At 46.1% G+C, this 107333-nt stretch overlaps 36 protein-coding genes and 1 non-coding gene across 37 annotated transcripts; 13 read left to right on the forward strand and 24 right to left on the reverse strand.

Moving 5' to 3' along the window:
• Positions 1-3942: 3942 nt before the first annotated feature.
• Positions 3943-5996, forward strand: GGS22DRAFT_191264 (uncharacterized protein; the record flags this gene model as incomplete). Its single annotated transcript, XM_047965092.1, has 2 exons — positions 3943-4347; positions 5406-5996. The coding sequence occupies 2 exons, from the start codon at positions 3943-3945 to the stop codon at positions 5994-5996; spliced, it is 996 nt and encodes a 331-aa protein (XP_047815929.1).
• Positions 5997-6372: 376 nt separating this feature from the next.
• On the forward strand, positions 6373-7046 carry GGS22DRAFT_47745 (uncharacterized protein). The gene is made up of 2 exons (XM_047967185.1): positions 6373-6501; positions 6557-7046. Exons 1-2 carry the CDS (start codon positions 6496-6498, stop codon positions 6950-6952), a joined length of 402 nt encoding a protein of 133 aa, XP_047815930.1. The 5' UTR covers positions 6373-6495; the 3' UTR covers positions 6953-7046.
• Positions 7047-7360: 314 nt separating this feature from the next.
• GGS22DRAFT_170050 (APG6-domain-containing protein) lies at positions 7361-9298 on the reverse strand. The gene is made up of 2 exons (XM_047962408.1): positions 9146-9298; positions 7361-9093 (listed from the first exon to the last, which is right to left on the reverse strand). The coding sequence occupies exons 1-2, from the start codon at positions 9228-9230 to the stop codon at positions 7673-7675; spliced, it is 1506 nt and encodes a 501-aa protein (XP_047815931.1). The 5' UTR covers positions 9231-9298; the 3' UTR covers positions 7361-7672.
• A 401-nt stretch (positions 9299-9699) lies between these two features.
• Positions 9700-13064, forward strand: GGS22DRAFT_47752 (uncharacterized protein). Its single transcript, XM_047967186.1, has one exon. The coding sequence runs from the start codon at positions 9721-9723 to the stop codon at positions 12772-12774; it is 3054 nt and encodes a 1017-aa protein (XP_047815932.1). The 5' UTR covers positions 9700-9720; the 3' UTR covers positions 12775-13064.
• Positions 13065-14112: 1048 nt separating this feature from the next.
• GGS22DRAFT_170066 (Pkinase-domain-containing protein) lies at positions 14113-16098 on the reverse strand. The gene is made up of 7 exons (XM_047962409.1): positions 15724-16098; positions 15522-15563; positions 15279-15457; positions 14970-15164; positions 14856-14918; positions 14364-14720; positions 14113-14313 (listed from the first exon to the last, which is right to left on the reverse strand). Exons 1-7 carry the CDS (start codon positions 15794-15796, stop codon positions 14203-14205), a joined length of 1020 nt encoding a protein of 339 aa, XP_047815933.1. The 5' UTR covers positions 15797-16098; the 3' UTR covers positions 14113-14202.
• A 231-nt stretch (positions 16099-16329) lies between these two features.
• Positions 16330-17889, reverse strand: GGS22DRAFT_47775 (uncharacterized protein). Its single transcript, XM_047967187.1, has 3 exons — positions 17775-17889; positions 16939-17712; positions 16330-16695 (listed from the first exon to the last, which is right to left on the reverse strand). The coding sequence occupies exons 1-2, from the start codon at positions 17835-17837 to the stop codon at positions 17041-17043; spliced, it is 735 nt and encodes a 244-aa protein (XP_047815934.1). The 5' UTR covers positions 17838-17889; the 3' UTR covers positions 16330-16695; positions 16939-17040.
• Positions 17890-18287: 398 nt separating this feature from the next.
• On the reverse strand, positions 18288-19381 carry GGS22DRAFT_47783 (uncharacterized protein). Its single transcript, XM_047967188.1, has 4 exons — positions 18756-19381; positions 18635-18693; positions 18513-18577; positions 18288-18456 (listed from the first exon to the last, which is right to left on the reverse strand). The coding sequence occupies exons 1-4, from the start codon at positions 19191-19193 to the stop codon at positions 18401-18403; spliced, it is 618 nt and encodes a 205-aa protein (XP_047815935.1). The 5' UTR covers positions 19194-19381; the 3' UTR covers positions 18288-18400.
• Positions 19382-19459: 78 nt separating this feature from the next.
• On the forward strand, positions 19460-21999 carry GGS22DRAFT_170071 (UV radiation resistance protein and autophagy-related subunit 14-domain-containing protein). The gene is made up of 2 exons (XM_047962410.1): positions 19460-20502; positions 20568-21999. Exons 1-2 carry the CDS (start codon positions 19905-19907, stop codon positions 21596-21598), a joined length of 1629 nt encoding a protein of 542 aa, XP_047815936.1. The 5' UTR covers positions 19460-19904; the 3' UTR covers positions 21599-21999.
• A 1453-nt stretch (positions 22000-23452) lies between these two features.
• Positions 23453-25193, reverse strand: GGS22DRAFT_195884 (uncharacterized protein; the record flags this gene model as incomplete). Its single annotated transcript, XM_047965737.1, has 3 exons — positions 24364-25193; positions 23716-24287; positions 23453-23614 (listed from the first exon to the last, which is right to left on the reverse strand). Exons 1-3 carry the CDS (start codon positions 24635-24637, stop codon positions 23453-23455), a joined length of 1008 nt encoding a protein of 335 aa, XP_047815937.1. The 5' UTR covers positions 24638-25193.
• Positions 25194-31551: 6358 nt separating this feature from the next.
• Positions 31552-32137, reverse strand: GGS22DRAFT_191273 (uncharacterized protein; the record flags this gene model as incomplete). Its single annotated transcript, XM_047965093.1, has 2 exons — positions 31552-31829; positions 31924-32137. 2 exons carry the CDS (start codon positions 32135-32137, stop codon positions 31552-31554), a joined length of 492 nt encoding a protein of 163 aa, XP_047815938.1.
• A 1327-nt stretch (positions 32138-33464) lies between these two features.
• On the reverse strand, positions 33465-36627 carry GGS22DRAFT_191275 (uncharacterized protein; the record flags this gene model as incomplete). Its single annotated transcript, XM_047965094.1, has 2 exons — positions 33465-35661; positions 36209-36627. The coding sequence occupies 2 exons, from the start codon at positions 36625-36627 to the stop codon at positions 33465-33467; spliced, it is 2616 nt and encodes an 871-aa protein (XP_047815939.1).
• A 1603-nt stretch (positions 36628-38230) lies between these two features.
• On the reverse strand, positions 38231-43168 carry GGS22DRAFT_195888 (Spc7-domain-containing protein). The gene is made up of 4 exons (XM_047965738.1): positions 42940-43168; positions 39921-42848; positions 39247-39868; positions 38231-39188 (listed from the first exon to the last, which is right to left on the reverse strand). Exons 1-4 carry the CDS (start codon positions 43153-43155, stop codon positions 38512-38514), a joined length of 4443 nt encoding a protein of 1480 aa, XP_047815940.1. The 5' UTR covers positions 43156-43168; the 3' UTR covers positions 38231-38511.
• Positions 43169-43694: 526 nt separating this feature from the next.
• GGS22DRAFT_47852 (ribosomal protein S17-domain-containing protein) lies at positions 43695-45255 on the forward strand. Its single transcript, XM_047967189.1, has 4 exons — positions 43695-43924; positions 43999-44074; positions 44259-44497; positions 44586-45255. The coding sequence occupies exons 1-4, from the start codon at positions 43823-43825 to the stop codon at positions 44652-44654; spliced, it is 486 nt and encodes a 161-aa protein (XP_047815941.1). The 5' UTR covers positions 43695-43822; the 3' UTR covers positions 44655-45255.
• Positions 45256-45738: 483 nt separating this feature from the next.
• Positions 45739-47599, reverse strand: GGS22DRAFT_47860 (FAD-binding domain-containing protein). The gene is made up of 5 exons (XM_047967190.1): positions 47299-47599; positions 47027-47243; positions 46558-46946; positions 46136-46503; positions 45739-46083 (listed from the first exon to the last, which is right to left on the reverse strand). Exons 1-5 carry the CDS (start codon positions 47470-47472, stop codon positions 45822-45824), a joined length of 1410 nt encoding a protein of 469 aa, XP_047815942.1. The 5' UTR covers positions 47473-47599; the 3' UTR covers positions 45739-45821.
• A 463-nt stretch (positions 47600-48062) lies between these two features.
• On the forward strand, positions 48063-49517 carry GGS22DRAFT_170091 (uncharacterized protein). The gene is made up of 2 exons (XM_047962411.1): positions 48063-48697; positions 48792-49517. The coding sequence occupies exons 1-2, from the start codon at positions 48197-48199 to the stop codon at positions 49269-49271; spliced, it is 981 nt and encodes a 326-aa protein (XP_047815943.1). The 5' UTR covers positions 48063-48196; the 3' UTR covers positions 49272-49517.
• A 327-nt stretch (positions 49518-49844) lies between these two features.
• GGS22DRAFT_t115 lies at positions 49845-49964 on the reverse strand. The gene has a single exon. It is a non-coding gene; the product is annotated as a tRNA-Gln (tRNA).
• A 1026-nt stretch (positions 49965-50990) lies between these two features.
• GGS22DRAFT_170244 (uncharacterized protein) lies at positions 50991-51928 on the reverse strand. Its single transcript, XM_047962413.1, has 2 exons — positions 51229-51928; positions 50991-51146 (listed from the first exon to the last, which is right to left on the reverse strand). The coding sequence occupies exons 1-2, from the start codon at positions 51304-51306 to the stop codon at positions 51045-51047; spliced, it is 180 nt and encodes a 59-aa protein (XP_047815944.1). The 5' UTR covers positions 51307-51928; the 3' UTR covers positions 50991-51044.
• A 1040-nt stretch (positions 51929-52968) lies between these two features.
• On the reverse strand, positions 52969-54884 carry GGS22DRAFT_170247 (uncharacterized protein). Its single transcript, XM_047962414.1, has 3 exons — positions 54249-54884; positions 53957-54160; positions 52969-53877 (listed from the first exon to the last, which is right to left on the reverse strand). The coding sequence occupies exons 1-3, from the start codon at positions 54410-54412 to the stop codon at positions 53595-53597; spliced, it is 651 nt and encodes a 216-aa protein (XP_047815945.1). The 5' UTR covers positions 54413-54884; the 3' UTR covers positions 52969-53594.
• A 551-nt stretch (positions 54885-55435) lies between these two features.
• Positions 55436-57780, reverse strand: GGS22DRAFT_195892 (uncharacterized protein). Its single transcript, XM_047965739.1, has 5 exons — positions 57677-57780; positions 57579-57618; positions 56041-57514; positions 55816-55986; positions 55436-55765 (listed from the first exon to the last, which is right to left on the reverse strand). The coding sequence occupies exons 1-5, from the start codon at positions 57684-57686 to the stop codon at positions 55526-55528; spliced, it is 1935 nt and encodes a 644-aa protein (XP_047815946.1). The 5' UTR covers positions 57687-57780; the 3' UTR covers positions 55436-55525.
• A 394-nt stretch (positions 57781-58174) lies between these two features.
• On the reverse strand, positions 58175-59525 carry GGS22DRAFT_191283 (uncharacterized protein; the record flags this gene model as incomplete). Its single annotated transcript, XM_047965095.1, has 5 exons — positions 58175-58581; positions 58637-58701; positions 58754-58830; positions 58894-59310; positions 59364-59525. The coding sequence occupies 5 exons, from the start codon at positions 59523-59525 to the stop codon at positions 58175-58177; spliced, it is 1128 nt and encodes a 375-aa protein (XP_047815947.1).
• Positions 59526-61814: 2289 nt separating this feature from the next.
• Positions 61815-63015, forward strand: GGS22DRAFT_170252 (uncharacterized protein). Its single transcript, XM_047962415.1, has one exon. The coding sequence runs from the start codon at positions 62050-62052 to the stop codon at positions 62440-62442; it is 393 nt and encodes a 130-aa protein (XP_047815948.1). The 5' UTR covers positions 61815-62049; the 3' UTR covers positions 62443-63015.
• A 639-nt stretch (positions 63016-63654) lies between these two features.
• GGS22DRAFT_170254 (ER lumen protein retaining receptor-domain-containing protein) lies at positions 63655-65799 on the forward strand. Its single transcript, XM_047962416.1, has 4 exons — positions 63655-64012; positions 64078-64162; positions 64223-64497; positions 64585-65799. Exons 1-4 carry the CDS (start codon positions 63998-64000, stop codon positions 65317-65319), a joined length of 1110 nt encoding a protein of 369 aa, XP_047815949.1. The 5' UTR covers positions 63655-63997; the 3' UTR covers positions 65320-65799.
• Positions 65800-65868: 69 nt separating this feature from the next.
• On the reverse strand, positions 65869-68532 carry GGS22DRAFT_170255 (glycoside hydrolase family 76 protein). Its single transcript, XM_047962417.1, has one exon. It carries the CDS (start codon positions 68165-68167, stop codon positions 66215-66217), a length of 1953 nt encoding a protein of 650 aa, XP_047815950.1. The 5' UTR covers positions 68168-68532; the 3' UTR covers positions 65869-66214.
• Positions 68533-68758: 226 nt separating this feature from the next.
• On the forward strand, positions 68759-70550 carry GGS22DRAFT_47941 (NAD(P)-binding protein). The gene is made up of 3 exons (XM_047967193.1): positions 68759-69145; positions 69245-69661; positions 69719-70550. The coding sequence occupies exons 1-3, from the start codon at positions 69113-69115 to the stop codon at positions 70175-70177; spliced, it is 909 nt and encodes a 302-aa protein (XP_047815951.1). The 5' UTR covers positions 68759-69112; the 3' UTR covers positions 70178-70550.
• Positions 70550-72742, forward strand: GGS22DRAFT_47928 (thiamine diphosphate-binding protein). The gene has a single exon (XM_047967191.1). The coding sequence runs from the start codon at positions 70923-70925 to the stop codon at positions 72639-72641; it is 1719 nt and encodes a 572-aa protein (XP_047815952.1). The 5' UTR covers positions 70550-70922; the 3' UTR covers positions 72642-72742.
• Position 72743: 1 nt separating this feature from the next.
• Positions 72744-74528, reverse strand: GGS22DRAFT_195894 (Na/H antiporter; the record flags this gene model as incomplete). Its single annotated transcript, XM_047965740.1, has 4 exons — positions 72744-72965; positions 73019-73403; positions 73546-74305; positions 74411-74528. The coding sequence occupies 4 exons, from the start codon at positions 74526-74528 to the stop codon at positions 72807-72809; spliced, it is 1422 nt and encodes a 473-aa protein (XP_047815953.1). The 3' UTR covers positions 72744-72806.
• Positions 74529-74646: 118 nt separating this feature from the next.
• GGS22DRAFT_47934 (proline-specific peptidase) lies at positions 74647-76190 on the reverse strand. Its single transcript, XM_047967192.1, has 2 exons — positions 75089-76190; positions 74647-75026 (listed from the first exon to the last, which is right to left on the reverse strand). The coding sequence occupies exons 1-2, from the start codon at positions 75757-75759 to the stop codon at positions 74765-74767; spliced, it is 933 nt and encodes a 310-aa protein (XP_047815954.1). The 5' UTR covers positions 75760-76190; the 3' UTR covers positions 74647-74764.
• Positions 76191-77938, reverse strand: GGS22DRAFT_47992 (uncharacterized protein). Its single transcript, XM_047967194.1, has 4 exons — positions 77392-77938; positions 77209-77325; positions 76938-77153; positions 76191-76876 (listed from the first exon to the last, which is right to left on the reverse strand). The coding sequence occupies exons 1-4, from the start codon at positions 77639-77641 to the stop codon at positions 76623-76625; spliced, it is 837 nt and encodes a 278-aa protein (XP_047815955.1). The 5' UTR covers positions 77642-77938; the 3' UTR covers positions 76191-76622.
• Positions 77939-79624: 1686 nt separating this feature from the next.
• On the forward strand, positions 79625-81976 carry GGS22DRAFT_48010 (putative GABA transporter). Its single transcript, XM_047967195.1, has 5 exons — positions 79625-79671; positions 79755-80376; positions 80439-80927; positions 81082-81386; positions 81441-81976. Exons 2-5 carry the CDS (start codon positions 80022-80024, stop codon positions 81903-81905), a joined length of 1614 nt encoding a protein of 537 aa, XP_047815956.1. The 5' UTR covers positions 79625-79671; positions 79755-80021; the 3' UTR covers positions 81906-81976.
• Positions 81976-83378, reverse strand: GGS22DRAFT_48014 (nucleoside hydrolase). The gene is made up of 2 exons (XM_047967196.1): positions 82840-83378; positions 81976-82785 (listed from the first exon to the last, which is right to left on the reverse strand). The coding sequence occupies exons 1-2, from the start codon at positions 83163-83165 to the stop codon at positions 82047-82049; spliced, it is 1065 nt and encodes a 354-aa protein (XP_047815957.1). The 5' UTR covers positions 83166-83378; the 3' UTR covers positions 81976-82046.
• Positions 83379-85680: 2302 nt separating this feature from the next.
• On the forward strand, positions 85681-86148 carry GGS22DRAFT_191294 (uncharacterized protein; the record flags this gene model as incomplete). Its single annotated transcript, XM_047965096.1, has 1 exon — positions 85681-86148. One exon carries the CDS (start codon positions 85681-85683, stop codon positions 86146-86148), a length of 468 nt encoding a protein of 155 aa, XP_047815958.1.
• Positions 86149-86244: 96 nt separating this feature from the next.
• On the reverse strand, positions 86245-87905 carry GGS22DRAFT_170272 (adenylate kinase). The gene has a single exon (XM_047962418.1). It carries the CDS (start codon positions 87390-87392, stop codon positions 86583-86585), a length of 810 nt encoding a protein of 269 aa, XP_047815959.1. The 5' UTR covers positions 87393-87905; the 3' UTR covers positions 86245-86582.
• A 676-nt stretch (positions 87906-88581) lies between these two features.
• Positions 88582-89696, reverse strand: GGS22DRAFT_170273 (mitochondrial import inner membrane translocase subunit TIM10). Its single transcript, XM_047962419.1, has 2 exons — positions 89470-89696; positions 88582-89408 (listed from the first exon to the last, which is right to left on the reverse strand). The coding sequence occupies exons 1-2, from the start codon at positions 89565-89567 to the stop codon at positions 89201-89203; spliced, it is 306 nt and encodes a 101-aa protein (XP_047815960.1). The 5' UTR covers positions 89568-89696; the 3' UTR covers positions 88582-89200.
• A 125-nt stretch (positions 89697-89821) lies between these two features.
• On the forward strand, positions 89822-91994 carry GGS22DRAFT_170274 (lysyl-tRNA synthetase). Its single transcript, XM_047962420.1, has 2 exons — positions 89822-89898; positions 90093-91994. Exon 2 carries the CDS (start codon positions 90108-90110, stop codon positions 91887-91889), a length of 1782 nt encoding a protein of 593 aa, XP_047815961.1. The 5' UTR covers positions 89822-89898; positions 90093-90107; the 3' UTR covers positions 91890-91994.
• An 88-nt stretch (positions 91995-92082) lies between these two features.
• GGS22DRAFT_170276 (uncharacterized protein) lies at positions 92083-93162 on the reverse strand. Its single transcript, XM_047962421.1, has 2 exons — positions 92783-93162; positions 92083-92647 (listed from the first exon to the last, which is right to left on the reverse strand). The coding sequence occupies exons 1-2, from the start codon at positions 93132-93134 to the stop codon at positions 92601-92603; spliced, it is 399 nt and encodes a 132-aa protein (XP_047815962.1). The 5' UTR covers positions 93135-93162; the 3' UTR covers positions 92083-92600.
• Positions 93163-94154: 992 nt separating this feature from the next.
• Positions 94155-96979, reverse strand: GGS22DRAFT_195900 (uncharacterized protein; the record flags this gene model as incomplete). The annotated part of the gene is made up of 4 exons (XM_047965741.1): positions 94155-95840; positions 95892-96174; positions 96228-96449; positions 96506-96979. The coding sequence occupies 4 exons, from the start codon at positions 96977-96979 to the stop codon at positions 94411-94413; spliced, it is 2409 nt and encodes an 802-aa protein (XP_047815963.1). The 3' UTR covers positions 94155-94410.
• Positions 96980-99375: 2396 nt separating this feature from the next.
• Positions 99376-100374, reverse strand: GGS22DRAFT_191299 (kinase-like domain-containing protein; the record flags this gene model as incomplete). Its single annotated transcript, XM_047965097.1, has 1 exon — positions 99376-100374. The coding sequence occupies one exon, from the start codon at positions 100372-100374 to the stop codon at positions 99376-99378; it is 999 nt and encodes a 332-aa protein (XP_047815964.1).
• Between the last annotated feature and the right edge of the window lie 6959 nt (positions 100375-107333).

The raw sequence follows: 107333 nt of genomic DNA on the forward strand, positions 1-107333 counted from the left end.
AAAAACTTAAAATACGTAATTTATTTTATAATTAACGAACGAAAAAAATACTTTTTATAATTTATAAATGTTTTATTTACGTTATCGTTAATTTTAATATTAAATAAATAAAAATACGCGTTAAAAAAGTAATAATTTATAAATCGTATAACGTAATTATTTTTTTATAAAAAAAAACTTAATAATAAATAACATATTTTTTAAACGAAATAATCCCGTTTTTTAATAAGTTTATTTATAAGTTTAAAAACGAATAAAAATATTAAATTTTTATTTAAAATAAATAAAAAAAGTGTTTTTATAAATTCGATTAATATAATCGATAAAATTTCGGTTTTATTATAATATTTTACCGTATAATTAATAATAATTTATACGCACGTATAAAACGAAATATTTATATTATTAAATTAATAAAATAATATTAACTTATAAAATTAATTTAAATAATAATTATTACGTTTAATTTAAAAAATTTATTAAGTTTTATTTTATTATTTAATTATATTAACGATTTTTTAAAAATTATATAAAAAAAAAAATCGGCATTTTAAAATAAAATTAAACTCTTTTTTTTCTTTAATTTTATCGAGTTTTTTTTTATTAATTTTTAAATAATATTTAAAAAAATAATAATACCGTTAATATTAATTAACGATATTATTTAATTATTTTTAAGTAACTTTAATATTTAAAAAATTAACGTTTAAAAAATTTCTTTTATTACTTTATTTAATTAAATTTAAATTTAAATTAATAACATTAATATAATAATTTTATAATTTTATAAATAACGTTTTTAATTTTTCGATTTTTATATTAAATTTAAAATTATTAATAAATTAATAAAAATTATAATTATAAAAATTACCGTAATTTTATTATTTATATCGATTTTAATAATTTTTTACGCCGTATTTTTCTTTTAAAACGATATTTTTAAATAATAAAAATTTTAAATAAAAATATTATATTATTATATATAAATTTTTTCTTAAAAATTTACGAAATAAAACTATTCGCGTTAATTTATTTAAAATTTTCCACCGTTTAAATTTTAATATATATTAATAAAAACTCCGTTAATATAAATTAATAAAATTAAATATAATAAACGTTAATAACGCGTCGAAATAATACGTAAAAGTTTTTAACTTTTTTTAACGTTAATATTAAAAAAAACGCGTACTTTTTAAAACGTTCGCGTATTTAAAAATATAATTAAATATTATTTATACTTTAAAAACTTCCAGGTTTTTTAAAGCCGTTTTTAAATTATTTTTAATAAAAAAAACATCTCGTTTTTTATAAATTATATATTTATTATTAAACTTAATTTATTATTTTATTAAAATATTTAAAATAATATATTTAAAATTATAATAATAAATAAAACGTTTATTATTTTATTTTATAATATATTAAATATAATTTTAATAAAAAATTTTACGTTAACGTAATTTTATAAAATTAATAACATTATAAAAAAAAAATATTAAATATAAAAAAAATAATAAAATATAATTTTAATTAAATTCGTTTAAAAATATATACTTTATAAACGGCATTAATAATTAATAAATATTTCGAAAATTATAATAACGTAAAAGAATTTTTTCATTTTATAACGTAATTATAAAATTAATATAATTCCGAAATTAATTAAATTCGAAATTATTTATTAAAATATTAAAAATTACCGTTTTATTAATAATTTTTATATTTTCTTTTAATTTTTTTTAAACGGGGCCGACATTCGTAAAAATATCGTTAATATTTTTAAATTTATAAATTATTAAAAAATTAAAAACGTAATTATTTTTAAAAAATTAAAAAAAGTTATTTTCGTTTAAATAAAATTCGTAATAATTTAAATAATTCGCCGTTAAAAATCGTAATTATATTATAACGAGTTTTTTTTAAATATAAAAATAATAACGAAATTATCGCTTTATTTTTTTTATTCGTTATTTTCTTAATAAACGAAAAATTATAATATTTAAATTTTTTAATAATAAAAATAATTTAATATAAACTTTATTTATATTACGTAAAAAATATATAATATAATCGTAATATTTATATTATTAACCGCGTATAATATAAACGTTTATATTAATATAAACTTTTATAATTAAAAACTTTTTAAATATTTTTAATTTAAAAAAAAATTCGAAAATATCGTTAAAATTAAAATTATTACTCGTAAAATAATAAAAAAGTTTATTTTCGTTTTTTTAATTATTTTTATTATAATATTTAATATAAATATTATTTAGTTTTAATTTAACGTTAAATTACCGTTTTTTATACCGCGGATATAATATTATTATATTTACGGTTAATACGGCGTCGAATTTTTTTTTTATAATAAAATTTTTCTCTTTAAATAAAAACTTTTATTAATTATTATTAAATATTATTAAAAATATATTAAAATTAATCATTTTTTTTCGTAATTAATCGTTATTTATATAAAAACCACGTTAAAAATAAAATAAAATAAAATTTAATAAATATAAACGAAAATAATTACGAAAATAAATAAAATTATAAAAATAATTATAACCACGATAAAAATAATTAAAACCACGGGAATAATTAAAACTTTTTTTTATTATAAATTAATTTAAATTATTTTTAAGTTTATTTAATTTTATATATAATTAATTTAAACGTTAATTCGATTTACGAAATAAATAACTTAAAAATATATATATTCGAAATTTATTTTAATAATAACCATTACGATTTTATAATAAAATAACGAAAAAAATAACCGGTATTATTTTAATATTATTTTATTTTTTTAAATTATTTTTTTAAAAATATTTATCGTATATATCGTTATTTTTACATTAAATTAATTTTTTTATATTCGGGGTTTAAAACGGTTTTTCGTCGTATCGTCGTTTAAATCGATATTTACGTTAAATAATTATTTATTTTTATTAAATATTAATTATTTCGAATACGTTAATAAAAAAAAAAAACATATTAAATAATAATTTTAATAATAATATTTTATAAAAATTTAAGTTATAACGTTAATTATATATTAAATAATATAACGCCGAATAAATATAAAATTATATAACGCCGAATAAATATAAAATAATATTACATAATATAAAAAAAGTAAATATAAAAAAAATACATTTAATAAAATACGCGAATAAATTTAAAGTTTTATTAAAATTTAATAACGCGTTAAAAAAAAATTAAACTAATTAATACGTATAAAATTTTTTATTAATTATTTATTAATTACTTACGTAATATTAATTTATTTTTTAATGTAATTTTATAAATAATAAATAAAATTTAAACGTAATAATATTTTTTAAACGAATTAATTAAATTTTAAAACTTATTAACGTTTTAATATATTATATTATAATAAAATTATCGTAAATTTCCTTTAAATATTATATAAATATTTAATAAATATAATAATAATTTATATTTTTTCGAATTTTTTACGTAATAAAAATTATAATAATTATTTTTTAATATTTTATATTTATATTTTTTTATTAATTCGAAAATTTTATTATAATAATAAAAATTTTTAATTAATAATTAAAAACTTTTAAACTTATAACTTATTAAAATAAATACAAGTTATAAATATTATATATATTAATTAATTAATTAAGTTATTAATTCTAAATAATAATTCGTAAATAATACATATATACCCTTTAAGTACAAGGCATAAACTTCCAGCCACCTAATATTCCAGCATTTACCCCTTTTCCCGCCAATATTTCGCCGGAATTCCACTCCAATATCGAAAAATGGATTTTGTCTGGCAAATCTCACTTCATGTGGGCTAAAGACAAGAGCATTTATGACGCTCAACACATGGCACTCCCAAGAGTAGGTATCCAAATCTGTGGCATTGCTTATGAAGTGGGAATTCCGGTGGCTATTTTCTCTATGAATGATGGTCCTGACATGGATCCCGAACCTTCTACACGTCGACCTACACCTCCTATCGTGAATCTTGTCAACTCTTTGATCTTACAGCTCATCACACAAATCCCCACAAAATTCGAACGCCCGGGAACTTTGAGTTCGTGGCACTTTCAAAGACTCAATGGGACCATCGCGAGCGTCGATCCGGCGCTGGATATGATCGCTAGCCTGCTAACATACATTCCACCGTTCCTTGTCTGCGTCATCGATGGCCTAGATAAGATAGAGAACGACGACACCATCCCATACCTTGAGTCGCTGTTGGAAACATTGCGTGCCCAGAGCGTGGGGCGGAAGTTTAAGGTTTTATTCACTACCCGCGGTTCAAGCCAAGTCCTCTCTGATAATTTAGGACCCCGAGAGCGTGTACACAATATATTATCACGCGACATCTAGCCGGATGTAGGTGATTCAACTAAGAAATAAAGCTATTTGAGGTTGAGATAGGTAGACACATAGCAGATATGGTATTAGAATAGTAATCGAGTCATCCGAAAGTTTTCTATTCCCTAGGATTTTGGTGTTGTGCCTAAGGGAACCAGAATGTGTGAATAGGAGTAAAAATCGGGGGAAGGAATATTTGTTCCCGTTGACACATGGAAACTTGAGGAATAAATGTAAATTGCCAATAAGATGATATAGTAATATGAATGACTCAAGAGGTCGGAAAATGGGCTGATTGTGTATGTAGATATCTTCGTACCTAGTGATTAAGATGGAAATCGCATGGCTATTTTAACTAGGTACCTACTAGATATCTAAATTATTATTACCTAGTAAAAGACTTGAACAGTACAAGACACGAAGCTTTGATATGTCCACCTACCTAGCAGCAAAGTCCTGGAGTGTAGGACCTGACACTACAGGCCAAGGCTAGAAGACTTTCGAAATTGCGATTGGTAAATTTGTTAACTGTAATTTGAGCCGATTCGGTTTCCATAAGTACCTATTTGGTACCCCTACATGATACATATGCAGTCGATGTTTGCAGCGTCGGATGTGCACATTTCAACCCTGCCAGTCATATCATGGGGTTTTAGTGAAAGAAAGTTGAGGCGTCTACATACCAGGCTAGTAGTAGATAAAGAGCAGCCACTGTAGTCACCAAGTGTAGGTAGCTGATGATACACACTGTGGTCCAGCCATAGCAAGTCAGGACAGAAATCCGTTCATACTCGTCCTAGACAGCGACCCCTCGTACTTACCCAGGTACCAAGTTATTTTCTACCGCGCTAACCCGACAAGAAATATTAATCTTCAAAATAAGATCACTCTGCCTCTTTATTATCGATCATGGCTATCTGACAAAAGTCACAAGAGTCGCCAAGAGCTTGAATATCGCCCTCTTGCGTACCGAAATCATGTCGGCAAGTAATTCGTAATCGGATCGCTTTCTAGATTCTTCTAACGTGATATATTTATAGAACTCTCTTGAAGACCTTGCCGCGCTCGCTCCGAAATGCCGTTCCTGTCGTACAACCAGCATTATCAAGATAACCAGCTGGTCAAACCCCAATGGAAACGCAGGACGGCCCTATTTCTATTGTCCAACTTGCCCCAAGTTTATTTCATTCGCTGATGAAGATGGCTACGACGATTCGAATCGCAATTGCCATTGTGGATTTCCCAGCAGAAGAAGTGTGGCCGGATCGGGTTCAAGACAGTCTGGAAGAGCATTTTTCATTTGCCTGACTGGAGAGTGCGATTACTTTAATTGGGAGGAAATCGAGGATCTACGGGACTACGTAGATATGTACGATGGTTGGGATGGAGAAGAGGATCCGGAAGATTACGACCATCCGAAAGACTACGACCATCCGGAAGACTACGAGGATCCAGAAGACTACGAGGATCCGGAAGACTATGAGGACCCGGAAGACTACACATCAACCGATGAATCGGATGATGACGATGAGGGGCTGGAGGAGCAAATGTCAACGGATGATTGGGATGAAGAAGAGAAACCGGAGCAAGCGCCGATCGATCATACAGAACCTGACGAGCAAAAAGCATGATATCTCAATGGTGAGACATGTTTGGGTACTGAATAAAGAAACGAGGCCTGGGAATCATTAAGACCAGTCAAAATGGGGTAGTGAGAATCATGAGATCTGACCGTTCCTGTACTTCCCTGTTTTTAATTCAGCCACCTGGAATTTATGATAGATCTTTAACATCCTCTCTCATTGATTGGCTCTCTCCGTGGAGTACTTAATATGCACATCTCCGAAATATGATCCATAATAACGACTGCAGCCGGTATTAGCTGGCGTCGGGTCCGTTCGTGCTCACCGGTCAGTCAAGATGGAGTGTTTCACGACATAAAGAACCGGGAAAGCCTCTACGGGAACACACCCCCTGTTACCTCCCCCACCCATTTGGTCAGTCAAAGTTTAGAGTATCCGTGTATAAATGCAGGACTACGCCCTGCTCCCGATGTTGATGTTCGATTCCTCTCCAGACAACTCAATTTCCAGCTCAGCATTCCCACGCACTTGTAACCATTGAATCACCATGGCAGTAAGTTATCATGAACTTGTATTATTTTCCATTTTACGTTTACTGATATACGAAGGGCACTACCGTTTCTTCATTATTTTCACAGTTCGAAGAGTCGAATGGAGACTACTTAATGCGTTGCCCTAAATGCGAACACAAACAAGTCTGTTCAGTATTGAGATGCGCACCAGACAACCCCAACGAAAATGAGGATAGGCCGTATTTCAAATGCCGCTTTTGCCCGGACTTCCTGACGTTTGCTGATGATCGTGGGATCAATGAGGACAATCCACCCTGTGACTGTGGAAACCCATGCAGACTGCAGATATCAACCGGGGGGGATGGCAAGCCCTGGGGGCAATTACACCTCGTTTGTAGGGTTGGGGCATGCGGCTTTTACGACTTGTATGAGGATGGTAGGATGCTCACTCAGAAGGAAGTAAAGAAGTGGATCAAGGATGGCCGGTTATAAAATGTCACGCGGGAACTGGTTTTAAGTCTATATTGGCATCAACTAGAAATTTTTGGTCAAAAGCATTTGATCTTACTGGAAGCTATTTGATCAGAAGGACATGTCAATGTATACCAGAGAAACCGATATAAGATTGTCTAGTGCTTAGGACCTAATGTAGCCCTAACGCCTATCGGATAGACTGTTGCTAGTCAACTCTAACAAGTTTAGACAGATGGAATACATTCTTAATATCTCGAAGTGCAAATGCAGCATTAGCTGTCTTGTTAGTCATTCGATAACTCCCGGGTGCTTCGTGATGAATGGCAGAGGTGCCCTCTTCGGAAGGGGGAGCCGCTAGCCGATAATAGGACCAGACAAAGTTCACCTCATATTATTATGTATTTGACCCATAGTTCAGGCTCTGTAGGGGGAGCAGGATTGATTCCGTGTCGATGAATAAGCTTACTTATTCTTTATGAAGAGTCTGGGACGTCGCGATAATCTATCACGTCTCGTGTATAAAACTAACAGATAATACATTGGTCCCTATACACCTCAAGGGCGCAAGAAAGTCAAGGGTCCCTAACCTCACCCAAGTAGGTGCACTACTCCTGATAGCTAATAATCTCACACTTTGAAGGCTGTATAACAAACTAGCCAGTGGTATAATACGTCCTGCCGACCTCGAGAAACGCCTGACACCATGCTGATGACCTAATACCTAAATGCCGATAGGGCTCAACGACCATTAGTGACATGGCTAACGTTACTTGCGTGCGCGATCAGAAACTTGCAGCACGTGAGCGCAAACTTGCACGCTTTGGTCCAACTTTCGTCCGTGTTCATCCCTAATTTGATGCTGAAATGACCTATCCTATCATCCCCGATCTTGTCTCCTTCGATCTTATAGGGGAGCGCTAGCGGGGTCGTTGCGTAGCCGCCCTGCTCGCTATTTTTCGTCTGTTGGTGGACGAAGGCTCCCAGTTGTCTCACTAACTCTAAGAAGGCAACCATCCCTTGGTCAAACTTCCTATTAAATAACATTTGCAGTGGAAGGTCGCCGGAGCAAAAGAGCTCCAGAACAGTCTTCTTAGGTGCTGGCGGGGGACCGCTTCGATGGCCGCCTAACCGACTAGATGACGGAGATTGATAATCATATCGAATGATCTTCGATGTCGAGCCCATAGGGAGTGGCTCGTAGCTATCAAATTTATATCCCAGCTTATCAGCAACAGTGACGACTAATAATAATGCCTGTCCCCAGGCAGCATTTATTTCCGGCCAGTCCACGGGTTTCGACGATAATCTACCTAGCCTGAGACCGTTGATTGTCGCGAAGTGACCGTCGTGATGTATCGAGAATGTATCGTTATAAACATTCGCTCGCTGAAGCTTAGTTAGGAGTTGAGAGTCGTGGTCGAATTTGGAGTTTATGCTATCTCTTTCGTTCTGGAACTCTGTAAGTTTCGTCGTAAATGCGTTGCGTTCTCTCCAGAACTGTTCTTCTTCAGTATCTAGTGCCGCCGATTCCTCTTCCAGAGCTGCGATTTCTAAATCAAGAGCCGCCTTTTCTTTCTCTAGGGCCTCGAGTTGTTTCATTGATTCTTCTTCTTCATTCCGTGCCTTTTCTAAAGCCTGTTCGGATTCGGCAATATCCTCTTCGCTCGGCACATCGGCCTGGACTTGCTTTAAGAATGCCGCATATGCATCTCGTTCCCGTGCCGTAGATTCTAATTTCTTTTGAAGTCCATCCACCAGCATTTCCGTACATTCAACACAAATGGGATGATCGATATCGGATCGCGCAGATAATATTTCGAAGAGCTTATTGATACGTTCGGCTTCGTGGGGTTGCGCCGGTTTCCCATCATTACGTTGCCCATTAGACATGGATATTCGACGTTGTTGTTTCTGATTTGGTTGTTCTATTGGAGGTGTAAGTCTCGGTGGAGCTACTTGAGACTCGGTTAGGAGGACGAAAGACATGGCCGAGCTATCGCGAGGTTGGCCATCGTTACGCAAGGCGCTACCATTTCTCTTAAAAGTAGCAGGGCCTGTATCTTTAGATACCCTATCATATAGGGCTCTTCGCTCGGAATCATTTGGGTAGGTTAGACGGGATGACAGCTGTCTCTTAGGTTGCTTTTGAGAAGACGAAGCTATGAATAATTAGCTAAATGCGACGATTTGATATTCACAGAAGATACCAACCAGCAAGCAGTTCGAATGCAGCTGGATTTAGATCTGCTAATGAGCTGTCTAGCTTAAGTGGTGCACGACACTTTTGGCAATACATCGTGGCTTTGGTAATAGTATTATTGTGGTCAGTTCCATACTGATGTTGTTATTGTTGAGTTGTTGAAGTGAAGTAAAAGTAGAAGTTAGCGAAAGTTCCGACGTCGAATTATGCGTGTGTTCAGTACGTCATCAGCTGATCCTAGACTGCTTAGTGGGGCAAGGATCTAGCGGGTAATTTCTAGGTACTCCCCTTCCATCTACAATGCTGTACCTTTTAGGCTAAAATGGCAGGAAGAATACTTTATGCGGAGTCTCTTCCACGTATCGAAAATGCTAAAGGTTAATTGCTTTGATAAGATAAGGTCGCGTTTATTGACGCGTTCACAATATCAAAGCAATTGACATTCAATGACAACAAGGTCTTTTTCATATTTGTCTCATTCATTTCCAGTCAAAAATTCATTGAACTGCTTCATTCTGAGCAACTGAAAACTTTTCATCTATTTTCGAGCAGATTCGATTGTAATGATGGAAAGACGACCGAAACCATGGAACCCCCTGCAAAGAGAATGAGACTCGGGCAATCCCCTTACGACGATAATGATGACGATGAGGCAAATCTCGATGAATTATCCATGGATCCAACCCAATTTGATGCTAGACAGGATCCTCTTTACGAACTTGATAAGGGTAGGGCTAAGGCTGCTTCGAGACTCAAATCAGCCTTTGAACGTATTTTCGAAAAGTATGAGAGGGATTTTACCGACGTTGGCGACGAGATTGATCTCGAGACCGGTGAAGTGATTGTCAACAATGGGCATCTTCTATCTCTAGAGGATGAAAAGGATCGTAATCGGGAGGGTTCCATCTCAAGTAACGAAGAGGAAAGGATCATGAGAGGGAAGGAGACCAAATCAGTTGAAGCATCGCATACCAAGTCTTCCGTACAGAGTACTTCATCCACGCACCCGCATCCCCCTTTAGGATTTCCTGCCGGACCAAGTCAACAAGTAATGGCATACCAGTATTCATCACCTGCGATACCTCCAAACCCGTACGGGTTCATGGACCCATTCATGGGACACGGACCGGCTGACCCACTCTGGCAAACTCCGGATTTACCTATCCCCCTTTATCAGGATAGGTTCGGCTTCATAGGTCAATCCATGGGTTACCCGCCTTCCTTTGGCTACGGTTATGGCCCGATGTTGGCTCCAGGAGGCTTTGGCCATGGAACCTTCGGTGATGTTTTTAGCCCACAGGTGCCGAAGAAACTTCCTCCCACGAAGGCTCCAGCCCGGCAGCTTTTACCTCGTGTGCCATCAGACGCGGATGACTCTGGAGAGGATGATGTTCTACTGGGTAGCAACACGGAAGAGGTTGTTAAGAGTGTGTCTATAAAAAGCATCAAGGCTTTGCCATCAATTGCGGCGGCTGAGAAAACGAAACAAATGACTCAGAAGGATGCCAAACCCACCTCTACTGCTAAAAAAGAGAAAGATACTCCAAAGTCACGTCGGGGCCGGCCGAAGAAAGTAGCCGTGCCTGCAAAACCACCAGACTCCAATAATGAGGCAAATGAGAAACATGGGGAAAATATCGAAGCTAATATCAGAACTGGGATATCGAATTCAACAGAGCCTACAAATAACTCAATAGTTACACCAACACTACCGTCTCCACCATCTGAAGAGCATATTCTCAAGAGAAAAATTGGCACCGAGCTGACGGAGGCAGAGTTAGTAACTGAGGTATTGACTGAAGTAGCAACCGAAGGAGACACACAACCTGTCGATTCCCAGCGACGGAGGTCTTCACGTGGTCGTAAAAAGACAGAATTCTACGGCCAAATCACATGGACGAAATCACCGAAATCAAATGCAAGCGGGGCTGATGCACAATATGTTAAGGAAGATTTGGTTGATGAACCTCCTAATTCACCACCCATAGAAACAAATCGATCTCCTGACCATGTGAGACCCGAGCAATTTCCCCAGCAAGAAATCATGGAGTTTGACTCAGATGCCCGGCCTGAAGAGGTCGGGAAAAAAGAGTTTTCTGATAAGACCCACGTTGCCATCCCAAATCAAGAATACCACGAAGAGTCACCAGTGAATACTGGTGATTTAGGTGAAGGTGAAATACCACAAAGCACTCTACTTAGTCCTCCAAAAATAATTGAGAGCTTAGAGCAATCAGATTCTTTGTTCTCAATAGGTGGTCCTCGTATCGATGAAGTGTTAACTTCTTCACAAGACAAAGAGGTGTCTCCCGATGAGACTGAACAGCCTATAGACCCCACAAATGAAGAACCCTTGGTCTATCCATTGGAGGACACAGTCCAGGATACAGATTCTATTCAGCCAAACGTCCATGAAGGCGATTTGGAAGGTCTTACCATAGAGGGTGCCGCTATCGAGGCCAACATAGAAACCACGCCCTCCTGTCCTACAGACAAAGAGATACCAGCCGTTATAGAAGAAGCACCCGAAGCCAGTATTATATTGAATGATCATCAAGAAACACCCCAGAGTCCAACTACCCAAATCCAATTAGAAGAAGCCACTGCTCATCTACCCGACCCCGTCCCGGAAGAAAATCTGTTTCCCGAGCCAGAGATCGCAGAGTCTGAAATTGCCGAGACAGAATCGACAGAGGAAGAGATGCCTCTTAAGAGTACACCAAGCCGGCCGAGTCTCACAGAAGACTCGGATCCACTGAGCTTGCCGGAAGAGGACGAGCCTACACTTCCGCCAGCTCGACTCCCAATTATATCCCACCAATCCAAGGTCCCTGGACTATTCGAGAAAGCCGAGCTAGCCCTGAGACCACAAGTAAGCCGAAGAGAACCTCGCACAAAGATCATCCAAGGCAGGAGTAGCGCCAGCCCATCGAAATCCCCAAGCCCCTCAAAACACCGGCTCTCCCAATCCGCAAAGCCCGGCACTACCACCCCAATCCCCAGCACACCAAAGAAGCGAAAGGACCCACAACCCGAAACAAGCCACGGAACCGCGTCCGCCAGGAAGAAATACGCCCTAACATCCCTCATCCCCGACGACCCGGACGAAGACGACGACGAGCTAAGCGTCCTCGCATCAAGCGTCGCGCCCAGCCCCTTCCTCTCCTCATACACCACAACCAAACCGCACTCCCGATTCGACGCCCACACCTTCCTAACCTCCACACCCCGCAAACCCAACCGTCACCACGGGTTCCTCACGGGATCCACATCAACATCTAGATCCGCGCTCCGCACCCCCCACCGCATCAGCAAGCGCGGCGTCCCCCCCGCCACCGACTCCCGCGCCTCGAAGCGGCGATTCGCCGGCGGTTCGGGCGGGTCCGGCGTGCAGAGCTCGCCGCTAGCGCGCACGGTGCTGAATCTGAATCATCGGGAGGCTCTTACGGCTACGCCGTCCAAGAGAGGCAGGAATGGCGGAGATGGGAACGGAAATAGGGGTAGGACTAGGGACAGGGACGAAGCAGGGAGCGTGGAACTAGGGAGTAGTCCCGTGCGTACGCCTGGTGGAACGGCGCGGAGGTGCGGCGAGGGTGGGTTTACGTGTGATCGGGATTTCTGCTTTACTTGTTGTAAGTGAGGTGGTGGCTAGGCTTAGCTGCGTACCGCGTATCTTGCTGGGTAGATGGTTATTGCGGGAGGGAGTTAGTGATTAGTAAGCAGGCGGAGGAGCGGAGGGTACTGTGGAAACAGGAGCATCGTATAGCATAGCATAGCATGGGGAGAAAAGTGAAGATTATAAAAGAGAAGAGAAGGAAAGGAAATAGAAGAGAAGCAGAGGAAGTCAAATCAGAGCTAGGAGCTGTATATATGTTAGAGCTAAGCAGTAGGAAACGCCTACGATTCAAAGCTCTGAAGGCGTATTGCAAGAATTCTAGAGTTAATATCTTAATATACTACTGTATATATATCCACAACATAGGTAACATTGCGCCCCTAGGTAGATAGTAAGCTGCCCCTGAATGCCGACTCTGCGTTGCACAAGATGTTTATGTCATCGATCGAGGGCTGTTAGGTAAGCTCTGATTATGTCAGGTCTCTTACCTCAGCTTTTTGATTAGCTAAGCCCAGCGCGAACTCATTACGTAAGCTTCTCTCCCCCGGGAAACAACCCACCTATCGTTTTAATAGATCATGAGTTTGGATAGTAATATTGGGCATATAATAGCTACATGACAACATATCTATGAGTTACAATACTTGGTTACTACTTAGAAGCCATGCTACTCCCTCCATACATACCTAGAAACAGAAGCACCACCACCCCAGACTCGACCATAAAACACAACCACAACAATCAAGTCTCAGCCGAAGAACACACAACGCAAGAACATAAAGCCAATCATTAGCTCATCTGCCATGCCACTACCTAGACCAGCTCGATACCTAATCTCCCCGGCAGTCTAGCGCCGCATCAAAGGCAACCCGAATACCTCCCTCCGTACCTAGCAGTACCGAATCCACCACCACACCAACACTAGAAAAAGGAGACGAAGAAGAAACCAGGAGACAACAAATCATGACTTAAAAACATGATAAAAAAATCAAGATCCCGTATGCAATGCCCCGTAGAAGCCTATTCCACCACACGCCCCCTTAATAATTCGGTAAGTAAAGCCCGGGAACGCCAGTCTCAGCCCAGCCAAGTCACCTCGAAAATTCACGCTGTTCCGTCGATCCTGGACCCTGGCCGTTGCACCGTAGACCTCTGGATGCGATCGCGACACGCTAGACTGGGGACAAGTTTTCACGGAGTCGTAGTTTATTACAATTTTTTGCATTCATCCTGCTTCCGTCAACACAATGCACGGACTTGAGGTCTATCTAAGATACTACGACGAACTTGCGGCGATGCTGCGAAGAACGTATCACTTTAGTAGCCCCGCAAGAATGTGGGAATGGTGAGAGGAAATAGTTAAGCTGTCGCCAAAGAGAACTGAAAACGACCAGTGACGAGCAGTTTGTTATCGGGTATCTTAGATAATTCGTGTGGGTAATGGCTTGAGAATTAAGACTCGGAGCTCACGGTTGCACCGTTAAGGTATTCCGTAAGAGTAGCTTCGTCCCGGATAGGGGCGAAGTACGGGTGAGCCATCGCTTCCTTGGCCGTAAGTCGTTCCTAGTTTTCCATTAGCAAACCTCGATAATATGTTGGTTAATATCACTAACCTGGTGGTCGTAGCGAAGAAGCTTGTCAAGGAAGTCAATAGCTTCATTGCTCACGAATCGCTGATTCTCGCTGTTTACGAAGCTGTGCCAAGGCTTCTTGGCGAACCGGCCAAGAATGTCGTCGTACTGAGGGTCAAGCTCTATTTCGTACTTATCCAAGTAATCGAAAAGGTCATCGGTGCCGAGGACCTTAGCAATCTTCACCAGTTGGTCTGAATTGCTATTCCCGTGGAAGAAAGGCTCTTTGCGGAAGATCATAGATGCGAACATGGCACCAAGGGACCACATGTCTAAACTGTAGTCGTACTCCTGGAAATCGACTAGTAACTCGGGCCCCTTGAAATAGCGAGAGGCAACCTAAGAATCTCATCAGTGTTTTGGTCTTCATACATATTACGCTGATTTGGCTTCACAAGCTCATATTTATAAAGAAATGTCCGGCATTTCGATAATGAGAAAGAAATCAGTGCCATGGATTCATGGAACACTTACGCGCACATTATACTCGGTTCCAGGGTGGTAGAATTCGGCCAAACCCCAATCGATGAGACGCAACTAATGAGCACGTGAGCAACAATTTCTTTGCCTAGGACCCGGAACAAATACCTTTCTGTTCTCATGATCGATCATAACGTTATGAGGTTTTACGTCTCGGTGCATAATTCCCTTGCTGTGACAGTAATCGAGGGCCTTCAAAAGTTCGTAGATGTAGTATCGTACATCAATGTCGTTGAACTTAGGGTAAAGGCTTCGGAAGTCGGTATTGTTGACATACTCGAAGATCAACGAAGGCGTCTTGCTCTATGTGATGGTCAGTATTAGGTCCGACCTCTCGCAATAAGAAGAGGAGAATATAAAGCAATGTTATTGCAAGGTTTAGGCGCGCATATTGGTTGTAAATGAGCGGTCGCTTACCTGATTGTCTCGGACGACATCGAGGAGCGCGACGATGTTGGGACCGCCGGAAAGGTTCTGAAGGATCTTGATTTCACGCTTAATCTTCTTCTTCTTGACCGGTTTCAGAACCTTAATGACGCATTTCTGATAGTTAATCACGTTGATACCCTCGAATACCTCCGAATATTTTCCACGGCCTAATCGGGACGATACAAGATCAGTTATTTGATTTCGGGGGGTCTAGAGCGCGTCGCAACGTACCGATCTTACGAACAACCTCGTAGTTTTCGAGGATGCCCCAGCCTAGGTAACACACGGTTGTCAGCGTTTAATGTTTGCTAAAAGACGATTGCTAGACATGTCTGCAAGATGGAACATTTTGGAATAGGAACGATAAGGGTATGTGTAAAACAACGACAATAAGGTGCGACATCGTTTGGGTTATCTAAAAATAGCGACTCACTGATATTAACACTATCATAATCCCAATAACTTCTGGGCATGTTCTGGTTGACATCCGCATAGACCCGCGCCATGATGGGCAGCCTACTTCCGCGTCCTAACCCGGACACAGGGAGGTAAATAGGCTGGAATTATGTTGATAGATACTCGGCGAGAGTCAAAGAAAAATTTGACTCGGGAGGGAGGAAGGGGACGCGGCACGCAATGCGCGTGTAGTGACGATATTCCCAAATCCGTCGGCGGTAGTTGTAGTGGGACGGGATTTATATTTGAAAGTGGGATGTCGACAGAACCCGGTCTAGAATGGCTAGAATGGCTGGCGCACGGGTCTCACCTGAGAGCTTTTGAAGTGGGGATTTTACCCCGGTCCAACTACGGCAACCGATTACGACAGTACAAACTTACGATATCGGAACTGTGCACAAGGTTATTCGTTGCAAAGTTAACATTAGAAATACTTTATGAATGTACCTAGATACCTAGAGCATATAGAAGGTGCATCACGAAATATGAAATACAATGTCTACCTGACAGACGGAAGGAGCCTTTGTATTCATTTGACAAGTAGAAAGAACAGTCTCCATTCATGTAACAGTTGGCAAATTCTATTATCTATTGTTCTTTGTCACCTGAGTCTGCATGAATCTTTGAGACATCGGCAGTAGGAACCTTATCAAACAAGGCCTCGGAGCTTCAATGTTTGCCTGGAAAAGTCGCAACTCGATATCCCAGGTTCCAGAATATGTACAGTATCTGATTTAGATGTTGACTGTACGCTATGACTAGATGATTACTACCCCCTATAGCTCCATCTTGCAAATAGGAGGCTGATGTAGTAATGTATTAGGTAAGCAGTAGTTCAACACCCTCCTTATTACCAATACCTCCGAAAGGCATGGACCCTATTGTTAATTTGTCGAGACCGAGCACACCCTTGACAAAGATCCAACTGGCTGGGAATTGTCGCACATCGCTAAATATTGTAAGACCAGTAATTAGCAAGGATCTCCCCACTGAAACTCCTACATTAAAAAAACAGATACGATGCTTTCAGAGAGAAGATTAAGGGTTCAACATGCATCCGTTCAGAGACCAACTATCCGCCAGCTATACGCCGGCATCAAATGGTCTCCACAGACTTTAGACTAAGGATGACGATACAAAGGTTCTCATCACGGAAACGAAAGACAAAGGAGGTAAAGAATGAGACACTAACCTGTATAAGCACAGTACAACCGCGTGTATCTGAGACTTATATCCACGAGCATATTATCTGACCATGGAATACACCACCTTCGTGCCTAGGCAAGGAACAACCTCAATCATCGTACGAAATCCGACGCCTCTGTGCCGCGGGAGTAGAAGAAGCATTCCGACCTGTATCGAGTTCATCGTAGTCTAAACTATCCATGCCAGCCTCGACTACATCCCACGTTCTCTTGCGTAGATCAGGTTTCTTCTCGGGATTGAATTTTCGCTCCTGGTTTTTCTTACGCTTTGAACGTTGTTTCTTTAGACGCCTAGCTTCGGCCTTCGTAAGCTGGGGTGGCTCAGCTTCGATTTCCCCATCCTCACTGCCGTCTTGGGCGTCATCTCCCTTCTTAACCTCTGTGTCCTCGGGATTTTCGCCTTGTGTCACAGGCTGCGAAGTTGCCATGGACTCGTCGTGCAATTCGGACGCGTCTTCATCCTTCGCTGCCTGTAATAGGGCTGCAGACTGTTGTTTAAGCTTCGCGGCTGTAGCTTCAACGCGGTTCAGCGACTCAAGTTCGGAATGTCTGAAGATGGCGATTTGCTCGTCGGTTAGGGTACGTTTGACACCATCTGGATAGTAACCTAAGCCATCATCCTCTTCCTCTTCGTAGTATTCTTCGTACTCTTCATAATATTGATCTTCATTCTGTGCGTTATCTGGTCGAAGAAATTGGATATCGAATAGTTCAATTGCTGAGTTAGAGAAGTGCGCGTCGTGGAATGATCTGATTTCTGCCTATCTAGACAGTCAGCATTAGCCAAGGAAGGTATACATGCTAAGACAACAAATCAACACACCTGTGACACTTCTGGGACTTGGAAAAAACCACCCGGAATTTTCATAGCAGTGGACATGGTCATATAGACCAGCCGTTGCTTACGGCTGAGATAATAAGTTTGGGAAAGATGAGAGATGAAGGTGAAAGATGACAATTTAGATGTTGAATGTTTAATTGTCAAGCTTTAGCTGGGCGCTAGGTACTTATCGATAACTAGCTACCGCGCTCTGATCTTGGCGCACTGTGCACCTGAAAGTCCCTGGGCAGCTGGGTTAGGTGTCTACTAAGTACCCACAATATTTAGTAGTATTCAATGTTGAAGAGGAACATTTTATGGAATTATTAAACCAAGACGAGTCCGGTATAATATAACTAACTAGATAAATACTACGTACAATATCATGATATAAATAATTCATAAAAGTCGTCAAAATCGTTATGTCGTAATCATCGTGAGAAATAAATACATCAACGCCCTTGCCATGCTTGCTAAAACCGACCCCTGATTGACTTATAAACTAGTAGCCACCTACCATATCCCTCATAGGTCTTTTTTAAGAGGAAGATATGAATTTTAGTGTCTCCTCATTGACCTAAGACCTGACGAAGAGAAGTGTTAGAAGGGTACCGAATGTGATGTGTCGATTAAGTGGTGCTCAAAAGTGCCAGAGCACTCTGGAAGGCTTTCACAACCTCGGAAACTAAACAAATCAGTTCATCATTCCACTTCAAATGATGAAATGGTACGGGAACTCACGATGCTGCTTCTTTTGCAAGAGTGTCTGCTCGGAAAGGCGTACGTGTCTCTCACGAGTTTGTAATCTACTACCTTTTAGCTTTACGCTTAGACAAATATCGATGAAAAGGGGCAAGGCAAACCTCTTAACAGCTCTCTCGTTATCATGCGTAGATGAAGCCGACGCCCACACATTGAAGTACTGGTTGTGAAGTCAGCGATGATTTGAAGTTCGCCAACATGCTCTAGTGTGGCCTCGCATACCTTGACTAAGTTGTCAAATTCCTCTAACAGCTGTTTCTCTTGCTCGTCCGCCTCTTGTAAAGCTTTCTCATAGCGGTCTTCAAAGTCCTCCCAATCAAACGCGGCAAGGTGGCCCGGACTCTGCATCTCAGACCTATTGCTACGTCGATTTTGCGGATCGGGAGTCTGTGTCCGTCGCTGACGTTGCATCGCTAGGTTCCTGAGCAAAGAGATTTCCTGGCTCTGCTCAATTTTTAGACCTTGAGCCAGTGGGGGTGACTGTGGCTGTGATTGTGTTTGTGAATGCAGTCTCACTGTAACATCCTCTTCATGCGGCTCAATAATCTCAGTTTCGTCACCCAAATGAGTCGGCAACTCTACCATCATGGATTGATCCGGTGCTATCCCATTTTGCGAAGGCGCCTTCACCGGCGATAATGATCTAGGTGTGGTAGACATTGTCCTTATTTAATCTCACGTGTACGTTTCGGTTCGGGAAACCTCTGCAAACAAATAGCAGAGCAATAAATTAGCGCCTAGAATAGTCTGACCCCTTTAGAGAGTATGCGACGCGTGACGCGACGGATTTAGAAATGAAGAGAATGACGCAGTCAGTATAGGATGATTGATCACCTGATGACTCTCAACTGCAACGTTCCTTGGATTTATATAAATCAAGATAGAGAAGGAATGTCTTTTTTGTTAATGATAAGAATAGTCGATATCCCCAAATGCTACGTACCTAAAATGCCATTTAAGAGACGCGTCGCTGCCCAAGAACCATTAAGTTAAGGATTAAGTAATTTGACCCGGACTCGGATTTAAGTGGAGTCGCATGATAAAGCCGATAAGGCTGATAAGGTTTGATAAGGGGACTCCCTGTAAGGTCCTAACGTCACAAGGACCTCTTCGTCTTATTCGTCCCATCTTCTTCTTCTTCACATTCACCGATCACCTTGTCACCTTGCTTTTCGCACATTTCGCCTCCCTACTACTACCAATTATATAACCTTCGTTTAAGAACAACATGCACTTTGCTTACCGTACCAATGTAACAGGAATCCCTCGAGTGCCCAGTTTCTATCCGTAGGAACGCGGCCTTTTGTTGCATTACTAGGCACCCAGCCTTGTCAAATTCACACCAATTCCATCACGAGTCTACCGCCCACAATGAATTGCGACATTTGCCAAAGGGCGCATCACCCTCACAGGCTTCCCTTCTTCTGTGTGGTGGATGCGAGAAACAAGCTATACGATGGACGACTAGCGAATGCCGAGATCCTTATGAAGACCGAGGAGCTCGAGTCTCGAGTGACTAAGCTATTGTCTGACGCCGATGTAAGCTCAGACGCCCCAACCCGTTATTCTCGGACGTACATCGAGAGCTGCGCTACGGAGGAATACAAAGCAAAAGAAAGGACCGAGAGGATAATAGCAGCAGCAGACAAGCTTCGCGACGATGTTGCTGCGGCGAAGAAGGAGATTGAAGAGCGTAAAGCCAGTATTGCGCGCAAGAAGTCCGACCTTGCCACCACTTCGCAGGGTATTACCGCAAGACGAACTAGACTATTAGAGGAGCCTAACAAGGCTTCTAAAATGATTAGATATACTTGGGATCGAGAATACGGGGCTATGACGCAGTACAGGAGTGCGTTGTGTATGGAAGTAGCCAAGCTATACAGGCTACAGCGTATCAAGCGTGGGAATCCCGTCCGATTCGAATACAAAATCGGCGGCATTGATATTATCGATTTGTGTAACATGAATAGTGAGTGCATTTTCTTTAAATACTGTTTATAATTATTATTCAATCTGATCTAATAACCCACTTAGGTGCGCAACCCGAACTCATATCCGCGTCTCTCGCACATATCACACATCTGCTCTGGCTTACCTCTCATTACCTATCCATCCGTCTCCCGGCAGAAATCACTCTCCCACATAACGACTACCCGCGCCCAACCATCTTCTCACTCACATCATCCTACCATCATGGCGACGTCGCCTTCCCGGGAACTTCCCTTCTCCCCCCTGACCCACGTGATCGGCAATTCGCCCACGTGCCCCACCCACGCCCCCTATTCCTCGACAAACCGTTATCTACCCTCGCGAAAGAGGACCCCGCCGCTTATAACGCATTCCTCGAAGCCGTTATCCTACTAGCCTACGACATCGTCTGGCTCTGCCGAACGCAAGGCGTCCCTGTCGGCGACAACAGCAACCAATTAGAAGACTTCTCCCAACTGGGTCGGAACCTATATAACCTCCTCATCAACTCCTCCCTCCAGCGCAGCCCACAGCAAATCGCCGACGCCCCGCCATCTCAGACCACCAGCCACATCAACAGCAACAGTCACAGCGGCAGCGGCGTTAACGGCAGTAGCAGCCATGGCGATAGCAACAGTAGCACGGCGGCGGAACTCGGCAAAGCGGGGCCGAGAATGGGCTTGTATTCCCACGGCACCGCGCACACGTACCTCGGCAGCGCAGCGGGTAACGAGCTCACGCGCAGCTTCAAAATGCCCAACGTCATGAAAATGGCGGACCGTCTGCGCGCGCGTCTACTCCGCGAGACTCCTGCGCCCGAGTGGGAGCTCCTCGAAGACGACGCGTGGACCCCCGACGACGCGCTCGACGACGGCGTGCTTGTCGGCGGAACGCCTGTCGGTAGGGGACAGTTGGGCGTCCCGGGCCATAGATTCGGCATCGAGAGTTATATGAGCGTGAACACAGTTAAGAGCGGGAGTAGTGGCGATCATAATCCGAACCCGAGAGTGCCGCATGGCAGCGCGGTTCCGGGCAGGGATCGCGAGAAGGGGGATGTGAGGGGGACTAGTGGGTGGACGAAGGTGAAGTATAGGTAATTAGATAGGTTTGTCTTCGGGTTGGCTGGATTTGGGAAGGGGATAGGTTGGTAGGGAGGGTGGAATGGGATAGATACCTAGATTAGACAGGTCGGGATGGTGTGTTGAATAGAATATACCCGTTGTCTATTCATGTCGGCTTCTTTGTTTGTTTGGATGCAGTAGACAAGTGGTTTTAGTAGGGGAATAGGGGAAGGCAGCAGAGAACGGTCCTTGGTTCGTGCTAGAAGCTCCTGTCTCGTATCTTCCGGAGAAGTTGAGGTCTTACAGCGCTACTTGCTTACATTCGAGGAAGTTGAACCAACATCACTATCTGGTCGTTCAGAGTAACAAATCATGAGTTTCGATCATGGTTTTACATCTAGCACAAGCATGCAGCTACCGGACGTGTTAGTAACAGCATATTTCTTATCTCTGAGATGTCTCCACTTCCCGAATCTCAAATTGCTGTTGGAACTAGGGCTGACATTAATTCTTATGGTCGTGAAGGTCAGACAGACACTGCTGCATAGGGCGACGCCCCGAAACAGTTCGGAATTATTGATCAAGTCAATATCACCTATCTACCTGTGAGCTTCTGGCCAACGTCTTTTTGCTCTGTGACACGGCTGACATTTATGGAATTAACCCTTGACAAGCTTCTACCAGTATTCCCGTGGGCATGGCTGGCCATGTGCTCGAACCCGTAAAAACGGCCAATTGACAATCATTTCCAAAGAGGACGAAAAGGTGCATGAGAACGGAAACGCAGCCCTAGAACACGGATGCATGATAGGCGGCTGTCGGTCGAGATAGGGTTCAACTGGCTTATCTTACTCCGTCTCTTAAGCCGTGATGTTGGTTCAGCTGCTGCGCCGTAGATGCGTCCGTCGTTTATAGAACCAATAATTTCCTTGGCGTTCTTTCTTCACGTATCCATAAGACCCCGGGGAATAAGAAGGATTTCCTATGTTTGTAACTTGTAAGCAGTCGATCCGGTAGAATCAATACATCCATACGTATCCTGCATCCACCTATGCACCTACCTAGTCCCGGATCATACGGATCGACCGCGTCGGCTTACCTAAGCAGACACGAGATACCTAGTAATTGGAGCTATCCCCTGATTATATAATCACATGCAACATGACGCGTAGATTTAACCCAAATGCGAGGAAAGGGGATAGATTCCTTCACAACGCCAAGAATTTGATAATCCACGGCAACATAATCCCCCGCGTTTTTTCCAGTTAGTGACCAATCTTTTACCTTACAACAACTCCATCTTATGTTCCCGAGTGTGAATCATCCTTCTAGAGCGGCAAACTTCTTCCCCTCGGAAGATCTAGATAGGAGCACATTTGCCAAGATCGAATTATCGGCCAGGTTGGGTTGCTTTCTTGGTGGGTGTTAAATCAAGCTTCATCTTACCCCGAGCTGCCCGCTTTTACTGCAGGCTGGCCTGTCTTGGCTATGCCAACCACATAAGATGGAGTCAGAAAAAGGTCCCATGTGCTAACTATTGGTTTTCAGGATCGATATCCCCTGCTGCTCTTATATGGGTAACTTATCCATATGATGATAGGTACTGGGTGGATATTACGTAACATTGGGATATCTTGATTACCTAAACTACAGTGTAATACAGTGATATTAGCACATGCACAACCTTTTCTGACTCCATTCTACCACAGCTCCCCCTTGCCTCGGGTTGCCTTCCGGCATGTCACTCTTGCTGTCGTCCACGTACCAGGTCCTCGCTTAGGATCGACGCACGCGTACGCTGTCTTGAACAACATACTATTATTTTTTTCCATTTCTGCGACTACCTAAGTACACCATCGGCTCTATCATCCGATGCATTTGACGTCGAGATTATGACTTGGTACCGAGACAGTACTCTTTACCCTCCAAGCCAGTCAGATTAGCTAGTGGAATCCTCCCGCTCTTGCTCCATACCGTGTTTTCGGTGATTTGTGGCAAATCGGCAGGGGCTTCTTTCTGCAACGCGTCGGCTGGCTTTTCTAATTCTCCCCACTACAACAAGAGTTAGCGATAATCCTTGTCAACAGTTGTAAGAGGGGTACCGAATCCCGGTAAGGAAGAAAGGAAAAACGAAGAATATGGAATCAACTCACCAACTGCTCATGCCGGGGGTCCTTGTGTTTCTCGGACCACTCGAGCAAGTAGTCGAAGTCTACACAAGTCTTCCGAATGTTGAAATCGGCGTACGGCTTAGCCTGACCAACGCGCCAGTTGAAGGTAAAAGGCTCCAGATCAGCATGACACATCAAGTGCTGCCGCAGCATATCAACGCAGTGGTTAAGGTGGCGCTCGAAGATAGCAGGAGGCTCGAATCCGTACTTCGCTCCCCAGTAGTAGTCATAAGTGGTAACGAGGCTCTTGCGCAACGCATTCAGGCAGTGAAGTAGATGGAAAGCCTCGATACCCATCATCTTGCTCTTACCCTCTGGAAAACTCCACGATTCTGGTGCGTCGACGGCTAGCTTGGGGTCCTTGCCTGCGCGCACTACGTCCGACGCCGACATAGGATATACTCCATCTGCTGTAGCGATACGGCTCCAGGCTGCGTCCACTTCGGGGCTAGGGTCTAGCCGGTAGATTTGCTTTGGATCCGAGGCATTTGGAGCTGGAGAATGGTCGCTATATGCTGTCACGAATGGAATTTTCACCATGTCGTACAACGGTGCTGTATACGTCAGCGCCGATTAGTATCGATTGCCTCCAAATATTAGGGTTTGGGAAGGGGAAGTAGAGTAACCTACAGAATGCCGGGCGGAATCTTGGAGCATTGCTGCCTCTCCGTTCGTACCAAATGGTACATTGAATAGTGACCAGAATCGTCACAATTAGACACGCAGCTCCCAATATGGAGCCCGCAGCATTCAAGCGTACTTGGGGAATCCAAGTTGATGGACGTTTGATACGTCTCTGATTGTTACCGAGGAGATTCTCGGCGCTTTCTGACTCGGATAGACATGCTGTCTCCTCATCATCGACGGCAGCATACTCTTTGGATTTCGGACGACTAGCCATCATGAACTGGCCAATGTATAATGTGGGTATGGGATTTCTTCGTCCGCCTTTGACATGAAACTTCTGACTGTAATAGTCTGGGAATTTTTCCCTAATGTTTGGGAGAATCTGGAGAAGGATTGAAAATCTTAGAAGGCATGACTTTGTCCTTGTGACGGGGCAAGAGAATGCAGAGGCGAATAGAATTCCAAAACGATATCTGAATGCTTGCTCTCTTGGTGTTGGTACCTAGCCGATAAAGCCTGTGCCATATCATTGCAGAATTCCCTCCCTGCGTCAGCACTAATGAGCAGGGAGGCAAAGAAGCAGGCAACACCCCATAGTCAGGATCAAGAAGCCGCGAGTATCACACACCACACGATTTATATGCATACTAGCTCGAAAAAGCCTCAAGCATTGTGATACAGACGAGGTCCAAGCGGATACATACATCGGACTATCCAGTCTAGCTACTCCGGCTACGGCTACAAATCACAATCAGATCAGGTTAGGATGTATATTGTTTCTATAGTTAATATATTAAAGAGACTATGTGGACGAGGTGATATAGTATAGACAGATGAAGTCCTCAAATTGTATTTACACCAACTAATTGAAGCGGTTTGGCTGTGTAACTCAGTTTTCTATTTTCTTAGACTCAGTTAGGTTGAATTAAGACTTTCGGGTATGTTGTCATTCATTTCTGCGGTCACGTACAGCCTGCAGCCAACATTAGAAACTGTAATTTCTTCAACGATAAGAGCTATGTTGGTTTTCTTCCGCTTACGGTGAGTTTAGCTATCACTATATGCGTGATGACTTAAGTCCATCCTTACCCTCCGATTGGTCCAAAAGTATAAGTCCTAGATCCTATGTTGCCATTTCCAGAACTTCCCCGCGGTCAGCACTAGGTAACCAACAATTCTGCCCATAACTATATCGAAAAGGGTGTTGGCTTTCTATTGCCGGCCGCGGGGACGCACGACTAGGTATGTACCGGAGGAATCTCTTAAATGCGGAACAGCAATGTGATGGTGCATGGTCTATAGGGTCAACGACAGCCTTGATGCTAGACCCGCGGCATTCAGATTAGTATAAGAACCAAGACTTTTCCCCTTCCTCGTTGATCAATTCTATCCGCATCAACCTCCATCAATCATCTAAACCCAAGTCTCAAGTCAACTACAAAACAACACAACTTCTCAAATCCCTCTTTTGAGTCCAAACAAACGCCAAAATGAACTTCAAGTCCACCCTCCTTCTCTTGGCTGTCTCCTTCACAGCAGTCTTTGCTGCCCCAGGTAAGACATCCGTCCCCAATTCCATTCCAATGTCAATATCTTGCTAATACATATCGCGTCTAGCTGCTCTTAAGGAACGCGAGGACGCCCAGGAATGGTCTGTGGAATGCTGCGATGTCGGAGAGGAGCACTAGGTCTTATAAAACAATTTTATAAAGAACTTGGAGGTTGATGTGATATGGAGGACTACTAGTTCCTTAGAGGACTCAATGTTGAGAGCATTCACTCATTCAGATAGCAACCGCTCCTTTTAAATATAACGATCTGAAGGAAGTTATAATGAGCGCCCCATGTGCTATTTATGCTGTGCTGTGTCGTGTTTTACTCGATCATCTTCTCCAGATGGTAAACGCTGGTTGTACAACGCGGGTGATAAATTAGGAGATAGGAAACTCTTCCTAACTTAATTCGAATCGAAGAACTTATGGGATTCCAGTTTCCTGACGTGTAACTAGTTTAATGATGTTTAGAATCAATCGCGCTGGGAATACCAGCAAAACTTGGACTAAGCCAAGTCTGGTGGAAATTGAGGTTAAAGGGGTGAAAAGGGGGTTCTGCTTATATAATCAGCGCCACCCGATTATGTCACCAAATTGCGGATGAATCAGCTGAGTCAGCCTCAGGGGCTCATTATGTAATTTCTTATGTCAGCCGCTATGTAAGCAATTATGTAAGTCATTATGTAAGTTTCTAGTTGACCTAGTATGAGGTGCACAAGCTCTAGAAATAAGGAATTCAACCTTGAGGTTCTCGGAAATGGGAAATTTGAAGCCTAAGTGGTCTTTGGAAGCGTGAATATCATCTCGTGATGCCTAACCACAAAATGGATCATGATGAACTTTGATAGGCGTACAGTCACGTTAAGACTTGGGAAATTTTGGTGATGAATCCCTTATTCGTAGAATATTGCCCCCTTAAAACTCCCAAGTATCCCCTCTTCCCAAGATATAGATCCGTCCATCTCTCCATCCCCGGAACCCCGAATCATTCAAAGCCAACCCGTATCCCTTAGGGACCCCTATGGCATTCCTCGTCTTGTGACCTCGACTGGAATTCTCGTCTTATGTTCTTGCATAAAAAAACTGTGTCTATATCAGCACTTGAAGTCGATATAAATCTATGTATAGTACTATGACATACGATTTATAGGGGGTAACCCCGGCCTCAACTCTATCCGAGAGTCCCTTTGTGACTCGGTGTCCTCGGTTCGGCGTATACGGTTTGGCTCTAAAGAAAATCGGTTAGTCTAGGATAAAAGAAGATCAAGAACCGAGTGGATTTCTCACCGAAATAATTCCTTCTTCCGGCAGCCCGACGGCTTCTCGTATCTCGGAACGTTGTTTTGAGGGGGACGATCGCACATATATAGTAGTTAGTAAGGGAACGTATCTCTTACATAGGGAGGGGGACTTATCTTTTTTGTGCAAAGGCTCTTGTGCAAGAGAACCTATGAAGGAATTAGTATTTGATCAGTAAGCGGGAAGGGGCTTACCTGGAGGGTAGTCATGATTGACGAGAGAGGTGTTATTCAGGGGTAAGCTCCAATTCCCTGAATAGCCCCTCCTGACGATCAAGACTACCCCCACGAGCCCCCAGTTCCCCACGAGCCCCCAGAACCCCCCCCCCTCCCCCCACCCCGTTTTCCCGCTATTCATCCCCCGCGCACATACGCGCTTTTTTTTTTTTTTTTTTTTTTAAATGTCAGAGCAATTTATGCTCTTATGTTTTTTTGTTTTGTTTTTGTTTTTGATTGTTTTTTTCTTCTTTTATTGATTTTGTTTTTTCTTTTCACTTACGGCCCCACCAAAGGCCCTGTTGTAGTTTCTGGGCAGGCTCTTGTTGTTGCCCAAGGAAAGGGATGTTTTCCTTGTGGGGTGCCTGCGGCACCCTACTCAGGCAGTATTCGTCGATGGGCCACATGAATATGGCCCAATGCTAATCCATGACAGGCGCCTATATATCGAACCGCGCTCTTGTGGCCAATCCAGCATGTTGAGTGCTGCTAGAGGCTTGTTGGTGTTTTTGGTAGTTGAACCTCGTAAAGTGGATGACGAGGTTCGTCGAGTTTTGGTGGGGCCACCCGGCTAGGGACTGTCGGCTTTTGCTCGATCTGTTCCATGATTCAGTATTCAATTCTCATATTAGATTTCCTATAGTGAGGTCTGTGACATACCAGTTCCCCCCAGCATGGGTGGCAAGGATCAAATACTGGAAGCTGGCGATAGATGATCGCCACAGCCAGAGCATCGCACATGTTCTAGAAGTTGTTAGTTTCTGTGGGGATATAAGAGCAATTGGGAAGATAGATATGTACCTTATTGTGCCGATGCCACTTTCTTAATCCTATGATGTTTGGTGAATACCTAGGTCTCCACAGAGGAGAGAATGCTGAATATGAGCCGGTTTCTATTTCTGACCGGTGGGCTTAGTGAGATGAGCCCATTATTTTAGCTCTAATATTGGCATATAGACAACTGTGTCGGCCAGAGGTGCTGAACTCAATTTCATCCCGGAATATTTTTCCGGGGTTTCGTATTTTTGGATTCGAGCCCCCTTGTAGTTGTTATCGAACAGCAATGTTTCTTTGCTTGGAGACCTAGGTATGGGTCTTTTTATAGGTACTGAGCCCCCTTCTGCCTTGATAATGGAGGATAACGGTTCCTCTTGTGCGTTGGTCGTGAAAAGGGGGCCAGCAGTGAGGCCGATTTAGTTGTGGCCTAATATATATGGTTGTTTGGAGAGGGATCCTTTTTTTTGGTTGAGGACCTTGCCAACTCCTTCGTACCCCTTAGGGTTTTAACGGAGACTTCTCTGCTATCGATTTGATGCTTAATTTTTCCTCTTCGTGGATTTGAGGATGGTAGTAGCTTTTTAGTTAGTTCTTTAGATTGAAGAACTATAATTATTAGCCATCTGGCGTCATATTCAGACTTATGTGATGCTGAAATGGCCAGATGTAGTGGCTTGATTATCGAATCTTGATAATTGTTAGTATATCGCCATAGTAGAAAATAAAGGGGCTTGCTTACTAAGCACAGAGAAGTCTCCGGCTTCCCGAGGAGTCACTCGCAGACTAGGCGATATGCCTTCACGACAGAGACTAGAGGTACTTGGGGATTTTTGTTTGCCCCACCTCGAGTAACGGCATGATTCTCTTGAGATGTGTCCATCAGTGGATGCGAGGGTGTAGTTAGTCCTCACGATGGTTTTACCGCGGACACACGCCGTCGTTCGCTTTTTCCAGGTTTTGGATCGTTGTCGTTGGCATGATTTGGCCTGTCTGCGAGTCGCAACACCTAAGGCCTAGGGTATCAATTTGTTGAAGGATACTCTGTTGTTTTTAGGCCGATATATTGCTTATTTTCGATGTCCGGTGGTTCCGTCTTGCGATATCTTCTTTGGGCAAGGACATTGTGGTTTAGCGAACGCCGAATTAAGGGGTATTTTCGTCCCTTTTAGATTTCTTTTGAAAGTGCGTGGCGTCTAAACTTATTTCCAAGTTTGTTTCATTTTACACAGAAGCGGTATTGAAAAAGGTGCTGAGATGTGTCCTTGCCTTGCATGGCTAAGATGGAACTCGTCGACTTGGTGTTGCGACCACCACAGGGATTCAAGATTGTGGCCCTTGTGGTGGTGACTCCTCGGGCGAATGGGATCAGATAGATAATCCCACCCGACTCTTCTTTCTTTCTCGTCTATTTTTTGTTTTTTCGTCCCCTTATACTTGGTTGTCGTTTTGGTTGGTAAAGTTTGAAGTCGGCAACGACAAGCTACCAGCACTTAAGTTGTCTTTCTTGGTGATTGGTTGTCAAGATTTCCATATAACCCAGTGACATTGAGAATTGATGTCGTTATAGTAGGTAAAATGGAACTATGCTCCCCGTAAGCATAATATGTGCTGATAATCGTTCAGCACGCCGTCCCGAATTTTTTTAGGTAGAAAGTTGGTGTTAGTGGCCGGCATGCTGATGTGCTGGTTGACTTGTCGAACCCTGCCTAGGGGTTGCCTTAAGTCTTCCGCGGCATCGGAATATGGTTCTTGGTTAATTCTGATTTAAGATTGTCGAGTTGATAGCAGATTAGAACCACGTTTAGCTTCCAATGCCGCGGAAGATAGCAAGATGCTGCTCCATTCCCCAGGTCCTCGTCGTCGCAATGCGTAGCCCCAATATGATGATGATTGTAGTTGTCATGTAAATAGTTGCAAAGCGACTCATCGAGGACCTAAGGGGTGGCACACCAAAATCTGGTCGTCCTGGCATGGCTAAATTTTGAATATAGTTGAATGCCTTGATTGTGCCATGACGATCCCGCCCAGGATATGTTTATGGTGTGCCGAAAATGTGAAGCAGGCTCTCGCTAATGCCGTTGGATCCGTCCATCCTCTGGCATGAATTTGATGCCTCCTAATTTACAGAGCCCCCTCAGACTCTAGCAAGCATGAACTGTTGTAGCTTGCAATGTTGGCGTGTAATTATCTTTAGCCATAAGCTATTGGATGTCCTCTCCATCCTTAAGCTCGGCTTGGTGTTTGAGGTGCCCTTAATTGATAGCGGGCACATAATAGATTTCGGTCAACGCTTCATATTGCTCTTCCAGCCAGTACGTTGTCATCGGGCGCCTCTCTCGCCCTCTGACCCCGTATCTAGCAAAAGCATCTGATGGATATCAGGTATCGAAAGCGCTGGTGAAATCGAAAAGGACATGGGGCTGTGAAGTCTTTTTCACACAGCCCCTGGTCCGTCGTCAGGTATCCAAATGTCCTCCCACATTTGATGCCGTCGGAATGGCCCTTTCGAGATCACCGCATTTTATGCGGATCTTGTTATTTAGAAAGGGCCAAAGCCTTTTTTGGCCTCGATTATTTTAAAAACTAGAATCAATGTTAGTTTCAGTACCAGACAAGAGAAATGTAGAATGATGAGACTTACAAGGAACAATTAAGTTCACTAGCCACCATAGTGGAAAAGCGGGGGAATATTGTTTAGGTTGATAGCTGAATGGGCGGACGGGACCCCCTCAAGTATATTGCTCTTGAGGTATGTTGTTTTAGAGTATCAGGTCCCCGTCCGCAGGTGTTGAACAATATCCCCCGCAAATTCCCGTCGACACTAACACTGCTTCGATGCACCCTTGAGTCAAAGCCACGCGGAAATCCTAGGGGCTCTCTACCAAGATTTGGGAGAGCCCCTTTGGAGTTTTTGGGGGTTCTCAACTTAGTGATAAGGAGAACCCCAAGTTGAAATCTTGTTATTTCGGCCTGGTGTACCCCCTTTTCGATTAGGGGGTTAAGGGGGGCTCCCCGTTGAAAGCTCGGGTTGTTCAGGGGCCCCCCTATCTGATTTCCGCGTGGGTGACTCGAAGGGTTAGTTGTTTTTATTTTCGTTTATTTTGTTGTTATTAACAACACATCGAAGCAGTTGTTATTATAGCCCATCCGAGGAAGTGATAATCGTTAGGATTATCTGTTATAGTATTTAATTTAATTTCCTCGGATGGGCCGTCGACAAATCCATTTTCATGGATCAACACCCCCAGGTACTCCCTAATACCTGGGGGTGCGTGATTGCTCATGCCAGCCTTTATGGTGGCTGGCGACCACCCGTCTTGGATTTCTTGTGAATCCACGGTGCGACATCACGACGAGCGTACTTCGAATCCCACAGTGACACCATCATGAGATTCCTGTGAATCTCTGGTGTCGTTGTCGGTGGGCGTACTGTGAATCTCGTGGCCGGAAATCGATATCATAGTGGTCGCAATGTGAATCTCATGGTGACGTTTCACGGTGAGCATAGTGTGAATCATCGGTGATTCCCACCACGCGAGCTCCCTCAAGCTACGCGGGTGGAACTTAACTCCAAACAAGAAGATCATGATGTGAATCATTCTTGTGACATATCTCAACAGGCAATCTGAAACAAAGTTTCAGAAACTCGAAGGCCGGCAACGAACAAGACCGGACGAGTGTAGCCAATCCTCTCAGGCGTCGGCAAGAACAAGGCCAACAGGAGGAGTTGTCGAGAAGCTCGAATGATGGCGAGAAACAGACCATACGAGCGGAGTCGAAAAGATATACTTGATGGTGCAGGCGTGGAAACTGACCTACAGTCAAGTATATTGTCCTGGTGCTCGAGTGCGTGGCATGAACAAAGCCACCACGAGCGTTGTCGGAAAGAATGCTCGAAAGGGCAAGCGCAGAACCGGCTTGCGATCGAGACATTGTCCGGGGTGATTCGAAGGGCAGGCGGCGAAAACGGGCCCGCAAACGAATCGTTGTCCAAGGTGCTCGGGTTGCGGTGGCGACAATCAAGACCGCAACGAGCGTTTTTCTAGATGAGGCAGCGAACCTCACCCTCCCGGGAAACCGGCCCAGAAACGAAACATCTAGGCCGAAAACGAGGATTGCCGATAGCTAATATGCCTGCAGGCTGGCGCGAAAAACGAGACCAGCGCGGGCATTGTCGAAATCAAATGCTCGAAGGACAACCTCCCGTGCGAGGTTGTGTCGAGACATTGTCGGATTAGCTATCTGCTCGTAAGGCAGCCTCAGACGAGGCTGTTACGAGGAATTATCGACTACTCACTGGCCGACGTGACCAAAGTCGGGTGAGCCTTTATCTTCTTCGGGGGGGCAGCGAGAAAAACAAGACTGCCGCGAAGAAAATTGTCGATTCGGTGAGTGCTTTCATGCCGGCGAGGACGAGGCCGGGAAAGCGTTCTCGGGGTGCGCTCGAAGGACAGCCGGGACCAGGCTGTGTCGAGGCCTTATCTGTCTATGTAATGCTTGACGGACGGCGCGGACAAGACCGTGTCAAGACATTGTCGCTACATAAATAGGGGCGGGGACGTACCACTCACGCCCGTTCCAGATAATATAAAGGTAACAATCAAGGCACTGTGGCAATGTCCTCGCAACCGCCTGGTCTAGGACCACTTGGAAATCTCAGAACATACCATTCGCCAAACAGGATAATTGCGTTCCCTCAGGATGAGAGATCGCAACCCGATACCGTCGCCCTAGCCCTTCACCCCATACGGGATTCCTCGGGATCTTCAGGCAGGTTCTACTCCTTCACCTCAGGGATGAGGTTCCTCGGGATCTTGGAACCAAATACTCTCCCCCTTCACCCAGAATGGGTTCATCAGGATCTTGGAGTCAAACTCTCGCCCTTCACCCCTCGCGGGATTCCTCGGGGTCTTGGAGTTTAAAACGGTAGGCGGCCAAGACATGCTTCGGAGCAGTCAAGGCGACCGATCGACCTCATCCGTAACTCCCGAAGGAGATACAGAGTGAGAACGCCGCGAGGCATCGACCGGCCCAGTGCCCTATGGATTGTTACCTAGAAGTTAATGAGGGAGAGAGGGAGAGAGGGAGAGAAAGGATTGGGATATTATGGGTCCCACGTAAGTAGTTTCGTGTAGGCTAAGACCCGATTGCACGGATGCCTAATACCAGAAGTACCGAGGGATGATATGAAGCATGATGAGATGCTACGACGGTACCAGAGCAAGATGGGATCCACGGTGGTGACCGAGCGATAGCCCGATCAACCAGGCGGGGGTCCCATTTCTCTGGCGATGGCCGCCCTAGCAGTCTCATCATCGGCGCCATGGGCGTTCATATAATCCTCCAACTTGATGGAGAATATATCTTCATATCTATCCAGCTCCGGGTTTGCAGAGGGTGTGTAATTGGCGAACATGGGCAGCTGCACATTTCCCGCACCCTGGGGTGTGGTAGATGCCGCCGCTGTTGCCTTACCCTTGCCCTTTGCACCCACAGGCTCCAACCTTCCACCACTGGATGGCCAAGCACCCTGACTAGGGAGCGGTGCTTTGGGAGTGGCCGGCGCCGGCCAAGCACCCTGACTGGGCAGCGGTGCTTTGGTAGGGGTCGGCCAAGCGCCCTGGCTAGGCAGTTGTGCTTGGGGAGACTTCGAGCTCTCCGCCGAGCTCTCCGCATACCAGGGCACAGTGGTTTTAGGTGGAGCTTGTTTGGAGACAAGCCCGGTAAGTTTCCCGCCGGGCGCGTACGTGCTGGTAGGTCCTTGCCCCCAGACCGATGTGGGACTCGAAAAGGATTTCGGGTCGGTAGCAGACAGCGTCACAACAGACTTTGGGGGATACGAATCCCTCAGCATCTGTTGCGCGAAGCTACCCTTGATCACGATCTTGGGGGGAGGCGAGGACTCAGCAAGCGCCATCGGCTTGGGCTTCTGGATTAGGGTCTGGGACTTAGCCTTCTGGGTAGTCCCCCCGATGAAAACAGCCGATTGGAAGGGATGAGGAGGCTGCTTCTCTGCAGGTGCTGGCGCGAGGGCTGGCGCGGGCACCGGTGTGTACACTGAAGTGTACCCCTGCGCGTACGCTGGGCTGTACACTGGTGTGGACACCGGTGCGAGCGGTGATGACCTGTTCTCCATTGAAGACTTCAATGAAGATTGGGCAGCCGCTGCAGCTGCCTGCAAAGAAGGCAACGCCTTGTTGCCCGCAGAGGCCGATGGGGGCTCAGCAACAACGTCGTCGATTTCCATGGCTGTAACATCGACGAATTGCATTTCTGCGTCATCGTCGATGGCCATGGCTGTAACATCGTCGATGACCATGGCGGTAACATCGACGAATTGCATTTCTGCGTCATCGTCGATGACCATGTCTGAACCATAGCCGTCGTGTTGCATTAGCTCCCAGCCACCGGCTTGCGACATCTCATCCACTACCATGAGCTCCTCGCAGGGTTCATCTATGCCCATGTCTATATCTGTGCTGAGGTAGTCTCCATTGCACTTGACCTCCTCAGTCGGTTGACTGAAGGGTGGGAGGACAACTGCATGGACCTCCGATGGATCATCGATGTCCATCGGAACAACTACCCCAGGGAACGGCGAAAGGTTCATCGGCAGATTATAGGCAAAGATGGACGGATCACACGCGTACTGCTGAGGCACAGGTTGGGGGATAGCCACCTGTTGCATGGCAACAGGCTCATATCCCGGGACCAACGGGACCTCGGATTCCGGAACATACTGGGGACCTGCCACCGGCTCGTAAGTCGGTACCGGCTCGTAAGTCGGCACCGGTTCGTAAGTCGGCGCAGGTTGGGGACCCAGTAAGACTTCTGCACAAGCCGTGGTGGGAATCACCATCTCAGTCAGAGACTTGCGAGGTGACTGAGGCTTTATCTCCCACCGCCTATGAAGAGTCATACGATGTTCCTTCCTCACATTACGCGTGGGGGCGAGGCGCGGAAAGTTTTCAAGGTTGAGGTACCTGGGGACGTAGGGAGTGACCGGCCTAGGCATAGGCTTGAAAGGTCGGAGGGGCGTGAACGCTCGCTCAGGCGGGGGCCTGGCCTGGGGCGTGACGACCTGCCGGCGCTCCCTCCCCAGCTGGTGTACCCGAGAGATGTTTCTCGCTTGCAATTCCTTCTCTTTGGCCTCCTCCTCTTGCTTGACGGGGTCCTCAGCGGGAGCAACCACCGTGGGTTCTTTGGGAAGAACCGGAGCAGGAGGAGGGGGAGGGGGAGAGAGAGAGGAATAGAGCTTGCCTGTCAGGTATTGGGCTACCGTGACAGCGGAGCGAGCACATCTCATCGATAGGGGGACTATCTCTCTATGGATGCCGCCGTGGACAGTGACCTTCCACTCAAGCATTCGGGCTTGCTCAAGCATGTAGAACCAAATCTCTAAGAGATGGCGAAAGCCGCTCGAAGAAGAAGTGGTGTACATGACATGGTTCACCGTCCTATTTATCGAAAGTTAGAAATATTTCACATATATTTTCCAAACATGAATCACAGTGATGATGTATGAGTTTGACATGATTGCATTGTGAATGGGGAGGTAAAATATGACTATTTCTGAGAATGGAGAAAGTTTGATAGTTGAAAAGGGGTAAAGGGGGTAAAGGGGGTAAAGGGGTAAAGAGGCAAAGGATACATTTATTATCAGAGTGGGAATAAGAATTTAGGGAAGGTACATTGTATATAATGTATGTTATAGTGTATGTATAGGATATTATAGAGGGCAATAGGGGTTGATATGTTTTTGTGTTGATGTGTTAATGTGTTAATGGTTATAGGTAGTGGATAGGTAATGTGGTATGATAGTAGTGGTATAGTGGGTACAGTGGGTGAGGGTAGTTTTTGTTAGGTGAGGTTGTGATGTTCAGTTCATGTGATGATGGAGGGGTAGATGAAGATAGAATGGTAGGTTACGATGGTCAGTGACGAGCGCGGGGCAGGCCACAAGAAAGAAAATTGAAAAATAAATAAGAAATGAAAAATACTTACAGCATGGTGAGGTATGTCCATGTTAGATCCCCAACTGCCCATAGAAGAATCCACGGACCATGAAGATGCCATCGGGTCAGGAAGACAGCCGCCCCAAACACGCACCAACCGAGAGGAGTATAACTCGACGCGGCGGCTTGTGCCGTGAGGTAAATTATGGCACTCATGATCGGGACGCGGAACTCACGGGACAGGTGGAGGAAGGTAGCGGCGGTGATGGACACGAAGCTTAGGATACCGTACCCCAAGACTGGGCTTGCCACGAAAAGGCAAGCGAGACCAGCCATTAGCAGGGGGGCAGCCTCATACGCGAGACCCAACCCAAGGTAATCCTTGAGGTCGAGGTAGGCGGAGTAGAGGAGGAGGAAGGGAATGACGAGGAGAGGGGAGAGGATCGTCATCTTGCCTTGGTAATCCATGGTATCGGTCGGAAGAGCACAACAAGTATGACGGGCTTGTGTGGTCTATTAAAAAAAGAGAGAGAACGAAAAAGGTTTAGAGCAGGAAATTCTGGCAGAGGGCGTTGGCTTGTAGCTGAATGCTTGAAAGCGTTGCTTGATATCTGCTGTTGGTCGGACGCGAAAATCTGTGTAAACCTGAAGAAAAAAAAAAGAAGAAGAAAGGAAGAAGTTCCATTAACGGGAGCCGCGGTTTTATGAACTGGGGTCTGGGGTAGGAGGGGCACTAATCAGCCGCATCCCCAGGGTTACCGTCGATAGGGTGGTCACTTCCGAATTTTGTATAATTGTATTTTTTAAAAGGTACCTGCCAAAGTATCTACCAAGGTACCTACCAGAATGTACTGTTGTTCTTGGAGAAATTGATCCACAACTACAGAGGAAAATCAAAAATTAGAAAAGATACAACTGATTTTCCGTACCTTGTAATTCTCCTCGATGTTCTATGCTTTTCAAGAGAAACTCATGATAGTAGTAATTCAGTATATATAAGACATGCGCTATCATATCAGTGTATCTAGATATATAAGTAAGCACGAATAGAAACGCTACATAGGATATGTATATTCAAATCTATGTACTTGCTGTACATATGGTATGGTAGTTCAACTGACTTATAAATCGATACTTACCGGGTATTTATACAAGAATACCTATGGTCCAATACAAATACCTCCACCACAAATTATCTAGGTACCTAAGTATACGATAGCCCTTAAAATTGACCTCCCAGTACTTATGTATGTTATATACCTAATTATATTGTAGTACATATTCCCGTGCAAGTAGAAGTTATCCATATGTATATTTTACTTACCAACCCCTATACGTAGCTAGGCCCTATGTGGATATTTAATTGTTTAATCCATTAGATATCTGTAATTAGTTCCTATTAGTACGCGGTCAAATTATACAAATATTTATTTAGGTAGGTACATATGTATTTTTCTTGACTCTGAATACCTACGGTACTTGAGTGTTGCGTTGTCGTCCGTAAGGCTGAGGAGCCACTAAAAATGTCACCTAACCCATGCCCCAGTTTTATTATTATCAGATCTTAGTACGTACCTATCGGATATTTTTAATCTCGATTGACAGGGTTATTTTTCAACCAATGATAAATCCGGAAATCAATCCTATTAGTATGTACCAAGGTACATAAACGGTCTGGTCTTTGGGGTACGTACCTCGCATGGCCGCCCTTCGATTTTTTCCATCGGTCCAACAAATCCGAATATTCGTTCTATCTCCTGGTAGTAGTTTTATTTTCCCGAAGATGCTAATTATTACTAGTAGTTTAACTTGACCTAGGTAGATTATTCCAATTATGCAAATGTATATGCCTTTGCACATAATATATAAAAGTAGGTAGCAAATAATATTCAAACATTAATCGATTCTACAGGTATGCTCAGTGGATAGATCTTGACCAAATTATTCCCAGCTTAATTGATTATGAATGTGGCGCGGGAAACGCGTAAAGGTGGAAAATAAATATTATTGAGTCGTATTATTATCCTCAAGGCATTAATTAGAAATACTCATACTCGTATGTGAATTGAAGGAGTAACATTAAACTAGAAGACCCATTGAGTGAGGTTTATTTCATATATTAAACGTGATAGACATTTCCTTTTCCCGTCGTTGGTTGAGGGCAAGTCCCCCAATATCAGAAGCGATCCTTACAAGACGAATCCATATGCATCCGTCAATAATCTAACAATACACCAACAAACGCCATCTTCTCATCAGGGATATCTTCCATGTCCGCGAATAACAATCATCAGTCATTATAGTGAGGTAGTGCAGAGGCCTGAAGGCCGATAAACCCATTCCCCATACCACTTATTTCTGCTGGGCTTTTGCTTTGGCAACAAGTCTTTCTTGGAGTTCGACGATGATATCGCTCCAAGACTCGATATTGCTCTGCTCCTCCTTTGTGATAACGCGCGCACCGATTCTAGTCTTGAGGAACTCGACGACGTTATCTATTTTGAACTGCTCTCCATAGACAACTCGTGCCTCGGGCTCGATAGTGACATCAATACCGCTAGGTGTGTTCCGACCGTGGAAATTGAGTGTAACATCTACCCTCGTCTTGACTGGGCGTACCAGTAACATTGCGTTGAATGCAATCGACGAATCCGACGTTTTGGTGACTTTGGTCTTGAATGTGCAATCGACAAGACGCATACTGTCTGACACGTGCTTGGCTTTCTTCCATCCAGCACTGACCATGTCTAGAAGTTCCTTGATTCTGGTTTGTGATTGGTCCAATTCACGAATTCGATCTCGGATGCATTGAATGAAAAATTCTTTTTCCGGTGTAGATGGCTTAGGATCTCGTTCTCGATTGGCTGCAATGTACCACAAATCAATTGTCGAATTTGTCGGTTTTACGCCTTTGAATACAGCGACGTCAAAGACGAGTTCGATCTCCTTTCGATATGTCATCGACATCATGGTTCCATTTGTGCCCGTAATCATCCATCCATGCTGCTTCTCGATATTTTCCACTCTCGCTATTTCATCATGTTAGTTTTATAGTACGATAAGATTAAGATGACAAGAGATACTGACCTTTCAAAGAGCTGACTTCATTAGATGTCCAACCCCTGCATTCTTCGCGAACCTTCTCAGCTTCCTTGATATCAGAGAGGCACTCCTCTTTTCTCTCTGATAATTCGCTGATACCTGATTCGGTCTCCCCAAGTTGTTGACGCAATTGTTCAATCTGCTTCATTTTGGCTTCGATATTTGCATCAACTTCAGTAAGTTCGGATCGGGCAGCCTGCAGGTCTTCGGGGTCGCAGTCCGCTATCTCTTGGACGGCAGACTCCAGGTTGTTGTGCTCTACATCCAAGGATTCGAATCTTTCAATAAGCTTAGGCAATACAGAATCGAGCAATTTCTGTTCCTTCTGCAACAGCTGTTCATCAGCTTTCATGCCCTCGGCAATCGTGACCAAGCCTTCCTTGAGACCATCCTGAAGCTTCATGCGCCATTCGTACCACATAGCCTTGCTCAGGAGCCGTGCGTGCGTTTTGACATTCTTGAACTGGTTGTCTAGGAAGAGCTTGTATTCGGGCGTTGCAGACATGTATTCCTTGAAAAGCGGAGGGTTCTCTTCCAAAGTTTCTGTCTCAATCTCTCGAACAATTCTTCTACCCTCTGAAATGTATTTCTTCAGTTCTCGGCAAGACTAAAATTCATTAGCATTCGTCGTGATCATAGTTTTTTGTGTGGACACTTACATGTTGGTACAATTCCAGCATTGGGACTGTACAGGCACCCGCCACGACACATCGTTGGAGGGAGAGATCTTCCTGTCCTACTGCAGCATCATCTTTGACGCTTGTAGGGGCTTGCGTGCGTCGTCTCTTGGTTGTGGTTAATTCCATGAAACGAATATTCGTCATGTTCAAGAAGTCTTGAAGATGCATCCGCTCTCCATCATCGTCCATTTGAACCTCAGAATCCGCGACAACATGTGATGCGTCGAAGTTCAGTGTGTCGGTAGGATAATTAGAGTCGACATCTTTGAAGCGACCTCTTACCTGTGGAGATGGCATTGTCATGTGCGCCTTCTTGGGCGAGAGTACCGGTGTCGAAGCCGTCATGATGTTACCTCCATCCTCCAAAGTTCTACCAGCAGAGCGAGTTACTCGTCCAGTCGTTTCTGCTTTCGAAGGAGGGGCATGCAATCGCACGTTTTTGACAGGACTGCTTTGGTGATTCTTAAGTCGCTTAATGCCATCCCTCTCTTCCTCTTCCTCTTCGTTATCGAGCTCAGCAGGACGTTTACCGAGGAGACCCTTGGCACTACCCACGTGAAGGCTCTTTCGTCCTTTGAGATGGTTTTTCTTGGGTGTCATACTGGAAATCATATCCTTCAGAGTGGCTGTGGTATTCTCTTCGTCTTCACCATCGGCTTCTCTCTCAAGTCTGTAGCGGCCATTCTCCTTATCCACTTCATGTCGGCGTTCCAGGTCTACTTCATACTCCATGATTCGAGGATCAGCGAAAGTAACACCTCGGGAACCTTCACGTGGAACGAAGTTGTCCGCTGTATCTCCAATGGATTCACGCCTGTCAAATATAGCAGCGACTTTGGGGGATCCAAGACCAGGCCTATCAGCACCCAAGCCCGAGAGTCGCCTCGATTGTGGAGTTAAAATAACTCGTGGTGTGGATAAGCCGGTTGAGGGGTCTTTCTGGAAAATCGACATTGACTGTGCATTCTTGGAAGCGGATCTGGGCGTAGAGGTCGAACGATCTGGGTTCCGTCGAGTCGTCGAAGCAGGAGACTTTGGGTTCCTTGAAGGAGGTTCCTTCAACGGGGTTCGGGGTCCTTGCTTATTCGGAGTACTTTGCTTAGCAGGATTCGCAAACTTGGGCGTTGAAAGATCACGAACAGGCGAGCTGCTCTTAGGACTAGCAGATCCTCGCCAGTTAATACTGCGACGGAGTCCCTTGCCCCGAAACGCAGATAAACTAGGGCTTCCTGTTTCTGAGACATTTTTGCCAGAAATAGCTTCCGACAGGCGTTGTTTTGCAGACGAGTGGAGTGCAGGCACATTATCGTCTTCATCAACCTCTTTCTCCATGATATGCCTTGCCTCAGTTCGGTCCTTGGCGAGAGGCGGGCCTTTAATGATTCCACCCACGGCCATAGTCATATCCATTCCCATTGTAGCATCCTCCTCGTCTTCAACTTCATTAGTCGGAAGAATACGACCCAACCCAACTGTCATGTCCATGGTTGCTTCGTCATTAGCAGCCGTCATAGTACGGCGCCGACCTAAAGGAGCCTTTCTTGTTGAGGCATTAGATTTATACCCAGATAGGACTCCGCCCACTGCAGTGGTAAATTCCATTGACATATCCTCGTTCTCCTCACTGTCGTCGAGATCAAGTAGGTTGTTCGCTGATTGCGGGCCCTTTCGAATACCACCAACTGCCATAGTAAATTCCATAGAAGCATCCTCAACAATCGAATCATCTCCGGCTTTATCTGGGCTTCCTGGTTGGATGTTCTGTGTCTTGCTGCGCTGAGGAAGAATGCCGCCCAATGCTCGAGTAACATCCATTGACATTTCATCATCTTGGGCATCATCCTCGTCATCCAGGGAACCGCCATTGGATTTGATGATGCCGCCAACAGCATTTGTCATATCCATGTCCATATCCATGTCCATACCACCAGTTTCTTCTTGATCATCGTCGTCCTGGATAGGACTGATCCTGGATGACGTTTGGATATTTTCCTGATCATGGGTAGGACTAGCTTGTCTAGGGGCAGGCTTTTTAGCCCATCCAAAAGAGGGGATGATTTCCTCCTCTTCATCTAGCTGCTGGGTTTCGGCGCGTCTGGAAGCAAGTCGAAGAGCAGTTTCTAGGGTATCAGTCGAATCTGTGGTGAATGCTGAACGGGCAGAGATAGCAGAAGCGACTGAGGTGCCGGTGACCTCATCAACATCCAAGTCCATCGATACACCGTCAGCATCATCTGAGTCGCTACCAGAGTCCGAGCCCATATCTTCCTGTGCTTCCATCACACCATCTGTCGCATCGGAATCTGAGCTATAGACACTCGAAGCTAAGGTGTCGTCCATCTGGTTGTTGAAGTTGAGCTGGGGAGCGCCTGAGCTTCTACGTCTCTTCTTTTGGTGGGGATCTTGCTGATGATCTGGTGAATTTGGAACGATATCATCCTCCTGCTCTGCCGGGGCAGGAGCTGGATCGGGGGGTTGTGCGGGTGTAGCAAGTGATGATGCACGTCTTGTAGAATCGGTAGAGGTGGTAGAGTCCTGATTGTACTCAACCTCATGGAATGTGTGTAGGGTGGCTTCAGCGGCAAACGACACCCGTCGATTAGCAAGAGACTTGCGTCGAGCCTCCCTTCGATCATTAATCTCCTTCTCTAGTTTAGCTCGTTCTCGTTCCTCTCTTTCACGCGCAGCAGCTTGTTGTTCCTCTTCGGTGCGCACAGCGATCTTTGTGCCTGATGAATTGGTATCATCATTCTGGAAGGGGTTCATTAACTTGTCGGCTCCCTGAATATTCAGAGAGGGTGGTGAATTGCGGGCAGGCTGCTTGGACTTGAACGAGGGAATCTCAGGTAGTGGCATGGTTGGTTTGAGGATTGATTTTGGCGGAGGTTTGGCATTTGCTGCTAGGGACTAGATGGTTGGAAGTTAGTAACGCGTTTTGAACAAGTTGGGTTGAACAAGGTGGATTAATCAAGGTGGGTGATGGAATTGCATCACGTACAACACGTCGATTTCCGGTTCCTGGCTTCAATCCGTCTAGTCCTCCAGGTCCAATACTTTTACTACGTAACTTCTTTTTGCCTCCATTACCGGCCAAAGAACTAGCAACGTCGACGGTGATGTTTTCTTTCTCCATCCTCTTCCGCACAGGCGAATGTCCGGTCGACTTCCTAGGCCGACGCGTGGACGGGAGAGTCGCATCGTTGCGACTCGACATGCTGGCGACAAAGATGAAGGTGAACTGTTAGTAAGTATCGTAGAAGCAATTAGGTTCTCATCATCTAAGACGCAACTTCTAAGTTGGAATGCGACGCAGGTAAATAGAGTTGTCGCATAGGAATTTGGTTAATAATCCAAGTAGAATAATCACAAAGTCTGAATGTAAGGTGCTTTTGTCGAAGCAATCATAAACAACACCTGCTTCAGAATTGGTGAAAAGGGTGGAAGTGGCGGGTGACGTCGAACTGGAAATCGAATTCCATACGTTAAAAGTCGGGTCGATTAACGATCGCGTCAATTGACTGGATAAGAGACCCATGTTTGTAAACAATTGAAGGTGGGGCATTATGCCATGACAGTTGTATGTACATAGGTACCTTTCGAAATGGTCCAAGCTTCAAGGTTCTGGTGCCTTTTTCATTAGCCACAGATAATTCATTAATCCCTCCGCCTTCGCCTATAAGCCACAGTGGATAGCCACAACCAAGCTAATTTTCAAGGTTTGGAGTGGAACCTGTGCCTTCCCACAAGCGAGCCCACACAACTAAACATTTGAGATTTTTCTATTTTCAATTTTCGGCAACTTTTCGCATTATCGCAACTACAACACCACCCACGATTTCCGACATCAACCACATTTGCGACTTCGACAAAACATCGCAAACATGGCCACGGAATTAACTGTTCAGTCGGAGCGTGCTTTCCAGAAGCAGCCCCATATCTTCCAGAACTCAAAGGTCAAGGCCAAGTCCACGAGACCTGGCAAGGTAAGGCGACGCCGTCATTATCCTAACATCTCGTCAGCTAGGCCGAATCCCTTTCTAACCACTTTATTCTGTAGGGTGGCCGCCGATGGTTCAAGGATGTTGGTCTGGGTTTCCGAACCCCCAAGACCGCGATTGAGGGAAGCTACATCGGTACGTGAATACGCGAAATATGTGCGAAAAGGGTTGAAAATGTTCTATGTCTTGTTGGTTGGATTATCAAGCGGCCTTAAGGGTCTTGGGGTTTTTTTTAAAAATCGCGCGACGCTCGCGATCTAAGACGATGATTTCTTCTTCAACGCGATGCGAAGCATGATGCTAATTCTGATAATAACAGACAAGAAGTGCCCTTTCACCGGTCTCGTCTCTATCCGTGGCCGTATCTTGACCGGCACCGTTGTCTCTACCAAGATGCACCGAACCATCATTATCCGACGCGAGTACCTGAAGTTCGTCCCCAAGTACGCCCGATACGAGAAGCGACACAAGAACTTGGCTGCACACGTCTCTCCGGCTTTCCGTGTTGAGGAGGGTGACCAGGTTACGGTTGGCCAGTGCCGACCTCTTAGCAAGACTGTACGTTCTTCCTTTCTACGGATTATGCCGCGGAAAAAACGGCACAACCATTTTCTTGAATGGATGACTAACGTGGTTGGTATGATAGGTCCGATTCAACGTTCTTCGTGTGCTTCCCCGAACCGGCAAGGCGGTGAAGAAGTTCAGCAAGTTCTAAGTTGGGGATCTTTCCTGGGCATCGATGGCGTTGTTACTTCATGGTTCTTCATGATCTCAGATTCGGAACGGGCGATTCATAGGCATTCTGCTGGGGCACAAAGATGCACCATCAGCAGTTCTGAGAAATAAAAACGGATATACCACAAATTATATTATCTCCCAGAGTTGTGAGCATGACGTGGAAAGGCTTATTTGTGGCGTGCAACTATTTGGCTTGATGAAAAAACAGGTGTAAGGCCTCTACTAATGACATGTTACGCTTCCAGGCTGTTTGACCACACATACAAGTAGTCAATCCGCTCTTAACCTGCTTGATGCTCAGGCATCTCATACAATTTTACATCCGCCTACCTCCTTCTGGTCGACCGGGATCTTTGGTCAAGCAACTTTTCATGATCGGATAAGGGATCTGACAGGCTATGATGCTTCCATTAAAGATTGTTTAATATGCCAAATTCCTACGTCCAAGTCTGTTCCAATGCACATAGTCTACGCAGTGTCTCCTTTGCTCGCCTTTTGCGACTACTAACCAAGCAGCAGTAGCATCATTACAAATAGTATTTCTCACGTCTTGGCCTCGACGTGAAAGCTACTCTCATGTCTGAAGTTATCGATATCGTCCTCAACCTCCGTCTAAATTTGGATGCTATGATCGGCCTTGAGATACAGTATATGAGCTATACCAAGAGGTGATTCAGGACAGCAAGATCACCAAGCAGAGAGAACCGTATAGGGAATTTGAAAAGAACAGTCAGGTAATTGTAGCGACATATCTGGACGAGAAATCGTATTTTCATATATATTATAGGTGGAGAGAGCTACAGTGCCAGGCGACGAGGGAAAGTTACCCATGCTAAAGGGATTTCTGGTCGTTGGACCTACAAAAAACAGTTGGAGAAGATAGACATGATTCTTCGGACTATGGTTGGAGGTGTACTGGCTGAATCTCAGTTGAGCCAGTCTGAGTAAACGAAAAAGCAGTCCCTATCTGCTTGACGTTGACATGCGGTGCTATGAAAGAAAGCTCACAAGTTGCAATGTTATTAGTTTCTAGTTTGTATGTCAAGTATTTGGTTTCATAAGTGGAAGCTAAGTACCTACTAAGCACTAGGTAAGTAGCTATTGAATGCCTGACCTCTATTTGGTCCGCACCGTGACACTTGATTCATGGATATTCTGTTGGCAAGACATGGTGGTACTTGAATACACTGTCTGGGTCCCATTCCTTCTTCAACTTCGCGAGCCTAGGAAGCTTGTCTTTCCCATATATCTGCTCAAGTGTCTCATCGCCATAGGCATAGTTTACGTATACTGATAGATCAGGATATCCCGACGTAGCAACAATGTCCAGACGTAGCTCACGAGCCAAAGCATTCGCTGACTCCTCTACCGGATTTCCTGGCTCAGTCCAGGCCATAAAGAAAATGCTATGAATTGAATTAGCAAATGAGGAAAATCAAAAGGTCTGTTTTAACGCACAAGTCGCCTTTGGCGTCCCGCCATGGATAGGCCGTATCGTCGTTAGGCACGGCAACCACAGCTTCATTAGAGTAAGTTTGGAGTGTAATACTACTAGCCCGAGCATCAGGATTTGCCTTACAAAAGGCATCGAATTTATTGAAAGTTGACTTCCACGTGTCAACCGCAAACCTACGAATGTTGGCCGATGACAGATCGTAAATACGTCCGGGAGGAGTTTCGGCCCCAATCGGTATCGTGTGTTGCACCTGGCTATAAAGGACACTACTCATACGTAGATTCGGTGGTTTAAGATCTAAAAAGGGTGCGATAATCTGGAAAGCTTCTGATCCAGGGCCACAATAGATGAATGTAGCTAGGATCTGTGTCTACATAGGCCGTAAGTTTTGAAGTTGATCAATATGATTAGAGGTAGAACTTACAGCATCCGAATCCACATCCCAATTATAGAGAGTAATTATTGCTAATTTAGGAGGTATTCTGTCTTCAAGTGTTTGAAGAACATCAAGATATGCATCCTTTAGGTCTGCTGGGTATGTAGCGTTGATAGTAAAACACTGCGCGTTGTTAACAGCCTTATGGAGTTGATAGGTAGCTGATGTAATAATGCCAAAATTCGCTCCAGCGCCGCGGATACCCCAAAACAAATCCGAATTAACATGATCGGATGCTTCTACGAGATCCCCATTTGCGGTAATGAGGCGCACGGATCGGAGACAATCGATCATCAAACCGAAAAGCCCTTGGAATGGTGAGAGACCAGCCCCTATGGTCACGCCAATAACACCAACAGTGAGACAACTACCAACAGCTTTGAATGGTCAGCACAAGAGAATTTCGAAACATGGCACATAGGATAGGAACAATTAGAAAAAGGCTTCTAGAACTTACGAAGTGCATACCCAGCCTTCTCTATCGGACCGGTAATGTCTCTAAGCTTGACTCCTGGTCCAATGGTTAGAGTACCGTTGGCCTTGTCAACGCTGAATGTGTTCATCTGACTAAGGTCAATAGCCAAGCCACCATCAAATTCTCCTAGCGTTATACCGTAGCCATGACGGCCTCCCATAGCTAGGAATGGAATATCGGCGGCTCGTGCGGCTTTGACCTAATCAACTCGTTAACAAGGTGTTCGCAAACTCGACATGTCAACATCTTCGTACGATTTTCGCTACATCCTCTTCACTCTCTGGGATGACTGCTGCGTTAAACCTTGGAGGCTTATAAATAGACCATCGCCATGTCGCATCGGTGAACTCGTCCGAACCCGGATGGAGGATTTGCGTACCGGCGGGCCACGAAACATCTATTCCGGGGAAAGGAGAGGTTTCCTCCATGATCAAACGGGCAATCAAACGTGTATAGTAGGAAGGAATTCCAGAGCCATGGGACTGGAAATACCGCCAAATTTATGCAATTGAGAAAACGGTGAATTATACACGGACACGCATTCTCTGCACTTGTAGCATCGAAAGTAGGTATATACACTACTTAGGTACCTACCTGTAAGGAAATCCATCTTGAATTATCATTCAGCGCTAGTTAGGTATTAGAATGAAGCTTTTGCATATAACCGCAAGACATGGCGCATATTCTTCGAATCATTCGTGATTCCTCCCGTCCTCGCCCGTGGAAGGCGTCGACTACACATTATCTATCGGCGCCACAGGTTTTAAAAAGGAATAGAGAAACTGTTTTCAGTTCAGAGTGGAATTCTACGCGAGAACTAGAGTGAAAAGAAGCTCCGAGAATGTTCAAAAAATGCAAATTTATAAGTAGAAACATCTTATGCTGGCGGTGACGTTGGAGTTGATGATTAAGGGGCCGGCGTAATTATGTAATAGTGGGTCTTTTGCATAAGTGTATATATTTGCATAAATGGGAATTATTCTTGTTCTCCGATAAGGATAGAGATAACGATCTTTTTGACATGACGAAATATGTACATCCATACCTAATACTGTAATACACACAATTGGATGCTCTCAAGAACCCCTCGAATAAACCCCACGAAGCCAACAGACGCCCGTACCTGGACACTCCGCAATCTTTTGATCCGCCATGGGCTGGTTGGACAGCCTCTGGTCGTCGAACACGACCGACGATCCCCTCCGCTCACTCGACCCCAAGCTCCGAGAATTCCTCGAGAAGGAATCGCCTGTGAAATACAGCTCCGCGCAGCAGAAACAAGAAGCTGCGGCTGCGGCCGAAGCCAGACAAAAGCAAAGTGACAAGCAAAAAGAAGACGAGAATGCAAAGAGCGAGGCCCCGACAGTCCCGCCGCAGAGCCAATTCCAAGATGGCCGGTATGCGCACATCTGGAAGACATACCGGCCGCTCGCCGAGATCGAGGCCGAGACCAAGAGCGACCATGAGAAGCTGATGGATGTGCTAGAGGGGTACAAGGAGCGCAAGGGGCAGATCGGGAAGGCGGCCCTAGAGAACTGCGCCATAGAGCAGGGCGACTGGCGGAAGTGTATGACCGACCCGAGCATCTCGGAGCGCTTGACCATGTGTCGCGACCAGGTCAGGAAGTTTGAGAAATGCTACATGATGCAGACTGTGGGTGTTTTTAATTCACTTCCTCATTGCCTTATTCTTTACGTGCTATCACTTGGTAGTGTAGGGCTATGCTAACTCTCTATGTCTACCACAGCGACTTTTAAAAGCCCTCGGCTACCTATCAACCTACAACCGCTCCCCCGAAATCGAAGAAGACATCCAACTCCACGCCGACGCGCTATACCAACGCTTCCTTGCGCAAGAAGCCGAGATCGCAGCCGCGAAGGCGGAAGGGCGCCCAATACCGAAGTTCACACCGTTGATACCGCGCCTAAACCAACCACAGCAAAAACAACAGCAAGAAGAGCTGTCGACGGAACAGCAGGAGATGCTAATGGAGCGGCTGAAAAAGGTACCCGAACAGGACCGCGTTACAGAGGAAGAGGCTATTCGTGCCGAATGGCGCGCGAAGGCTGAGGTCGCGTCGCAGGTCGAAGGGTTGTGGAGGAAACAGGCGATGGATAGACAGCAACGCAAAGAGAGGGGCGAGGAGACGATGTGGGATAAACTGAGTGGACCTTTTCGTGGAACTGGTGCTGTTGAAGGCGAGGGCGAAGGCCAAAATAAAACCTGACCTACGCGTCTTCATTCTGCTATATAAAGTATACTCCTCTATGCTATACCTGGGTGCCTACCCAGATATATATATGAAGTTCATGATGGATGATATGGGAGGGAATGATACATGGTGGGATCTGACGCCTACATCCAGTTACCGATTTACTGGATGCGATTGTATCATAGTTATTGCTGTTGAACACTTATGTGTGTATACTACATACGTTTTGATGAGAAGAAACTCTAATTGAATGAAATAAGCTAAATCGTTGGAATAGGGTATGTTAACCCGCAGACCTCCCCCCTCCCGCCTTCCCCCTACAACGGCCTATTAGGTGCGCCGGGCACCACCTAAACTTTTTGCTTAGGGGGGTTTGCGTAGGATATAGCGCACTTGGCGCTCTGTAATGTCCCTCTAGGCGTTGCGGGGCATGTCGTTAAATTGTCGGAACGAAAACTCAGCCAAAGTTGTGATTTTTAACGTTACAAAATACAGCCCGAGTCCAAAAAAAATTAACAACCGACCAATACAGGGAAAACCGAAAAATCAAAATAACTTAACATATCAGAGTAAAAGGTAAAATACTATAGGTCTCCCTGGGAATCGAACCCAGATTGGCGGAAGTCACCTCCTAACCCGTGCGTTAAGTTAACGAGCGCGACAGGAAGGAATCAGAATCCGCAGTGCTAGCCATTACACCAGGAAACCGTTGATTGGATGCTGCGAATGTTTATATTAGTTGCCTATATCTCAAGTACTACCGCTCGATGGATCTTATTGGCTCGGTTCATTTAGTTCACACCGCCAGCGTTCCATCGCATCCTTGTGTTATGGTCGCTGTAGATATGTTCATTTGTTTACGAGATGTTTGATGCGATATACTAGGTAGGTTGGTAGAAACGAATTCTTCTATGAAGGTGCAAGGGATTAGAACAAGTCCAATGAACACGTATTTTCCCTATCAAAGTTGAGAGAACCAGGTGTAGAAAGTGAAAAGAAAAAGGAACGTGGTATTCTCGTGGCAATTGTTTCAAATGAGAAGGAAATGGTGCAACATTGGACGAATGAATCGTGTCAATTGCCCCCCCAAAATCCCAATCCCATCCTCCCGAGAAGGATCAGCGATAATATAGCCTGCCTATCTATGGACGATTACTTCATACTTGTACCTGAAAGGATGATGGCGAAATCAGGGTCCCGTTTGACAGCACTTGGGATGCGCCGCCAAGAGATCGCCAAGTCTTGGACAAATGCTTATTTCGACAAGTTGGACCCGAAATAGAATTCATCTTGACTTCATCTCACTTTCTTCGATGTGATTGTTACCTGTAGACGCTGGTAGCATCTCCCATATCCAAGCGAGATGTCTTGTAAGACGTCCTGGCGACTGGTGATAACGAACACAGAGCAACTTGGTTTCGACATGATCGCTCAACGCCTTCTTGGCACACGCAATATCGAAAACAGCTAAGAACTGGTGGTAACCATTGGCTGAAAAATCATTTGGTATTGTTCATTGAAGGATTTCTATCGAGCGAAAGCAAATCTCACTACTTAAGACATAAACTCATTTCGTCCACCGAACCGTTCACTCATAATCGACCCCGAATGCCGTGTTATCGCCAAATGTCTCCGTGCAACGACTGTGTGGTAATTGGATGCGGGGTATGAGTCGTTTGTGCGATGAGTTGGTAACGAGCCAGGTATGATGATGTGATGCTCGTTCCACCACATTGCGGACAATTTCAAAGCGATAGCAATGGGGATGTCGTCAATGGTCGACTGCATTTAGCAGCAGCCCTCGTCGCAGGCGCAGAGACCACAGCAGATCTCACAGCCGGCCTCCTCACCACCACGGAGGTTGCCCATATCCGGTTGGGGTTCAGCGGACTGTGTAACGACAGTGTCAATTGGGCTGCTTATGTTTGATTTGCTACTCACGCAGAGCAAACAAGGACGAAAAAGAACTTACAGGCTGCTGAGTAACGATGCCGGTGTTGGAGGTCATCTCCATGGGAGCTTGCTGCTGGGGCTCTTGGGGGGCAGGCATTTTGATGAGTTTGAGAGATTGTTTTCGTTTGGGTTACGAAGAGAATGACTTTGACAAGAGTCTGAAATGGGCGACTATGGCGAGAGAGAAATACGAGTAGAAGACAAGAGCGGTGAGGACTTCTTCTATTTCATCGAAGTTGGGGAGGGGGGAGTGATCTCTTTATCTATTCGGCGGATATAACGGCAGGATCACTATGGGAGGCAGCCCAATGCATATCCCATCCTACCTTCCATCCAATCGTCTAATGTCTATCGTGATTGCCGATTGCCCTTGTGTTCCTGGGGCTTGGGGGTACGAGCAACGTACCTGCCTCCTACGTGCCTAGGTAACTGTAAACAGGGGCATACCTGACCCCAGAACCTTAACAGGCAGACAAGTTTTGGTAGGGACTAGGAGACTTCCTGGAAGAAAAGTTGTAAGGGCTTGTATGGAACCCCGGTCCTCAGTTTGATTGGAAACAACACGGGACCCAGCCTACTGCAAGCCACAAAAGCTTGTAAAAGGCTTGTTATCGAAGTTGTTTGGAAGGACCCATTGGGATTGAAGATCCCCCGTGAATGTTGTCAATTCGTACTACCTGACTCACTTCCTACCTGGCAACTACGTAGTATGTGATTGCCGTACGTGGTGCAAGTCCACATCAACATTGATCCAGAACTTATGATCACGAAGACTTTAAACATACAACGTCAAATTTTTCAATGTACCTAGGTAAAGACAAGCTCTCGGTTGGCGGTCATCATTTCAAGTCGTAAGCTGCTTGCGACGTAAATTGTGGCGCTCTGTATTTGATACTGCTCATATTTTGCTAATGCATGATACCTTAGAGATACCTAGGTACACAGTACCTACATGAAGTGGATGGTTCAGATGGGGTTACAGCTTGCAGGTAGCCAATCATTTCCCCACGACGACGATCTAGGTACTTCGATACGGGAAATAGTTGTTCTGCTGCGCTCTAGAGGCCGGCGGTTTTCAATCCCAATGAAGCTAAGCTTTCATGATCTATCTGTCGGCCAGTCCGCTTATATCCAAGCGCCCATATATTGTATATACGGCGTATACGAACAAGCTATCTTAAAGCGGTACGCGGCATATGTAGGTACATAGCATAGCCCTACGGACGTACAAGCATTCAATTGATATCTAGAACTCTTACCGCGGATGTAACTATGATAATTGACGATAATCTCTGTGATAAATAACTCAATTGGAAGAACATATAATATCAAGGACAGTGACAGTGGCTATGCCCTCCTTGATCGTATTTGAACTTGGAAATCTTGTTGTTCGTCCGTATGAAACATACTAACTATCCCATGTGTCATTCCCACCACTCCATAATGCAAGCGTCCTAACCAACAAAAGACAAGCCCGACGTCGTACGTTAATATCTGGATGTTTATGCACTATTTTCGATAGCTTAGGTAAGTTCCGGCAATTCTAACTGCCTAGGTGCTTCCGTATGTCGATCTATATCAACGACGTAAGTAAACAGAACTGACAGATGTTGGAGAAGGGCTAGATTCTAGTAAAAAGAGGCTGGGAGGGGCGGAGTGGATGGGTTAGCTATGTAGGGCTAGATTTCGCTGCTAGAGGTCCTTCTAATATAAAAATGCAATTCCCTTCCCAAAAAAGGAAGGGTTCGGTAGCTTCCCAGAGACAAGCTTTGGCCGAACCTTGGGAAGCTTTGATGGCTTAGATGCCCCAGATATTTGGACCGCTTGGACCACGCGGAGTTCTTCCTTCTTGCCGAGTTCCGTGTCGGCTAAACTCGGGCTAACTAATTTCTTGAGGGTACTTGAGTACAAGCACGATACCGCGCCTCAGTTTCAAAAAGAGAACCGGACGAGATGGGGTTCTTTTGAGACCTACACATTCCACTGGAAACATAAATCACACTGCTCCCATAAGCGATGATCTTACCAACCTGGCAACATTCAGCATGGTTAAGTGACTATCATTGACGTATGAAACAGTCCAGCTCGTACTCGGATGACATGAAGAGCTGCAGTCAGTTATAAGGGCTTAGGTGAGCCCCCTTCTCGCAGTGTACGCGATGTACGCGATGTACGGTATTAATGTCTATCAACAATTCTCTTAACCGCCTTTATATGTCCACATCCACCCCCCAGGCAAGAAATAATATGCACAAAACACAGTCGCACAGTGGAAAGATCAAAATCCGGTCCTTGTCCAGTCCTCTCCCGCTTTCGACGCAATGCAATCCTTCAACCCGTCCGTCAGACCAATGTGATTGTCTCATAAGTCACCGACGAGAGGTCCTAGTTCCGGTCCCGGTTGTCTAGCTCGTACAAGGGGCTGGGCTGACGCGGGGAGTATGCCATAGTTGTGTTTCCGTACTCCGGCGGTTCCACCAACGGCGTCTTGTACTCCGTATTGACGTTCTCGTTGAGGTATCCGGACTGTGTCTCCACGCCGACAGCCATGCCCGACATGAGGTCGACTGGGTTTGAGGCGCGGGAGTATTCACCGCCTTCATAGAAACCGTGACGTTTGCGGTGGACGATGATGGCTGCGTGGACAAGTTGGACCATGGATGTCAAGCTATAAGTAGGTGTCAGTTATATGGTCGTTTATCTAATTCTGCCGATGGTTCAAATGAATCTGGGTAGGCAGTACGTACAAGAGAATTAAGGTTAAAACTATGGCGATAAGCGACACCGAGAGGACGTTTAGAATGAAAAGGATACCCCAGATTGCGGACTTGAGGCATGCGTTCGTCAGAAATAGTGCCGGCGGCATTCGCTTCTTCGCAATCAGGACGATCTCGACGATGTTCATTATAATATTCACGGAGACGATGCCGATCTGGAGGCCAGCAGCGGCGCTATGGTTTCATTACAATGTTAGCTAGAGCTTCTCTCTCCTTTGCCGTCAAACTCCTTTCCCTGTTTTCCTATGGGAGAAACGCTTACGTGAAGAACCCTCGCCATTCCCTAAAGTTTTTAGGACGGTTGTTCGATGCTATAAGCCATATTATCCATGACGATGCAGCTAGGAGGATTAAGCAGACGATGAATTGGATAACCCAAACGGTAACGGTGACGCTCTTCTTGTACGGGTAGTTGTGTCTCGCCATGACGTCGGGTGGAAAAATGCTTCTGTGGTTTGCGATGATAGGAATAGGTTGGTCGGTGAAGGGTAAATACCTGTCGAAGAACAAAAGAGAAAAAAACTTGAGAAATTAAAGAGAGACGATGAAATGAATAAAAGAAGGTGAATCAAAATTTCCTCTAAAAGATAACTAATTGCTGCCTTCTGCATGAGCCGTAAATATCGATTGATATGCGGTCACAGCTACCCCATACAACGCAGTTGGCTATTGCAGCTGGCTGAGTCGCGTTGCCAAGAGCTTCCAGTAAGGCGTAGCAAACCGGGACCTGCTGCTGCTGTTGCGCCGTATGGCACGATCCAAATTAAATGAGACTTTATATGGAGAAGTTCGACCGCATTTTCGACATCTGGAGAAATTTCATTCATTCAACGCAGGTAATGATGACATCTCACCAGACATGCGTCCCAGATAGAGTCTATCAATAAAAGAAGAATCGCTTCTCAACGTGTTTCCCCTCAAGCATACTGAAGACATTATTTTTATGGGTTGTGGCGCTGTTTCTTCTTTAATTATAACTTCAAGGTCGCAATGGCTCGGCGTTTACAGCCATTATGGTCATTTTAGGGAGCCAAGTCTCCCATCCATCAATACCAAGACCAACATGAATCCTCCTTGTCGCCAAGGCTTAACAAGGCTGAAAGCGAGAACGAAGATGAGGATGAACCCCACAAACAGCACGTGTCGTCCAGATTCCTTGAAAACATGTCTAGGTATCCTGGAATATTCTCTTCGAAAATTGCTGTTTAACATCCAGTTTGTTAGATCGGTACGGGTCTTGTTATTCTGGATGACGCGCAGGATGCTGCTGTACGCCTACCCAGATGATATGGAAGGAGTCTCTAGATATGCTAAGCCTGCTAAGGTCTTGGTCTTTACTAGGGGTTTGAGGTTTGGTTGAAAAACAACGTTTGGGGATGCTTCCAGGCGTGGTGTTCATATTAAGCCACTTATGTTCATCTTAATAACGGGCTCCAATCCCAGAATCGGCTCTAAGTATCTCTGTCCAGTAAAGGCAGAGAATAACTTTCTGCTAGAATACTATTAGGGCCGATTGGTTCCCTCTACTTTGTTCATCCATCATCTTCGCTCAAGAACAGCCGCAGTACGTTCGAGCAAAGCATTGAAGTCTTTGATCTGCTTCAGATTTCCCCCTCCGTCACTAGCAACACTCGCCTGGCCAACCACTCTCGAAATCAACAGCTCTAGATTCGCTAACTCAGCTGCCTTCTGTGCTTTCGGGTTGAGGTCTGGAGCCGATCTTCCATTCTCGATAGCTAACTCAATATCGTCCATCGCAGAGGAAAGTCCTAGTTGATGCTAGTACGATGTTAGTAAAATGCTAGGCTTATGATTGTAGATAGACATACTAGTGATTCTCTATTTGCTGTTTCGTGACGGACCCTCACCGCATCCATCTTTAAAGCTACCTGCTCTCTCTCCGCGCGGATCCGCATTATTTCCGTTCGAAGCGTAAGTTTCTCTTTTTGGACTGACCGCACACGCTTCTTAAGCGCGTGCATGGTGTCGAGAGCGATGGTCTAAATATCGATATTAATTGATATTCATACTTAAATTTTATTGTAGTGACTTACGTGTTCTAGAAGCCTCGTTCGCAGCTCCTCTTGAAATGCCTCTAAAGCTCGTAATTTTGTCCTAAATTCCCTCTTCGTCTGTGCGTCCTTCGCGTTAATAGCCGCCTCTTGTAATGTCTCCAAACTCGATTCGATGACTTCGTCGCATATTTGCGAAAGCACGTCGATCACGTTGACGCCCCCGCGGTTGGCGAATGGAATCTCGGCATTGAGAATATCTGCGTCGGTGTCACCTTCATTTTGGTGCGTTCGTTTTGTGTATCTTTGTACGATAATTGGGATCGCTTCACCATCGCTTCGTCGTCGCGGAGCTGCCTTATTCTTTTTAGCCTTGGGAGGCTTGGGTTGTGATTGTACTGCCGGGCTATTTTGCACTCTTTGTTGTCTGCTTTTCTTTCTTGGACGAGTCTCCTCGGTGGCTCTAGTATGCAGCTCCGGAGACTCTTCTCGAGGCAAACTAACCCGCGGACGTTTTCGACCGATCTTTCGGGCTGCTGTTTGAACGTCGATTTCTTCAGCAGGTTCATTATTATCGGGCTCGGCTTCTTCTACTTCTTCTACCTCCTCTTCTTGGACCTCTTCTTCAACCTCTTGCACTGGTTCAGGTGGCCTGATGGGAGACTTAGGCTTCCTTAGCTTAGGTTTTCTGGGACTAGCAGTACCTGCAGCCTCGGGAGGTGAAGATAGCGCATCTACCGTACTAGGGGTATTGATTCTATTTTGACTTCGTGTGGTGCGCGCGGATTCGGCGGGAGCAATCGGCGTCGTCTCTTCGCCATCGTCGTTTGTAAAAGCTACCGATGCCCTCACACCTGTTCGCGTTGATCGCGCCGAAGCTGCACCTAAGGTGGCACCGCTAATCCTACTCTTGCGCGCTAGAGGTGATGACACAGTGAACTCATCTGTAACGCCGTTATCGTCATCTATTACGGTTCTTAGTAATCTAGCGCTTCGAGAAATGCTTTCGGTGACTCTAATAGAGCGTCTTTGACCACTTCCTGGGGCTTCGGCTGGACTTTCGGTGACTTCCTCATCTACGACGCCTGTAAATATCGGAGAAACTGGAGACACATGCGATCCTTGATGCTGTATTGTCGCTGGTAAGGATTCTTCCAATGGCTCCTCTTCATTCGGTGGCTCTGAAGGTGCTGGATCCGGATCTGTCTGGGGTTCTAAAGGCGGTTCTGAGCGAAGTTCTGGACTGGGTTCTCGGATAACGTCATAAGGGTCGGCTCTAGCTTCGTTATATTGTGCAGATATTCTTCTCGACGATCTAGTTGTGCTAGATGTTGGCTGTGAGCTTGGTGAGCCAGCCTCAGGATTCAACCGCCGTCGCTTCGCAGAAGTATTGGGCTCTGATCGTGGCGCGGATTGTGGTACGGATTGCGGTGGTGGTGGGGTCGAGGAGGGAGCAGGAGGTTCCTCAAGACCGGGGAGGACGAAACCGAATGAGTCGTCGGCAACTTCGTGACGTCTACGTGACAGGTTGTTAGAGAGGACACCAAGAGGACACCAAGACCTATATCGACGATACATACCCAGCCCCACGCATGCGCTGTTGCATGCGCTCCTCACGGCCTGATTTCCAGTATTAGTACAAAGTACATATCCGATGACAATTGCTATCTCTACTTACTGGTAGCCATGTTGAAGTATGATTTGAATTGATGGTATAGCTTTAGCAAGCTACGTTCTGACCTACACCGAATCCAATATCATATTATAAAATGTTGTATGAAGATAATACCCAGTGATGTTGACGTAGGTGTCAGTCGCGTCTGGATACGCGCCACAATTAACTTCCGATAACCGATAAGGAGAGTGTGGCTATTTGGAGCACACCTGGCGAGCAGCTGGCAGCACCGGCTTATCGTTATTTTATCCGAATCTAAAGCAGCCAATTGAGAGTCAAATTTCTTCAACGTCAAACTTCTGCTTTCAGTTTAAGAAATTGCAGAAATCTAGCTTCCTAAGCTATGAGATTATGAAATTTTCGACTACCTACTAGGTAGGCAGGATTGATATTCTTAGAGAAACTCGATCTAGCGTCAGATAGGATCAGACGACCCACAGTACGAATCATTCAAGCATGGACCACGGCCTCGATACAATCTTGCAATAGGAGTCTATAAAGCTATACAGCTCTTCCGAATTCTATCCTATCCAAATCGTGCCCAAAGCCGTCTGGATCGAATCCGTCGTCAAAGTGTACGGTATTTCGAATGTCAAAGCTGATGTGCACCTCTTGGGTTCTCGTGATCCCTCCGGAACCGGCCCAGCTCAAAGCAGTCTTGTGGCTCTCTTGATCATTCGAATATCGCAACATCCGCGGCCGTTGACCAGCAAAAGGAGTTTGGCCACTTATTCGTCTTGACCTCCGCCCTAGTGATCTCAACGCGCCCCTAACTGATCCCGTATCGCGAACCCAAGCAACCGATTCCCTGATATCGCGTATAAACACTCGAAGAACTGGGATAGAAGCGGCCATGATGGTTGTAGCAACCTCAGCGCTACCCCAAATGACCAGATTACCTCCCTCATCTATTAAATATGAGTGTTGTGTACATTTCATTGACTAGTTTTAGTGGCGACTTACAAAAGAAGTCCTCGCCATGAGGTCTCTGTAGGTAGTAGCACTTCACGATTGCGGTGGCACCAGCACTAAAGGAAGTCAGCATCTGAAACCTAACTACCTAGGAATATAGATACTCACCACATCCCCATACTCATAGCAACCGCTACTCCAACTCTCTCCTTAGTTTTCATTTTAAGATGCCAGATAAGTGGCCACTACAAGATCGAAGTCAGCGTGAGCCCATCCTTAGAGAGCCTTTAACTAAGGGGTTCTCTCACTGGAAGTAGCGCAAGGACAAAATCCATCAAGGCCGAATATGCCGAAGAGAACATGCCAGTGATCCTGCTGAAGTCGTGCCGACAGACACCGGGAATAGTTTCATCCCAAGATTTCGCCACAGGAGAACATTGAAGAAAGAGGGCTAGTGCCCCAAGTGTCATCGAAACATTCATAGAAACAATGATCACCCAAAGAAACACCTTCATTTTCCCTCGCATAATGCGCAGTAGGGTAACCGCGAAAGATGTTTTACTCCACGAGATTGCCAATGTTAGCAAGAAACCAACTATGGTTTCTCTTAAAGTCACAGCAACCTGGTTTCCAGGACCATACTCCAGAACCGCATCTTTTGTGTGTTTCCCGAACCCCACCGCTACGTTGATGCTGACCAAAACGTTGCAAACCAATTGGACGACCTAAAGAACTACATTAGTAGGAGACCTAAGATTATACCGCTAATGATCTTTACCCAAGAGATGATGAGCAGGTAGTCATCATATTGCAGCGAGACATGCCGCTTAAACTTGCAGTATACCCGCAGAGATAAGAATACACAGGCCAACGAACAACAAAGCCACAATCCAACCATCAGGTTGGGTCCCAAATTTGGTACATCATGATGAGGATCCATCTCGAGAGACTGTGTTGTCGTTGACAAGGAGAATTTTCAAAGGAGCTCCAGAGCGTGGACCCCGCCCGCTAATAATAAAGGACCTCCCAGGCGAGGGAATGCGTCATCTCATAAGATGTTCAGATCCAAAGTTAAGCTGTCTAGGGGGGACAAGGACAGGCCTTCACATGCGTTTGGGAAATACAATTCACATCTTGATAAGTTTAATCCTAATTATAAATGGGAAGTATTCCCTTCATCATCGCTTTCCTAAAGACGGAGGTAGATATCCTTACCCGCGGTGCTGATTACTACAATAGGTTCATAAACGGGACCGTCGCCAAGTCTTAGGAACTCCCTCCATCAATATACGGAGATAATATACCTAACTGAAGAAATCTCTGATTGGTTTAAAGTTCTCTTGCCACTTTTAAGGTTGGGTATATCGCCAACAAAGGTAGTCGGTATAAGCATTGTGTTCATGGCGTTATTGGCTAGTTAAGGCCTTTTGTCTGCCGACACCTGGGTCGACGCCTTTGACTCGGAGGAACAAGGGACTGATTCTAATGGTGACCCCGGATTTTCAAGCATGCCGAACCTAGCGATCCTCCCGCTGCACTATGCGAGTCCTTGGCGCTGAAGGATTCCATACTTACGGACTCTATGATGATTATTTAGTATGTATTTGGCTACGATGACTAAACCACGCTAATGCAAGGACCTACTGTCCCCGGTTGCTCTCTATCATTCAGCTTGGATTCACATGGGATGTACCCCTGCTCATAAGTAAAGCCACGATGGTGCCGAGTCAATGTCTTTACCTCGTCCATATAATACTAGAGCTCCAGGATATACTTTCTAGGTTATCATTTCTATTAATGTTAGTATCAAAATTGGTTCCATACCTTCCATATTGTTTCTACGTATTATGGTTGGATTGAGTTGCTCAGCAGGCGGATCAGGCCAAACATAGCGATACTCCTAGATCTGTCACCGACTCACTCACCTCGTTATTTAAGACAAAGATTCTAGTATATTAAAACCATAACTCATTTAACTAGCTGCATCTATAATAATAAGACCTGACAATTTTTCTAATTTTCCAGTTGGCTCAGGTTTATAAACCCCTGGCTGAGTATGATCTGATTACTCTGCCAACCCTAAGTAAGCGTCCACATAACCAAATTGCAGCAAGCATCTTACTTTAAAGTGAATTACTTTGCGATACACTAGCAGCTTTCTCTATGAAGCTATAGATCATACCACATGTGATAACTCTATGCCGAATACAAGTGCGATCCGTTATATGCGCAAACTATATAATTTGCGCAACTATCTCGTTATAATCTACCAGATGGCGTCATAGATGTACTTATAGCTCCCCTATTCACTGACATATCAGACATTAACGTTCACATACTTACCTAGTTTCCAAAGTTTTTATGTAACTATCCCATAAAACCTTTGCTATCTAAGTTCACTCTGAATGCTGTTTCGGTGTTAGAGTGTTGGTCAAGTGACATGATGCGCTGTTTAGATACTCGCCGTGTAGGTTGACATACAGCCGATGGGTTTGTACACATCATGAACACGTCCTTGATGAGTCAAATAAGTTGCTGTACATATGTAGTCATAGATCCGTGCACGACCTTGGGGGGCAGGTGTGCTGAAGCCTCGGATTATAGATAAATATCAACCCATCCCCGTTCTAAACAATAGAATATTCCACCTCTCTCATCACTTAATATCAACTTAGCTGAGTGAATCGACACCATCGTATATTAAAGGGCGTTCACAGCTCAATAACACCAGCATTACCTAACACTGGCTATCCTATGCTTCTTTTTTTTAAAAAAAAATTGATTATCATCTTTTATCCCACCACTGGCTCATTGTTCACCATCAGCTTCTATTATCATCACATTTCGCTACTACTATACGGCTCATAACAATAGATTTATCGCAGAAAACAACGTCATCTGCGTGTGGCTATTCTGGAAGATCTCCGGTGGTTGCTGTTATTGGACCTGCCAATCATTCATGGACGATTCTCATTCACAGTATTTGTTCTCTACTCAAGTTTCTCCGATACTTACTTGACACCACTCACATCATCAGCACAGGTCTCATTCCTGTCTCCACTGGCGTCGTTACATAAGTTACCCTCGCCAAATTCCAAATTCGAAGGCCCATTTGAATCAGATCTAAGTCAAAACATCGACTCGTGATTCATTAGGCCATAAGGAAGATTGGTCCTTCCTTATCACTTCAATCCATGTGTGTCTTAACGAGCCTTCTCTGTCCAAGATGTGGTACCATAGATGATTATGGAATTCGCATATGCGACAATATCAAGCAAGTATGCCTCGAAAAAGCGACAGGTCCCAAGAACTATAACAATTCAAACTTAATAACACATTGTCCGGACTTTGCTTGGCCGCCAATTCGGCCCCTATCTCTCCTTAGCCAGCTGTGTGAGGTGTGTACCCTCGTTTGCTGCCGCGATGACGAACAAGTTGGTCTAATCTGTCCGAAGCTTCGAGGGATGAGACTCGATGGAGAGGAAGACGTGGAAGAATGGACGAAAGAGAGCTACGAATATAACAACTGGGCAGCGAGGCTAAGCGAGATACCTCATCGTCACGTCACTTTGCGTATCCCCTACTGCAACCTTTGCAACATGCCCATATACTTTACAAGAAAGAATAACGAGTATGAGAACGTGGACAACGTTGTATTCGGAATTGAAGGGATCGAATTCGAGTTCAACTCAATTTTATGGAAGTGGCTGTATCTGACAGATCGAAAGCATGCATTGGCCGTGCGACTTTCGACTGGCTTCCTGAATAAGCCTTGTTCAGCTTGCGTCGAGAAAGAGTGCCTTATGCGCGCGGGGACATCTAAATTCATCGAAACCTGCAATCGGAAAGGGGCTTAGAAGGTCTGGTCCTGGTTGTCGATTCGATGCGTGGGATTAGCTGATTTCTGGGAGCCCGATACAGTCATACACCCTAATCCAGACTCCAATCCTCCACAAAACAAAGAATACATGGATCTGTTGAGCAAGAGCTGGAAAGCAAGGACTGGGGTATCATTTACGGATATTTTGACCTATGATCTAGGGGACGTCTCTCTCCCCTACACTCCTCACGAGGCTCCTTTTGAGAGTTTGTCGCAGTGGAACAGTTTTCTTGGGGCTCGCGACGCTTCAATCCCGATAATCGAGTCTCCCCCAAATCCCTTAGACCTTAAGGAACTTGTCGTCGAAATCGACCTTGATGACGAATGATGTTCTAGTCTGGCCCTAATCAGATATGTCAACAATCGAATCTTATCACGCTCTTCCCGGCGATATTAACGCGGCTTATGGTATTTACTCGAATTCCTAAATGGAAGTTAATGGCGACTTTGGAATTGGTATCGCAATCCTGCCTCTTCATGGCCCTGTCGCCGATGATGATAATAAACGACGCATAAACTTCATCTATATAGCGGTGTTGTAGATAAATGAGAGACTTAGTCAGCGGGTCTTGTTTCCAAGGTTGTCTGGTTTTTTGGACATATACCCGGAGAATCTGAGGTCCGGATGTCTCAGCCACCTCCGTCATATATGTATCTCTGGTTTATGGAATGCTTTGGAAGCTTCTACAGCATCATCCAGGAGCGTCTAGCTAAGGGATTCATTGATGCGCGAGGAGCTCTAAACTACTCACTAAGGAGATGTATATTAATCGAGAAAACTATACTCAGCCAATATATAGGACGGCTCTGTTACGTCTAAGTCTAGACAAGGACAGAATTACGGGGAGTAATTTCCTCTTGCTTTCGAGAGCAAGATGTGCGAAGGAGGAGACCAGGTAGCCGAGTTTGAGCTGATGCTCGACTGCGAACGGAGCTTATATATTAGTAAAAATTCTTCACGGAAGACTTCCGACTAGTTAAGGCTCGTGATAGTGTTACTCTCAATATTATGTTTGAAGCTGTGAATGGAGTCGGATCATCTAAGTCTAGCGAAAACGGATTTGTGGCGTGATGCAGTGCTTAGATAAGATATCAGCATGTTTCTGTGGCTGGTACGAAGCAACAGCCACAGATAACAGATAAAACGTCAGTGCGCAAGCTTCGAGCTAGCGTCCACATGCGGCGCCGCTGTGCCGTTACCATGCTGTAACCTTGTTCGACCCACTCCTGTATACACGTAATGGGTGGCCGTCATCGTCGTGCATGACCTTTCCGCGACACATTTCAGATTCTCAGCTCACAGGCAGCCGTTTAATCGAATACATTATAAACTCATATCCTTATTTCCCGACTTCCGACCGACGTGTACGCTAGAGTTACCTTGAGTAGCTCGAGTATTACCATTCCAACCACCAGACTAAAGCTGCTTCTGCGGCTCTGAGCTGTTGAATCAGGGCCGCCGGGATAACGTTTGAAACTCCACCCTTCTGTGTTCAGAGCTGGGATAGCTCCAACCGGAGCGATTTATCAAGATGACTGCATGGAATGTTAGTTACCACAGCTATTTCGCTCTATTATTTACAACATCGAACTGACAAGGCTTGGTTTACAGATATTTCGAATACTAGCAGATTGCTCTCATCTGCTATCGAAATGCATCCTAATCTTCGCGATCCATCGCAACCGGAGCGCTGAAGGTACGTAACCCTTACCTCAACTTCACCCCGAAGCTTACGTCAACTAACATACGACTCAAGGCGTCTCTTTCATCACCCAAGTCTTCTACGCGATCGTCTTCTGCACGAGATACACGGATTTCTTCCACGAGAGATCGAACTGGAACTTTTTCTTCAAGCTATTCTATATCGTCTCGTCCTTCTACATCCTAATTATTATGCGATGGCTGTTTCCGCGCACCAGGGAACGCGAGATATCATGGAAGCTCGGCGCCGTGGTCCTGATGGGATCGTTGTTCATCTCCCCCTTCACCATGTTGATATTCGACAAAGGTGATCTATGGGGTTTCTTCAGGGTCAGTCCACATACCCCTCCCCCTTTCCCTTCCCCCAAGCACCCCAATCCTCCACACCTTCAACAAGCTAACCAGCCCCCTTAACAGTGGATGTACGACTTCTCCCTAATCCTCGAATCCGTCTGCGTCCTCCCACAGCTCCTCCTCCTCCGCCAAACCACCGTCCCCACCGTCATCGACTCCTTCTACCTCCTAGCCCTAGGCTCCTACCGCGCGCTCTACATTCTTAACTGGATCGTGCGGGGTATCGACCCGTCGGACTCCGGCGCCGGCGCCGTCCAGATCATCTTCGGCGTCGTGCAGACGGCGCTGTACGTCGATTTCTTCTGGGTGTACTACACGCGCCAGCGCGTCAAGCTGCGTGCCGGCGGCCTCGTCGACGCAGACGATATCCGCCGCGGCTGGCTGCTTAATCGTATTTTCGGAAATAAGAGGTTTCAAGCTGCTGATACGGATGATGAGGAGAGCGCGCCTGCGCTAGGGAGGAATGGGGCGGGGGGTGCGGGTGCGGGTGTGGGAGGCCAGCGGAGGAGTAAGTGGGGTGCTAGGGGGATCTCGATTAGTGCCGACGAGGGCGTCCACGAGGCTCAGGAGGAGGGCGTGAGACGTCATGATAGCGATGACGATGATGACGAGTTCAATGACGCGGCGCCGGATGCGCGGATGCGGGACCCGGATGAGCTTGCTCGCGTGCTTGACGATGAAGAGTCGTCGGAAGAAGAAGACTCCGATGATGAAGGGTTGCCGGAGCCGGCGCCGGGGGCGGCGCACGGTAGGAACGCTAGTGGTGTTAGTAACGGTAGCGAGTGGCGGGATAACTAAGTGCGAAGTTAGGTGGAGTGTGTAGAGCTTAATATCCGTCCGTGCTTAAGGAAGGGTGGATGGGGTGGATGACTTCAACGGGAAGAGATGGATCTCTGTTACAACACATCGTCGTCGTGTTTGAGGGTCTGACCGCGAAGATAGGATGGGAGGAGGAAGGGAGGGAGGTTGTATCCAACTGTACTGTAGTACTGTAAGGCTAGGTAGGCTAGGCTAGGCTCAACGCATAACGGATGAAGGCGTCACGGTTTTACGTGTGATGGGAGTTAATTGGTTTATTACATCAAGTCTCGGAATCAATTATATTCGAATGGGCGGTTAGTGAATTGACTTGTGCTCTTCTTGGCTTTTTGGGATACGTTGTTTATCTAGGTAGGTAGGAAGGTGTGTTCTTGTTTATTGAGTATTAATTGCTGGGGGTTGATACTAATATACGACACATACCTACAAAGCGCTTTGTATGTCAGATTCTAAAGTTTACGCCGTTTCTGAGGGTGATATGTAAGGGGTCAACGAAGGCTGGATACTGGGTGCTTCTAGTCCAAGTGATTGTACTCTATCTGAGTAGAAGAAATCGGGTTTCCTAGCTCTGTCTAGCTGTATATATATCCAGATGTCCCCTTTCTTGCTCATATATATAGGTGCCTCTCTGCTATGTACGTATGTATAAATCGCCATAAAAATCGGCGTATCCTTTCCGTCCCTATATATGTTATACATGCTCTGAAAATGCGAATGTCACCCCAACTTACATAGCTGCCCTTTCTAGATCTAGACAGCCCTTGAAACCATATCTTTTACACGATGTACGTATAATCGAGCGCCAACATATGCCAATGATGCTGTTCTATCCAACCCCGATAGGCTGAATCACCGATCGTGCATCGCTGCCCGATTAAGGCGCATGCACAATCTGCCAATAAGCCCTCATAAGCGCCAGTCCGCCGCCCTGGGTCTCAACCGTCCTACCGCGCCCGCGCGTATTCGGGTCTGTCGCGTTACCCCCCGCTTCATTGACTTGGATTTCCTGTCGCTTCTTGAGCTCGCCTATTCGCCTATCGTCGTCTATGACGAATAGCGGTTTTTGCGCTTGATCCGGATTTACAGAGGGCATCATAAAGCCGGGTTGCGCCCGCCACGTTGTGTCGTTCGGCACACCGTAGTTGCGGTAATCGACTTTGTTCGACGCACGCGGTATCCCATCATCTTCCATGGTAGGCCATGGTCCGACCCAGTGATCTAGCAGCCCAGCTGTCCACCACTGCCCGAACTTCCCGTCTTTGCGGGTAGCCAGCGCCGCGCGCGCGTTGTGCTTCAGCCACCCACCGTACGCAGCACAGGCCCCGGCGTGCGAGTCGCGAGCAGCTGTGAAGGCGCGGGCATCGACCTTGATTTCGGGATCGGGGGTTGGGAACGGCTCAACGAGGGGCGCGCAGAAGCTGGTCAAGTGATGGAAGAAGATGCCCTTGAAGGTCTGTCCATCCTGGCTACAGGTCCCGCTTGCATCACAGGGGTCCTCCATGACGCCTGCACGACCGAGACCATGCCATTTCGGGAGGTGGCCTGGTTTCAGAGTCAGGAGGTCCTCGATGGGCGAGTCTGAGGCGAGGTTGTACCCGCTTGCTCTGATCACGTTCTGGATTAGCTTGTGGCCATCCGAAAGATAAGACGAAGCACCCGTCGCGTCCCAGAGTCCACGGAGGCCAGTGAGAAGGACGCCTTGGTTGTATGATAAGACCATTTCGTTCCGTTCGTCGCATTTTGTGTTGTTGTTACCCGTGTCTTGATACCCGCTGATGTGAAAGCCATCTGTGTACAGGCCCTGTTCATCAGTCATGTTAGAACTGACGAGCCATTTGTAGCCTTCCACAGCAGCTTTAAGATATCTTGCATCTCTCGGCCCACTGCGTGTGTGAGGAGCGGTACCACTGGTATCTCTCGAACCATAGAAAGGCGACGGATTATCATCGCCAGGGAAGTTTAGATACATTGATATAGATGCCGCAATGAATAGTTCGTTCGTAATTGCGTTTTTATATGGCAGAAGACGCGGGTTCCACACCATACCTCCGCCACACAGCTTTGTGTCCCATCCAACAGACGCTAGCTCCCAGAATACACGAGCGCGGTGAGCAAAGGCGGGAATCCATACATTTCCATGATATGTCTGGTTTAGAAAGAAATCTGCAAGCCTCGGGAAACTATTCGCCTCAGGGATAGAGACTTCGTCTTGGAAATCCGACCTGAAATGTAAGTCGGTATGAACGTTCACAAGCTGGATGGCCTCGAGCCAGCCGAGTACCACCCAGAGGATATCGTCATACGCCTCATTTCGGATCGCAAAAGCGTCTTGTCCAAAATAGTAAGCCGTAATCTGGGTGAAATACTTGTCGACCAGATTCGTCTGTAACTTCCAATCCACGAACTTTTCCCATTTCGAGTTAAGGTGTGCTAGAGCTTCGGAAAGGCTGCGCACAGCGCCCGAAACATGAGTTCCCATAACGGCAGCCGTCCAGTCGATCGCGTCAGGCCATGTTCCGAGCCATGGAGCGAAATATTCAGTTTGCATGACCTCCATGCTCTCCAGGACATCTGCTAGAACATTGAGGTTTGGCGAGTGTGATCCACCGTCCTTGTCCTCGTCCTTATTCTTTGCGATGTTCATTACATTGGCAGGCAGGAAACTTTTCGGCGCAATTGGGTCGCATTTCTTGGTTGTAGTGAAGAATATTGGACATTCCTGCAACAGCGACGCTCTGCCAACGCCTGTATCGGATAGTTTGTAGGCAATACTACTGAGAGCGAGGACAAAGATGAGAGATATGGCGCGGACGAACGACGGAGCCATGTTGACCTCTATTGACTTAAGAGAAATAAGGGAAAATAAGGGACAGGAATACAAATCTACTAGATATCGATGCTGAAATTCAAATCATGATTTTAATGAATGCTGATATCCAATGGCAGTTTAGCCGGACATCAAGACTCAAAATCGCGCGGAATGGCTTTATAGGATCCAGATCCGAGGCCAAGCTTTCCGAACAGATGACTCGTTGAGGAGGAGGCAGTGTATAGAGATATAAAGACACATGCACGGGACCTCAACTCGCCATCACATCCACCCGGAACGAAGTACTAGCTTCGAAGATTCGATTGTGAGGCCGTGATGTGTAAATGAAACGATAGAACAGCTGAGCGCGCGGAATATCGATGATTGGAGAGTTGTCATCTCGGAGCTGAATGTGGGGTAAAACGCGCCAATCTAAATTCGGCTGTTTGCATTACTTAAGCACACCCGAATACCCCTGGAAAAAGGGGAATCCCTGTGTTACAATGATATCATAATGGAGGTTGTCCTACACATAAAGTCCTACACATAAATATTATGAGCTGGTTTTTTTTTTTTGAGTTCATAACCTGCGACATTGTCGCCGTTCTGATAAAGTCACGCGCAGGCGCAACGGGAACGAAACGACCAAACCCAAATTGTCTATTAATATAACCTTGGAACGCCCAGCTCTTAGCCACAATAATACCTACCTCTACCACTCATTCTCCAGGACCAGTATATTCCTTGATAGAACAACCGACGAAATCAAGCAGCCCTCGCTATTGATATTCCTCCAAGATGCAAGACCCAGGATGAGATTATAAATCATGGGGACTGAATCCCGATCAATATCGGGTTTTAATTCCGAGCCCGCTTAGGCCTCCATTATATATAGGCGTCTATATGCCTATATTCTTTCTTCTATGTTAGCTGGCAATTATTCTTCAAAGAATTTCATATAAGATGTCGGTTATCAAGAAGGTCGCCGTCTTTGGTGTAAGTGGTTGTATCCCCCTAAAGATTGGAGCTATGAAACCATTCATGGATCCCCTCTTCTTGGAAATCGCACTGTCCACCTTAACTAACCAGATATAGGCAGCGGGTAACTTCGGCACACCCATCACGGCCGCGCTTGTGACAGCAGGTTTCCAAGTGACTATCATCACTCGCATTGAATCTGACTCAACTTTTCCTGATGGAATTCCGGTCATAAGGACAGAGTACACGGTCGAGAAGCTGACCACAGCATTGACGGGCCAAGACGCGGCAGTTTCCGTCATTGGCCCAGGCGGCCTTCACGTCCAGGTTGCTTTGATTGACGCAGCCGAGGCCGCTGGCATCAAGCGTTTTATCGTCGACGACTTCGGATGGGGTCCTAATTTCAATAGCCTACCCGAGTTTCGGGAAATCGGTACTCAGAGAAGAGCCGCTTATGACCACGCGAAGAAACTTTCTCAAACCAATCCCAACTTTACTTATACTGGTGTTACTATCGGCAATCCGATCGATTGGGTAAGATTTCCACGGACTGCGTAGCGTGGACTGAAAAATGCTAATCGGGATCCAAAGGCAATTAAACGTTTCCCATTGATGGGATTTGATGTCAAACAGCGTTCTGCAGTCATTTACGATGACGGCACCGTGGAATTTACCGGAACAACGTTGGAAGGTATCGCGCAGGCTATAGTCGGCGTTCTGAAGCATCCGGACGAAACTGCAAACCGTCATGTAAAGGCGCGGTCAATTCAAGTGTCCCAGAACAAACTTCTAGATGCTCTTCAGCGGGCTTCGGGGCAATCGTGGGAGGTGAAACGTGGCGCTACGAGCGATCTTCTCGAAAGTGGAAGGGAAAAGCATCAGTCTGGAGTTAGCGGTTGGGTGCTAGAGCTTCTAGTATATCAGCTTTTTGGGCCAGGAGGAAGATGCATTGTAGCGTCCAAAGAAGACTCGGATGCAGATCTCCTCGAGATAAAGGAAGAATCTCCCGATGATATTGCTAGGAAAGTGTTGGGTTCTATTGCGAACTGAGCATCACCATTGCTTATTTCGTGGCGTCTGCAACTACCCGTCGTCTATTATCCGAGTCACAATCAGCTTTCTTTTTTCTTTTTTCGGTGGACTTAGCAGTCTCCGGACACGCGCAACCTCTAGGTACCTAGGGGTCAAGTTACCGCCATCACCGAAAATACGCCACGCTGTTCCAGCTGTCGAAGTTTTCTATCCTACAAGGCAGAGATTCGCCCCTGTCAAGGGTGTAGGTCACCACCGCATCATAATTCGACACATTAAAAAAAACATGCCTTTCCTACCCACAAGCTGTTTATGTGATTATGTAGAAAAGCTTGCCCCTTACATAGGTACCTACGTATCTAAGACATTTGAAGCCCGCAGCTGAAGATCCACGATTTTCAAAGCTAAGCCGGTTGCCCCATTTTTTCGCCCCGGGTCCGAAACCTGGATTTTGAGTGATGCAACGGGGCGTTTGCTCTTATCTCCCGAATCATGCAGGATTCCGCTAAATTAGAGAATTACTTATTGAATCCGGTATAGATCGCGGAGCCAGCGTGGCTGTAGTAGTCGAGGTGACGAAACAATCGGGGCATTTGGAGACATCGGAGTTGATTGGTCATGCCAACCTAGACCCCTCCTAGAATGGTAACAATAAGGCCGCTAGTCGAGTATAAAGGTCAGGACGCCACCAATCTTAACAACCAATTCTATCTAGTCCCCCAAATCAACACACCGAAACTCCAGTTTAAGCCGAGAATACGCGATGCCAGCTACACTCAAGCTTTCAGAATACCTCTTCGCTCGTCTCAAGCAGTTAGGGATTGATTCAATCCACGGCGTGCCTGGTGACTACAATCTCAATCTATTAGACTTTGTCGAGCCAGCGGGATTGCATTGGGTAGGCAATGCCAATGAACTGAATGCCGGATATGCCGCCGATGGGTATGCTCGAATTAAAGGGATAGGGGCTCTAATTACTACTTTTGGAGTCGGTGAATTATCTGCCATTAATGCCATTGCCGGGGCATATGCTGAGCGGGCGGCCGTGGTGCATATCGTGGGAACTCCACCACGAGAATCCCAAGACTCGCGGCTACTTATACACCATACATTCAATGACGGAGAATACCGGCGATTCGCACAGATGCACCAACATGTTACGGTAGCTCAAGCAAACCTTAGAGACCCTCGGACGGCTCCCGCCCAAATTGACAGTGTATTGCAGCAGTGTCTCTTACATAGTCGGCCAGTTTACATTGAGGTTCCCGTTGATCTCGTTGCAGCGCCGGTCTCGGCGGAACAACTTAAAACTAAGATCTCCATTCCTAACGTCGAGCCAAATGCGTATCAGGAATCGGTGATAAGCAAGGTTATTGACAAGATATATGAAGCCAAACAGCCGATTATCCTCGTCGATGGCGAGACTAGAGCGCTTGGTATCGTCGATGACGTAGAGAAGTTCGTTTCTCATACCAAGTGGCCAACGTGGTCATCAGGGTTTGGGAAAGGTCTGATAGACGAAACACTACCAAACTTCCACGGAATCTACAGGGGAAACTTCGACGATCCGAAGACTCAGCGATTTTTCAATGACTCGGATCTCGTTTTGTGTTTTGGGCCTCACTTCAGCACTACCAACAGCTTCGCCAGTTCCAGCATACCGAAAACGCAAACCGCCATCCTTTTTACAGATACTGAGATCCGAATAAACACCCAAGTCTTTCGAGATATCCCGGCGAGATACGCGGTTTCTCGATTATCCCTAAAGCTGGATTCTTCAAGGATAGCATCGTACACGACATATCCCGATCTTCCCCGAGACCAGTCAGACAACTTCACTAGCGTTTCCAGCGATGGCCCCATCAAGCAGGACCGGCTTTGGCGTATCCTTTCCACCATTCTCCGACCAGGAGACATCGTACTCGGCGAAACCGGCACCGCAGGCTACGGGTGTCGAGAAATGCCTCTTCCGCGGCACACTCGTCTATTCACCCCGGTGACATGGTTATCTATAGGGTACATGCTCGGGGCAGCGCAAGGCGCCGCGCTAGCCCAACGCGAACTCATATCATCATCTAACTACCACGGCATCACGAACGCGCGCACAATCCTATTCATCGGAGACGGCAGCTTCCAAATGACCGTGCAAGAACTAGGAACAATCATCCACAACAACCTCGACGTCGTGCTCTTCCTCATCAACAACGACGGGTACACTATCGAGCGCTGCATCCACGGGTTGAAAGCCGGATACAACGACGTCGCGGCCTGGAGGTATCTGCAGGCCCCTAGCTTCTTCGGCGCGAGCGAGGATACGTATACGGCGTCTGTGCGGACGTGGGGGGATTTGGAGAAGGTTCTGGGAAGTGGGGAGCTGGATAGGACGAAAGGACTTAAGATGGTGGAGATATTCATGGATCGCGAGGATGTGCCGAAGGGGCCGCTGTCGTATTTACTTCAGTTGCAGACGGCTGGGCAATAGACACTGGGCACCTTTGCGCGCTATTCGTTGTGTTAAATCTTAAGATCTTATAAATATAGGCCCCAGAACATAGGTTGTAATACGGTTTTAACATTAAATGGCTGACTCTGTTAATGTTGACCATGGTTTTCAATTGAACTTCTGCTATATTTCTGAGATATTGGCCTAGAGCCTTCTCCCCAAGATAGGCTGACGCTCTCCCTCAGACGACAACAAAGATGCACCAGTGCGGTAATTCTGTAGTCCAAGTTGGAGGTTACCGCTAGCAGCCCGTCTCAGATGCAGACTCAAATTACCAAGGGGTATGCAGAGCCCGTGGACCACCTTCAACTCATTAGCTTGAGAGACTCGGCAGAAGCAACAAAGTCAGGACTTACCACACTACATATCATCAGGAACCAAACAACAACCCTCACATCCTGGCGGAGGAACTTGACGTCTTCACGGAACTCCTGCCCATCGCCTACCTTGAGACCGTTGACGAACTCCATCGTGATGTAAAGATAGAACATGGCTGAACAGCCTATGGGTCCGAAAAATCCCATAAAGGCGGCATCCTTCCTGGTTCTAGTTTGGGGGAGCAGCGAACGAAAAGCGAATATGTATGGAAGACGGCGGAGCAGAAGGATAAGTGCACCCAGAACGATCAAATTGAAAAATGAGATGGTATCGTTTTCCCAAAACAGGTTCCATGGGCAGGCGACACCGTACCACATGAAGATAGCAACATTAAGGAGGGTGTCGATCGTAGGTTGTAGCAAGCTAAGCACGTGTTAGCAACGAGAGTTAGAGTTAAGCCAGAATATGGAGATTGGGGGTGATATACTAGAGGAAATGTTAGCAATTATAAGAGCCAGAAGAGGGAGAACTTATCCTTGCCTCATCCTGAGTCTTCAATCGAAACCAATCATCCCAAGTAAAGACATTGCCGGCGACAAAACACGCCAAGATATCGTCGCTACCAATAAGACCGCAAGTCCCCAGAATAAACAGCGACAGAGGTATAGCGAAGACCATGGAATATTCGTGGTCGATGAAGCCGCGATCATCGCAGAAGCGGAGTAGTCGTTTGGCGACCCAACCGACGATTGCGCCGTAAACGATACTTAGAAGAACAACGTAGCCACACGTCTCACCTAGGAAGAGTCCAATCGCGTGTGCCGCGCCTCCGGATTCAGTCTCCGCCCCGACCCCGGTGTACTTTATCAGATACAGCGCGAAGAACAGGAATGGGTAGCCAAGCCCATCATTTAACCCGGATTCCGCGATGACAATCTTCTGAAGGTCCTTGCTGATGTTCAGATCCGCAAATCCTCCTTTCACGATAACACTTGAAAGAACCGGATCGGTCGGAGTGACACAGGCGCCGATAGCAAGAGCATGTAGGAAAGGCAACCTTGGGATCATGAACCAGATGATGGAGCTTGTTGTCACCCACATGAGCGTCATGATAGGACCAAGAAGTAAGGCTAGGGACCTCCATTCTTTCACTAGATAACGGCTTGGCAATTGAATACCAGCGATGACAAGTTGGATTCCAAGGACAAGCCGGGTGAAATTAAGAGTAGCGCTGGTGAGGTTGATGCGAGATCCCGCGTACTCTAAGGGATCAATCAGGTTGGCAGCGTAGGGGGAGAAAGCTGCGCCGGCCAAGAGGGAGATTACTGCATATCACCGTTTAGTAAGTCTTGAAGAAAAGATATACCTACTATTTCTGCTTGGTGTATCTGTAATTCGGAGCTTGCTGGCATTCGGCAAAGGACACTTACAGGCCTCAGAAATGTAGAGACTCTCTTTGACCAAATATGACACCAACCCGAATAAAGATAACCAGCCACCCAAAAGGGAGAGTACGATATTAAAATGCGAAACCTCAAGCGTGGGCATGTTTAATCTACTCCAATGTAGAAACCCGCGACGACGGGTTCTTCTGAAAAAATAATTTGGCGTGAAAAAGGTGAAGCTATCCAGGGATGTAAGAAAACGACGGGCGATAGGCAACTCAAGTATTAATAATGGAGTAGATATTGATAGATATTTCCCCTCCACATACTAATTCTTTAGTGCGACTGTAGCGTCTGACTATCAGATTCCCTGAAGATCAACACTGTTGTTATCTGAGGTCATTTGAAGCCTTTCAGGAAAGTCCCGCAAAGTTGGATAAACCGGTCGCGTTCCTCCCAGTGTGACATGTGACTGGCACCTTGGAGCGTGACCCATCTCACATTGGGAATAGTCCAGAACCATGGCTCGAAACACACATCTCCTACCTCATCATGTCCTCCATTGATAAGTAGCGTCGGCGCCTGGATTTTATGGCCTTGTTTGAATCCCTCCCAACCCTTGAAGGCGGTGCCTTCAATGATAAATTCCGATGGACCTTGCCTGTGACACAGAATCAGTTTGATTAATTGAATAACTTCACATCTCCCCAAGAGGCAGCTTACATAGTAACATATGAAGTAGGATCCTCTTTGAGATGTTGGAATGCCGCCACTACAGGTTCAGGCATCGGGTCAATTCGACAGACGTGTTTCTTGTTAAACACGAAAGCCGCCTCTTGAAACCTTTCGCTTTCATGATCGCCGAGCCTATCGCACTCTTCAAGAGTATCGCGGATATCCCTCGGCAGACCAGCAAGTAAAATCTTGCAGTTTTCCATGTAAAGAGGGATGCTAGCTGGGGAGCTAACCAATATCAACTTCTTCAGTCCTCGCGGTTGGCGGAAAGCGTATGTGCTTCCCAACATGCCACCCCAACTCTGGCCGAGGACGTAAAAGCCCTTCTCGCGAAGCTTCAAATGATCCACGAGGTTGTCAAGCTCCTTCACAAAGAGATCAAAGGTCCAGAACGAGTCATCGCCTTTTTTCTCTTGCAGGTGCGTTGACCTAGCGCATCCTATTTGATCATAGAATATGATGGGAATTCCGTGCTTCTCGTAGAGGTCAACCAGCGGGGTTAGGTACTCGTGACCCCCTCCCGGACCTCCGTGAAGTGCGATAAGAGGTATGGCTTCGGAGTCGAGGCTCCCGATAATCTTGTACCATGTTTTACACGGCTTGCCAGCACCGGGTGCGTCGAAGGCGACTTCGCCTTCCGAAATGGATTGTGCCGCCATTCCCGATTACGGTCAATTGACGACTATGAAAATTGCGAGATTCGGTTTTAAAGGAGTGTGAACCAAAAAAGACGCTAAATGGCGGAAACGGGAGAGGATGAGATTCAGATGGGTGTGATAGTGGCGGCTGACAACCGGGAGTTGGTGAAGGTGAACAGGTGAGATTTGCAAATTGCCGTCTCAAACTTGTTCAATCAAAGAACCGGACTCATAACTTCTCAAGTCGCTGCTTCCTTCCTGTTCCTGTCTATTCGTCGGTTAGCTTGGTCGTGTTACGCCTGCTGCAAGTAGCCATAGTGGGATTGCTGACAGCGCTGACGCTGTTGCCCTCCGCGCCTTTCTCCTCACCTGTGTAACCCGACTATCAAACATAATTCCAGGCTGGTACGATAGATGCGATGGAGTAGGCTACACAAGATGCGGGGGAAGAGTGAAACATGGGCGCCTGCACTTTCTTTTTCCAGAGAGATATCGGATGGTACGGGTTTTTATGCGAGGTATCAATACGATCAATTTAATTGATGTAAGTTATATGCACGGTGTCGTACAGTCACACCAACATCTTTGGGGTTGCGTCTACGTACACGCCTCGTCTGGTAGGTCGGCTTTACGACCCCCAATTTAAAGAGAACATGTCGTACACAGATCCGGGGCTATGTCGCGATAACATTTACGGTCCTAGTCTTTAGAACTTCCAACCCTTGGATATCTTGGAAAACTGCTAGGTATCGATCCTGGCGATATGAGAACGCAGGGAAATACCCTAGATAGGCTTCTTGAAGTTCTCATGATATACGCCAAACCAGACACATGTGAAGCCATGTAACCTATATTCGCCGATTTCAATCCGATGAGCCACGCCATCATTCAGTATTCGGCCCTTGATGGTCGTAAACTTTCCCATAGTAAGGACCTGGTCTGAAAGAATACTCTCCCGCCCTGAGGGCCCTAGGACGCGCCCACTTGTCTAAGCTTTCCCATTTTAAACACGTAGTTGTAGATTGTCCGCTCAATTCCTTGTCTCCTAGCTCGTGGGCTCTGTCTAGCCATTCTGCGGTATGAACCTCAGCATTTGCATGGCACATCAGGGCTTGGCGAAGAGTGTCGATACAATGATCTGTACAGAGGCAGTCAGTTTCGATGTTGGAGATATTATGATGATGAAGATGACGCCATACCTGAGTGTTCCCTGCTGAAAACTTCCTGGCGGCTGAAGTTTCCGTACTTATCTTTGTAGTAGTCCCAATGTATCGCGATGCGCATGTTGTTGAGACAGTGAAGGTGATGGTAACCACCTATCACACCCAGATAGTCGCCGCCATTGAGTTGGACGCGATTTGTCGTATTCAAACCAAGGAACTCTACCTCTTCTTTCTTGATCCGTATATTAAGTGCTTTTAGCTTGATCAGCATGGCGTCCGAGGTATTTTAGGCGTGAAGGGACCCAACCATATAGCATATCTCCCCATATCTTGTCAAGTGCATCAGAAGGTCCCTGGTTCCATGGAAACTGAAGCGGGTACCAGCCTTGTCTCTCTTCGAACTCTAGAAGGTCTCTTGGTAGTGCTTTTGATCATGTTAGCCTGATGAACGTGGGATTATAAGCGTCTGCCTAGTAAGTACAATACATACTGAAGCGATCACGCATTGGCTGAAATTGCTCCTTCGATAGTTGGTGAATGGAACCGGTTGCAACAACTATCGTCAATAGAACCGCAATGTATGCCAGTAAAGAGAATGTTGCGAATAAAATTCCCTTTGTCCACGGCCGAATAGGGGTAGAGGCATTGCGACAGTGGCACGCCACAGTAGGGCTCATGTTATTGCTCTCGGATTTTTCATCAAGCAGGGGCACTTGAGAATCTTCACTGTCTTTTTCCATAGTGATGTTCAATGTAGGAAAATTTCAATTGTTGGTGTTTGTAATCCAGAGTATTGGTGTCGAGAAGATTGAACGAGAGGAAGACTTGGGGTAGAATGACCCATGATTTCAAGCGTCGCCCTCTAATGTACGAATATCTGATAGAAATCATGACAGGGGGCTATCATGGCTTGTAGGATCATGCTATCAACGGGCATTCAATCGCACTAGCCCATGACACATTTGTCGAGGCGTCTTACCAACACCGCCGCATCGTGAAGCCGGCACAGCAAGAAGCAGCCTCCCTTTCCTTGAAAACAAAGATAGAAAGCAGTGACGCATCGCCTTATTGGTCCTGATGAGGATGTTAGTACGACAGCATTAACTATGACTCCGAGGAAACTCATGATTATTTCACTTCTATTCACCGAATCTCCAATAGAATCACTAATCAACCGTTGTACAATCTGACAGGAATATTGGGAATATGGGTAGGACCTCCGGTATTTACGGTGAAGATAAGCACCCTTGCTTTAGTGGCGCAAGCACTGAGACTAGGCCGCCGGCTTGTTGCTAAAAATGATTGGTCATGTCTATACTGGTGGACGTGACGAAGGGCATCAAGTTTGATATAAAGAAGCAGATATATAATACTGCTGACACAGGAATGAATGAAACTTGATCTCTTACCATCTTTAACTCGACAACAAAATTTAAAGTCAAACTCGTCGTTTCCTACCAATTACAGACAACCCTCCTAAAGACAACATGCTCTACAAGTCGTTCTGCCTAGCCATCTTTGGCTTAAGCGTCATGGTCTCATCGATGCCTCTAGGTAAGTGTTAATGAATATTGAACGTACACGTGTTTTATTGTTTTTAACCTCTTCTAGGAAACACCGACGCACGTAGCGTGAAGTCTGGTGAACCTCTCGAAAGCCGTCAGTACGAAATCATCGTCAACGAGACGGATGTGAAAGACGAAGCAGATGAGGAATAAAGAGTTGTTTTTCAATAAACGAGATTGATCTTATCGATTCATTTCAAGTCAACTAACTGATGAACAAGAGGAGCCGGTATATTGGGATGGTGTTTGCTGCTAGGGTTTCCTATTGTTTCTGTGGCTAAAGAGAGGTACGGAGGTATCCGAGTGTGCGTATTCTACGTAATAGAACTATTAGTTCATCAATTCCTACATCGGCTACCTTCAGCCCTATGAACTGCATATCCGTCTTGCATGATTTTCGATGACGGTGAAGCTTGACGGTGTGGGGGCGGAGTCCTTGCTTCAAGGGGGACAAAGTAGGGAGTCAGACCTATAATATACCAACCCTTGTGAATACCGTCGTCATGCCTTATCAATAAAACGGTGATCTTCTCAGCTGGTCATTTAGTTTCCCCGAAGGTCTGTGGCCGCGCTATTGCCAGGGCTGTTCGTTTAGGCAGGGTGATTCCGAGTAAGCTATTCGACGCCTGAAAAACGCCACCTGCAAGTTCGTTCGTTTTCATAGACGATTACTAAAATCCTTTATATGAAGTCGAAATATGGTTAATATCATGCTCCTAATCGATGACCTATAATAGCAACTATTGTGCGAAAGGCCATGAACTAGCGATTAGTCTATAAACCGTTGAGCGAATTGTTAACCCTTTTTAGGTAGATATTTTATTAAGGTCGTTTGACTCTCTCTGGTCCGCAACAAGAAGCCCCCTCGGGGAATGGCGGTTTGCATTGGCCGTGTAACGAGATCGAATCTTACCATAGTATCGGTAGGCCAATAGCGTGTCAGTACTCCGAGACATGAGGCTTGTGATAATGAAACTAGGGGGTACGTATAGGGGGTTGGTATTGACGGATTGAGCAGACAGGCAGGTTCTAGGCTGCTAGGTACCTACCAAAGTCCTGAAGTTGTATTACGTCTCACTCAAAAAGCTTAGTTGTTGGTCAGTTACCAGCTGGTGTGTTACACAGAATCACGTAGTCCCATTTTATCTTCTGGAGGGTGCTCCAATGGCTTTACCCGACTCCCCCCTCCATCCAATCAAGAGTAGGTATGACACGGCTCGGTTCCGGGGGTCGCAACTAACTGCATAAGACGCTTCCATGTGGCGCAGGGATGAAGCTGACTGAGAAGGTTCTTGAGCAGTTGAAGCGTTTGCGAAGACCGCGCTTGCCTTGCGAACTGCAAAGGCCTAGCAAAATCCGATCATATCGCCGTGACCACCTGCCTCCTTCAGAATACGTGCTTGATTGAGTTTCCAACAATTCCCATTTGAGAGTCACATGTTGCCGTCTGCCGAATTTTGGGGAATGATATATCACTTTAATCCCTAGGAGTTGCGAAGATTGTTGTTACTCTTCTAAAAAATCACAAAAATCACAATCCTCGTCATATTTCGCCATGTCCAAGGACATCATCGAGCCAATTGAGCTTCGGCTCCCGAATCAATCCAACACGATGTCATTCCTAACAAAGTCCGAACACTCTAGTGGCTCCAATCAAGATGATATAATACTCAGGCAGTTAGGAAAGCGACCGTTACTTAATCGTAGCTTTGGCTTTATGTCCATCCTTGGACTAGCATGCTCCGCCATGTGCTCATGGGAAGGGATTCTTGTCACTTCCGTTCCTACTTTTAGCCTTGGGGGCCCGGCAGCTGTAGTCTGGGCGTTCGTTCTCGGGTGGATTGGTACCATATCAGTGACCGCCACGATGGCGGAGCTGGCATCAGTCGCGCCAACCGCCGGTGGGCAGTGTGAGGCCACGATCCTTTCTTGCCTATCTCGAGACATCTTGCTTACGTTACACCACGATTAGATCACTGGATTGCCATGATAGCACCGGAGTCATGCTCTGCGTTCTTAACCTATGTCACCGCCTGGCTTACCACCTTGGCCTGGCAGGCGATGGCTATCACCTCCAGTTACACAACCTCCACGATTCTTCTTGGCATTGTCGTGTTGGCGAATCCCACATATACACCGGTATCGTGGCACACTATCTTGACCATGTGGGCGACAACGTCATTTGCCGTACTAATGAACCTAACTGGGGGCCGTATGTTGGCAAAGTTCGAAGGTCTGATACTTGTTCTCCATCTAGCGGGCTTCTTCGGCATATTGGTTCCAATGGTGTATTTCGCGCCGCATAATACCCCAGATTTCGTCTTTACTACGCTTTTCAACAATGGAAATTGGCCGACCCAAGGGCTGAGCTTTCTCGTCGGCTTCCCCACGGTTGCCACCGCGCTTATAGGGGCCGATTGTGCAGTTCACATGTCCGAAGAGATCCAATCTGCATCAATAGGTAAGTACCTACCTGCATAACTTCAGGGGCGTTCTATTTCAACAGTCATTTCGTGCGGCATTATGGTATAAAATCTGCATAATTGATCTGACAGTTACTGCCCACGAGAGATACCAATTTCCTTACAGAGTTAAACACTAATCGTCTATCATAGTGGTACCAAGGGCATTGATGTACAGCATTTTTATAAACGGAGCTCTAGCATTCGCAATTATTGTCGGTCTTATGTTTTCCATATCCGACTTGGATGCGGCAGTTGAGGCAGCAAACACGATGTTTTATTCATTTCTCCAGATTTTCCAATCCGCGGTCAAGTCAACGACAGGCGCCTGCTTAATGGCTGGCATCATCTTCGTGCTATCCCTAGCGAGTTCGATAAGCGTTTATGCGTCTGCATCCCGTATGATGTGGTCATTCTCGAGAGATAAGGGGCTTCCCCTAAGCGGGTACCTAGTGAGAGTAAGGCGACAAGAACACCCCCTTTACGATTCGATTAACTAACATGCATGACAGCTCACCAAAGATAAGTTGCCGATGAACTCTATCCTATCAACAACTGCAATTACACTCGTGCTCTCTTTGATAGTACTCGCACCTAGCGTTGCACTCTCCGCTCTGCTCTCGCTCGTCGTTGCCGCACTGTATTCGTCATATCTCCTAGTGAGCTGCTTACTTCTATGGCGCCGTTGTACTGGTGGCTTCAAACCATATACCCCTGGCATAGATATTCACGATTCCGGCTCCCCTACATGGGGTCCTTGGAAACTACCTGAGCCATTGGGAACCATAAATAATTTCTTCGCTTGCATGTATAGCGCATTGCTTCTATTTTGGTCGTTTTGGCCTCAGACTACGAATCCCACTCCAGAAACATTTAACTGGAGTGTCTTGGTATTCGGATTTGTTCTCTTGTCTAGTATCTCTTGGTACATAGTCAAGGCAAGGCACTACTTTAAAGGGCCTATTAAAGAGGTTTAATCTGTATAGATATCATGGGTCTTTCAAGAACATAGATACAATCTTACCATGTTACAGGCTACTCCAATATCCTAAGAGGGGTGATAATAACGGGGTAAATTCTTAGGTACAAGCCTTCAATTATAATTAACCCATATCTACCTAGATAGAACAATTCCTATCCGAAGGATTATAAGCGTAAAACCGATTCAACACACCCGCAACCGTCGAATTCGTCACCCCATCCGCGAGCTTCAACCAGCGCTGGTTCGAAACAGTCGTATCGTTCACCCACGTGTTCGAGCCATTCGCCACCACTTCATTATACCCAATCTGATTCGCGTACTGAAACATCTTCTCAATACCTAGCTCGCTGAGCCCTTCAATCCCCAGTATCCCGTAGAGCGTCGTGACCGGATCCCAGGACTCGCGAATGGTGCTGCAACGCCCCACATACCACTGATACGCCGCAAGCACCGGCGAGTCCGGCAGCGCGTTCTTCGCAAGGTCTTGACCCGAGTATATATCCCCGCCAAGCTCGCCCCCGGAGTAAGTAACAGGAACGTCGCGCGGCCAATTGTTAATAACGCGATACGTCGACGCGGGATCGCGGCCGCCGAAATTGAATTCCCAGCCTGAGGGATACCGTCCGCCCATAACGACTAGCTCCTTCATCTTAGCGGAGACGAGGGCTGGGCCCGCGAGAGCCGAGATCTCGTCCGCGGGACTGTCGAGGAGCGCTGCGAGGTTGGTTAGAAATCCGATTGAGATCACGGTCATGCTGTGGTCTTCCGCGGCCGCGAGCTCCGTGCGGTAGAATTCCACCGGCGTTGGTGTTGTTGAGGAGTCGTTTAGCGAGCGTGGCCAGTGGTAACCTAGCTTGCTGGCGTACTCGCCCAGGCTATTGCGGTGTTCTGTTAGTATGTTTAGACAATGGGGATGATGGGATGCTCACGTGTATACGCGGGTGTCGAAGAACGACTCGTTTGTCAAGGGGCGCAGGGCTGCGATTGGGATATCGCCGTTGCCGAAATACGTGTTGAGCGAGCTGACGGCCAGCGCGCCGTATTTCGAGCCGGTGTTTATGGCAACCCCGCGCAGGTCTGCTAGACCATAGTTGTGTAAGGCGTTAGCAACTGTTAAGGAACCAACATCGTCGACGTCTGAGAAGATATCAGTGTCGATGATGATTGGTTTCCCGACGGAGGAGCACGGCGCATTGCGCGCGCTTGCCGATAGGGAAAAGGCACACAAAGCGAGGACGGCACGACCAAAATTCATGGTTAATTGGAATTTGGGGAGGGTGTTACCAGCAACATGCTGTTGCTGACATGAAGGTAACGACAAAGGTAACAATAAATAAGGAAACGGGAGCGGGGAAGCGTCCGGGGGAGCATCCGAGGAAATTGCCTAATTGGGTAGGTTGGCTCCACAATAGGTCGCCTGTATCCGACAGGGTAGTATACAGCGAGGATTAGTCTCTGGAATAGGATCTTATATCGAATCATGATAATAACCAAGGAAACACTATCGGAGATAAGCGAGAATGAGAGATGAGGAGACGTGAATGCGCGATTCCACATTACATATACTATCACTTGACATTACCTTCTATTGACTCTTATGATGGAAAGTCTTGATATTCAGGGGTTCAGGGGTTACGTGCCTCAATGAGGAGATCTCTGAGCACTCAAGAGTCAACTTCAAATGCAAAACTATAGTGCTTCTTCTCCATTCAACCATGAAGCCACAGTAGCTTGCGTCCATTATGCCATTTCAAAAGATTTTGTCGTGTCAAGAAATTCGAGTCATGAAGCACAACTAGCTCGCGAAGGATAATGACGTTGTTTCGCGGGGAGCTTTCTACTATTCTCATCTCGGTATAGATACAAGAAGAGGCCTCTACCTACTTTGTCCTCAGGCTAACCATTAATATTCTACCAATTCGCAGAGTAGTTGGACTCCTTTAATTCAGTATCGGCTTTATGCTCCTCCTACTCCTCCAGGAGAAAGTAGCCATTCTGCGTTAGCTCCTACTCATTTGCTGCCAAGTTTACTCCGTCAGCTGCATTAGTTCTTCATCCTCTATGCAGTATGTTCCATTACCACAATCTCCGCGCTTCACCCAACAACGCCATCTGAGGGAAGGATTAGAGCGTCTTCTACTCACACCGATATCTACCATATTCTCGGAACTACCTACCTATCAGTTAGGGGAATGGTATCACCACGCCCACAGCCGCTACATCATAGGTATTGTGGATCACGCTGCCTTCGTATCAATTTCAGGGGTAATCAAGGGATTCGATTCTCCCATGAATGTAATGTCTTCTTCAGTGAAGTTCTGGGATTTTAGATAGACCGAGAGAACATGAGCTGTCCGGAGATGTCGACTCCCCATTGACTATCTCGCAAACCACAAAACATGAGGGCCGCATCTGTTTCTTCCGATCCTTCTTCATCCGATTGATATGATACTTCATATTCTAAATAAGACCGTCATTTATCATTGCGATCATTCTTCGCCCATTGGTGAAGGCAATGCAGCCTCTATCGAAGCGGTCTTTTTTCTTAAGCAGCTATAGTCGTACGGGGGCCGAGGGTTAAAGCATCGGCAGTTGTGGTCTCCACTCTCCCTCTGGAGAATACAGGGAGACAGGAACTGCGTATAGTATTAATGGGCACGTTCTTCAATCTGCTTCGTGTCGATAATGTCTATCATTATCCTAGCTAGCTCCTTAACGGAATAGCTACCTAGTTTAGATATTAAGTTTTTGGGGTTGAAAGGGAATTGTATTAAGAGAGCTTTATAAATATATATACGATTGACGACTAGAGGTTATAAGATAGAAACGTCGTTTTTGTGTCACGGTTTATTAGGAGTTATTTGGTTTACCTAGGAGGAAGGAGGAATCGGGAATTGTGGTGGTGAGAGGAAAGGCGGAAATAAATAGAAAGATAATACTACAGCGTGATCGACGAATGAGCAATTATCTAAAACACAAATGCCGTTAATGTTTGTCGTATACACACGATATCATGGGCCAGTGACGTAGCAGTTTTCTCCTCAAAAGTCACTAGACGCTACCTAGGTACCTACCTAACATAATTGTCAAAAACATGCGCATATACGTGATTCTTTACCTAGAAACGTCTGCTAACAGATGCCCTAACTTTAACCATGTGATGGTGTATGATGGATCTTTCCGTTTCTAAACATGCGCAAGCTTCCATTTCTCACAGAAGATCAATACTAATCTTGCCCTCAGGTTACGCATGACGAACTCCAGCTGAGAGTAGCGCTGCGTCTTCCATCCTGTTTGTTGGAAGTCATCGTAAACAGACGTTCGGCGATAAATAAGCGAAATAATGCACATGAATACGAGATGGAATTAGTCATGATTGATAAAGTCACAAAATTCGGGAAATCGACCATCTTGCTTCCTCCGTGTCCGGCGTCCGGGAGCTTAGTCAAGAACCGTTTCGGTCGGCGATGCTGAAATCGGACCAATCGCTTTGCATATGCTTAGGAGGTTATCCGATAATATGTAAGGCGATAAGGTAGCAGGAGTGTAGGAATAGGACCCCTTCGTGGAAAGGATGAACGACCAGTGGGGTAACAGTAGGTAGCCATCAGTAAACATTAGTCAAAGCAGCTTTATTAAGACTTCGGGATCCTCAGATATAGGTAGGTAAAGCTAAAATGTAGATATAAACCGAAATGCCGGTGAGTGAATATGACCATCGCTACTCATTAACTCTGGATCAATTCGAATTGCTCATACATATCCTCACCATGACAACTACCGCCTCACTACACGCCAAGCTTGACGCCCTCTACGCTGTATGGCAAACCCTCACCCTCGACTCACCCGCAGCCGAAATCTCCAAATTCGCCGACTTCTTCGACGAGAACTGCACCGCATATCTACTCAGCATGCGCGAGCTCGCAACTCCCATGATCGGGCGGGCGGGAGTCATCGAGGGGATCAAAACCGTTCTTCAAGACACCCAAATCAAGGAACGGCGAGTCGTAGACCGACTCGGAAGCACCGGCGGCTCTAAGATCTCAGTGGAGATGAGCAACCGTCTCGTTGTGCATGGCAAGGAGATCGCCGCGTTTCCGGAGACGGCTACGGCGGTTTTTAATGATAGGGGGTTGATTACGGACTTCAAGATTTACTGCTGTCGAAGCCCCATTGTGGAAATTGTTCAGGATGTAACAGGGGTGGGGCCGTACAGGAGGGAAGAGAAGTGTCATTAGAAAGAAGATTTGGTGAACAATGTCTTGTCTTATGAGTAAATCTTGGTTGATCTGGAGATATAAGCGGGTTTAGCACCATATGTGGCTGGGACGGAACGGCCGGAAGTGCTTCACATTTAAGACTCCCTACCTAAGCTGCAGATAATTCATATTCAAGTTAACCGTCTCTTTTCAGCCTCCAGATAGTACGATTGTTGAAAAATATTTTCTTAGGCTATTCAAGTCGTCCTATAAACATAGGTGTATACCATAAAGAATACACAAAACCAGAGCGTCAGCCGTTCATTGGACGACTTTCGCCCTGCCCAGTTCCCTGAACTCCGGTGAGCGTTCCGCTCATACCAAAAATCCCAACCTGATATACAGTTCGTTCGATTCATTTCGTCACCCATAAAAACCGGGTGACGCTTCTCAACCCAGGTTTCCTACCCAGGTCATAAAAAGCGTCGCTCAAATTCTTGGTATAATTTGGGGCTGATCTCATCACTGCTCATGCCGTTGACCTCCCATAGGACGCCCTTCTTCGCGTAATGTTCCAGTAGAGGCTCACTCGTCTCCTGGAACTTGCGAAAACGTGTCCTGTATACCTCTTCGGAATCATCGGCTCTTTGTACGAGGGGTTCGCCGGTGATGTCATCGAAGCCGGGTACCTTGGGAGCATTAAATGTAGTATTATAGACTCGACCAGACGGCTCATGTACCCAGCGAGATGAGATACGCTGCATGATGACGTCGAGGGGCGTCTGGATGGAGACAGCCCAGTTGATGGGCACAATGCTATCTAACCTTTTAGCCTGAGTCGCAGTGCGAGGGAAGCCATCGAGCAGAAAGGAAGCAGCGGGGTCCTCGGACGCTTGCTGGGAAAGACTGGCTCCGGCCAGAGGGTCGACTTCGAGTGCTGACCCGAAGGCGTCTGGAGAGCCGTCTAATAAGCCACCATCACCTATCGCCGAAGACGAAAGGGTCATAACATTTGGTCGTCCACCGAAGAGCCAGCCGCGACGGCCGAGCTCGTTTGTAATCAACCGTAGTATCAAATCATCGGAAACTAAACCACCGGTCTTCATCGTCCTCTCGACCTTAATACCAAGAGGGGTTCTGTTCTTGACATTGTGACGGAGTAGGTCCCCGGAGGAGATGGCGGACAGTTGGGGGAAGCGCTTGAGAAGTCGCTCGGACTGCGTGCCCTTGCCTACTCCGGGTGCGCCGACGAGGATTACGCGGGCCGCTTGGCGGAGGCGCATAGTACGGGGGAGGGATACGGGATATATCGAAATGCAGGAAGCGAGATACGGGATGCCTACAGTCGGCGACGATATGCGTTGGTGCGGGCTGCGGAAAGATTCGGAGGTCGCAGATGTGGTGGTGTAACGCGGGAATGTTTGTGGCCTCGAGCGATAGCGATAATGCGAGACGGTTCGGCGCAGAATACGACGATACTTGTTACTTGAGCAGCAAGCGGAGATACGCGCGCGCGCGATGGATATGAGGGAAGGTTAAAGATAACTTAGGTCAAGACAAGTCCATGATGTCAATGAAGGTAATGAAATTATGGTATATATAAAAATTGAAAAGGAAAAAGAAAAGGAAAAAGTTATCAAACACCAGACAAGACGGATAGATTTAGTCTTGGGGGGGAATAGCTATATGGACTGATTGTCTGAATCGTGGTAGCCAGTTAGGAAGATTAGAAAGATGGGCTGATAATAATGTAAAGTTGCGCGGGGAAATGTTCGCAGTTGCAAGGACTTGATTCAATGTTCTTTGCAGGAAGGCGAGATCAGCCAACGAAAGCGTCGTAGAAACTCATCAAAAGCTTGTCACACATCCCACTCAATCCCACCAATTGTTGAGATGGCTGAGATAGCTTAATTAGTAATTACCCGAGCACCGGACTTTCCCCAGGTCCACATACGTACATCTACGGAACGCTCGGACCACGCTTATTTTTCGGTTATAGTTACCAACAGCACGGTTACGCTTATCTCCGCGAGAAACTCCGTTGCAACTTGGAATCCATTTCATAAATATCATCATCCTCCTCGAAATGAATTAATCAGCTCTTCCTATATTTTATGGACAAGCATGTCACATATTACGAAGTTTCGAAGATGTAGCGTAAACATGCATTAATGTATAGGCTAGATACCTAAGCTAGGTAAATACTATCTAACGCACCTACATAAACTTACACATCTGCATATGAACCATTTAGAAGTAAAATCAACACAGACCTGGGCAATACCCCATACATTCACATGATGCGGGAGTAAGGCTGTTTCCCCTTTCCCCGCATACTCAAATGTAACGACACTAGAATGTAAGATCTTCAGCTAGGGCAACGCACGGTGGACGCCACCTCTCGTGGTCCCGATTTATTCCGGCAGCAGCATGTGAAGCCGCACGACTACGGAGCCGGTATCATGGAAAACGACACAAGCTAACAAGTCAACCCGGACCGAGGCCGTGAAATCCGCCGCCTGTCCGACGATTACGTCGAACGACAACACACATGTCCAGCCTCGGACAAGAGTAACCTTCTGAAACGCAGGTCTCCTCAAAATGCCCCCACCTAAAGTAGACCTGGGCATATGTCAATTCTGATAGTCGTATTGACACCTACATAACAACCTCGAGGAATCTTGCGTTATCAGGACACGTGCCGAAGTGTGTGAAGACCACAACCCCTATAGCCGTCAATCAATGTTTCCACATGTCAATTTCACGATGTTTTGACCCCCCAAATCGGTAGCCATTATCTCTCCAAGGGATAGCGGACGTTAGAGTGTGTTCATGAGGGGAATATTCATTTCTCAGGCCAAATTGACATGGCCAAACTATTCCATCGTACAAATGTCATTCATGGATATCTGACAAAGCCCATTAAGCCAAGTATTCTGAATCCTGCAGAGAAGTCTCCGTGTAACGTCCGAATAATACCCCGGGGTCTGTCATTCGTATCATACAGCTGGTCTCGATAACTTGTCGTGAGCGTAGGCCGTACCATGGCCATGTATAGTATAATGCATCATATAGCGCTCTTTTTTCCATATTAACCGCCGAATCCGAATCCACCACCGCCACCACCCATGCCGCCCGCACCTTTTTGCTGCATCTCCTGTTGCAACAACTCTGACACCTTCATGTGGACATCGAAGAACTTGGCGGCACATCGGTCGAGGCAGACGCTTTCGCCTTTGTTGAGTTCGGATTCGCGGTACTCATTGGGAACACACTTTTTCGCACACGCTTTGGTGAGGCTAGAAGATAGGGTTAGAAAACATAGCGCTGCGTAGGAAGGCGTAGGGCTTAGCATTGTACCGGTCGTGCATCTGTGTCAGAAGCTTCATCTCAGCCTGGACGGCTGAAATCTTCTCCTCCGAAGAGGGTTGCGGTCTTCCGAATCCGAGGAACGACATTTTGAATGTTATGTGACGAGATGATTGGAATTGCCTGTTATTTGCGCAATAGATGGAGAGCTCGAATATCGTATTGGAAGCTTCCGAGTTCTGATGAAAAGAACATTAAACTTAATTGCCAACCTAATCCGGCAGGCGGTGACGGATTAACTGTGGCGCGGATTAATTTCGGCAGAAAAGTTCACATAGATATTGTCTTAGCGCCCCGCGCCCCGCATCCATAAAATAAACGCCCAGAGGAGCGCGAGGGGTTGGAACATACGAATTTTAAAATTTCGTCAAATCTTGAGAGATCACTTTTCTATGTTGGTAACGTAGATATCATCCAGGTGTAAGTACAGCTAAACTTTTAAACGTTCCTTTCATTATATGGCCTCATCATGATGAGATTGCTTTTAAGAACCGTTGCGACTGACACCACCACGTGGTGCTTGATCTCAATTAGCCAGCCTATCTGAACCTGAACTCATATTCCTCTATATCTTTATCCAATTACTCTTGCAGTACTTGACTAACAACCTCAAGTTTATCTAGGTCACAATGGAGCACGGGCAATACCTTAGATTCCTACGCCCGTATCTTTTCCAATTGCCATCATCTAAGGCTACTGTGTATGCGCGGCTCTTTTCTGCTGGTCGCTATCATCCTGTAAAAGTGAGAAATTCACAATGCTTGGGGTTCCAAAGCACATCTCGCAGAGTTTTACATGCCTCTACGGCCAAAAGGTTCACCAGCTCCGATTCCAAGCCATCGGTGGAAAACACCGTTGCCTTATCAAGTCGTCAAGTTACTATTGATAAGCGTGTTCAGAAGCTAAAAGAATACGATGCTCTTCATTACCCAAGACTCGGACCACGGCCTAACCGCATGAGCATACCCAGCTTTCGAGACAAGTATAGGGACGCAAAGACTGTATCGAGTACCGAGGAAGTCGTCTTAGAAGGTCGGGTCTTGTCAGTTAGACGGTCTGGGTCCAAGTTAGTCTTCTTCAATATCATGGGCGAGCAACGACAGGTTCAAGTCATGGTTAGTTTAAGCCAGCTTTCTGATCCGGCACTTGAACCTCGGCACTTCAAGGATGCCCTGCACCCTTTCCTCCGTGGCGATATTGTCTCAGTCAAAGGCGTAGCAACGCGAACAGAAGCAGGTGAATTGACGTTACAAGCAACCGAACTACCTACCATTCTAAGTCCCGGCGTGGCACCACTACCCGAAATGTTAGTTGACCAGGAAACTATGGTGTTGAATAGGCACGTCGATTATTTGGTTAACGACCGAGCCGTTGACACACTCCGTGTTCGCTCCCGTATCTTGAAGTGCATGCGAGATTTCTTCTATGAGCGAGACTTCATAGAAGTTCAAACACCAATATTAGCGGACCATGCCGGTGGAGCAATCGCCCGACCATTTGTGACATCAGCTACTGAGCTCCCGCGAAAAGAACTCGCGTTGCGCATTGCCCCTGAGCTGTGGCTCAAGCGTTTAGTTGTCGGCGGCAATGATAAAGTCTTCGAAATTGGTCCCGCTTTCCGAAATGAGGGCATTGACACTGGCCATAACCCTGAATTTACCATGTGTGAATTCTACTCTGCTTACTCCAACTTAAGCGACCTGATTTCCATGACCGAAGGTCTCATGACTCGCGTCTTTAATGATCCTTACGATGCTATGTTCCCGGGGCTTCGCTCTCTTGAACAGACAAGGATCAAGCTACCCACTGAGAGCTGGAAGCAAGTCGAGTTCATCCCAGCCTTGGAAGAGATCCTTGGTATCAAGTTCCCGGATCTTTCGGACCCCAATTCACTTCCCACGCTCATTAAACTCGCGGAAGAGGTAGCGAAAATTACACCAGGACCAACCCCGACAATGGCTAAAATCCTAGATGAGCTTGCTAGCAAATACCTAGAGAAGGATTCTGCAGAGTCTCCTCTATTCATCATCCATCACCCTGCTTGCATGTCCCCCCTCTCCAAGTCTTTCACCTGTCCCAAGACCGGCCAGCTCGTATCTGCTCGCGCCGAGCTATTCATCAGGGGCCGCGAGATCGCAAACATGTACGAGGAGGAAAACGACCCGTTCGAGCAACGGCGAAAATTCCAGCTGCAAGTGGAATCAAAGAATGGTAACTTGGCAGCAGATAATGAAATAGACGAGAGCTACGTTCAAGCTTTGGAGTACGGACTACCACCGACAGGGGGGTGGGGATGTGGCATTGATAGGCTTGTCATGCTGCTCTCTGGGGCGCCGAGGATCGGCGACGTCCTTAGTTTTGGAACTTTGAAGAATGTTGTGTCGATACGTCAAGCTGCCAAGGATTCTTGAGGTCTTGCAAAGAGAGTTGAAGCTGTATATTAGATGATGATGAGATGATACCCTTTATTTATGAATAATATTCAGTCTCGACTGTGTTATTCGATAGTTCGAGCTCTTCAGCTCGGAATCGGAGAGCAGATGCAGATGTCCACGGTCCCCTACGCATACATTTCGTGATGTGTGATTTCTGTTCTGTTCTGATGCCAGTTTAATATATTCAATTGCGTTAGCAGAACCTCCCCTTGCGAAGACTAAAGTTAACTACATCAGCGTCTCACGAACCAACTCTACATCGCACCGTAATCGGAATTATCCCCTGTTACACAATCGGCACCCGCCACTGACTCTATTACCTACAAGTCGCCTATATAGGCGGAGCAGGGGATATTCATGCGCACAGTGAGTGGTATTAGCACATGGGACACCTTTGCTAACTCCGTTCTGGCATCACTCTAATTAGGAGCGAAGAATATCCCTTCCATTTAATTAATCGAGGTTTATATATCTATCTCGATCATGACGCCCTCGCTTCGTGAATTATGGATATAGAACACTGGTGTAATAACATATTGCGTAGAGCTTTCGCGCGAGATAGATGTCTACCTAGCATCGCGAGCTTCTCGGCTATCGGAAGCTTGAGGACGTCGGGTATCAAACTAGGAGGGTTCTGGGGCTCGCTGACGATATGTAGGTATTCATTGCGGTGATGGATATTTCGAGTTATTTTTGATCAGTGGTAGTTGTCACGGTATTTTCAAACTTAAATCCTGTAATTCCGCGTTAGTGTTAATAAGAATGTCAATCAGCAGAGCTTCGCTGATATTTGTATCGAATCTACAAAGTTTTTCGAGATATTCAACATGAATAAGTCGTTCCAATGGTACGATGTTTGCTGTAATTACCTTTTAATAGATCCTTCCGAAGTTGCCACCACCCGCATATAGTGGATTGGCATATCTTAAAAAAGGACGCAGCTTCCAAGAACGTGGGTCGTCGGAAACCAGGTTCTAAGGGCTCGAGGCCATCGCCAGATATCTGGCGGGTAGGCAGAGCAAAGCCTTGTCTTGCTATGGATTGCTTTAATGGTATTTGGGTGTATGCCAGCCAGATTACGACCTCTTTCTTTTTCTTGATCGAATGGCGTGGTTTATTACTTCGGTAAGGTGAAATTCGAGAAACTGCGCGTTCGGATATAGGCTTAGGTGGACGGCCACGCCTTTTAGGTGTTTTCGCGTTGGTAGGCGAGGTTTTCATGATGAAAAGTTGGTTATTAGGAATTGTAATGATTCACGCGTAAGAAAAAAAGCTGAAATATTTTGATATTGCAAGTAAAGTCAGTAGAGCTTCACTTGAAAGCTAGCCACAAATAGCTTAGTGTTGCTTTAAATTGGACCCGCCAAGATTGCAGATCCTCCAATAAGCGGTATGCGACTCCCCCAAGGAAAAGAAAGAGGTGACACTTACAAGCGGTCATGAACATCAAATAATCAATTGCATATCACGATATAAACCTAGGTTAGAAAAGCTACCTAGGTGCCAGCTATATCAGACACAGTCTCGGGGGCCAGTATTCAATAGGCCTTCCCGATCTGCCGCCTTTATAGCTCTCAAAGCCTTTATCTTGGAGCACGAAGATTTGCTACAGGCAGCGACGTCCTGAAGTGTAAGAGTACTAATTAACCACAACATCTCACCTTAATCAAAAGGAGTCCGCTCCAATTGAATCAATACTCATATCAAGTTTACGTCTTCCAATCGCTGAATCAGAAAGCTGAGCAGCAATGTAACGCTCCGGAGTATGCGCCGAGTAGGAATGGGAAAGGAGACCAATCAAACCGAAGCTTTTCGGTATTTCTTTCCTATTCTGGAAAGCCCCCAGTTATACCCGCTCCCGAACCGACTTCCGGGAAACTTCGAGGGGAACTTCAAGGGAAACCTGTCTCGGCAGCTGCTCGGTACGTTCTTATGGGATCTAGTATGCCAATGTTAGCCAGTTCGATGAATATAGTTTCGTTAGGGTTCGTTGTCCCTTTATCGGGGGCACATTTCAGATTATGGTTGCATTCCAAGTTAGTATCCGTGAGGAAAGAACTGTGCATGTTATTAATCGCACAAATGTGATGGAAAAGGGAAATAAAAGAAAATGAGAACCAATTCCCTCGACGCAAAGCTTCTAGTCGTTTATGGAAGCTCCGTTGCCTCTCACTCGATCCTCCTCCCCCACCTTACCCCCACTCTAGGTAGCCATCATGCCCATCTCCCCGCCTCTTTCGTCACCGTGCACTAGACCTAGAATCTAGGTGCTGTATCATAAGAAACCTGAGAATAGTATGGAAGTGGGGATCTCCGAAAAGCCTCGATGAGGAAAGGCCAGTCGTTCCCCGGGTATCAAAGCCGAAACGCCTCATAGTGCTAACGAGTAAAATACGCCAATATGCAGAGAGAATCCGAATGTATCATCGTGTTGAAAAAGAAATCCATCTGTAGGGAAAGGCGGGAGCTTAGAGCTATCCTAGAAAGGCAAAAAAGCCTATGACTCGGTGATGTCTTGCAGGCCCTGACTTCGCAATACTTCGCCAAGTTTTTGTACGTTCCGGCGGTATTTCGAAATCTCTGCGCCCCATTCAGCTGCTGCGTGGGCTCCCCATAGGCCTGTTATTTGGCGCTTATTGCATCGAGCGTACAGTCTGTCGAGTTCGAAGCGCAACTCTTCTTTCCATCTGTGGTTTTGGGCAACGAGTTCCTGGTGGGCCAGACCTTGGGCACGGATGAGGTCTAGTTGCTCTATCCTGGCATCGATACAGAGTATGCGCAGCTCAAACCGCCGGTAGCCTATATCAATATAATCGTAAGCGTAGCACGATGCTCTGACAAGGCGGTCCCTTCCAACCCAGATCTCTTTCGTCTCGTCGGATTGTATCGGAGATGGGCGGCCATCGAGGATCCGCGGAGTTCCGTTTGCGAGGCTTGCTGCGTGCACCTCTTGTGGCGTCTTCACCGAAACTTTCCAGAATGGGTAATGAGGGTCTTGAAGATCTGCATCGGCAACGATTTGCTTCGTATACAGGAGCGTTTTGGTATCCTTGATGGCATAGTCGTTAAGAAGGATGCGGACAATGCGCTTCTTTTCAAGGTGGTAGTTGTCAACCCGTCTGTCTAGATAGTGGCACAGCTTGCAGCCATCACACTCCGGCTGACCTACAGTGCGTTCTGTGTATTGCGATTCAAAGAAGAATCCAGGCAGTTCGACAGAGCAAACAGTGCATTTCTTCAAACGGGTACCACCTCCAAGCTTCATCATGTCATCCAGAACTTTGCGCTTCATAGCTTTGCCGTGGACCGCTATCACCAGGTCATTATAGAGCGTACGGATCATTCCCTTGCTATACGGAGTATAGTTCACGGGCGGGAGATGTTCGCTTCTCTTTCGCTCGGCTTTGTTGAATACTGGACCATAGTACACATTGCGTTCGTGGGAATACAGATTGAATAGTGCTTCTAGGATATACCTCAAGGAACCTAAGGCCCACGGAAGTCGTTCGAGGAATTGTCTCATCCCAGTGCCAGGACTGAACCAGTCGATATTGTTATCTAGTGCAAGTGTTATGGCAGTACTAAGCACTGCCGTAACCGCCGGTCTGGTCTCAATAGTACCGATGTCCGAAGCGAGTACTCCATACTCGCCCTTCCGACCCTCCGATTCTCTCTGGATACCTTGAAAGTAATATGGAGAGAAGTCTGAGCGGAGAGTAGGGTGGTCGGGGTTTTTGTTGTGAGAAATCACCATCTTGAGGAATGGCACGGTAGCTCCAAAATCAAGGAGTTCACAATTATATACCCCAAGCGCTTGAAGGTTCGGAAGGCCCTTTAAACACATCTCCAGAACAGGGATGTTCACGTTGGGAACTGAATGCAAGTGAAGGACTGTTAACTCTGGCCCTCTTACATCCACCATCTTCACTGAATATTTATTAGTGGTAGAACGAAGTTATCCATGAACAAAGTACTCACGGATATCATATGTGTTAACGACACTTCTGCTAGAAGGAAGGCGCCAATAGCCTCCTGTAGGGGCAGCGGGATAACCGTTATCTTGAGGTGCTCGTTCGCCTTGAGGTGCCTTGAAGTATGGCCCTTTGATGCCAGAAATGATGGTGAAATCCGCAGTTCCAGGCCTGGCGAAACCTCTGAAAGTTGCAGTGTCCATGTGGTCAGCTTGCTCATTTGTCTTGTCGATAACCTCGTTAGGAAATTGCATGTTCAGGAAATTGCCGCTCTTTGCATCAACGTGCGTCTATTCAAGTATTAGTAGTCCTTCCGATATATCAGTGTATTATGAGAACTTACAGTCACTTCATTGATTGCAAATAGAGTAAATTGACATGTCCGGCCAAAATTAGACAGGTCTCCCCAGCGGTGCCCGAGGTGCTTCAATATCATGAGGCATAACTCGGGGGTCTTGAAGACCTGAGTAAACATCCTAGGTTGTTCATGCATGTTTATGTTAAACTGCCCTTTCTTGGAACTTAGCAATCCTGTCTTGGGACCATATCGAGGTAGCAATGGTGCCTATGGAATGATTAGCAGAGATCATGGGGAGGCATTAAGCTTCCAAGATTACTTACACTCATCACTGTTCCATCCATGTGAGGATAGTTGGCCAGGTCTAACATATCCTTATCAAATCCCTTCACTTTGCCAGGGTTTACAACTTTATAGTTGAGATTGTTGTCGTCGCGTTGTTGTGGGTGACGAAGAATGTTGAACTTAGAACACTCGTACAAGTCCTCATCTTTGCGACCAAGGCCATGATCAATTGGACCGCGGTCACGCCGGAAGAAGACAAATTCATCGGCGCTCTCCCCGTGTTGATCTCGACAGTAGACGTGAGATAAAGATCCAATCTTCTCAAAATGAAACCTCACTCCCTCCTCAATCTTTCCCCACACGTCTAGTTCTTTGAGGTCATCGGCTCTTGGTTTTCTTTCCACGGGCTTTGGTTCCATAAAATATTCCTCTTGGTTGACCCGGTCGTAGATGCTGATCAAGCTGGGGTAAGGAAGACCACCGGAAGAGTGGAAGTCTTGCAGGTAATCCATTGCAATTATGGGCACTTGACGTAGTGATATAAATTCAGGGTCAAGCAAGTTGAAGAGATGATGAGTAGGTCTATGGGGCGGGTTGAATTACAGGCCGTTGGGAGAATAAGATTCTAAAGTTGGTTCTGTGCTTCGTTTTGTGATGTGGTTGCTCTTTGTAATGATGGTGTACCTGGTAGCTGGGAAGGGTGAAGATGTTAGCGCCTAGGTATTTTGGAATTTTGGCAGCGAAGAGGAGAGCGTGTTTTCAGGTTTATGACGAAAGATAAAAGATGAATATTCCTTGAAAATATGAATGGGGCAATGAAGAAGGCTGAGAATAGATGCGGAAGTGGCCCTAAAAGAAGAGAGTTTAAAGTAGGATGTGTATGATAAAATATTGTGAATGGGCGTACCTGTAGAAGTACTAGCAGAATGTATTGTTAGTTGAAGTAAACCTCAATATATATATATGGATATATGATGAATACTAGGTACCTATATTTAGAAAATTAAATCAGACAGATGAACCATGAGCGAAATGTCTAATCGGAAGGAGCGTGTGATTAGAAGGAAGGAAGTCCGTCGGTACTGGCTGACAGTCGGCACTGTATTACCTAACATCCGGAATAAAAAAGGCAAGCGCATGGCTCATGCCACTGTCGTTTCCAAGTGCTAGTCATAAGATGTCAAGTAGATTTGGTGCAAGTGAGTCAATGAAAAAAGGGTGAGGACATTGGTTAGACAAATTCTACAGTGCAAATTTAGTCGACGACAACGAACTTGGTGGCCTATGCTCAACAGATTTTACTCTAATCGCGACTTAATTATTAATAATTATTAAATATGTGTGTTTTGATATATTGAGGTAGGTAGACTCATAACGAGAGCGTGATCTGCGCATTGATGATGTTGAATCTTTATTTTGTTCTATTGGCCGAAGTACTAGGAGAGCTTAATTCGACAACTAGTCTTGAGATATCAGGCTCATATACTCGGCTATATTCATTATTTATAATTAGGTAGGCACTTACCCATTCGAAATAGTTATATCTAATTATATCGGCGATAGAGCCATAACACTACTGCCAATAGACACATTTGTAGCAGCCAGAGTCTCAGTAGATCAGGGTCGAGAATTACTAACCATATTCTCGCGACTATTTAACGTCAGAGAACTGTCTGCTAAGTTTGCTGGTCGGTCAACCCCTATAGAGGCTTAAAGCAGTTTGGGAAATGAGTCATCCCAGCGCGAATAGAATGATTCATCATCTTGGTGAATCCGACTAATGCTGATGTTTCCCGTTCTGGGAAACGTTTATTCCTCGGTTATTGTGTTGTAACGAAATAGCATAAAAAACTCAACACTTGCCGAAGTCTGCTGAGTTTACGACGGGTTATGGTGTCGAAAAGGGATCTCACCAAAATACCTACCAAATTTTCCTATTGCAGTAATCCTAATGTTTCTGGTGTTGTTAGTTGAAGCCCGCCGAGACAAGGCATAACGCCGGTTTCCACCGACTTTTTAACAACTTCAAGTACAACTATAAAGCGCGTTCTTCGGTCCCTATTTTGACTCGTCCCGAAGCTATCGCCAGGCCGAGCCCCACGTGGTGTTCACCAAGAGCAAGCCCAGCGGCCTAGTTGAATCGATACTGCACTTTCCTCGCATCTTAGTTAATGGTGCGAGATGATACCGCCAATAGAATGGCCGTAAATGCGACCTCCAATTTCTAGGTCGCCCACAGTACCTGCTACACTAATCGGCGACTGCATAGTTAATATTCGGAAGACTCGCCTGTGTCTGTGTTGCAGAGAATCCTTCCTGTCCAATCAATCTCTATCCAACTTAGCTGCTAGTACTGCTTAACCGGCTGCGTGGATGATGCAAGGAAACGGGTGGCGCAATCAAAACGCTTTAACTATCGGACGTTGGACTAAAAACCAACGCGCCTGCGTTGATTCGCGCAGATGTACCCGGCAGTGACATTCCCCCTTACATCGCAGGTCCTCGAATCAAGTGCCTAGATAAGACACGGTGGGACACAAAGACGTGCGTTCTGACTCCATCGACATCACGAACAAGCCATCCACTCTACAGAGCCCAGGCAGTTCCAAATTATATGCAGTAAATCTTGTTGATCACGAGGCCATGCTGCGTGCCTTGGCTACGCTTTTGGCCCAGTATGAGTACGCATTCGGCCTCTGCCTCATTCATGTCCACAGCAAGCTTTCCGAGGGCAAGGTCATGCTAGCAGAGGCAATATCTCTGATCCCGGATATAAGGTGCCTTGAAGCCTTTAATAGTTTGTTCGCGGACCGGGCAATGTGGGAAGTTGTGTGGAAGTGGTGCGGTCTCCAGTCTAGAAATAACAGCCAATGCCTAAACTTCCAAGCCTCCATGTACGCTAGTTTGCTCACGTTTGAATCTCCCCCACCATGATACGTAAGTCGGCCAGAGTTGGACGCTCCTCCGGCCTCGGATACATGCACGCGTCGACGATGGCCTGGAGCGGAGGTGGAACAGGCCATTCGACAAAGTGCGTGATTGGCCCGTTCGCGTAAACCATGCTTTTAATACAGTTCCCAATATCATATATGTCGGATCTAGGGGACCACCCCGAGTCCTCCAGGCCTCCTTGGAAAGCAACCTCTGGTGCCGACCGCTCCCCCCAACGGCTTTCGAGATCACAAACCACCAGTCGCTCCCCGTCATTTGAAAAGAGGAGGTTATCAGCGCGTAAGTCGCGATGGACGACGCCAACCGAGTGGAGACAATCCAAGGCGTCGATGAGTTGTAGAATCCAGCTCTTGTAGATAGTCAAGGAGGAGAAGCGACCGAGGGTGCGTGCGCTTGACGACAGCTTTTCGAAGACGAGGTGCCCATCTCTAGACCTGCCAAGAAGCTGGATAATGTTCGGAGAGAGTAAATGGCCTGGTACAGAGCCGCCCTGGCACCTGATGAGATTTTCGATCTCGCTTCGGTACTTGCCTTTCTTGACAAAGTGCTTCGTTGGGTCGACATCAACGAGAGGTAGTTTGGCAACGAGCTCGCTCACATCCTCAGAGTCATCCCTTGTGAACTCGGGATGCTCCGGACAGCAGCTCAATGGACGTATGTCGTCGCCATCGATCTCAATGTGACCTGAAAAGGGTGGCAGGTTGCGATAGAGCCGTAGGATATCGCCCGAGAGAGTACCGGGAACATCGAAGATGCGTACACACTGGCCATTCTCGGTGCCGTCGTCGAACCAGTACGTCATATAAGACTTGTCACCGCGCTGGAGATCCAGTTCGAGATGCGGTCGACCGCCAGGTGGATATAGATTGGTAGTAACGCGACGGTGTTCATACTCGGCCCGGAGACGGAGCACTTCTTTACTAAACGGGTCGTCGGTTTGTCTTTTAGTAGCCATAGCTGAGTGAGAAGGTACGGATGGTGCGGGGCTTTGGGTTGGGGGGTGATGTTGATGGGTAGGTTTTTGAGAGGATGAAAACTGCGGAACTTCGTGTTTGCACTAATTACGAACCCGATGGTCTGGTTACACAGACACCCGTGCGTCCAAACTTAGTCAGCGTTACAACCCGCTATAACTTACCCCTATCGGTGCCTTCCACTTCTAATTGACATCCATGGACCAAAACTACAAAGACGCATCGGAAGTCACCCCTACATTGGACGCCCCCAGGAAGTTCAGGAGCCTGGATTGATAGAGTTCAAAAACCTCATCGCATCACATCTTTGAAACTTTGACCTCTATCTTTAGTGTAGCGTAGAGCGTCACGCCACGACGCCATAACGCCAGCCACCCGGAAGTCCGGTGACGTCCGCTGGCTTCAGGGCAGCATCATTCCCAGTAAATCAGGCCCCCGCCACTGCCATGTCTACTAGGTAGTGCTCAAGCTGAAGGCTGCTGTTTCTTCAGAATACTAATTTGGTCTGATGTTCTGGAACTAACCTTCCCATCCGGACCAGGCTCCCCTAAGGGCACGCACCGTGGTATCTAGTAATTATCATAAATAAACACATCAGGCGAACTTATGCCCACGACGGTGTGAGCTATCAAGGGATAGTTTATCAGCCGGGGCATTTGTTGGTCGGAAGCACTTGTGGAACTCAAGGTTTTCGCGTCGTAATCTGACACCAGACTACCACGCTATAGTTTAGGGCATGTAGAAGATGGGTAGGTCGATTTGGCAGAAGTATAAATCTACGTATGCTCAGGTGGTAACCTAGGATATATAATCGGAAGACATCCATGAATAAAGGTAGAGCAGGTAGGTTCTTGTCCGTAGAAATGATGGGAGAGTTGACAGCAAGCAAGGTCGTGACTCCAATCGCCTGAGAGCTGTTTATAGGCACAATGTGTAGCAGCTCACTATCAAGGTACATAGCGTTTTCCGTTGTCAAAAAATGTTTTGATGGATACGTGCCTAGTACTAAGTATGTACCAGCAATCATTTTAATTGAAGTAATATCAACAGAAATTATCTCCTAATTCTTATCTGATTTCTCGAGGCTTGACCTCGCTGTCAGTTTGCCAAAATAAAACATATGAAATCCTGACGCTACTTGATACCTTAAACTATGAGTACTTCATCCACAATCAATATACAGATCGTCATGCCGTTATTGACAGCAGTCCAGCTTAACTAAGCTGTGAAGCTGGGGTTCAAGGCTTAATTCCATTACCACGATTGACTGACCCTCAAAGCAAGAAGCACCCCTCGAATATTCCTACCTAGATACAAATCCCCGTCACATCGAAATAAAATATCGATACCCAGTCGCGTAGCGCCGACTAGATCAGCAAGACCAACAGACCACGCACATTATCGACACCGGACGCGAAAGTAGGTAGCCTCCCAATTCGAAATTCTATCATAACGCCGGCAATGTCGCTAGTAAAGCTAAGACTCCAATCGCACCCCTGAGAGAAGATCGATCACCGTTCCTCTTATTTTCTGACATATTCTGTCAAGTGTAAAACTACATGTCAGACAAGTTCCTTTGCGACTGACTAGCCGTGGAATGAAGAAACTAGAATTGAACTTCTTTGAAGAAGTAGAAAATCACAGGGTTCTACGACCGTCTCGTGAATAGAGGAAAAGTGTGTCTCCAATGGAAGGCAATTTTTTTTTTCGAAGGATCCGAACAATACCTAGGCACCGCCGGTCTTAGATCCTTATATTTACCTAAAGATTAGAATAATGTATGAGCGGGAGGAACCGAGAGTCGCCGGCGATGATTTGCTTCCGAACGAATACGACTATGGAAACTACTCCGAACGGAAGGCATATCTACGGAACGGCCGACAAGAGCTTGCTCCCGTAGCCGATTTACCCGTTACTAAAGTCATGTGTCCGATCTAATGTCAAGCGTGACGGAAACGCGAGCCGGGCTATATCACGTCAAATATGCAGGTGCCGTCGGAAACGAGCGATAACCGGATCTTATTGCCGGTGATCCCATACACATCCGTCTGATCAGTCTATGTCTATACCGCCATTTGGACTAGGACTAGGGGACCTGGGGTATAGCCGGCGATCGAAAGAAACGCTAGATGCGAAAAACGGTAGGAATCCATCGAGTACCTCGATAAGAGTCTGCAATCGACGGCACATGCCATACTGCCATACTAAAACATACATATGATCGGTGAGGGGGAGGGGACGCGCAGCTACCGTCAATGCCATATTTCATCGGCAAGGGTTATCCAGTTCGGATTCATCGAAGACATCAAATCCAGTATTGGAAATCTCTAATGCGATAGACTTATCGGTCGCTCGTCACGCGCAAAGAAAATCGCATATCGACTGACAGATAGGGAGACGGGAATATGTCCAGTTAATATACCAGAATAGATATACGCAAGCCGGGCAAGACACCATCTTACGTATGCGACACTATTCCGGTCTGCTGCCAGGAGCTTGCTCAACCACCTACATATATGTAGGTATGTAAGTAGGTGTGTATGCACGCACACACACCCCAAGCTGCAAGCCAGGGAGTGGGGATGCATGAACTTCCACAGTGTTGCTGCAGGGCATCAGAAAGGGGAGAGAGGGGGGATATGTACACTACAGTGCATACACCAAAGTGTGGTGGGATGAGGTGATGATGCTAGATGTGCTAGTCCCATATCGGGGAATGAGTAACTGGCCGTCCTGAATGGTACGCAGGCAAAAGCTCTGATAACGACCTGGGTGTTCCGTCAGTGGTCACCGCCTCTTACAAGCTGCGAGAGGTGCGTAGAAAAAGGGGGAGGCAATGGAACCCTTACGAGGATTCCCCATGAGAGGGCAAGATTTTAGATGCCTCTTACGACTCCGAGGAGCGCACGAATGGGGAATGATCTAGTTGATCTGATGATTCCCATAACGTTCGTTTAAGTTGAACGGAATCGGAGATTTCGACATTCGCGGCTAACGGGCACTGCTATACAGGGGGTGCTATGAGAATACGTAACAAGGATCACGAGCTTCGACAAAGCTCGGTAGGGAACCATTACGCTCCAAATCTGGCCTGATTGAATGCAACACTGTCGATACGACACGGAGATTGTCTTACCCAAACTGCATGATGCTCGACGGCTTTAATACATAACTACCTCTCTCCCACGGACATCCAGAGAGCTGATACAAGAAGAGAGGATCTCAACGATATCATGGAGTCGCTCGTGACAATGACGGATTAAGTGAGTCGTCGATACGTGATCGCAGAAATATCTTCATTTCGACAAATTTTGCCAAGAAGACGTGCTACAATCCCTGTTAGCTTCTAGCTACCTTCAATCCGAACACCGCCTCTTCCTTTCGATGTGCAGATTGGAGTGAAAAAGACATGTGTTCAAATATCTATCGGAATTAAGGTGTCTTCATCTGGAAGATGATATGCGTAAATGAGAAAGTGTTGTAGATAATGAATGAGATATAGCAATGAAAAAAAAGAATTATTATCATCAATACCTACCTAGGTACGAAGGTTCGGGCCAAAAGTTTGGACCATGCGCAGAGGGTCCTGATGGCCCAAAGCCGTGTAAATTGGAATCTTCTCTCACCGTGTGGCGTTTTTCTCCAGTGGCTAAGCCCCCTGGACTAGGCTTAAGTTATAGTGGTTATCCACTAGAATCTAGCGAGCGGATCACTACCAGGTAGCGGTTTAAGCCTAAACTTAATACAGTATGAGGTATGTGCTTATCTAATCACGCACTGGGCAAGGGACGTGGCTTGATGGTCCAAACTTTTGGCCGGAACCTTCGTACCGTAGTTTGTAACTGCTAAGTTATTAATTAGTACTGCGCCCTACGGATGAAGGATTTTCTTTTCTTTAAATTCGCTCCTCTTCGCCAATCGCCTAAATTGCCTATTAAAATGGTAGCGGTAGCTCTGATAAAGCCACGGTCAGATGAGAGTAATATCTAAGCAAATAACTTATCTAAATGACCGTTATTTTAACTAAACTACCTACGAACCGCCTAGTTGACGATCATCACCCCGCTAGAATCGCCGTCGGCTTGAATCACAAGCATGTGTACATACCTCCTATGTAGGCAAATGGCATACAAAAGGAATCCCCACGTTTCGGGGTTATGTCCGGTCCTGAGAAGAATCCTTATGCTTCTCAGCTCCTTCATCAAAGAAAAGAATCTAGGCTTGCGCCGGCCGTTATGCCGACCTTTAAGGGAGTGACAGACAAGACAGGTCAGGCAGGACGAATGTGCAACCAATCCTAGCGTCATCAGATCCAACATCTTATCTAACCTAACCTATGTATGTACATACGCCAACTACCGTAAATCTTAAGATGATAGCAGCGATCCCTGCGTATGGCGAAATGTTAGTAGACCGGAAGGAATCAAAACCTGGGGAATCGATCTATGGCATCTCAACTGCTACGTAGCATGTAATATGCGCATAAAGCGGTATAGATATAAAGTGGCTCTAATAAGAAAAAACGAAGAAACTTGAAACATGTCATAGGATTGTGTTGCTATGCGATATATCTCCATTAGTACGTTGACTACGCGTACCTTATAGGTAATATGTGGAAACCGCAAATCTGCCTCACGCAAGAAAAATCGGGAAAAGTTGCTATATCAAGCTACGAGAAGGATCGAGCCAACGATCCAAGTTCAAGCAAGCAAGCAGGTTCGACGTCGGCCGCTGGCCAACGACGGCGCAAGCGGCAGGATAGGTGTGTGTATCTCAAACGAATCGGTCCACTACGAGCACCAGAGAAGTCATGCGCTTATTTTTAGGGGTTCCTGTAATCGGGACTTCAGGACCCGGCATGGCTACACCACAGGAAGCATTGATAGGCGGGGAGGGCCGCGATAAACGCAGTGACAGGGTGGCCGGCGGTTATGCCATGTACGAAGGAGAGAGGTATACCGAGATAAAATGCAACCCGGCCCTGGCATTTGAAGCTCGCGGATGGGCTCGGGATAATGTAATTATAGGCAAGTAATGTAGGTAATGTCTGGATGGGGTGAGATTGTATAACCTATAGCATTGCGTGGTGGATGACAATCTTGCTATGCGCATAGCCGAAGATCTGTATGTTTCAAACAGTTGTCGAGCTACGAAATGCTTGGTGTGAGACATGCATGTAATGATAATAGCCGAGTCTGCTATTTGTCCGTACCGCATTATTCACTTTCTTCTAGCTACCTTTATGAAATCTTGTTCCATGCTAGACGAATGTTTGGCCATCTTGCTCACAAGCAGCAAACAGTACCTTTCTATGTAGAAGAATCCTCTCGAGTCTCGACTGATATCCCGTGGGGTTTTACAACACGCGACCAGTTGCGCCATGCTTACTCGCTGTCGATCATTGGCTTAGCTACTTGTTGGTGCGCACCATTTGTTAGCCGCCCAGAGATCGCGGTGGATTGTTAGGGCTTCAAAGAGGCTGATTTTTGTAGGCTTACGCTTGTCTGAAGCCGAGAATTAAAGATTGCCAAGTTGTCTCGCCGTCAGAGTCATTGAGCGTCACGGGTTGTTATATTTAACAACAGGATCCAACTAGGTTTAGTAATCCTATCATCCTATCGGAAATATACCCATCCCCTAGACCAGATTGAAGGTCAAGTAACAGTTGAATAGGTTATATCTACCTGCCACCCGGGTAGTCCTTGACTCATGGACGAACTCACATCGCTCCGAGACTTTGACCCTAGCGCTATTATTACGTATCAATATAGCCTATGAGGGGGATAACTAGGCCAGTCTAGAAAATAGCGTCCGTAATGTAACAACGATCTAGACAGTTTGAATCTGAGCTATCAAGTGGATCAGGTATTGAGTGCGATGATACTAAAAGTTTCAATATTGGTGGGTTCGCATGATCATTCGATAGAATGCGAAAACGGGAAAAGGCTTACGAGACCTCAAGGCGCATTTCACGCATGGCAGCATATTAGAGATTATATATACCTATCCAACAGGATTCGTTTCTATTTACCTACCTACCGACTTTCCAACTTGATTCGAGGCCTCTTTTTAAAATATGTTGAGAAGCGAATACGAATATCATATCACGCGTAAGAATCAGCCTCCCATTAAAACATTGGACGCAGCTTTGTTGTGATGACTATGCATACCTTGAGTACCTATTCTAATAGGTAGTTCGCTGAATTGTCGGCTTAAAATGAATGGCGTTTCGGAATCAAGTTATCAACATGAGAAGTGAGCGCCCAGCCCAGCGTTGGCATAGTACGATCCACTCGGATTCCCATGTCAGGGTCTCGGGAAGTACATGGTAAATGAGCTACTGAGAACCGGTCAGCGGTTAGAGATTGATGAGAGAAGCTTGAAACAGACACCGCATCTTGAAGCCTCGTAGAAGAACCGAGGAGATATATCAACATGACCCCTCATTTTGAAATATAATGGAGCTCTCAACGTGAAGTCACGAAATTCGCATCTTTTAGCCATGTCTTAAAACTCCTGTTTTCTTTTTTTGCGCTGTAAGGTGATTTAGGTATCCTCAGTTGAAGGGGTAGCTTTTGATCGACAGAGCTCCCAGGGCCGGGACACCCACAACATTTTTAGCATCGAGCCTACGAAAGACTAAAATGTCACATGGGGGATGGGTTAGAGTGCGCCGTTTGCTCTCCTGCAGTGCTGCGTCGAGATAAACGTGCTTTAGCGACTATTCGTACCTAGCAAGGGCTCGCAGGAAAAAGGCGTAAGCAGCTAATATGCGCCGGTACTTGTTGGGCCAGCAGGTACATACGCTGTAGCGCATATTGTTACTCCCCTACTCCTGACATTGCTTTGCGCTGAAGAGATCTACTCTGACAATCCCATAATTCATCCGAATTATTACCCAATAAGCGTAATGGCGCCAACCCTCCCCTCCAAAAGAAGA

Source organism: Annulohypoxylon maeteangense (genome assembly GCF_022496945.1).
Source record: "Annulohypoxylon maeteangense strain CBS 123835 unplaced genomic scaffold GGS22scaffold_16, whole genome shotgun sequence".
Lineage (NCBI taxonomy): Eukaryota > Fungi > Ascomycota > Sordariomycetes > Xylariales > Hypoxylaceae > Annulohypoxylon > Annulohypoxylon maeteangense.

Coding starts and splice junctions, on each gene's coding strand:
- GGS22DRAFT_48014 (XM_047967196.1), bottom strand. CDS start 83,165: ATGAATTTTGGTCGTGCCGTCCTCGCTTTGTGTGCCTTTTCCCTATCG. Junction 82,786..82,839: donor TTCGACACCCGCGTATACAC/GTGAGCATCCCA, acceptor ACACCGCAATAG/CCTGGGCGAGTACGCCAGCA.
- GGS22DRAFT_170071 (XM_047962410.1), top strand. CDS start 19,905: ATGAATTGCGACATTTGCCAAAGGGCGCATCACCCTCACAGGCTTCCC. Junction 20,503..20,567: donor CGATTTGTGTAACATGAATA/GTGAGTGCATTT, acceptor TAACCCACTTAG/GTGCGCAACCCGAACTCATA.
- GGS22DRAFT_170252 (XM_047962415.1), top strand. CDS start 62,050: ATGAGACTCGATGGAGAGGAAGACGTGGAAGAATGGACGAAAGAGAGC.
- GGS22DRAFT_47852 (XM_047967189.1), top strand. CDS start 43,823: ATGGCCACGGAATTAACTGTTCAGTCGGAGCGTGCTTTCCAGAAGCAG. Junction 43,925..43,998: donor AGTCCACGAGACCTGGCAAG/GTAAGGCGACGC, acceptor TTTATTCTGTAG/GGTGGCCGCCGATGGTTCAA. Junction 44,075..44,258: donor GATTGAGGGAAGCTACATCG/GTACGTGAATAC, acceptor TGATAATAACAG/ACAAGAAGTGCCCTTTCACC.
- GGS22DRAFT_170247 (XM_047962414.1), bottom strand. CDS start 54,412: ATGGCGAGACACAACTACCCGTACAAGAAGAGCGTCACCGTTACCGTT. Junction 54,161..54,248: donor GAATGGCGAGGGTTCTTCAC/GTAAGCGTTTCT, acceptor ATGAAACCATAG/CGCCGCTGCTGGCCTCCAGA. Junction 53,878..53,956: donor GTTTTAACCTTAATTCTCTT/GTACGTACTGCC, acceptor ACCTACTTATAG/CTTGACATCCATGGTCCAAC.
- GGS22DRAFT_170254 (XM_047962416.1), top strand. Junction 64,163..64,222: donor TCGCAACCGGAGCGCTGAAG/GTACGTAACCCT, acceptor ATACGACTCAAG/GCGTCTCTTTCATCACCCAA. Junction 64,498..64,584: donor ATCTATGGGGTTTCTTCAGG/GTCAGTCCACAT, acceptor CCCCCTTAACAG/TGGATGTACGACTTCTCCCT.
- GGS22DRAFT_170276 (XM_047962421.1), bottom strand. CDS start 93,134: ATGAAAACCTCGCCTACCAACGCGAAAACACCTAAAAGGCGTGGCCGT. Junction 92,648..92,782: donor TCGGAAGGATCTATTAAAAG/GTAATTACAGCA, acceptor GCGGAATTACAG/GATTTAAGTTTGAAAATACC.
- GGS22DRAFT_195892 (XM_047965739.1), bottom strand. Junction 57,515..57,578: donor CAGCGCATGCGTGGGGCTGG/GTATGTATCGTC, acceptor CCTGTCACGTAG/ACGTCACGAAGTTGCCGACG. Junction 55,987..56,040: donor GAACGAGGCTTCTAGAACAC/GTAAGTCACTAC, acceptor ATCGATATTTAG/ACCATCGCTCTCGACACCAT.
- GGS22DRAFT_47941 (XM_047967193.1), top strand. CDS start 69,113: ATGTCGGTTATCAAGAAGGTCGCCGTCTTTGGT. Junction 69,146..69,244: donor AGAAGGTCGCCGTCTTTGGT/GTAAGTGGTTGT, acceptor AACCAGATATAG/GCAGCGGGTAACTTCGGCAC. Junction 69,662..69,718: donor TCGGCAATCCGATCGATTGG/GTAAGATTTCCA, acceptor CGGGATCCAAAG/GCAATTAAACGTTTCCCATT.
- GGS22DRAFT_47860 (XM_047967190.1), bottom strand. CDS start 47,472: ATGGAGGAAACCTCTCCTTTCCCCGGAATAGATGTTTCGTGGCCCGCC. Junction 47,244..47,298: donor AAGAGGATGTAGCGAAAATC/GTACGAAGATGT, acceptor CGAGTTGATTAG/GTCAAAGCCGCACGAGCCGC. Junction 46,084..46,135: donor CGGGACGCCAAAGGCGACTT/GTGCGTTAAAAC, acceptor TTCAATTCATAG/CATTTTCTTTATGGCCTGGA.
- GGS22DRAFT_47934 (XM_047967192.1), bottom strand. CDS start 75,759: ATGGCGGCACAATCCATTTCGGAAGGCGAAGTCGCCTTCGACGCACCC. Junction 75,027..75,088: donor CCTACTTCATATGTTACTAT/GTAAGCTGCCTC, acceptor TCTGTGTCACAG/GCAAGGTCCATCGGAATTTA.
- GGS22DRAFT_47992 (XM_047967194.1), bottom strand. CDS start 77,641: ATGGAAAAAGACAGTGAAGATTCTCAAGTGCCCCTGCTTGATGAAAAA. Junction 77,154..77,208: donor ATGGGGAGATATGCTATATG/GTTGGGTCCCTT, acceptor TCAAGCTAAAAG/CACTTAATATACGGATCAAG. Junction 76,877..76,937: donor TTTCAGCAGGGAACACTCAG/GTATGGCGTCAT, acceptor GCCTCTGTACAG/ATCATTGTATCGACACTCTT.
- GGS22DRAFT_47775 (XM_047967187.1), bottom strand. CDS start 17,837: ATGACCATGTCCACTGCTATGAAAATTCCGGGTGGTTTTTTCCAAGTC. Junction 17,713..17,774: donor AAGTCCCAGAAGTGTCACAG/GTGTGTTGATTT, acceptor CTGTCTAGATAG/GCAGAAATCAGATCATTCCA.
- GGS22DRAFT_170255 (XM_047962417.1), bottom strand. CDS start 68,167: ATGGCTCCGTCGTTCGTCCGCGCCATATCTCTCATCTTTGTCCTCGCT.
- GGS22DRAFT_170273 (XM_047962419.1), bottom strand. CDS start 89,567: ATGTCGTTCCTCGGATTCGGAAGACCGCAACCCTCTTCGGAGGAGAAG. Junction 89,409..89,469: donor CTGACACAGATGCACGACCG/GTACAATGCTAA, acceptor CCTATCTTCTAG/CCTCACCAAAGCGTGTGCGA.
- GGS22DRAFT_195888 (XM_047965738.1), bottom strand. CDS start 43,155: ATGTCGAGTCGCAACGATGCGACTCTCCCGTCCACGCGTCGGCCTAGG. Junction 42,849..42,939: donor GAACCGGAAATCGACGTGTT/GTACGTGATGCA, acceptor CCAACCATCTAG/TCCCTAGCAGCAAATGCCAA. Junction 39,869..39,920: donor TGCTGGAATTGTACCAACAT/GTAAGTGTCCAC, acceptor AATGAATTTTAG/TCTTGCCGAGAACTGAAGAA.
- GGS22DRAFT_170050 (XM_047962408.1), bottom strand. CDS start 9,230: ATGTATTGCCAAAAGTGTCGTGCACCACTTAAGCTAGACAGCTCATTA. Junction 9,094..9,145: donor TGCATTCGAACTGCTTGCTG/GTTGGTATCTTC, acceptor AATTATTCATAG/CTTCGTCTTCTCAAAAGCAA.
- GGS22DRAFT_170274 (XM_047962420.1), top strand. CDS start 90,108: ATGGAGCACGGGCAATACCTTAGATTCCTACGCCCGTATCTTTTCCAA.
- GGS22DRAFT_170066 (XM_047962409.1), bottom strand. CDS start 15,796: ATGGCGCGGGTCTATGCGGATGTCAACCAGAACATGCCCAGAAGTTAT. Junction 15,165..15,278: donor ATGTCGTCCGAGACAATCAG/GTAAGCGACCGC, acceptor ACCATCACATAG/AGCAAGACGCCTTCGTTGAT. Junction 14,314..14,363: donor TTCTTCGCTACGACCACCAG/GTTAGTGATATT, acceptor ATGGAAAACTAG/GAACGACTTACGGCCAAGGA.
- GGS22DRAFT_170091 (XM_047962411.1), top strand. CDS start 48,197: ATGGGCTGGTTGGACAGCCTCTGGTCGTCGAACACGACCGACGATCCC. Junction 48,698..48,791: donor AATGCTACATGATGCAGACT/GTGGGTGTTTTT, acceptor TGTCTACCACAG/CGACTTTTAAAAGCCCTCGG.
- GGS22DRAFT_170244 (XM_047962413.1), bottom strand. CDS start 51,306: ATGCCTGCCCCCCAAGAGCCCCAGCAGCAAGCTCCCATGGAGATGACC. Junction 51,147..51,228: donor GCATCGTTACTCAGCAGCCT/GTAAGTTCTTTT, acceptor GTCGTTACACAG/TCCGCTGAACCCCAACCGGA.
- GGS22DRAFT_47752 (XM_047967186.1), top strand. CDS start 9,721: ATGGAACCCCCTGCAAAGAGAATGAGACTCGGGCAATCCCCTTACGAC.
- GGS22DRAFT_47783 (XM_047967188.1), bottom strand. CDS start 19,193: ATGTCTACCACACCTAGATCATTATCGCCGGTGAAGGCGCCTTCGCAA. Junction 18,694..18,755: donor AATTTGACAACTTAGTCAAG/GTATGCGAGGCC, acceptor CTTCACAACCAG/TACTTCAATGTGTGGGCGTC. Junction 18,457..18,512: donor CTTGCAAAAGAAGCAGCATC/GTGAGTTCCCGT, acceptor TGATTTGTTTAG/TTTCCGAGGTTGTGAAAGCC.
- GGS22DRAFT_170272 (XM_047962418.1), bottom strand. CDS start 87,392: ATGCGCCTCCGCCAAGCGGCCCGCGTAATCCTCGTCGGCGCACCCGGA.
- GGS22DRAFT_47928 (XM_047967191.1), top strand. CDS start 70,923: ATGCCAGCTACACTCAAGCTTTCAGAATACCTCTTCGCTCGTCTCAAG.
- GGS22DRAFT_48010 (XM_047967195.1), top strand. CDS start 80,022: ATGTCCAAGGACATCATCGAGCCAATTGAGCTTCGGCTCCCGAATCAA. Junction 80,377..80,438: donor GCCAACCGCCGGTGGGCAGT/GTGAGGCCACGA, acceptor CACCACGATTAG/ATCACTGGATTGCCATGATA. Junction 80,928..81,081: donor GATCCAATCTGCATCAATAG/GTAAGTACCTAC, acceptor CGTCTATCATAG/TGGTACCAAGGGCATTGATG.